Source organism: Sinohyriopsis cumingii, chromosome 10, assembly GCF_028554795.1.
Source record: "Sinohyriopsis cumingii isolate HCF-2022 chromosome 10, ASM2855479v2, whole genome shotgun sequence".
In the NCBI taxonomy this organism is placed as follows: domain Eukaryota; kingdom Metazoa; phylum Mollusca; class Bivalvia; order Unionida; family Unionidae; genus Sinohyriopsis; species Sinohyriopsis cumingii.
The window spans coordinates 74415223-74559401 of record NC_142970.1 but is presented as its reverse complement, the minus strand read 5'-3'; the positions used below and the strand labels follow the sequence as shown (position 1 = coordinate 74559401).

Below are 144179 nucleotides of genomic sequence, written 5' to 3'. Positions count from 1 at the left end.
ACAAAGTCGCTTTGGTCCAACTGGCCGATCCCCGCATCGACACTCAAACCAAAAAACAAATCATTTTGAAACCTGGAGGGAGCGGTACCCTAGGAGGGGTCATCATTCGCTCACTCTTAAGATGGGATCCTAATGCCCCCAAAGTTATCCCTAAGACAAAAGTTCAACGAAGCCCCAAGAAGAAAAAGACCAGGTCCCCAAAGAGAAGAACTTCTCCAGTGGCGGGACCCTCCTCTTACCAGACACCACCCCGAAAAAAGAAAAGAAGCCCCCAGAAAAAGAAACAGAGAAAAAGTCCTCAGAAAAAGAAAAGTCCACAGAAGAAGAAAACTAGTCGCAAGAGAGGCACTGCGGCCAGGACGCAGCCTTACACTCGCAAACCACGACCTGCCACAGCGTCTCCGACAGCCTCACGTTTGTCCACTTCTCCGTTGATGTCACCAGGAACTGAAGAGTACTTGGAGACGTTGATTACACCAAGAACTTCTCCGTTGATGACCCCCAAAAGAACTTCCCCAGTGGCAGGACCTTCCAATTTAGCGGCAGTGGCTGCTGCTCACAAAGTACCTTCTCCCAAAATCAAAGTCCATGAAAGATCGGGCATGTTACAAAGTTTACTGGATTTGTCCAAGCAAGAACTGGCTCGATTTAGTCCGTTACGTACCCCTGCACGACGTGTCATGCCTGTCCTCAAATTGATACGACGTAAAGAAAATCAATGGCGACGCGTTCCAGTATAAAAAAGGCCTGTGACCAAGTAGGGTATCAGTGTTTTTTTGGTGCTCCTGAAGACTCAAAGATGTCACCCTCCAGAAAACCCCAAGGAAAGAAAAGGAAAGGACTGCCACCACGTTTAGCCAAACATGGGGACCTGTTATCTGTCCTGTCCAAAGCTTCTCCACCCCTACGAAAAAAACTCATTCAAACGGCCTCCAAAGAGGTCATCGATACCGTGTACGAATGTTGTTTGAACGTTTTGAAAGGCACGATCCCTTTGTCCAAACACCAGAAACAATGCTTAGGCAAACATCGTCACGTTCTTCGGAAAATGGTTCAAAAGAAAATTCCCATTCGTCAAAAAAAGAAGATGTTGGTCCAACGTGGAGGCATTTTACCTCTCTTGTTAGGCCCCATACTGAAAGGAGTCTTGGGAACCATGTTGGGAGGACTGGTGGGAGCAAGATAAAAAGGCCCTCGGAAGTCCCAAGATCTCAGAATCGACCCCTGACAACCCCATGGAAGGACGAAAACTAGCTTTAGTGCCTTACAAACGATGGATGGAATACCATCGGTGGCAAGAACAACGCACCCCGCATTTACCTCCCAATCCCAATTTGAGCGAGATGTCCCAGTTACAACACGAATTGCAGTCCTTGATGGATCGCCAAGATTTGTCCGAAACAGAAAAATCGCAAAAGTACGGTCAACTCTTGCAACGACTGCAACTCTTTCACCAGAAAGCTTTAGACGAAACAGCTCTACCCACTTTGAAAGATTTTAAGACCTTGATGAAAAGTCCAACACCATCACCAGTACCAGTACCAGTACCGGTACCAGTGGTCAAGACAGAAAAAGGAAAAGAAGAAGAAGAAGGGTTTCAAACTCCACCAGAAAAAGTACGCAAGTTAACAACACCACCTACCTCCAGAATTGGATGTATTAAAAAGATGATGGCCACCCCTTCTTCATCACAAGAGAAAAAGAAAGTGAAGACAGAAGTGAAGACAGAAGTGAAACAAGAACCGATATCCCCCGCTCAGACATCCTTCTCCTCTTCGACACCTATTGCTGGCCGCACACGCAAAGCATTGCAATCCAAGAAAATACCCCAAGAGAAAAAGAGTAGCATCCTCCAAGAGTGGGTGTCTTATTAACACATCAACCAACACAAAAAATAAAAAATGGAAAAAGTCTTAGCCAGCATTTACTACGATCCCTCCCATCCTGCAGGTTACGCAGGAGTTCAAAAATTGTATCGTGCTGCCAAAACGCGACTGAAAAGTCTCCGTTTACCTCAAGTGCAACGATGGTTACAAGAACAAGCTACCTACACTTTACACAAACCCATTCGACGCAAGTTTGCCAGAAGTCGCACCCGAGTGGAAGGCATCGATCATCAATGGCAAGCCGATTTAGCCGATGTCTCTCATTTGGCCAGCTACAATCGTGGCTACAAATATTTGTTTTGTGTCATCGACGTCTTTTCCAAATTTGCCTGGGTCGTGCCCTTGATTTCCAAATCGAGCAGCGAGTTAGTGCGAGCCCTGCAACGAGTGTTGAAACAAAGCGGTCGTCACCCTCTTCGATGGCAAACGGACAAAGGCACCGAATTTCTAAACCAAGCTTTCCAAAAAGAATTAAAGAAACGTGACATTCATTTTTTTACCACCGAGAATCCCGAAACCAAAGCCAGCATCGTGGAACGTTTTCAACGCACTTTGAAAGAACGCATGTGGAAATATTTTACGCATCACCACACTCTGAAGTACATCGACATCTTATCGCACCTGGTGCAAGCGTACAACCAATCTTACCATCAAAGCATCGGACGTGCCCCGCAGGACGTGACTCCCGACAACGAAGTGCTGGTGTTTGAACGCCTGTTCGGTACGTCCCCGACGAGGGCTGTCCCCAAGAAAAGTGGAGAGTTGGCCGTAGGAGATTGGGTGCGCATTGGCAAAACCAAACGCACTTTCGACAAAGGTTACTTACCTAACTGGACGACCGAATTGTTTCGCGTCACTGGACGAGTGCATGGCCGTCATCCTGCCGTCTATAAATTGGAAGACATGAACGGAGAAGTACTCAAAGGAACGTTTTATTTGCCCGAGTTACAACGTGTCACCAAAAAAGAAGACGACGTGTACGACATCGAAAGCATTCTCGAACGCAGAACCCGTAAAGTGGGCAAACGACGTGTCAAAGAAGTCAAAGTACGTTGGAAAGGATATCCACCCAGTTTCGATTCTTGGATCGACGCTTCGCAAGTCATCGACTATAAAAAGAAGAAGTGACCATCATGCCCTTTCACACAGCAGACGCAGCTACGTCGACCAGTCCTTCTTCACCCAGTTCTTCTGTGCAAGATTTACAAAAACAACCCTTGTGGGTGTGGTGTGGAGAACGTGTGCCTAAAACGCAAATCGTCTTTTTCTGCCAAATCTTCGTGGTGTATTGTGTCATCGGGGCAGCCATTGCCAATTTGAGTTTGCAACAAGGAGACAAACAATTGTGGACCATTTTATTGAGCAGTTGCATCGGTTACCTGCTTCCCAATCCCTCCCTGAAATTCTCCTCGAACGGGAACGTTGTGTCCAGTGCCAGTGCCAGTCACCACTCCAACCACAATCAGAACCCCATTTTGAGCGGAGACACGCCTCTGACGTCCATTAATAACCCCTCGGACAGCCACAAAACTCTGGAATTATGAGTCACCAAAACCAATTTTACTTAACCTTACCCAGTGACAGTTCCATGGAGGTGTTTCCCCACAACACGTTGTGCTGTTACACGGCCAAATTACCTCAGACCATCCCCTTAGATCACGAAGCCCATTGGGAAGTGGCTTTAGTGGAAATGATTCACCCGACCCAAGTCCTCAATGTCCTTCCCAATCAAAATGTTTTTGATGTGGAAGTTCATGACGAACAATTGCAACAGTACTTGGATACCTATGGCAAATATGACAAGAAAACCCCTGGCACAAAAAATCAAAAGTACACCACCTATCACTTGTTCATTCCCCCAGGCTATTATTTTAGTGGTCAACATTTGGTAAGCACCATTACCTCCAGGTTTAATGTCGTGTTTCTGAAAGCTTTGGAAAGTGTCAAAAAAAGTGTCACCATGGAATACCACAAAACAGCTCGTCGCTTCTTGATGAAATTTGACGGGAGTAAAATCCTGTCCATTTTATTTTGTCCTGAATTGTTTGACATGTTGGGCGGAGACATGGACATGAGAATGGCCATGATGAAGAAAAACGAATCACCCATCGTTTACGACAACGAGTCTTTTAGCAAGTTATTTCGTGCCCCGGTAGAACTGAACCAAGGACTGAATTTGATGTTTGTCTACTCCGATGTGGTGGAGTATAACGTGGTGGGACACACCTCTGTACCGTTACTGCGTGTCATTCCTTTCAAAGTGGATTCTGCCACGAACGCTGACGAGGAAGGTGGAAACACTTATCACGTCCACCGCGAATTTGTCCATCCTCACTATTTGCCTGTCAGCAAGTCGTATTTGGACACGGTCAACATTACTATAAAAGGAGATTTGGGACAAAATATTCCATTCACCAAAGGAAAAGTCACGGTGAAACTCCATTTTCGAAAAAGGTTCTCTCACGATTCGTAAGTAAGTAAGTCATGTATCCAGTGTACCGAGGGGTTGCTCGACAGCGAGGACACGGTTTAGGAGACATGCTGAAATCGGCCTTTCGTTCGGTGGCTCCGGTGTTGAAACCGATGGTGACAAGCGGATTGCACGCCTTGAAAGATGCGGCACTGACGCAAGGCAAAGAATTTCTCCAAAATGTCATCATCGACAAACAAAACCCTAAAGAAGCCTTCATGAGGGCAGGCAAAAATGTCTTGCTGCAAACGGGTAAAGACATTTTGGGCCGACGAGACACACCTATAAATGCCCTGCACGCTACCGAGTCAGGCATTCAGCAAGGACAAGGCAGAAAGAGACGACGAAGAAAACACCCTTTCACCAGACTTCAAGCGAGAAAGGCCAAGAAAAGAAGAACCGTTCGAGACTTAGACGTTTTCGATTATTGAGAAAGAGAAAAAAATGATGCACCGAGAGTCTTGCGCTTGTTCCAAGACGGAACTGGACCTGTTTGCCATGCCCCCCCCCACCATGATGACCATGCAAGAATCCCAGTGGGTGGAATTTCATCCCGTCTCCTCTTTGACGGAATCAGCTCCCATCGAGTTTGAAATCAAAGGACAACCCGAAGATTACATCGATCTGAATAGCAGTTACCTGTATTTGAAAGTGAAAGTGATCAAAACGGACAACACCAATCCAGGAGGCGATGCTAGAGTAGCTCCTGTCAACAATTTCATGCATTCCTTATTTAGCGAAGTGGACTTGTACTTGAATAACAAACTGGTCAGCAGCAGCATGGATACTTACCCATATCGTGCCTACTTGGAAAATCTCTTGACGTACGGAAAAGAAGCCAAGAATACTCATCTGGATGCTTGCGTGGTATGGAAACCTGACACAGCAGGTGTAGGCACGTTTAGCGACACAGTCCTGACAGAAGATGACAATCCTCACAATGTGGGGTTTAACGACCGTCGTAAGAAAATTCTGCAAGGGCGAAGTTTAGAACTGATGGATCGTTTGCATTTGGACATGTGGTTACAAGAAAAGTATTTGCTCAACGGGGTGGATATCCGTCTGAGACTGAATCGTAGTAGTGCCACTTTCCATTTGATGGCCCATGCCAACGAATACAAAACTATCATTCAAGAAGCCCGACTTTACGTGCGTCGTGTGGAAGTGTTACCTAAAGTGGGAAACGACGTCAGTCAGACGTTGAGCAGAACGACTGCCAAGTATCCGATACGACGCGTAGAAGTGAAAACGTTCACCATTCCTGCTGGACAGCGATCTATGATCGAAGATCATCTGTTCCAAGGACAGTTACCCAAACGTTTGATTGTTGGTATCGTCAGGAATTCAGCCTTCAACGGAACCCACGATCAAAATCCTTTTGAGTTTCAACATTACAATGTGTCCAAGATCGAAGTCAGTCGCGACGGCAAGACCTTGTGTACCCGACCCTTTGAGCCCAACTTTGGTGTCGCAAAGAATTATTTGAGATCGTACTTGTCCCTGTACGAAGCCACGGGACAGTTAGGAACCAACACCAGTCACGGTATTTCGTACGACGATTATGCAGGAGGCTATGCTTTGTGGGGTTTTGATTTCACTCCAGACCAAGGCAGTGACGAGGGACATTTCCACCCCATTTCCACCCTATAAAATCGGGCCAGATTCGTGTGGAACTTCAGTTTGCAAATCCACCTCCAGATCACACAGTGAACGTCATCCTGTATGCAGAATTTGACAATACCATAGAAATCAACAGTTTGAGAGAAGTCATTCTAGATTACTAGAAGTCATGGAAGACTGTTATCCCTCTTTACCTAGTGGAGAAACTTTGGACATGAAATGTGAGGAGACTGTGGAAGAAGAAGAAGTGATCATAATGAAGTCGAGATGGCCAGAACAAGAAGCCCATTTAGTCTCCTGTTTTGCCAAACACTTGGTCGATAAAATGACGGAATTGATCAAGAAAAATTGCTATGGATGTCAAAACGATCATCCCAGTCAAATTCAACACGATAAATGCCTAATGTTAAGTCAAGAAGAAAAATTGGACGAGTATCTGGACGAAGCTTGGAGTCTCATCTCGAACAAAGACGTGTTGCACCAGTGGTATAAAGACTTGCGTGAACATTCTTGTCCACCATTAACCACTCAAGAGATCCATCGTATCGAAGCTCTCCTGAATCAGAGTGAGGAAACAGAACGAATAACCGTTTATCCGTCAGACATTTTCAAGCAAAAAGTCAGGATCGAATTGACGACTTATTATTACCTGTGAAGAAGAAAACACAAAATAATGGATACCTGGGAACTTTATTACCTTTTGAACCACAGTTCGTATACGGCTTCTTGGAATCCTGTCGTCTGTGCTAAAGATGAACTCCCTCATCGCAAACCTAAAGACCATCAAGCTTACGTGATCAACACGGACGACAGTCATCTCCCAGGAACCCACTGGGTAGCCGTCTACTTTCCTCAAGAAGGATGTGTGGAATATTTCGATTCGTACGGATTGCCCCCTTTGGAAGACGATATCATCGACTTTATGAGAAGAAATGGTCAAACCACCCGATTCAATAACGTAAAATTACAAGGCACAGATTCTTTGGTGTGTGGACAGTACTGCGTGTATTTTCTGCATCATCGCAGCCTGGGCTATTCCTTAGAACATTTAGTGACTCATTTTGATCCTCGTTCTTCTGCTAGAAACGATGTGAAAGTAGATCGATGGTTTTGTGACCATTATGCTTATCTTTTGTCTCAAGCTAGGAAACGTAGTGTCCATCAATGGCCTAATGATTTCCAACAGTGGAAATCACAATTTCATTCACAACGTTGTCAGCCCTGTTCAAAGTAATTAGTATTTGAAGAAAAAAATGTTTGTGATTAGAAAAAGATTGTTTGATGTTATAGTATTGGATTATTGTTAAAAAATGTTAGAAATGTTGATGTTTAGTGTTAAGTGATTTTTGAATAAAAAATGTTGTGTTTAGAAAAAAATGCCTTTGTCTTTTGTTTAGCTATAAGAATGTTGGATTGATGCTCTTTCATTTCTTACTATCCCTCTCATGAACGTTGCGGCTCAAAAACCGTGTGGGGGATGTTTTCCTTCACGTCCGCGCTTTGACTTTAAGAACCGGGTTGTTCCCAGTCTAACCATCCATTGTCGACTCATCCTCCTACGAAGATGTGCTCCAAACTAGCTAAGCTCAACGAAGCCTACGTGAATTTGCATAGGGTCAGACACAGTCTGATACCGAAGCCAGAAGAAATAGAGAATGTGAGAATGTTAAAAATCACTGAAGACCTGATAGAAGAGCTCTTCAGAGAAGAAATGAACAGGGAGAAAGAAGAATGGACAGAGAAGTACAGACTTCAGAGACAGCAGCAACAGCAACAACAACAGCAGCAACAACCTGAAGCTGACAGAGGCTTTGTCGATTGTCGTATCGACACCAAAGAGTTCTTCTTCTCTTTCCGAAGAAGCAGACCTATCGCCAGAAAGTCTATCCTCAGAGGACATCGCATTCTTAGAAACTAAAAAAGAATGCCATAGCAAAAAACAAAAAAACAGCCCTTTTCAGGGCTACCCAATACTCTAGAAAAGAAATAACCATCAATTTGCCAATGTGTGTAGGTAGAGTAGTGTGAAAATAAACACTAACTCTTTTTCAAAAAAAATGTGAGGGTATGTGTTTGTGTATAGGATTGTGTGTTTGTGTGTTTGTAAGTGATCAAGTAGGTTGGTGTGGATAGTAGATTAAAATGATGTTTGTTCTTTTGGCTGTTTGAGGTGTATATTTGGAGTTAGATTGGATTGCTTTGAGTATGTGGATAGTCTATTGGAGTGATTTATAAAAAATTTTAAAATAGTGATGGGTAGCATAAAAAGTGAGTGAGTGTTTCTTTTAGGTCCGCGCGTTGCTGTTTTTTTTTTTTTGGTCACGATCTAGGTAAGATCAATTTTATGTTATTAGGGGATGTTTTCCATCACGTCCGCACTTTCACTATAAATTGAAACTCGCTGGGCAGTCTAGCTACCCTTGTTGATTGATCAACACCAAAAATGAACACGAGACTGGAGAAACTGTTGGAACTTCATGTGCATCTGGAATATGCCAGGCGCATATTAAATGAACTGGCCGCGGAAGCCATTGTCGAGGAGGGAAGGATAAGAGAGGAGGAAAGAAGAAACAAAGAAGAGGAGGAGAGAAGATATAAAGAAGAAGAGGAAAGAAGATACAAAGAGGAGGAGAGAAGATACAAAGAAGAGGAGGAGGAAAAGGAGAGAAGAAAAAATTTCAGAATCCCAGAGAGCGAAAATTGGGATTCTGAAGCGACATATCCTGCCTCTGCTCTCTCCCCCCAAAAGGTAAAAAGTAACTGGGGGATAAGATGTGTATGTGGTGCCAGGCCTGGAAGGTGCCACCATTAACCAGGTGTCCATGAAGTTCCAAAAACAGCCCTTTTCAGGGCTACCCAATACTCTAGAAAAGAAATAACGATCGATTTGCCAATGTGTGTAGGTAGAGTAGTGTGAATATAAACACTAACTCTTTATTAATAGTGGGAGTGTATGTGATTGTGTGTTTGTGTTTGTAAATGTTGAAGTAAGTTTGTGTGTTTGTGTTTGTAAATGATGAAGTAAGTTTGTGTGAATAGTAGATTATGGGTTTCTTAGCGTATGTGGAGAGTATAGTTTGGGTTATATTATATGAAATGAAAAAGTAGGGGGATGTTTTCCTTCACGTTCGCGCGTTGTTGGGTCATGATCTAGGTAAGATCCATTTTATGTTTTTAGGGGGATGTTTTCCTTCACGTACGCGCTTTAAGTATAAGAACCCACAGTATTCGTCGTTCAAACCATTCTTCATAGAAGATGGCTTCAAACCACCTGGATAAATTTCAATCATTGCAAGACGTCCTTGACAATTTGGGAATGATAGAACAAATGCTCGTACGACTAGTTGAAGATCACTATTCTTATAGTCCGCATAGAGTAAAAATGGAAATTAATAAGTTAAGAAAAGCAAAGGATATGATAAGTGGTGTGATGAAGGAAATAAAGGAGGAGAAGGAGGATGAAGAGGAAAGGACAAGGATGAGAGCATGGAATGAAAAAATTGAAAAAGAAGAAGAAAATGAGAAGAGGAAGAAAGAAGAAGAGGAGGAAGAGAAGAAAGAAGAGGAGGAGAAAAAAAAGAAGAAAAAGAGTGTAGGTGAGAAAATAAGAAGTTGGTGGAGGAAAAGAAGAAATTAGAAGCAGAAGAAGAAAACCCAAAGGCCCTTTTCAGGGCCAGCCATATTTCTCGAAAAGAGATAGTCTTTGAATTGCCTACCCCTTTTTTTTTTATAAAATTTTTAAAAAAAATTTTTTTAAAAAAATCCCATGTTCCATTTCCCTTGACGCTATACAGTCCCACCCTGTTTAAATTCCCCTTGACGCTCAACAGTCCCACGATTTTTCTCCATGTTAATTTCCCTTGACGCTATATGTTCCCACGATTTTTCTCCATGTTAAATTTCCCTTGACGCTATATGTTCCCAAGGGTCTTTTTAATGATAAGTCCCATTGACGCTATACTATCCCTATTCACTACTGTTATGTGTCTATTTTATAATGTATTAGTTGTCTAAGTCATTGTGAGTGCTTTCCTCACCGACTTGACATTCTAAATTCAATTCAACAATACTTGATTATTCTAGCAATCTAAAAAAGTAAGTTATGTTTCTATTTCATAATGTGTTAGTTGTCTAAGTCATTGTGAGTGTTTTCCTCACCGACTTGACAGCCAATTTACTTCCATCTATACCAATTCGCTTCAAATAAGTATTACGCTATAGTCGAAGTGTAAAGTCAAGCAAGTATTTTCCTTGCAGATTTTACGTTCACGTATTACAATCAAGTCATAATTTCTCTTCTGTAGTAAACTTTATTGCAACTAAATCCACAGATGGTAACTCTAATATAATTTTCATTCATCAGAAAAAATAATATAATGAACTAATAGTAAAGTGCTAATGTGTACCATGACCTTGCATTAAATTATCATATACCATACTGTACCTCCAGACAATGATAGTATTTTGGCTTAGTACAAAAACAACAAGACTGTCATGGTTATGAACTGACTTTATTCGCTGTTTCTTAATAAATGAATCATCTTGTGTTATGTAAAATAAATGCAAACCAATTAAAATGTTTTAAAACTACATTGATGTTATTCCATTACATTTTAGAGCATTATCAACAGACAGAGGTACCTTACCTTCACGCACAAGTTTTAGTATTTGAAATACACGCGAAAGTTGCATACACAGTTCGCTAACTATGCCGTGTACATCAAATACCTGTTTGAAAAACAGCATGCAGATGTTGCTATTCACTCTGCCCAATATATCCATCCACACTTCCTAATGCATTAAACCACACTGCTAAGTTTAGATGATTGTGGAAAAACTATTCCAAAATCAACTGATTCTGGGCAATTTTGTTGTATTGTTTGTGATAGAAGATTTATGTAAGTGGTAAAATTGTTAATGGTCAAAATGTTATCCATAAAAAATCCACAGTTTACTGAATGGTAGTGTGATTCACTTCTAAACGTTTTTAAATGAAGTTTGAGAGGGTTTGTAGTTTACGATGATTATATAAACGTCTATTCAATATTCGTTGCCGTTTGTTATGTCCAAATCTCGAAGAACAGCTTTTAATATTTTACGTTGTATTTATTTTTCAGCGTTTTAATGTCTGTGGAATCATGCCAATATTCTAGAATGTCGTCTTCTTTCATTCCTTCCTTCTGTAATATCATTTATTACCTTGTTATCATGTCAACACATTGCTTACATTGTAACGGTCGTGTCACTTTTATCATGTGTACAATTACGTTGTGATAGTTTTGATTGTTTCCTCTCTCTATTCTTGCCGTCAACACCACGTTGCATGACGTGCACGTTTTGCTTCCCTAATCTTCTTCGACATCGGTTATATTCTAAAAGCTCGTTTTCTTTTAAAATTCAAAGGTTTCTTGTTATTGAATCTTGCTGTCCGTTTTTATCTTCCACCTTCTGTTAATCGAATAATATTTTCTGCTTGTTCAAAGAACCATTCTATCATTTCCATCTCACAAATATGTGTGTCTGTGTGTGATTTGGAATTTTTAACGTAGTTTTAATAATGTTTCAGTCATATCGCTACGATATCTGCAGTGTGGCAGTTTATTGTGGTGTCTAGCACTGGGGCATTATGCCCCATCATGTCAAATGCCACATGTAGCATCATGTCCCACCCAGTTACACTATCCTGGCACTAGGCCGACCAGTCCTAACACTAACTCTTAATGCTGAGCGCCGAACGATGCAGCTGATAGTACTGTTTTTTGTAAGTCTTTGATATGACTCGGCCGGGGTTCAAACATGCGACCTCCCGAATAATACTCATAATGTCCGTACTCAAAGACAGATATTTCAGGTTTAATATTGTTCACATTGTTCGCACACAAAGAGATATACGTGGGTTTTAATAATGCTCATATTGTTCGCACACAAACTGAGATATGTGGGGTTTAATAATTCTCATAGTGTTCTTATACAAAGAGATGTTTAGGATTTAATAATGTTCATATTGTCCATGCTCAGGCCCGGCCCTAGGATGTGCCAGGCCCAGCAAGCGGTGAGCGCGGGGCCCCAAGCCAACAAAATTGCATTGCGAGTTAGCGCGGGGCCCAAGGCGGTTGACTCGTTCGTATTGCCTTAAGGCCAGCCCTGTCCGTACTGGGGTTTAATCATGCTCATATTGTTCCCACATACCTAGATATATGTTGGGTTTATAAACGCCCATATTATCCCCACAGACCTAGCGATATTTGCATGACAGAATCAAACACTTTGACATATAAGTTTAATTAACTAAGGGCTGAACGGAGTTTAGAAGGATGAACATTAAATGAAGCTCAATATAAACGTGAATAACGGAGTGAGAAGATGAAAAAGTTAGAAGTCTGAATGAAGCATATAACTGATGATGTTGAAGAAAGCTCTTACCTGTGCGAGAAACAGCATAATATTTGATGAGACATTTAAGAGCCGGCGAATGTCTGAGAGAGAGAGAGAGAGAGAGAGAGAGAGAGAGAGAGAGAGAGAGAGATTATGGAAAAAACTGAAGAGATTCAAGGACCATGCCACCATCAAATGCCAGTTAGCAAACCTTTGGCATGACTCGGTCGGGGTTTAAACCAGCGATCGCAAGCATCCGATGCTCTAACTACTTGGGCAATCGAAGCGGTGGCTCGCAGTGTCCACTACAAAACTATATTTGTACGGATGATACCATGTCTTCTATCCACTTTTTGTACATGCCTATGGCAGGGGATCAGCGTAAATACAGAAAACATCAGGTTTAATCTTTTAAAAAATGCAAGCTGTAAAAGAAAACTAGCATCGAACAGTAAGGACCTAGGTTCGAATCCCGGCCGAGTGATACCAAAGACATAAAAATGCTACTACCAGTTGCCTCGCTAGGCGCTCAGCGTTAACAGGTTAATTTTAGGACTGGTCGACCTAGTGTCAGAATAATGTGACTGGGTGGGACATGATGCTACATGTCTGTGGCATGATGCCCCAGTGCTAGACATCGCTATAAACTGCCAGACTGCAGGCATCGTTGCCATATGAGTGATCAACTGTTACAGCTACGTTAAAAATCCAAATCACACACACACACACACACACACACTTGAACATATTGATCGTATTTCCTCTATGAGCATTCTTTCAAGGAATGGATTTTAAATTGTTTGCACAAAAAAAACATGGATTTTAAATTATCTGTACAAATTGATCGTTTGGACTTTACGACATTACGCTCTCGTTATTATCATTGTTGTAAAACAAAGTCTTTAAGGGCGGTGTTTTTATTGCTGGGGCAATATGTAATTTGTAAGAGAGATGTTGTTGTTTTAAAAAATATACAATATGTAAGGGATGTGATCTGCATTGGATGGATCAACACCAGTTGGCATCATAATTTGAAAATAAAATCAAGAAAACAAAAGTAGCAGATACAGATAAGTGAAGTGAATTTATTTTGAAGTGGGACCCCTAACATGACAAATTAATTGTTTTGTAGCAGCAGCAGTATTGAAATATACTCGGCCAATCATGTTTTCTTGGCGCCTATTGAATTTTTTTTATTTTTATAATGGGCAATTTTTCTAATTAATTATGCAATGCTATAACTCGTAATTAGATTCTTCACCCCCGTCCACCACACCGTTATGTCATTCGGGTCTCGTAATCAATCTCGATATATTCCGACACAATAAATACGATTATATTTACAATTGTTAATGTTCAAACAGTAAATTAGATAAATTTAAAATAATCAAACTTGTTTCCAATTATAAGCGCGAAAGAAGAGAAAACATCTTTCATTTTAAGTGATTTTTAAAAAAAGAAATGGGAAATACAGTTATATATATATATATATATATATATATATATATATATATATATATATATATATATATATATATATATATTACAACATTTCACTTGCGTCCTGTTAAGTACACATTTTTTTTTTTTTTTTTTTACAATGAATATCATATTAGTGGCGGGAACTCGATTGCGCCGAGGTGAACGTGACGCGGTAAACGAACCCCACCTAATGATTTTCGCTGCTTGATTGCAAACACGCGTTGACAGCCGCATGTCCCGACTGCTATAGGTAATACACAAGGAGTGGCATGATTGACGTAGGGAATACACCTAATCCGGTACATTACATGTCACAACAAACGTATCACACTGAATCTTGGTCTTTACGAGATCTATGTCACGTGATTAGACTGTTTCATTATGCATAGGTGAGATTGGTTTATTTTCCTGTGCGTATTTTAAATATTATGGGAAAACGACTACAAAGTATGATTTTTATATAGTTGTATAACATTGATTTCGAACTTTTACATATATATTAGCAGCAGGGAAGTTGTACAGACCAGGTGGCTCAGATAAATTTAACCCTCCTACCAAACATTTCTCCGTAGAAGCCTCAGAAAGCAAAAATAAACCCTCCTGCGCAAATTAATCCGCAAAATTTCAACCCAAGATGCATTTTCAGGCATAAAAAAAATGGCAGCTTTTTTGGGGGGGGGATATTGTAAAATTTATTTGTGATTGCAAATTCGGACTGCAATTTTATGAGTAAATTTGATCAAGACCGACTCGATATCTACTACGCGGATCATGAAGATTAATCGTGACAAATCCGTGTGGAGTTGCCTGAGCGTTACTGAAAAAATTTTTAAATTTATTTATGTCCATGTCGCCATTGCACCAAGTTTGATGAATATTCCTCAGCGTGTGAGTATCAACGCCATTGAAAACTGATAAAATATTACAATTATCTCTAATCACCTTTGGAATTTGCGTATATCGCTGTGTCACGTAAATCACATCGGTGTTCTTGTGTCGGCCACGCGAGAATATCCTAGCTGGGTTAGTTTGCTTATCCAGCATCACATCATCGAAAACAACAAGATTATTAGTATCGCCATCTAAACTTTCCACTGATGGAGATTCATTGATGTCCGTGATGAATTCTATTGTGCCATCCTCAGTATTATCGCTAAATTCTTTTAGTACTTGATAACATCGCTGATCATCAACAGACGGCGCAACTAAATATAATTTATCCCATTTTAACCATCGCATAATCAAATTTAGCAACAATTGCGTTTTTCCAGAACCAGATGGTCCAATAATTATCATTCTTATCGAATTTGGTAATGCATCGATGTGTTTCACTTGCTCGCGTTTTTTTGTGGCTGAAAAATCAATTACATTCATGTTATTAGAATATTATGGATTCATATTGTGTTAAGTGTCGCACTCGAACTGCTACGATAAATCCAATCGAAGTCGTTACGCGCAACAACAGGAATGCAATCAAGGGAGAATGTGCGGTTTGCAAGACAATTAAGTTTAGATTTGTAAAAAAAAAAGTAGAACCGGAGGAGACATCGCAACCTCCTTAACAAATCTACCTGGAACTCCCTGGGCGAAATATCCCGGAGAGAAACATTTACCAGGATATAATTACTGCGGACCTGGTACAAGGCTAGATATAAGACTTAACGATAATAATCAACCAAATCCTGGCGAGGATCCAGTAAACGCTATCGATAACGCATGCTACTATCACGATCTTGCATATCGCAGCGGAGATTTACAACAAAGACATCTCGCTGATATTAAATTAATTCACGCAATAGATGCTATTCCTGATAAAAATTTCAAAGAGAAATTGGCAACTTGGTTGATAAAAGGAGCAATGAAAGGTAAATTAGTACTAGGTGCTGGTAATTTATAATGGAGCAAATATATTATTCTCCGCGAGGATTTTGGCGAGGAAAATCAGCAATAGCCAAACTTGCTAAGGCAGCAAAAGTAAAGCAATCTGTCGCTGAATCGTGGCTATCGAGGCAAGCAGTCTGGCAAATTTATCTTCCTCCGCCTAAGAAAATATCATATGCGAGTTTCTCTGTCAGTGTTCCTAATGAAGTCCATCAGGCTGATCTTATGTTTCTTCCTTACGATACCGTTGACGGAGTTACATACAAATATGTTCTGACGGTTGTTGATATTGCAAGTAGGTACAAGGAAGCGGAACCATTATCGAATAAAACAGCAACAGATATTGCTAAGGCGTTTAGCGAAATTTATTCACGATCTCCATTAACATGGCCGAAGCTTCTCCAGGTTGATCCAGGACGAGAATTCCTCGGTGCGGTTACTTCACTGATGAAAAAGAATAATGTTAAAATCCGTCGCGGTATTGTAGGTGTTCATCACAATCAAGCTATCGTTGAGAGATTCAATAAAACTCTTGCAGAACGATTATTCGGATATCAGTACGCGAGAGAATTTATCCAAGATAAACGATCTCGCGATTGGGTAACAAGATTACCTCACGTGATTAATGCGCTAAATAACGAAGTAACACGAACAATATCAATGAAACCCGCAACTGCAATTACAAAGACAAAAATACCACTAAAGCGAGATTCTACTATTCCACCTGTGTTAGGTAGCGTCACGGTCAGATATTTATATAAGGAGGGAGAAGCCGAGGGTGGCAGAAAAAGAGCAACTGATCCAAACTGGAGTGTTACGACACATAAAATATCAGCTGTAACAAGATCATCAGGAAGGCCAGCGATTTATTTTCTAGATTCACTAGCGCCACAACGCGGATTTACCAAAGAAGAATTACAAATAATACCAAAGGATACTCAATTACCACCATTGTCGTTAATGTGAAATTTAATTCTACCTAGCTGAGATAATTTTCTTACTCGAGACACAGCTAGATAAACTAAATTTGACCAGGAAATTCTATCATCGACGATCCAGACCTGGCCATCTACTGTTAATCCCTGTGATGAATGTATCGTTGCTGCGTATCCGAGTTTCCATGGCGATCTTTCTGCGTTTATTGCATCATTGACAAGATTAATATCAACGAAAATAATATCATTCAAAACTAATATTTTTTCTTCTCCACATGGCAAAATAACATTGATATTTTGTTTCCTAGTATCAGTTGGCCTATAACACAACGGCACCTGCAATGTTGGAAATTTATCACAATGAAGTTTGAATAATATTTCCTGAATAACATCGCGAACAATTTTTCTGCTAGCAACAATCAGATGATCTGGACGCCACAAAGTTAGAAAATTATCCATCGAAGTTTCGTCGATTATTTTTCTCATCACATCACATTGAAATTTATTAGGTTGCAACCGAATCATTTTTTTAAACTCGGTCAGTAAAATATCATTAGATCTATAATCAGCATCAATCTCCTCATAATAATCTACAAAATTTCTAAGCCATCTGTGAGGAGATTCACCATCAATAGGATCAGGTTGTCCATGATCGCCGCACATTATTACTGCAGTATTTTTTTCTTCTAGCCAACTCAGGAATAATTTTAACACAACTAAATTTACCGTGCAAATTTCATCAAATATTATAATCTTGTTGATATATTTGTTTCCCATTCGAGCTGAATCCCACAATCCACCGCTGTACTTGAAATAACTATGATACGTACAAGAACTAACGCCACGTTGTTTTATTTCTCGCGCTAATCTGTGAGTTGGAGTTAACACGATCATATCAGAATTTGAAAATAAGTTTATTGCTCGTGTTGTTTTACCACTACCACCAGGACCATTTAGGTAAACGAATTTGTTTCGTGAAATTGGATCGAACACTGATACTGCTGTTGATACTTCATCGCATTTATCTTTATGAAATTTATCGCAATCTTCTACATCCGCGTCCTCACAATAATCTAGAATATCCTCGTTTTTTATTCTCCAAGTTCCCCAGGAACCATCGGTGATTAAATTTTCCAATCTACATTGAAATTTCTTATCGATATAAAATGAATCCGTTGCAACCCTTACCGCGATATCAGAAAATTTATTTATCATTGATAGCAGATTGATACTTACATAAGCGAGCATCGATGATCTTAAATGAGTATACTGCGCTGATTCTCCATCGAGATAAGTAATCACGGTTCCTAATTTCGTTCCATCAATAATAATATTTTCTCTATTGCAAAATATTCCACGCGATACCGTATCGGCAATAATAAAATCCATCTCAGCATCATTGATAAATAACCTAGCGTGGCGATGTTTATGATCAACTGATCCTCCTTGAGTAAATTTACCAATTATTTTTCTTCCAATATCTTTCGCGTTCTCACAATCTGTCGGCAACCACACCTCGGTCTGCTTTCTATACGATATAATCGCTTCACTTACCGTCAATGATATTAACATCGACGAATCCAACATATACCTCAATAATACCGTAGGGACCCATCTTCGCTGAGATAAATGCCGACCAAACCAAATATAACAAATTTTATGCAAATTTTCAGCAAGTTCGAATGAAGTAACATAAGCGAATCCTGTCATTACAAAATCGGGTAACGGTCCGTTAATTGCCACTCTCGTCATCTCGTTAGTAGGATGACCGAATTTAGCAAAGTAATTTGCACAATCGCCATATCCGAGGAAACTTCCAGGATAGCATGCGCTCATATCAACGGAAATCATATCTTCGAAATAGTATTTGGTATTCCATAATCCTCCATGGCCGTATTCGATACAACTAAGTTGAATATCATTGAGAAATTCATTTCTTGTAGGTTTCCACGAATTTCTTTCTCTGGCAGCATGAGCAGCAACAGACGGAACAGTAAAGCAATTTGTCAGCAACTGATTTGGATTAGACGAATACTTCTCCGCGATATTTCTCATTGTTTCGTGTAATATTTCATCACGGTAAATATCTCCGCGTGGTAAGATAAATTGATCGTATCTTTCTTCGCTAGAAAATAACCAAATCGATATTGGATCGGACTTGGCTAATAGTTTGATAAACCTAAACATTGCATCGGAACTATCTTTGGATTCCACGGGATAAAACTTAACAACACGATCTCGCGGGAATATCATTACCGACTGACTCCACGCATGTGAATTATGATCAACAATTTCGATTGGTGTTCCTCGAGAATTATACGGCGATGAATATAATATTTCACCCGATAGTGTTTTAACCGTAATAGGAAATTTAAGTTTCTTACTTAACGCAGCAACATCATCGATTGATGCGCCATCAGTAACTGTCTTTGCCCATGAATTAATTTTATCCAATCTCAATTGAGTCAGACCAGATCCGCGACGGGCATTCCTCATATGTTCGATAACTCGCTCAGCTACGCAGTTTATTTTCGGCGATTCCCTCATCGCAGGTAGATTTTTCACATCAGGATTATTATTCAGCCGATAAATTCCATAAACAACAGCACTAGAAGGATACGCCCTAGCATAATAAGGACCATCAATCCCTAATAACAATCCTGGTTTCGAATTTTTATCAAGAACAACATTTTTCTTACCGCCACGTACTGGATCTCGTTTATCACGAATAATCCAAGTATCATCGGGCATTTGTGCAATAAATTTTATTCCGAAAATAAATCTCTCTTCTTTGTGTGAATTTTTTATATGTTCGATTATCTTTTTCGCTCGCTCCAGATTCATCGTAGCATCAACAAAGTTAGTTTTCCATGTCGACCAAACATGAATCGCTCCATCATCAAAAAATTCCTTCTTCGCACTATCAACTTCAGGAATGATATATTCTGCCTCATCGAGATCAAATAAATCCATTATTATATTTTAGACAAATATCTAAATTATAATGAAGCAATGCGCGTGGATAACAGTTGGATCAACAAAATCATGTGACAAATCCTGCAGAGGCGAATACTGTGGTGCTCATATATACGAAATTCGACGAGGTAACAAAGGACCACAGCGATGTTTAGTTTGTCAAGTTGGCATTCGAGGAAAGACAAGATTATGTTTCTCCTGTGGAGGGAAAAAATATCGTGAGTTACGGAGATATTATGAAAAAAGATCCTCCTCGGTAATAAAATGCGAAGAAGATTATATTAATCGTTTCAAAGCAAATTTCGATTTAAACAAAGAGAATATCATATATGGAAATGAAATCAGCGATTCCCATGAGTGAATATAAATCGCATCCCATCATCGAAGGTTACGAAGCATCTGAGGATGGTAATGTCAGAAACATCAAAACAAAGAAACGTGTTGGTAGTATTTGTAATTCGGGATATCTCAAATTTACAGTCCATAAAAGAAATGAAAGAACAGAATGTTATTCGAATCATAGATTTATATTCGAATGCTACAAAGGACCAATAGAGATCGGACTTGTTATCGACCACATTGACGGTAATAAACTTAACAATAAACTTTCCAATCTGCGCGCGGTAACCCAGAGTGAAAATTCAAGATTTGGTAATAACCGTGGATTTCCTAATTATTCGAGGACTGTTAAATCAGTGAATCAAGCAACAGGTGAGGAAATCGCGTTTACATCGATGTCTGCAGCAGCAAAATATTTCGTTATTGACTCGCATTCAGTAAAACGAGTGGCAGAAGGAAAATACAACGCAACATTTTCTTATGATGCTGATTCGTGGATCAAATTCTCCTATGTACCAATAATATTTGATTCGGAGAGTGACGAAGAATAATTGAATATCTCCGCAAAACAAAAAAAAAAGATTAATTTTGAAAATTTCCCTGGATTTTATTTATTTTTTTCCCCCAGAAATATTTCTGGGATACAGATTTGGAAAATCTCACTTGCGATTTAAAAATCAGAGATTCTCACGATTTCACCAAAAGATTGATACTCACAGTTTCTCCTCGTATATCAAGTAAATTTCCTTTCTGATCCGTTAATTTGAAATTTATTCTTGACAAAAATCGATTATGACATCGCAGGTAAAACGGATTCATTGGCTCCTTGATTATCAAATAACCGGGAGATGCGCTAGGTGAAAATGAATACAATATAAATCCCTGATTCGCTTGATTCGACACTGACGAATCAACATTATAGCTACCCTCGACAACATCCGCGTGAAGATAAATCGCGATAACATCCGTTATATTAACGATACCCGGCGATATATGTCGTCCACCTTTGTCAGGATCGTTATTGTGTTTAAGAATTAATTCTGAATGTATTTTTTTGGTCCATGAGGCATGTAATTTCGGAAATAAATCATCGATGGTATCAGTGACGGATTTTCTCATCGCATCAAAATCAGAATTGGGAAATTTGAAATTTGGCAGTGTTTCCTCGGTTAATTCAAATACTCTCATGAATTTTTGTTTCTCACCCGAGTTCTTGATCAACTCGAATTTGCTAATAGGAAGAACATAGTCGGCAATTGATATATCGTCGACTATCGCCCGAATAAACATATCATGATAATATTCAATATCATTTGCAAGTTGATTTAAAATTTTCACGTGCTTTATAATTTCGCTACATGAACTAGATTTATTTAGGATGCATTCATGAAATGATCCTCGCAATAAATTTAATTGTAATTCGTGTTCTTGAATAAACTCGTCTAATGTTCTTCTTACCAAGATACCGTCTATGGGGGCTATTATCCTGTTAATGTGGGTAGCGTCGAAGATTTTCACATCTGGGGCGATTTTAGGAAGAGGCAACCATGAGAGAATTCTTTCGTTAATAAAAGTGAAAGCGAACATTACCAGGTTAAATTTGTGGTTATTCATGAGATTGATGGCGCTGTGGATCAAAGGTTTGTGTTTGATATCTCCATACCATCCTTCGTCGGTTGTAAAATCTTCCTTTTTTGGTTCCGGTAGTTCTGGAAGGGTTTCATCATACCAACCTGGAATAATAACATCCGATTTCTTTGGTTTTATCAGAGGTGCGACCTCGGGCCAACCTAATATATTCCTGATCGATGATTGGTAAATATCTACCACGTACGGTGATTTCACTTCTATCATTGACGATAGTGTTGGATCATGTGAAGATATCTTTATTCCCGGAGTAGCATCGCCGGTTAAATTTGATATTCTAGTGGTAAACTCGCTATTCAGCTGATCAATTTCGTAACTACCGGTTGGTATACCAACGACGATCCAATCGGGTGTTCCATCGGGTTTATTTTTATTTGCAAAAACAAGTGAATTATTTGGCATCAAATTACCAAATGATTTCGATCTAACATTAGGCCAGCTATTGTAGACGCGCAATTGTGTTAATGCAATTTCATTAACGCTAATTGGTGTTGAGAAATTAATACTAAACTCGGGTTTCGTTGAACTTAGCGATATTAACGTTGTTGTCGGCGGTGTCGTGTTTGTCACGATCTGGGCTAACTCGGACATTATTAATATTCATTTGTTCAATCTCCGAGTAAATACTAATCATTGAAGAAAATTCTAGATCGGATATAATACCATCGTTGAGACTCTCAGAAAGTAACAATGATAACTTCGAGTACGCGTCACTAACTTTAGTTAGTTTACTTTTGTACGAAGATAACTTTTCACTTGTGCACGATGATATTTTTTTCGCGATGATATTAAGAACACCCGCGATTGCTGTTGTTGACGAGATTATTATTGTTGCAACGATTGGCGCTATCATTGTTACCGCGGATAGAATTATTCCTGCACCAGCGACCACAGCAGATACCGCGTACACTGCAACATCAATGATAACTAATTTGCGCTGGTATTTATTTATTTTTGTTTGATAATCGTCAAGTTGTTTTCGCAACGAATCCTGCCATGATCGTGCCTGATTGTAACGGTAATCCGATGCGGTCATTTATTAATCTACGATATCAATTGAATGATTTAATCCCGAATATATTTACATAAATATTCGAAAACTATACTATAACCAATTGGTCCCATATTGGTTCTATCTGGTGGTTCCAGCACAAATGTATTCTCGTAACCTGTGTACATAATATAATTAAAAAATTCACCAAAAATTTTACCACCTGCGGCTATTATTTTAAAACCTATCGGAGATTGAATAAATATTCGATAATATCCACTAATTGGCGGTTTAAATTTAAATGTGTTATTCACGGGTGTCCACCATGCCTCTTTTCGTACCTCTACCACAAGTGGCACACTGCAGGTAAGATTTTTTGTTTCTACCTCATCCGGTATCGAAATTCGCGATAATCTTCCAAGGTTCATTGACGATATTTTTGTTTTTAAATCTTGAATTTTTTCATCGTACATTGATGTATCTAACTTTTGACTCGCTAATTCACGTACCACGTTAATTTCATCGTTGATTTTTTTTATTTGTACTTGCATCGCGTTAATCCCTCTGGTAAATTCAGGAACAACAACATTACCGAGTTTAATAATTTCCTCGTTGATTTTTTTGTTGAGATCGTCGGTGGATGGTTTCTGACTCATCGAGATATTTACTTCGTTAATTTTGGCAAGAATATTAGTAATTTCCTCGTTGATTTTTTTTATTTTTTTGTTGAGATCGTCGATTGATGTTTTATCGATTTTCTGACTCATCGAGATATTTACTTCGTTAATTTCGGCAAGAATATTAGTAATTTCCTCGTTGATTTTTTTTATTTTCTCGCTAAGATCGTCATCGGTTTTCTTATCTGATACGGAGGAAGTATCAGTTGATGTTTTTATATTCTCGTCAAATTTTTTGCTAAATTTATCTAAAGTATCGTCAAGTTTTTTAAGGTCGTTATTTAGCCTATTAAGTCTTTTTGTCATTCTATCCTGAAGATCGTCGTGTAATGCTTTATCGGCCTTCAGGGGTAACTTTGCTATAATATCGGCGATATCAGCAATAGATTTTAATACCATCTCCGATTGGCGAGTAAATTGACTAATGTGATCGCGGTATTCGTCTCGCTTGATTATGTCAGTTATTTTAACGTTACTAGTTTGTAATCGCCCTTCTGTATTTTGAAATACAGCAACTTCGCCAGGATCAACTTCTGACAACGATAAAAGATTGTTAATATCGCTCTTGGTTGCAAACTTTGATGTATCGATGTCGACTGCATCTTTTTTTTCTTTTCTGAAGAGAGATCTACCGTAAATGTCAACCATGATATTTATCTACGGTATATTCAAATAAAATTTTGCGAAAAGGACGAGATGATTTTGAAATTGCATCAAGGACGTTAATTGTCTCCCGGCCGCATATTGGTGGATCTACTAGTGTTTGTGTTGGAAGTGTTGAATACCAAACCGGAAGTTTTAATTTTGACACATATTTGATAAATTCATTCGGCGGTGCTAATCCGTATGAATCGAAATAGATGATTTCGCGAGGATTAATCGCATACGCAACCCAGTGAGTGCCAGGACCGGAATTTTTATCGAGATTTATTATTCCTGTCTCGGTTGAATTTGGTTTGTCCGGTAGTTGATCTCGCATAAATACGCCTCTAAAAAATTTTATTTTCTTTTTTTTTACTTCACTGATTAAATCTAAATTTGAGGTTGGTAAGCTCGACTTAACCCGGATCCGTACGGGGGTCGTCTTAGGTAAAGGCCGGATCCTTGTCGTTGTTGCTGCGTCATCATTTTTGCGAGAAGAAGGGGTAAGAGAAGTCCGCCTCTCTTTTTTTTGCGATATCCTTTTCCTATAATTTTTCCAACAACTTTACTTGCTATTGCAGAACCCGCCCCACCAAGTGCACCTAATCCTATTGTTTTTGCACCTGCTATTAACGCTGGTATAAGCGCGGCCAATGGAAAAAAACCACCTACTTTGATCATATCTCTGATTGCACCTATTGAGATATTCAGACGAATACCAGTATTTGCCGATCTGGCTTTGGTGAAATGTCCGTGTTGATTTTTAGTTAACGATAGTTTGTTAGGTCCACCGTGAAGTTGATTACTTTTCAAAGTTAAACTTAAACCTCGTCGCGCTGCTGTTGCTGATTGAAGTTTTTTCACCTGACCGGGGGTCAGAGTTACGCTGACGTGATCGTATGGCATATTAATAATCACTTTATCTAAATTTAGAATTTGTTACATGTTCTCTACGGGCGCATCGATGACTCTCATTCTACCACTGATGCCTTCCAGGATCATTGTTCTATCACTAAGAATAACTGCGATTGCTCTTGCGTTTCCCCCCGTGTTAATTCTGGCTTTGAAATGAATATCGACAACCGACTGCTTTACTAAATCGAGATGTTCCAGGGAAAAATAATAGATAGGATAGAGTGTATTAAAATCTAGTTGTGATATTTGCAATCCGGTATCAATATTTTGATCGCGGCCCATGAAACTTAGCAAGCGATGATACGCGCGCGCCGTGGAATAATTTTCAAAATTGATAGCTATTTCTTCGGATGGCTCCTGTTGGCCATTTATTCTTAATGATACGTTTGTTGCCTCGAATTGATCAAATATCATGTGACTATGTAATTGATCGTATTTATTCATGTTTTGGATAGCAACAAAGATATGTCTAGGTGCGGAGGATCCCTGCTGTGAAGCAATTCGCCAGGTAAATATTCCGTTAATATTAACATCGCAGGAGTCAGTCATAGTTGTTAGCCAGGACATAACGGATTTTCCACCTTGATTCATAAATGACAATAATTTTTCTTCTATAATCATCGACGGTGTTATTGCTGGCATCCACAAGGTAATTTTTTCAAGGACAACTTTGCCAGCATCTGGACCAGCTTCTCGCCAGATGGCTCTATTATCATCGGCGTCTCGAACAAAAGATATCGTATGCTTCGCTCCGTAAATAACTTTTCTAAAATGTCTGCAAAATCCAAAAATATGAGATAACGGAATTGCACAGGAAAATCTTCGATCACCCCCAACTAACATTTTATTTCGTGTGTAAAATCCAAGGTTGTAATTGTCATTAGGTCCCAACACCACAGGTTCGACATCAGCAATATTGGCAGCGGCAGTATGTTCGTGCGGTCGTACTTTATTATACGGGTAACTATCAGGATGTTCAGAGTTATCCTTGGCGAACATCATACTAGGACCGGCTGACCTGGTAAAATCATCAGAGTATCTTGCTAGTCCTATGATCGTCGTTGCTATATCAACATTATTCGTGATTGACTCAATCTCTTTTCCATCGATCATGTAAGTGGCACTCTTGAATAATGCCATGATACCATTGTTAACAAATCCTATCTTATAAGCCGCCGCAAAGTTGGTATCGTCGGTTTTTACAATTCTCCCAACAAATTCGATATACGCCTCAGATGGAAGAAAATATCTTGTTGTATCGTGGACTTGAATTTCCTTTCGATTTCTTGAATCTGGCTCAACTGTATCGTACGAGAAATACTGGAAATCTCGCATTGATGTATCCATACCTACTGGTTCATCCATGTTAAATACTTCATTTGACACTTGTGAGAACATTTATTATTAATAATATCGTCTAAAACGAAGACCATCACCTGAAACGAAACTTGTATTTGCTAGATTTGTCCTAGCAACATTCTGCGCTAGATTTGTATTAGCAACTTCCTGCGCTAGATTTGTTATAGCAGCTTCCTGTGCTAGATCATTTATTTTTTTATTTGCCGCATCATTTATAGCCTTACTGACTTCAGGTGGCATTTCTCTGGTAATGGGTAATTTGACGGGTTGCTTTTTACGTACTAAACTTAATATTTTATCTTTGATAGCGTTGAAGCCTTTACTGGCCAAATTACCGATACCAGAAATGGCAGTCTCGCCGATCTTTCCTATCGCTTTCAACCCAAATTGCTTAATCACGGGTCCAATTTTAGGTATTACTCGCGTGACAAGACTTCCAACGATATCGCCGAATCCATTACCGTGAATATATTTGTATACTGGCAATCGAGAGTTTACTATGCGGACCTGTCTTGGTCTGCGTTGATTTTTGTGAATAATCATATTATTTCAATTATGTTGTTTTAATCGATAAGCTCATCGACAAACTCCTTATAAATGTGAGAATCGATGATACCACCACGGAATAATCGCTGACAAATATCTGATGCTTCGTTGACTATCTCACGGGAGTTATTTCCGGCTCGCTTTCCTCCGATTAATACTTCAAGACGAGAAACATCGTTGACAACACTGTCGGGGCAAACTGAATATCCACTTCCATATCCTTTTCCTGATTTTTTTTCTGGATCCTCAAATACTTCTCCTGACGAACTAGACGACGACGTCAGTGGTAAATATATTTCTGGTGGAGGTGAAGGTGAACCGCCCCTAAGTGTTTTACCCTCCCCGGGGTCGATTCCCCATCTTGTTGGTTTTTCAGTGGGACCCCTGTAGTTTGACGCTGTTGGTTCCACAGGTGGGGGTCGCCAAGAGGGGAATGCAGAAGGTTCCCTTGGATATAATGTAGGAGAGAGAAGAGGGTGATGAAGATCAAAGGAAAATGATTCAGGACTATCACTTTTAGGTGGTGAACCTTTATCTTTAGGTGACGAACTTTTACTTTTAGGTGGCGAAATTGTCTTTCTCGCACCCGCAAGTCTGTATTTAATAACATCTGATGAAAATTTTCTAAAATTTTCATCATCATATTTTACTGGTTTTTCTATACTACCAAAATACATCATTGCTAGCCAATCAATTTCCTCAATTTTATCAGCATCAATATCTTTTCGCAAAAGTAATTTTTTATTTTCCGGAGAATTATCCGCAGCCATTTGAACTGTTGAATCATAGTTGCGAGTTAAATGCAACATGTTTTCATCCAAATAATTTTCAGCAGATATTCTAGGACTAAGAACAAACGAACTACTAGCCGGTGATGGTACATATTCGGGAACAATTATTGGTTTATCACTCTGATCTTTTTTCTTTCTTGATTTTCTTTCTTTTTTCTGTGGTGGAATATCTTCCTTTGGTCTAGCTCCTAATTCCTCTGGTTGAAATATTGGCTCCTGTAGTTGAATATCTTCCTGTGGTGCTGCTTTTCTTCCTCGTGTTTTAGTTTTTTCTTTTCTTTCTTGTTGTTTTCTTTCTTTCTCTTGCTGTTTTCTTTCTTTCTCTTGCTGTTTTCTTTCTTCCGCCATTTGTTTATTATGACCATATCTATCGTCTGCTGCTGCCATAAATCTTCTAAAAGATGGATCCCTTTCACTCGCTTGCGTTTTTCCATCATAAATTCTAAATAACATACTAAACCAACTTTTACGAGTTGGATATCTTTCTCTTCCTATATCAGACAAATAATCATTTCGAATACTGAACATATCTTCAGCAAGTTGACCAAATTGATCTAAACTATATATCGTAGATAGCGGTTGTGATATTATATTCCATCCCTCATCGGTGAAATTTTCTCTTAAATCATCGATATCAAATTTCATTTTTTTTACTCCAGGTTTTCTCCCTCTAGGTCTTGCTTCAGTTTTTCCTTTACGACCTACTTTAAAGGCAATTGCAGGTTGTCCACCCTGTTGCGCTGCCGCTGCTGCTATTGCTAATCGATCGGGTAATGTTCGTGATTGCTCCTCAATACCTTTCAACGCACGAAAAATTCCACGTTTTCTGGCTTCCTCATCTTCCTTATCTTTTTCGTCACCATATACAGTTTGTTCAATTGTTTTAGTAACTGGCTTCAACCATTTTGCCGAAGTTTCTAAAATTCCATGTTGCATATCTTCGTAACCACGAACATTTCTCTTAAATAATCGTTTTGTCGGAATTAGCTTCTTTAATGCCGCTAATTGATCTCGCGCTAATCTAGCAGATTGAGGCTCTCCAACTGTGCTAACTTTTCGACTCATCTTATTTTCAACTATATTGTTTTATTGTGAAATAAAATTAGTATCCGCAACCCACCATAATTCAATTATGGCACAAACAAATTTTACAATACCCCCCCCAAAAAAATGCTGTTTTTTTTTATGCCTAAAAATGCACTTTGGGTTGAAATTTTGCGGATTAATTTGCGCAGGAGGGTTTATTTTTGCTTTCTGAGGCTTCTACGGAGAAATGTTTGGTAGGAGGGTTAAATTTATCTGAGCCACCTGGTCTGTACAACTTCCCTGCTGCTATATATTTCATGCGTTGGGAGTATTGTGCGCAAATAAATTGGCAGTCTGTGTTTGAATGTCTTGAAATATAGTGCGCGGAACCTTTCCTTTACGTCATTTTGTGTATTACTATAAATAGATAGGATTTTCCCTGTTGTACCGGAAGCTGTTCTTCTAAATAATCAAAGATGGCGAAACTCAAGAGTGGCAGGGATTCTCATTTCGTTCGTTTCGTGGTATTTATGATTATAATAGCAGGTAAAAACAACAACAATTTATAGTTTTACAACAACAACAATTATATTTTGAAGGGCTGTTGCTTGCAACAAGCTCAGAAAAAAATTGAGATCAAACGGAAACAATGAATTTAACACTGTTAAAGTATGTGTTTGTATAAATTGTTTAAATTTATCTGTTGGCACTATTTTATGAAAATTGTATTGGCTTTCGAATTTTAGCTACAATGCAGCCTAGAGGTAGTCCTACAACGTAAGACACATGATCCGATATTATTGTTCTGGGGGTGATGGCACGCAAACAAAAACATGTGCTATGTCTTAACATTGATGGTTTCATTATCTTCCATATCCATATAGACACACAGATGGCCAGACAGACAGCTTGATATACCCGCACACACACACACACACACACACACACCGACAGCACACAATCCTCCTAAATTGATTTGGCACACCTGTATTGGCCACGCCCACCCTTCATGGATCCACCATGTGCACAGATATACGTACAGACGGGTACAGAAAATTACAGTAAAACCAAAATGGTCATAATAAGAGTACAGAATTAAAATCTATAGATACATGCTACTAAATTAAACCCCTAATAGCAATTTGTAACAATTCAAAAGTTCTTAGCGTTTCAGATCTGCATAGTAGTAAAGGCATCATTTCACGATACAAGGTTAAAAACTGAATATGCTTCACATATCAAATAAATAAAAAATGTAACACTTACCCCTATGGCTGGGAGAACATTCACTCCTTGACAAGATCCAGTGACCAGTGTGTCAGTTAGAAAACAAACCTGCCATAAATCTACATGAGTGAGTAAGGGTAGAATACCCATGCATACCTTGCTTTTAGTGTCTCTCGTTGCAAGCAATACATGCTAGTTCAGTTGCTTACCTAGAAAAACAATTATCCACCCTAAGTAACATTGTATGCAGATATGATGAAAATGATCAAATAGTTTTAAGATGAAACCAAGTTATTTCTTGCCTTATTCTGTGACAGTCTCCTTTTTGCAGTACTTATCCTTTCTTTATTGTTGTAAAATTGGTTGTATCTTGTCTGTCAGTATAAAAATAGGTATATTCAATCTCAGTATGAAAGTAGTTATATTTTGTCTCATCTAGTATAAAAGTAGTTCTTTCTTTAGTAGTATTATTATAAAATAGATTTATATTTTTTGTCAGTATAAATGTAGCTATATTCTGTCTCAGTGGAAAAGTAGTTATATTTGATATCACTTAGTAAACATAGTTATATTAAATGTCTTTTAGTATAATATTGGTTATATTTTAAGTTTCAATAAAGTAGTTGTATTTTTTGTCACTTAACACTAGTATACAAGTAGTTACTTTTTATGTCTGTCATTATGCACTAAAAGTAGCTATATTTTAAGTTATGGTTTCAGTTTTTTAGATTTTACCTGATGAAAAGAGCACTCATTACTTTGTATGTTTATCCTTCTGGACCTGGACAAGAATAAATACTATAATATTCTGTATGAGGTTCCACAGGCAGAGTACAACAATAAAAAATGAAATTTGCCTTTTTTTTTCTGCCTCTAAATTATACACCTGTCGGGCACCTTACCACATTTATCAATCAATTTATTATACATATTTAAGAACAAACTATCCAAGACCCACTTATGATGGACTGCTCTGGTGGCCTAGTGGTTAGAGCATCTGCCTCATATGCGGGAGGTCCTGGGTTCGATGCCCGGCCGAGTCATACCAAAGACATACAAAAATGGTACTAACAGCTGCCTCGCTTGGTGCTCAGCCTTAAGAGGTTAGTGTTAGGACTGGTCGGCCTGGTGTCTTGATAATGTGACTGGGTGGGACATCATGCTTCATATCTGCGGCATGATGCCTCAGTGCTATACATCACTATAAACTGCCACACTACAAACGTCATAGTGATATGACTGAAAAATTGTTAAAGCTACGTAAAAAATCCAAATCACACACACACACACACACACACATGAATGTGCACTTCATTACTTCCACATTTGATTCTGAGCCAGCTGTGGATTAACCATGCTTCAGTCCTGAATATTTTAGTGGTATATATTGAGTTAATTCAGGCATTTCATATACATCCTTCCACTCAGTGTTACAAAACCCAAACTGGGGTTTACCTGTCCAGTAAGTGTTATTCTAGTGGTGAGTGGTCAAATTCATTCTAGTGTCCTGTAGGTGTTATTCTAGTGGTCATACAGCTGACAGGTTAATACATACCCTCAAATGAAGCACAGGCCCGGCCTGCCTGCAACACCTGGATACGACACTGTGATGTCGGGTATAAGTATGTGACTTTTACCAGCACAAACAAAAGATGGTCAGTGCACTCTGTGTATGTTTAAACTCTGGGTCAGTATTGTACACAAGTATATACAAGTTCAACAAACTGACAATGAAAAGGGCAAAACTAGTTTTTAACTTGCCTAGTTGATTTTGACTCTTGCCATGTTATTGTGCAAGGCAGACACAAACCAACCACAGCACAGACAAAAGAAAGTTTTGAAATTACCGATGTTTAACTTTACATAACTGTATCTCATTTCAACACTTCTTTGTGTTTATTATTTTGTCACTGGGTTCATTTTGTGTTTGCCATTTAAAAAAGATTAATCTTCGAAAGTGCTTAGGCTAGTTAACTTGTTTATATCAGATTTTCCATTTTGTTTTAATCAGTCACAGACACATATGATCACATGCTCTAGTGCACTTGATTTTTTTACCATGATAGTAAATGTTTAAATGTTTGTCACCATAAAACCACTATGTATACCGCTTTATTTTATAATATGAAGTTGGTGATGGACCCCATATTGTTGCTCAGATTTTGATTTTTCATTGTAATTTAATATAATTCTATTTGTTTTAGTTCTTGCTTCATAAGAACCAATATAAACATTAAGTACTTTATTTTTGTGCTAAAATGCACTAGCAATACAGACTTCTTGGAATGTACTGCAATATGGGTGGGGGGGGGGCAGAATACTCTTGCCTAGCCCCAAATGCTTAGTGCAAGTTCCCAGTCATCAAATTCATTTTCCAGTCACTTGCATAATTGGTTGAATTATTATTCAGGGCTGAACATGAAAATGGATGTTTCAATGAGTACATTATCAAATTTCTTTGTTGAAAGCCCAAGTAATACCTGCCAAAGATTGTTTCCCATTTGTTTTGATCAAGCTCATAAAAGTGCTTGACTCTGACTGTTTAATGCTAATAAACACTTTATCAAACTAGATGTGTCAAGACAGAGGGCTGACTGGTCTAAGTTTGCAATTACTTACTACTGGTCACAGAAGCATCTAACAATAAGTTCCAAAAACAACCTTTCACATGATCAAATTTAAGTCATTAGCTTCATCAGCTTCTATATTTCTGTAAATCATATAACTGGTTGAGTAAAAATTTATTGAGGGCGAGAAACGTTTATTTTTTACACTTATTGAGCAAGTGATATTTTAGAGATTTTTTATGTAAAGCATCTTCACTTATGATTGCAGGTCATTTTTTTGCCCCATTTATGATAGTATAAAGAGGGGGTACTATTTATTATATGACTACCAAGTATTTCAATTAATTATAAACATAATTTTTCTGTATGTCATGTGCATAATAATGCCTCATGACCTAAGTGATAATGTCATGGTGTTTCCAACACATTGCGATCAAGAAATCTTAATGTATTTCAGTGACATTTTATTACATTTGTGGTTTTCTCAGATAAGATTTGCATTCTTCTTGTTATGTGATAGAAAAATCTTACATTCGAACTCATTTCAAATGAATTTTTCGAAACTCATCAATAATTTGAACTGACTGCTCCAGTGGCCTAAATGATTAGAGTGTCTGCCTTGGATGTTGGAAGACGTGGGTTCAGATCCTGGATCAGTGATACTAAAGACTTATAAAAATGTAACTAGCAGCTGCCTCACTTGTGCTCAGCATTAAGAGGTTAGTGTTAGGACTGGTTGGCCTGGTGTCAGTATAATGTGACTGGGTGGGACATGATGCTAAATGTCTGCGACATGATGCCCCAGTGCTAGACATCTCTATGAACTGCTACACTTGCAGACATCGTAGTGATATGACTAAAAAATTGTTAACAATTACACACAAAAAACACAAACACACTAGCTTCAATCATTTGCTTGTCTTGGCTCAAAACAGATAGAAAAGATGATTTGATGAATTTCAAGATAGAAAAGATGATTTGATGAATTTCATTTTAAATGAGCACATCTGAAGATTTTATACATATCTCACCTCTACCGCATGGATTAAAGAATTTTGGGCTCAGCCATGGTGGGTATATGGGGAAGCATGGGGCTGTGGTTCTTACCAGGGTTTTCCTGGATTCTTCCTTCATCAGTTACAAATATACTCGGTTATTCTCAGGCCACCATCTATATCCAATCATGTCTTGAAAATGGTGTTAATCGTACAACATATATGCATAATAAAAACCAGAGATATTTAAAGTAAAATTGTTGAAATGTTCCAGATATATTTGTTCTTATGACAGTGGTTGGCAGAATAAGGCCCATGACCTGGTTTTATCCATTAATTTATATCATATGGAGTGCCCTTAAGGTTCATGTATCTTGACTGTGCTTTGGAGGAAGTTGTCCATGCCAGACTTGCTGTGGTCCACAAAAGACAAGCTAGTAGTAGGCACAATTGAAAACTTTTGTGATAGAGATAACTGCAGTGAATCATAGTATACACTGTCACAGTTGCTAAGAATGTGTGGAATGCTTATCAGCAGAGATTAAAATGAAACAGTGAAAGTAACCACACCTCAACAATTTTCCAGTTTATGTTCCTGGTCAATGCTGATGTTGATAATTACCCCATGAAATGACCTCAGCTGACAAGTACCCGATGAGATGGCCCCAATTGACAAGTACCCCAATTTCTAATGCAGATGCTGTTGGCATGTATTATGGCTGAGTCAGTGTAAACTCTGTACTTTCACACATGTCACATGAGAGAGGACATTTATCAAACATTTGTGAGCTTTGATCTTATTATACAGGGCAAGATTAGAATTCATGACACCAATGCTAGTTAAAATATATTGGTAATAATGAGGCAGTCTTTAATTGTCATCAAGTTTTCAATTTTTTAAAATTCCTCAAGTCAATTATTAAGTAATGTGTACCATGTTTTGAATATCCACACATTTTTGTAAAGCAAGCAGGGTGGTCCCTCACAATAAAACCTCACAGTATACCACTTGTTTCTTTATAATGCCTGTATGTCATGAATCCCATTACGTTGTTTGAAATTGGTTCTATCATTTTGTTTATGACTTAATTTCACCTAATTTTAGTTCATAGCTATTTAGAACTAATTATTATTTCACATCAATAAATACTCTTTGCTTTGTGTTCTAATTCAGCTTTGAACCTCCCTTAGTACAAGGGTCCCTCACTTATAATGTATGTTATAAATACATGTATAGTGTTGAAAAGGTACTATTGTCTCCAGCATTAATAACAAATAGAATATTCGTGCTTGGTATGAATTGCTCAAGAAGTCTACTTTTCCTGATGTATATTGATGTCCATTATAAACCAACATGTAAACACAGTAACATGGTTTCATGCACTATTGGTCATTTAAACTTTGAAGGATTCTATGTAAGTGCCACATGGCTCAAGATAGTATGTTACTGTGTGTTCTCAGTCCATCTATCCATCTGCCTGTTACAAGTTTGATTTTGCAGAATAAGTTCAGTTGTCCACTATTGATAGTTACCAAACATTATATATGGATTGTGCATGGGGTAAGTGTGAACCCTTTTGTATTGGTGGTCAAAAGGGCAAGGTTCAAGGTCGTTGAGGTTGAAAGAAGAAAAATGGCTTCTTCTTGAGGTCGCCAATGTCTGCAGCAACCAGACTTTCTGGACAGCTTACACTGGAGATAAGGAAGAACCTTATTAATCTTGTGATCAAAGATCGAGGTAATTATGGCTGAAAGAAGAAAAGTAGTTTTTGCACAGCAGTAGTTCTCTATCACCTGCACTTGTGGTAAGGAATAAATGTCTTGATTATGTGGTTGTCGTTGTTGTTGTAGGGTGTTATGCCATTTTTCAGTTTTTTTCATCTTTTTGATTTTGTGGTAAAAATATTTAAGGTTAAGGGTGACAGTATGATAGAAATAAAAACAGTTCTTGTGTAATAACATTAGTTCTGCATCTCATGCTTGGGTCAAAGTTTATGAGGGACTTGGAGTAAAGATGAAATTTGTTGATTTTCTTTTCAAAAGATAAAATGTCAAGGCACAAAACTTTGTTATTATTGTTCTTTCAAATGTATTTGGGATGACTTATATGCTGGGTAGTTAAAAACTATAATAATTTGGGCATTCAAAGGTTATATGTCAAGATTAAAGTCAATGTAAAAGAATAACATTTTTGATTTTTGATAATAACTTTAGTTTTAGACCTTCTTCATTGACTGAAGGTTTTGGAAATCTTTCACTTAAGATATGAGAGAGGCCTATTGATTTTGAAGTCAAAAGGTCAAAGGTCGAATTTAATTGTGTCTCCAAGAAAATTGGTTTTACTGAATAGCTTCTGTTTTAGAGTAAGTTCCTGGACCAAACTATGTAGATGGCTTGCATTTATGGTAATAAACAAATCTTTAGATTTTATGGTGGAAAAGTCAGGGGCTATTCTCACATTGAATTAAATAAGAAAATAATGGTCTCTTATCATTAAGTTCAGTTCAAGACCATATAATTTGAAAGGTCAAGGTTACTGAGGTACATTGGTCAATAATCTCAAGATTCAACCGTTCCTTACTATTGTGTATGGAGATGATTATTAAATACCTTAGGTAGATATGTCTTTCGTATGGTTGTTTCTAACTTTTACATCCCTGAACGTCATGATAATTAAACAAGTGGTGTAACATGTCACAATCATGCCTATTGCATTTTTAATATTTTATATCTAAACATTTATGTGTTAGGAGAACAAAAAGTTATATTTTTATGTGCATATAAGTCTGAACACAAACATTTATATTCCTGTCAGAAGACTAAAGTTATTAAAGTCTGTATAATATTTTGTTTAATTTGTGTCCTTTCTAGCTATACATGTGGAAGCCAGGCGAGGTGGTGGTGGAGTACGGAGTGGAGGGGTGCGGATACGGACACGAATTGGTGGTTCAGGTTCATCATCTTCATCTGGTGGATTCAAATCTCGCTATATAGGGCCAAGCTATAGTAGGTCAAATTGGAGAACTGGTTTTACATTGGGATACGTCTGGGGTGCAAGTCATTACATGACACGTCGACGTTACCTCAACAATCCTGATAAAGGTAAGTTGCTTTTGAAAACACATTCTTGGACTTCTTCACTTGCTCTCTTTTATGATCGGATTGATTTCAGATCTTTCATGATTTTTGCATATTGTCAATTCTGTTACCAGATATAGTTTGCATTACTAAATTTAGTAACTAAGTATGCATCTACTATCCTTTCATGTTAAATTTTATGTGTAAAGGCAGGCAAATCAAATTGGGCAAATGATTAGCCCTAATAGTAATGTTCTTGTAAATTATTTCACAGATGATAATAACTTTTAAATAATATTCAAGATTATTTAGAGCAGTGTTGCTCACTAGCAATAAGAATTATAAGCAGCAGCATTTCCATAATTATGTTTTTCTTTATAATCTTGTGTAAATCAGGATCACTTCTATATACCAAGCCATCAGTATTCTTAATACTTTGATTCTCATTTGTATATAGAGGAACAGGATTTTGTCATAAATAGAAAAGGCTTTTGGCATAAATAGAACAGGATTTTGTCATAAAAAGAATTGCATTTTGTCATAAATAGAACAAAATTGTGTCAAAATATTTTACAGAACAGTATTTTGACATAGAACAAGGTTTTGTCATAAAAAAGACACAATTTGGTTTTATTTTTTCTCTTTAAAAATAAACATTTTGTTCTTTTAAAATCAACTTTTTGCTTGTTTTGTGAAACGTATTTTGAGAGATGATATTATCATGGGTAAATTTTATTTTTAAAATTCTTCCTGTATGCAAGGTTTTGTATTTACTTTGAGTTAGTTCCTGGCAGATTAAAATTAGTTAATTTGATTTGAGATTAAAACTGTTATACTGGAGCAGTGCGTTTTATGTATCCATTTTAAAATGTTGTGTTTATGGTGGAAATGTACCCTAGTTAGCGTTATTGGATATAGACCAGAAAATCTTATGTGATGTCTTGTTATCTGTATGTGTACCTCAGCTAGCTCTATTGGTCCTACAGTCAAACCCACTTATCTCGACCTCACCTTATGCAATGTCTTGTTATCTGTATATGTACCTCAGCTAGCTTTATTGGTCCTACAGTCAAACCCACTTATCTTGACCTCATCTTATGCAATGTCTTGTTATCTGTATGTGTATCTCAGCTAGTTCTATTGGTCCTACAGTCAAACCCACTTATCTCGATCTCATCTTATGCAATGTCTTGTTATCTGTATTTGTACCTCAGCTAGCTCTGTTGGTCCTACAGTCAAACCCACTTATCTCAACTTCATCTTATGCAATGTCTTGTTATCTGTATGTGTACTTTAGCTAGGTCTATTGGTCCTACAGTCAAACCCACTTATTTCGACTTCATCTTATGCAATGTCTTGTTATCTGTATTTGTACCTCAGCTAGCTCTGTTGGTCCTACAGTCAAACCCACTTATCTCAACTTCATCTTATGCAATGTCTTGTTATCTGTATGTGTACTTTAGCTAGGTCTATTGGTCCTACAGTCAAACCCACTTATCTCGACTTCATCTTACGCAATGTCATGTTATCTGTATGTGTATCTCAGCTAGCTCTATTGGTCCTACAGTCAAACCCACTTATCTCAACTTCATCTTATGCAATGTCTTGTTATCTGTATTTGTACCTCAGCTAGCTCTGTTGGTCCTACAGTCAAACCCACTTATCTCAACTTCATCTTATGCAATGTCTTGTTATCTGTATGTGTACTTTAGCTAGGTCTATTGGTCCTACAGTCAAACCCACTTATCTCGACTTCATCTTACGCAATGTCATGTTATCTGTATGTGTATCTCAGCTAGCTCTATTGGTCCTACAGTCAAACCCACTTATCTCAACTTCATCTTATGCAATGTCATGTTATCTGTATGTGTATCTCAGCTAGCTCTATTGGTCCTACAGTCAAACCCAAGTATCTCGACTTCATCTTATGCAATGTCATGTTATCTGTATGTGTATCTCAGCTAGCTCTATTGGTCCTACAGTCAAACCCACTTATCTCAACTTCATCTTATGCAATGTCATGTTATCTGTATGTGTATCTCAGCTAGTTCTATTGGTCCTACAGTCAAACCCACTTATCTCGATTCATCTTATGCAATGTCATGTTATCTGTATGTGTATCTCAGCTAGCTCTATTGGTCCTACAGTCAAACCCAAGTATCTTGACTTCATCTTATGCAATGTCTTGTTATCTGTATGTGTACTTTAGCTAGGTCTGTTGGTCCTACAGTCAAACCCAAGTATCTCGAACTCATCTTATGTGATGTCTTGTTATCTGTATGTGCTCCTTAGCTAGGTCTATTGGTCCTTCAATCAAACCCAAGTATCTCGAACTCATCTTATGCAATATCTTGTTATCTGTATGTGTACCTTAGATAGCTCTATTGGTCCTAAAGTCAAACCCACTTACCATCTCACCTCTGTCTGCGTGGGTTTGAGTCTCGGATTCAGCCAATGTGGGTATGTGAGAAAGCTTGCCAGTAGCTTCTAGAGGGTCGGTGGTTCTTTCCAGGGATTTCACGGGTTCTTCCTCCACCATTAATACTGGCCGCTATATAGCCTATCGTGTGCTGAAAAATGGTGTTAAACCCTACAACAACAACAACAACAACAACAAACCCACTTATCTCGACTTCATCTTATGCAATGTCTTGTTATCTGTATGTGCTCCTTAGCTAGGTCTGTTGGTCCTACAGTCAAACCCAAGTATCTCAAACTCATCTTATGCAATGTCTTGTTATCTGTATATGTACTTTAGTTAGGTCTATTGGTCCTACAGTCAAACCCACTTATCTCGACTTCATCTTACGCAATGTCTTGTTATCTGTACATGTACCTTAGCTAGGTCTATTGGTCGTACAATCAAACCCAAGTATCTCGAACTCATCTTATGCAGTGTCTTGTTATCTGTATGTGTTCCTTAGGTAGTTGTATTGGTCATACAGTCAAACCCACTTATCTTGACATCAGTTATCTTGAGAAACCATTTACTTCGAGCGGTTTGGTCAGGTCCCAAAAAATTCTCCTTTGTTAAGCTAAATTTTCCCCGTTTATCTTGACCCCTGTTAAGTCGATAGCCCTGTTTTGGCAGGCATAAATTTCAGTCCAAAATAACATGGAACCGCTTATTTTGACAAAATGGTTCAAAAAGCACATGCGTTTTTACACATGTGCGCAGTACTGGCGACACTTACCACAATGTAATTTTTTTAATACATACAGCCATTTTACTGTAGCTTCATCATCCACATGTACTTAATTATACAATTTTCCCAAGCAATGCAAATGAAGTCCACAATCTCATCAACCATTGACTCAAGACATAACTGATTGAGACAATGAAATCTGATAGAGTATTGCATTTTCTTTTGTTATCAGTGTTTGGAACAAATTTATTATGTCATGCAAGTTTCATGTCATGCAGGTTAATCTTAATTATATGCATTACTGTATTATGGAGTTTTGTGCATGTTTAAAATAGTACAAATTTTACTTATGCTTAATTAATAAAAAGCATGGTGACATGTTTTCATTCCCCTTTGAGGAGCCTCTTTCCCTTGCTAGCCTCATTAAGAAGTTTACATTTTGTTGACTGGCATTTAGGCAGTGCAACATCTAGGCCAGTTTAAGTACATGCAGCATGTATATATTGTAACAACTTAACAGCCATGCGCTGTTGGACAATGCTGTCATAATTAATTGTTTGTTTACACATGTTGGCTGACAATGGATTATACAGCACATCAGACGAGACTACCATTATTTTTACAGTATTGAGCATCCAAAGATAACTGAATTGGATTTTTTAAATTACAGTATTTTAATAATGAATATAAACTATTCAGAGCACAAATGTGTATCTCAAGAGATATTTGAATGAAAAACATAAATGATTATTTCTTTTAGCTGTTACAATATGTTATTGAGGTGGGATATTTTTTTAAACAAATTTTGATTCTGACTTCTTTCCATAAAATTTGATATAGCGAAGCATTAGTTTCCATTAAATAATATGTGGTAGCTGTTGGTAAATGTATATCATATTTCTTTCTTGCAAAGACACAAGCAAATCCATTTTGCCTACATAGGGGTGGTCAAGTTTAGACAAGTTGGTATTTGTTTTTTTTTCATGAAGTAAGGTAATAATTATTTTATTTACTGAGGAATATTAAAATTAGGATATGCTCACTTCAAAATATACATTGACTGTGGAATTAAAAAACTGATTGGTCTTGTGTTAAACTAGTACATGTACTACTTGTTCATCCACTACTATAATGGTCACCACAGGAGCCATGTTGAAAATCTTATCTGATATAGATGGTCTTATCATCATGCGTTCTGTTTACTAAAAGACTTCTTGTTGGTTTAGATAAAAATTTGACATCCAGGAGAGACACACTGTTGTCATAGCTGCTTTTCCAGAAAAGAAAGTCTTATCAATATGGGTAGATAGACGATCCTAAATGAAAATGTTGGCAATTGGGTCATCATTATGGCTGCCTTGACAACCATAATGAAAATCTTGTTGCTACTTCTCCCAAATTGAAGACATCTTAATTGATCCTAAATGAAAATGGTACTGATCTGATATCTATTATGTCTGCCAAGGCAGCCATCTTGAAAGTCTTGTTATCACTGTTTCTCCTAGATGGATTGTCATAGCAACATGGATATTTTCCCCAAAGACTTTTAGTTGGTCATTAAGGAAAAAATAATGCTGATGCCCAGCCAGAGAGCCATCTTGTATATATTGTTATTACTGCTTCTCCAGAATGGATGGTCACAATGCCATATGGCTTTCACCAAATGACTTCCTAAGATACATTGTTAGTCATATATATAAATGGTGCCACACTTACATCTGGTATGGCCAAAACAGGAGCAAATTTGAAATTCTTGTTATTGCTTAAGAATGTAAGAGATGTTTTTGACCCTAAACATTTGAAAAGATCAAAAAAATCTTGTCTTGAATTCCTGAAATTTCTTTTTGGTTTGTAAGAATGTGAGTCCCTTTGAGGGACTGTTGTATAAATTGACCATGCCAGCAAGACTTGTTAGGGTGACTGAGAATAGGGTAACTTGTTATAAAGATGAATCAGTGTTTATAAATATTTAAAGGTACTTCTGAATTAAGTTAATCTTTTAATCTTTGATTACAGTAATCTAGATGTGTTTTTTTGTATGGCTTGCTTTTTTTTCAAGTAGTTTTTCATGGACCATTTCACAACAGAATTGTGAAGTAAATTTCTGTAAATTTCAAGTGTTTTTGAATTCCACAGTTTTAACCTTTAATATGAAAAGGAAAGATTTTGATGTTTGTTCCTTTTACAAATGCAGAGCCAACAGTATGTTTTAATGCCATTGACTTGAAGAATGACACGTATGGGTATTTTGTTTGCCCAATGGAGGATGAACCGGACAGCTATGAGTACTGCTGTGGGGAAGAGGATGACCAGAAATGCTGTGGATTCTTTGATGAGTAAGGTTCTCTTTCATAATCCTGTCTTATTATAGTTAAACCTGTTTAAGCTGACACCTCAGTATAATAAACAACTGCTTCTGACAGACAGATATGGATCCCATCTCAGTTTACCATCATATATATATATATATATATATCACATACTTTTGTTTTTTCTGGAATGTCCATTATCAACAGAGTTCAGTGTTTAAGAGTGTGAAACATTAGGGGTAATAACATGAAAGTATGATGCTGTCTGAATGTTTGGAGATGATATCAGTGTTCCAGGTAGATAGGTTTAGAAGGACACAGCACCCAGCTTGAAACTCTGCAATGTTTTTTTAATATTGATTTTTACCCTTCCTACTGCTCTTTGTAAGTTTAATTGTTGCCTGTCATCATTGTAGGGCCCCATCAGGACTGGCATTCTGTCTGTACTCATCAGGACTGGCATTTTGTCTCTATGTGCTACTCATGGTGCTCAGTCAGGAATTGACTTTTAGTATGTGCCATTAGCATCCTGGCAGGATGATCTTTCAGTTTTATACAAATGATGCAAATCTACCATCAGATCTGGTCATCATTGGCAAAAAGTGAGAAAAAAACGTTCAGTGGCATCTTAAGGAAAACACATAGTTTAATTTTTTAGATGACATCTATTTTAATTTTTTTTTTTTGGCTTGAGGTGCTTTACAAACTTTTGCCATCAAATATAGTCTTCATTAACCAAAATAGTAAAATAGTTGAAAGAGTCTTAGAAAGATCAGGTCACAGTAGTAGAGTCAATTTTGGCATCTAATCAGACCCACATGAAACTGAAATTTATTAAAGATACCCAACAGTCTTCCTTAAAGATTCCCAACAGTCTTCCTTAAAGATACCCAACAGTCTTCCTTAAATATTTAATTGGTTCTTATTCAGGACTACTTTTAATAAACAAAAACAACCATTAAATTGCCAAATTTGATTGGTTTTTTATCCATCGTGGTACATTTATTTGTGGATTATAGATATGTCGGATAATACATTTCTCTGATGCATGTTGCCAGTAGTATATACGAAAAATGAATATGCATGCAATGAGTATAATGTTTAATGACCATACTTACAAAACGTGATTTTTGCACTGCCACATTTTTTAACTGCTGTACTTGTTTCCATTAGGTTCGGTTAATTACCTCTGACAACTATTTTCATTCTGATTTAAAGTGTTTCACTCATATTTATCTTTGGTACCAACATGCTGTCCAAATCTTGCCAGATTGGATCAGAATAGTCAATTTATCTATTTCATGATCATTTTCTTTACAAAACTTACAAAGAATAAAAAATGTACAAAATTTCAGCAACAATGACTGTTTTGTTTACATGTACAGATGTATGTGCTGTTTGGGGGTGGGTGGAGGGGTTAAGTATACTTGATTTTATTAATCATTCAAAAAGATTATTCCTTCTGACTGATTCTAAAATATGATATATTTATATGAATTATTTTTATGAGACAGGCAGAGTACAATAGTTGTGAATTATACAGCATTTGCGGCATTTGTTCAAAATATAGAGCAGTATTATTATTTCGCTGACCAAAGATATCTATTTTGATACATTTTGTATCTATATATTAAGTGAACAGGCGATAATCTCTTAGTAGATTACTGTCTGCATGGGTTCGAGTCTAGGATTCGACCAATGTGGGTATGTGAGAAAGCTTGCCAGTAGCTTCTCGTGGGTCGGTGGTTCTTCCCAGGATCTTCATGGGTTCTTCCTCCACCATTAATACCGGCCGCCATACATAGCCTATCGTGTGCTGAAAAATGGCGTTAAACCCCACAACAACAACAACAACTTAGTAGATTAAAATTAAAAAAACACAGTCAGTTATATTAATACAGATATATTTTATTTTGAAGCAGCAGCTGTTTATCCATTAGTTCCTGGATGTATGTTAATTGATTAATACAGTCAGGAAACAGATGTAGATTTCATTTATGGAGAAAATTGTATCATATTATTGCGTTTACTTATCCAAGATTCTTGATTTTGTATGAAATGACTTGGAAATTAATGAATATCCATATAAATACCATAGGATTTTCACTTTATATCATATAATGGCTTCAATTCCCAAACCCTTGTATTTCAGATAAACGAGGTCATATGGCACTGAATTTCAAATTGACATGGTAACATTTGTCTTGTAAGCATGTAAACTTAGACATAAACCTTGAAACAATGTACACCACTTTTAGAACAATGTTAAACTGAACTATTAAATAGGAAAACAAGTAAAATTACAGCTGTAAAAAATGATAAAAATATTTTACATGTGAATTAATGCGGACAAAGCTTGTGAATATAAATATAAAACCCCAAAAATAGTACCCCTCTGAAGATCAAACCAGAGATATAATATTTACAGTGAATCACATTACCACCACATGAGACCGCTCTGGTGGCCTAGTGGTTAGAGCATCTGCCTTGGATGCGTGACATCATAGGTTTGAACCCCAGCTGAGTCATGCCAAAGACTCATAAAAATGGTACTAACAGATGTCTTGCTTGGCGCTCAGTATTAAAAGGTTAGTGCTAGTACTGGTCGGCCTTGTTGTCAGGATCATGTGACTGTGTGGGATATGATGTTACATGTCTGTGGCATGATGCCTCAGAGCTAGACATCACTATAAACTGCTACACTGCAGACATCATAGTCATAGGACTGCAAAATTGTCAATACTACGTTAAAAATCCAAATCACACACACACACACATACACACCACCACACCACTCAAGTTCTATCAAATTGTGATAGGCAGATGCATTTATGTATTTAGATAGCATGTTGTCATGTGAGGTTCCATGGGGTAATATCAATTATGTCTCAAAATTCCGTTCTCTTTTAGAATAAGAACAAATACTTTATCCATGTCTTTACATTACCAGTAGAGTCAAATTAATAACTGTATAATATTGTTGTTGTTTTAGGGTTTAACATCATTTTTCAGCACACGATACATGGCGGCCAGTATTAATGGTGGAGGAAGAACCCGGGAAAACCCCGGTTAGAACCACCTTAGCCGAATCCGAGACTCAAACCCACTGTACAATATAATCCCTATCTTCAGTAGATAACGCTTTAAAAACTACTGACATAAATTTTATTTCTCTGGAGGATACTGCGAAGTTGTATTAATGGTGGAGGAAGAAACAAATGGAAACAAAGGAATGATAATACTAACACATATTGCATCGTAAAATTGTTCAAGACTGATTTCATTAACTTCATAGCTTGTTAAAGAACCTAACCCTTTGTAAATGTTAAGGCCTAAAACACATGTTATAGTACCTAACCCTTTGTAAATGTTAAGGCCCAAAACACACCTTACAGTACCTAACCCATTTTAAATGTTAAGGCCCAAAACACACCTTACAGTACCTAACCCTTTGTAAATGTTAAGGCCCAAAACACACCTTATAGTACCTAACCCTTTGTAAATGTTAAGGCCCAAAACACACTTTATAGTACCTAACCCTTTATAAATGTTAAGGCCCAAAACATACCTTACAGTACCTAACCCATTTTAAATGTTAAGGCCCAAAACACACCTTATAGTACCTAACCCATTTTAAATGTTAAAGCCCAAAACACACCTTATAGTACCTAACCCTTTGTAAATGTTAAGGCCTAAAACACATGTTATAGTACCTAACCCTTTGTAAATGTTAAGGCCCAAAACACACTTTTATAGTACCTAACCCTTTATAAATGTTAAGGCCCAAAACACACCTTACAGTACCTAACCCATTTTAAATGTTAAGGCCCAAAACACACCTTACAGTACCTAACCCTTTGTAAATGTTAAGGCCCAAAACACACCTTATAGTACCTAACCCATTGTAAATGTTAAGGCCTAAAACACATGTTATAGTACCTAACCCTTTGTAAATGTTAAGGCCCAAAACACACCTTATATAGTACATAACCCTTTGTAAATGTTAAGGCCCAAAACACACCTTATAGTACCTAACCCTTTAGAAATGTTAAGGCCCAAAATACACCTTACAGTACCTAACCCTTTGTAAATGTTAAGGCCAAAAACACACCTTATAGTACCTAACCCTTTGTAAATGTTAAGTCCCAAAAATACTTTTATCTTCCCTTTTTTAAATGTTTAGGTCTAGAAGAGGCCTTATTGTGCCTACCCATTTAAAAGAAAGCAGTCTAATTTTAAAGGGCTTGAAAATTCAGCATCAAAATTGGCCACTGTTACTGATAATGGAAAATCCACTCAGCAGAATTTGACTATGGGATGAAGGGTTTTTATGTTGGTACACATGATACCAATCTGCAGTACAATATGACTGCTGCTCCCAAAAATAGAATTAATTACAATAACTTCTTCTAAATTACCATTTAACAAAATTCAACAAAATTTGACAATGTTTCCAATATAATTGAATTTAAAATTTTTTACAAGTGATGCCTTTCTGCTGTTTAATATGGATGCCATTGCTAAAGGTAGAAAACATTAAAGATTTAATTTTAAAAAAATGCAGAACCTTGGATACAGGTCGTCATGTTGCCAATGTACATTCAGATATGGATGAAAATGCTTGTACTTTGAGTTCAAAGATGACCATGAAATCACTAATTGGTTTGGTTCTGTGAGTATGTGAGAGGCTGATCAGGCCAGTTTGCTACCCTGAACTGTCTGTGGCACACTGGACAGGAAATGCCATTTGGAGTTGTCTTGATCAATAGATGACATGCTGCAGTTCCAAGACTTGCACTGCTTCCACTCTTACTGTCTTTGTAATTCTTCTCAGCTCTTAGTCCATAGCTATAGTATGGACTGTACCATTGGACTATATAAGTATGAATGGATCAGTACCAGTATGAACTGGACTGTACCAGTATGGACTGGACTATAGCAGTATGAATGGGACTGTACCAGTATGAACTGGACTGGACTATATCAGTATGAATGGGACTGTATCAGTATGAACTGGACTGTATCAGTATGAATGGGACTGTACCAGTATGAACTGGACTATATCAGTATGAATAGGACTGTACCAGTATGGACTGGACTATATCAGTATGAAATGGACTGTACCAGTATGAACTGGACTATATCAGTATGAATCTGACTGTACCAGTTTGAATGGGACTATATCAGTATGAATGGGACTGTACCAAAGGGCTCGCTGATGTAGCATACCTCATGTGGAGCCAAAGGTCCGACTCGTGTAGCAAACCTCATGTTGAGTCAAAGGAACTACTTGAATAGAAAACCTCAAATGGAGTCAAAGGATCCACGTGTAGTGAGGACTTTAAATAGCACATATATGTGAAACAGAGTGTTTAAAATTGATACCCGCAGAAGTTTAAAAACAGTGGTGCTGGAAATATGTATAGTATTCACCATTCTTATTTGGTGTTTTACACATGCTTCACTGTAGGAATGAACAAAGAAATATCAGTGAGTGTTTGTAATGCTGATCATAGATCACTGTTTTGGTCATGAAACTTGCTTATTAGATGTGCACATATTTTTTGATTCAGCGGCAATGTCAGTAAGTATTTATTTCAACTCAGGAATAGAACTCTTTAAAGCTCCTGCAAAGAACATGTACTGAACAGAAGTCTCTAAGTGGTCATGTGATATAATTTAGAAAACACATGTTCAGCAAGCTTTGCATGCTACTGTTTTCCATTTCAAATTATATATGTTATATATGTAAAGAAAATGAAGGTATTCAGGATATCTGCTATTCTTTGTAGATGTAATGAAATATTTCATGAATGAAGTGGAAATATAATTGTCTCCATTGTTAAAGCCACATGGGACAATACAAACTGTTTCCATTTCATAAGTGGTTTAGCTGCTTGCAATAATACAAAGTGTTTCCACTTTGTGAGTGGTGAATCAACTTTTGACCATAAATAATGTTTCCACTTCATGTTTGGTGAAGCGACATTTGCCAATACTGTTTCTACTTCATAAGTGCTGGAGCCACTTGTGACAAACTGTTTCCATTTCATAAGTGGTGAAACCACTTGTGGCAATATAAACTGTTTCCACTTCATGAGTGATGATGCCACCTGTTACAATACAAACTGTTTTCACTTCATGAGTGGTGAAGCCATTTGTGACAATACAAAATGTTTCCACTTTTTGAGTGGTTAATCAACTTGTAACAATGCAAACTATTTGCACTGCATGAGTGGTGAAACCACATGTGACAATACCAACTACATCATGAGTAGTGAATCAACTTGTGACAATTTAAATTTTGTCCACTTTATGAGTGGTGAAGCCACTTATGTCAATACAAAATGTTTCCACTTCATGAGGATTGAAGCCACTTGTGATGATAAAAAATGCTTCCACTTCCTGCATGGTAAAGCCATGTATGGCAATACAAAATGTATCCACTTAATGAGTGGTGAAGCCACTCATGACAATACAGACTATTTCAACTTCATGAGTGGTGAAGCCACTTGTGACAATAAAAAATGTTTCCACTTCCTGCATGGTAAAGCCATGTATGACAATACAAAATGTATCCACTTAATGTGTGGTGAAGCCACTCATGACAATACAAACTATTTCAGCTTCACGAGTGGTGAAGCCACTTGTGACAGCTCATAATGTTTCTACTTAATGAGTGGTGAAGCAACCTATGACAATACAAACTGTTTCCACTTCATGAGTGGTGAAACCATGTGTGATAATACAAAATGTTTCCATGTCTTGGGTGAAGGCAGGTTTCTTTCCACTGTAAGTTGCAATACTGTGAAATGAGACAATCTCATTTTAAATATTTTAGTAGATTTGGTGATTTATAATGGTATGCATTTGGAGTTCATCTAGTTTTGATTTATTATTTATTTCATTTTATTTTTAGTCCTGGCAGGGCAGCTGGGACTATCATTGGCATCATCGTCTTTTGTGCGCTAGTAGCACTTGCTGTTTACTGCTGTTGTAAGAGAAAACATATAAAAAAGAAGCTTGGTGGAACCTTTTTTCATAAAAAAGGTAAGACTTTTGCTAGTGAGGCCTATCGCCTTGAGTCAAAACAGCATACAAAGCATAATTCAATTTTAAAATATTCCTTTATTTGATGAAGACATTTCAGATAGATAAAGAACTATAAATTATGAAACCTTGTAAAGCCCATGTAAAAAAATCGCAGCATTATCTCTTGTATTTTTTTAGATAATGCTTCCTAAAAATGACATATTTCATTATAACACATACCAGGAATATGCAATATTTAGCTTTTTTGCCATATTTGCTGCTTTGCTAGAACTTTGTATGCAAAATCTACATATTTCTCTTAGTTAATCTTGATATGCAGTACTAAAAAAAAAAAGAATAACTCTGATAACTTTACTTTTATTCACTAACTCTGTTAAAAATCTGAAAAATCTTACAAAATAACCATCATTTTATCATTTTCTCAAGTTCATGAACCAGAATATTTTACTCATTGTCACACTTTGGTATGTTATCTTATGCACAAAATAAAAAAGGAAATACTACTTTGCAAACAAATAGACAAGATGGTCTTAAAAATGACATGTTTTGCATTTTTCTTTCTATCAAAAATTTTAAGTCCATCTCCAGAAAATAGAAATACTCTTTTAATCAAAGTAAATATTGTTTCAGAGCGATCTACAGTTGACCTAAATAATAAAACACCAAAAAAATGCTCAAAAAATATCAACATTTCCTATGTTTTAAAGTGAAAAATGATTTCAGTTTTTTCAAAATTTTAAGGGGAGATAATTTTAAAAATATGGACCCAACATGTCTTGAAATTTAATATTTTTTCTTTGAATAATAATAACTATTATACTTATTTTTCTTATTACAAGCATAGTTACAAGTGCCAGTTGACTCAGTTCAAATTAGAAAATATCTACTAAATAATGTACAATGCAATATTTTGTGTAACATGTTATAATCTTGTATTTTTCAAAAGGTCATAACATCTAATGCTGCCTGTTACAATCTTAAACATATGCATATATATGTATCAAAGCAAACATTATTAATTTGTGTTCCTCTACCCAAAAAAAATAATTTGCTCAAATACAAAAATTAAAAGTACAACAAACAAAAAAAAACAAGAAAACTGGTCAGATACTAGTGTTGGTCACCATCTGACACAATGTCAGATAAGAAATATAAAAAAATGATTTCCACAACACAGTGCCTGAAAAAGCGTAAAACAAAACTTAATCCATAGTTACAGATAACAAAGGAGGCTCGAGTTTGAGCAAACTTTCCAAATACTGAAATGGCCAGTTTTTATTGGGATGTCTCAAGTCTTCAAACTGAATATCACTTTCTAGGAACACTAGGTGTGCATACACGTCTAAAAAACAATTTTTGCTAAAAAAATTAATTCAGCTATGGAATTTGTAAATATAATTTTTTATCCAACATGTTTACAGTGTCCTTTGAGTTTTGTCAATAAACGAATTTATGAATGCATTAAATTTATGTCGATGTTTGCATGTTGCTTCATTTTATTAATGGCTTTAACATTATTTTAGCCATTTTAAGAAAAATTTGGTACTTTTGCTCCCTATTTACTGGTGGAGAGCATAGATATTCAAGTGGAGCTGGTAAAACTGGTAGTTGGGGCAGTGACGTCATTGTTAATACTCAGAATTCCTCAAACACGTGGGTATTACTTACATTCAAGTACATGACTTATTCTTATTCTTACAAATGACTGTTGTCCCCATTATAGCAAAAACTTTTGTTCCCATTTGAACACATGACTTTTACTCTCATTTTGACAAATGACTGTTGTCCCCAATTCAAATACATAACTCTTGTTTGCATTTCAAACACGTTGCATCCAGGCTGTATGATTGTCGATTTCAAACACATGTTGCATCCACGCTGTATGATTGTCGATTTCAAACACATGTTGCATCCAGGCTGTGTGATTGTCGATTTCAAACACATGTTGCATCTAGGCATTGATTGTCGATTTCAAACACATGTTGCATCCAGGCATTGACTGTCGATTTCAAACACATGTTGCATCCAGGCTGTATGATTGTAGGTTTCCTCCCATTACAGCAACTCGTGCAAGAATTAAAATGTATAGATTGAGAAGTCTTGCAAAAGAAATGAAACTCTTGCATGTTTTATATAATGGTGCAAGATAATTATAATGGAAATGCACATGTACTGAATTTAAGTAGTTTTGTTTTCTACCTGAAAATGTACCACATACCCCTTTCCATAAGCCTGTACCATTTAGCATGGACTATACTGAGATCTGGAAATCCTTGAAAATCATCCAGTATGCATACATATACAATTGTGCCAAAGAGTTGTACTAAAATTCCTACATGGCTGGACAAACTGGTAGATAATCTGTCACTTATCACGGCAATGACTCGTTAAATGAAGTGGATAGCTGTTTTTTTATGACAGAGTACTGACAGTCGGGAGGATATTGATGTCCTTCTTATAATTTTGGCATCTGGTGCAATAGCACTGGCAAGAAATGCTCCTGTCGAACTTGGAATGGGACTGCTGCTGAAACAGACGAACATGGCAGACAGCACAGAAATGCTATTCTTGTTTTTGAGGTAACAGAAGATGATTGACCAAACAAAAACATATGATCCAAAGTTATAACTGGCATGGACCAAAACATTTACATGGTTGAAATTGAACAACACATGTGGCACAACATGAGTTGCTCTGCTGTATGTATCAGCACATTTGTTCATCGTAGACAAACACAAATGAACCTAGCCTTCATAGATAGCATTCACTCATGAACCACCAGTCATACATTTTGCATAAATTACACTTATACAGTACACTCACAAAGTAAACAATTACACTCATAAATTATACAATTGCTCATCAGTTACACAGGAATCACACTCATAAATTACATATAATTTACACTAATAAATTGCACATAAATTATACTTATAAAATAAACATGAATTGTACATAAATTACCCATAAATTACGCTCATAAATTACCCATAAATTACACTCATAAATTACCCATAAATTACACTCATCAATTACAAATAACTTACACTCATACATTGCAGATTATTGGTAGTTAATGCTGAATTCAGAATTTCAAGAAAAAAGACTACTGCCATCTGTCGAATAGGGTGAAAGGAGTTGAAAATAGAGAGAATTGGTAAAAAGATGTCATTTTTTTGTGATGGTAAGATATATTCAAGTTCACCAACAAGAAGTGTTTTACTTGCTCTGCGGGTTAGATAGTATTTTGCTTATTGCAGTATACACAGTAATCTTTAATGAAAATATTAAAAACATTTTGTATCTTAAAATTTAAAAGCTGTAGATCTGTTACAGCATTATGAATAAACTCAAAATGTGTTTTATTAATTGTTCTCAAAAAGAGCCAACTACACCGATTCTCATTTTAGTGCATGAAGATAACTCATGAACCCACTTTTAACTTGAAGGCAGGTCTGGAACCCATTATTTCTTACTTTAATGGCCAAAAATAGGCTCCCATATGTTTCACATAAATATTATAAACTCAATTGGTAAATGAATGCTGAAAATATGTTGCTCATTTTATCATCAAAATGGCAGTTAGTGAATTTTTCTTCATGACTCGTCATGATTTTGAATTCAGCGTGACTGTCAATAATTTAGACAGGAGGGAGAAGGTATTTGCTCAAAATTTTGAGTTCATCATGACTGCCAATTATGTGATTTTGAATTTATTAACCAATGTCTTCTTTTTGCATGTTCCCTTGTTTTCTGATTATTGTTTCTAAATAACAGCGAAACATGAGAGTGTCCCGCTTCGAGATCCAACGCATGAATACTCAGGTATTACAGAAACTAAAGAATAATATGCTTCAGTTATCTTGTTACTAAACTGTATTCTGTAATTAATCCTGTAGAAAATTGCCATATTTTTTCTAAGAAATAACCATATTTATTTCCAAATAAACACTTGTTTACTTTTCTTGAGAAGGTAAACAAAGCTAAATATAGACACATGACACACTTTGCCCACTTAATGCTTCTTCTAGGACCTTCCCAGAAATGCCAAAAAGGAGAAGAAACATCACATTAGTTAGTTTAAAAGTTTGAATGGAAGAAAATCAGTGGCAAATAAAAATAGCATGTTTAAGCTCATAGTATTATATCAAAATGGATTTATGGCTTACCAGTCTTAAGCAACGGTAATCAAAAGTCTGTTTTAGTTACATATTCTCTGTTTACTTATGTTAGAAAATTGTAATGCCATGGTGTGTGTATTAGAAGAAATATGGTATCTGTTGACTATTGATACTTAGCTATGCATTGATGTTGTCTCACTGTGTGTCTGGTATGAACACTGGTTACAGTTTGCACATAAATCATTTCTCACTACGCTATTACTAATAAAGTCACATTAAGCTCATGTTTCACAATGCCACTGCAGTGAAAAGTTGGTCAGATTTTGTGTGAGCTTTGTGTTTAGATCATTTACACAGACACTGTTGCCTATGAAGTCACATAACATTCTATGAAGTTGCACGATTATTGAAAACTTTCACAGTTTTGAATGGCTTTTGGTTAAGAGGCAGTGAGATTTCCAGAATACATGAAGGATACGAACGTAGTGTTTGCAGTTAGCCAACTCCAGGTATTTTTACTGTGGAGTCACATAACTTATTTCACAATTGCATCATGAAGAATGCTATATCCATCAGTGACAACTTTGTCCCTTCTTGAAACACAACCATTTTTTTATTTTTAATTTCCTTCGGCAGTTTAGAAGATGTGGTGAAAGTTAAATGGACAAATGTACAGAGACATAAAGGGCATCATAATATATGCCTCACTAAAATGTGATAAAAGCTGGGAGGAAACTTAAAAATTATACTACTTATTTTCAGCTTGGTAATTTTTTTCACATATGGATCAAAGTACAAAGTTAAAATGAGTCATAATATACAGCAAAATCTCTTGAGAGACCTTCTCACATGCTGGTAATATACTAACCTGCTATGAGACATACCCCAACATACTGGTAATGCAAAATTCATATAAACAAATTTAGGAGAAAATATTGTCAGCTTTGTTTTTGATTGTTTTTTAAAACGCTTGCAATAATCACCTGATGCAGTTTCATGCTTGTGGTACATTACTTATTGTGCTTAAGCAATGTTTCATTTCATCAGTTTCTTCTTTGAATGTATTCCCTGATCACATTGACATCAGGAATATAAGCCTGCTACCTCCTGAATCGAGCCCTGCTTAAAGATGAAAATTTGTCTTTTCTGTCTGTATCATATATACAAAGGGCAGTAACTTTTGCCTATTACCTCCCCTTGCTACCAATAGGTTTCACCAGCTTTTAAGCTTTACTTATGTATACAACTTCATATGGAACAATCCTCCCATTAATCCTAGTCTTTTTGTATGAAATTCAAGCTATTCATTCATAATTTGGGATTTATTTTGATCCATAAACAGTTGATATAAAAAAAAATCTGAATTTGGCAGATATTTTGTGAAATGTATTACTTTCTTGTATTTAGTCTTTTTAGACCACGTAGTACAACATTCTATAGTTAATGCATGTTGACTTGTAAGTATTTTCTCATGCTGTTATTAGCTCACACACTTTGTTTTTAACAGGTGTTTTTTAGTGCATTATTGAAAGAGTTATGAAAACACTAATGTGTTAATTTAAATATTGCTTCTACTTCTTTATCTTTCAGAAACATGACTTTTAAATTCTTCCCTTTACAATATGTGCATTTTGTGGCCCAAATGTGTCCAGTCGGCCATTGTGCAAAGCGCAGCAAAATACCAAAAGATCAGGAGAAAAGTACGCAAGACATTTTTGGATGTGCTGAGTATACATTCAAATGCAGAAGTGGTTGTGATCCTTGTGGGTGGTGCTACCAGAGTCCCTCTGGCACCAAATTTCAGAAGGACAATGCCTTTGACCACTAAGACTGCAGCAGTTTTGGGGGAGACAAATGCAAATATGTTAAATTTGCAATTAGATGCAGCAGCCTTTCAGCAACATATGCATTGACTAATGCATGAAACCTTGACACAATTCTCAAGGTCATTCAGATCACAACCTTGTTCCTGCAGATGAGAGCTGAATCAGTCTTGGAAGTAATCTTACAGTGGAGGTAAGAAACCAAGTTTCTCCACATCGAGGCCTCCCACTTCCTGACACTGCATTAACTCCTCTACTGCCCATAGTCAGCTTTCTGGTGGGCACTAGATTCCTGTAGTTCTGGTTAGGTTGGATCAACCTATTTCTGCGAAAGAGATGGATGACTTAAGTCATTTTGGAGGAGCTTCAGATATAATTTATCCAGTTGCCTCCTCTTTCTTCATCTCACCTTCTAATGGTTGCACCATCAGATGTGGAGAATGACCATATTCTTTAACAGGAGTTACAGTTGCTCATTGACAAAAGGGTGGTGAAAAGTTTACAAAAACAACAATCTCAGGGGTTTTATTCGCAGCTGTTCGTCATAGACCAGAATCACCTCAATGAATTCATTCCTCTGCTGAAGTTAAGGATGGAGACAGCAAGGTCTGTCTGACTTTCCATCAGAAGAGATGAGCATGCAATCAATGAGGATCTCACATATTCCTACCTCCATGTTCCTATTCACTCAGTGTCAGTGAAAATCTCTTTGGTTTGCTTACCTTGATGAAGTTTACCAATTTTGAGTCCTTCACCAAATATCAAACTCTTGGTTTTCATCAAAATTAAGGCTTTTGTTGTGATCCTGTTCCTGTCAACATCTACAGCAAAGGTGGCTATTATCCTCAAGGACAGAAATGATCTTCTATCCCTTTTAAATTATATCAGTTTTGTAGTTAAATGGGTGATATCCAGCCTTTACCCATCCAAATGCTTTATTCACTTGGGTATGGAGTTTATAACCAATCTTAATACTGTATGTCTACTTATGTCCATGTCCAGTAATAGGATATGCATTTCAGTGAGAGTTTTTGCAACTCCTCTGGTTACTGAATGCAGCAGCAGATCTTATCTTACTGGCTGTCTTTATAGGCATCCAATACAAATGACTTTGCTGTCATTATAGGCATCCAATACAAATGACTTTGCTGTCTTTATAGGCATCCATTGACTTTACTGTCTTTATAGGCATCCATTGACTTTACTGTCTTTATAGGCATCCATTGACTTTGCTGTCTTTATAGGCATCCATTGACTTTGCTGTCTTTATAGGCATCCAGTACAAATGACTTTACTGTCTTTATAGGCATCCATTGACTTTAATGTCTTTATAGGCATCCATTGACTTTGCTGTCTTTATAGGCATCCATTGACTTTACTGTCTTTATAGGCATCCAATACAAATGACTTTACTGTCTTTATAGCATCCATTAACTTTACTGTCTTTATAGGCATCCAATACAAATGACTTTGCTGTCTTTATAGGCATCCATTGACTTTGCTGTCTTTATAGGCATCCAATACAAATGACTTTGCTGGCTCAATGGTGCCCTTTTTCCAGTCCAAAACACCAGAAGATCAATATCACAAACTAGGTATGATTAGCTCACAAAAAGAATTTTTCTTCAGTTACCCTAACTAGAAATTACAATGTGTACAGTCGCCAGTAGATATGGTTGGAGAGCTCACATTCTTGCAGGCTTCAATACAGTCAGCAGCAAATGGGGATAAAGGGAACAGTTTCTTCACATGAACATTCTATAAGTGAAAGTGATCATAAATTACTTCCAGCATTGGAACATTCGAGTCAATGGGAACTAAGTCCTGATTATGTCAGACAACTCTATATTAGTGACTTACACCCTATAAGATGTGGGCACTAAATCACCGAACATGTACATGTTGGTTTGTAGTTTCTTCATTAGCATTAGCAGTTTTGGATCAATGTGCAGATCAGAAACATTCTCAGCAGACACAGTGTTCTAGCCAATGTTCTGTCCAGAAATGGTCAGTTTATTCATACAGAATGGTCCCATTACCTATTGTTTTTTATGTTAAATTTGTTCACTTTTGAGGCATTGGATGATCAACCTGTTTTTGACCAGGTCAAACCACACACTGCCCATGTTGGTCCCAGACACAGAAACTTGTGCTGTGGATGCACTGTCAATCAAATGGGAGGAGTTATGGATCTAACCCCATCCCCTTACTTACTACCAAAAATTTATACAGATAATATGGGGTCAGAATTGCAAAACAATTCTGATACACTATCTCAGATGGGACAAGTCCTGGGTCAGTGAGCTACTTGATGAAGCAATAGACTACCTAGGAAGGTTGTGGCCAAACCAAATGGACTTGGGAGGTAGCAGGCTTACATTCCTAATGTTAATGCAAGTGGTTGTGTATTCACAGAGAAACAATTTACTGTAAAATTTGCTTATCTACAAAACAGTCAATAAGATGACATTTTTATTCAAAAGTTATATAGTTTAGTCCATCCCTTATTTTTATATTTACTTGTCAGTCATATCCAACTGGAAATTGCATACACAAGATCTGTCATCACATAATGTGCAGGCAAATATGGGTCAATGTAGTGTGTTTGGATTAATAAGTAGAATGTAATCAGTCGAACAAACAACAATTTAGAAAGGGCACATATAATGTAATCAGCATCTGCTTCTCTGTAAGGTGAACATGTTTATCACATTTTTATTTTTTATTTCTAGTAGCTCATATCCATAGATATTTGTTTGCATGTATATGGTAATATTTCTTCATTTAATGTCAACTGCCATAATAACTTATTTCTTCATTTGACTTCAACTGCGATAATAACTGTTATTTCTTCATTTGATGTCAACTGCCATAATAACTGTTATTTCTTCATTTGATGTCAACTGCCATAATACAGTGGAACCTGTCTTGAAAGACCACCCCTTCTGCCAAAACATAATGGTCTCTCATGACAGGTGGTCTCTCATAACAGGTTATAACACTATATAATCTCTAAATCTGTACATAGAGAACCTGATCTCTCAAGACAGGTGGTCTCTCATAGCAGTGGTCTCTCAAGACAGGTTTTACTGTAACTGTTATTTCTTCATTTGATGTCAACTGCCATAATAACTTATTTCTTCATTTGATGTCAACTGCCATAATAACTGTTATTTCTTCATTTGATGTCAACTGCCATAATAACTGTTATTTCCTCATTTGATGTCAACTGCCATAATAACTGTTATTTCTTCATTTGATGTCAACTGCCATAATAACTGTTATTTCCTCATTTGATGTCAACTGCCATAATAACTGTTATTTCTTCATTTGATGTCAACTGCCATAATAACTGTTATTTCTTCATTTGATGTCAACTGCCATAATAACTGTTATTTCCTCATTTGATGTCAACTGCGATAATAACTGTTATTTCTTCATTTGATGTCAACTGCCATAATAACTGTTATTTCCTCATTTGATGTCAACTGCCATAATAACTTATTTCTAACCTGCTTACAAATGTGAATATGAATTTCTGCTGTCTCATTTTGGATTTATTGACATCATTTAATTTGCATGACCTTTCACATATTTTCTAATAACTTCATTACACCATCTGTGACATACTAACATTTGTGCAGCTCTCCATCATTGTCAAAACATGATTCTGGTTATAACATGGTACTGTTATGGTCATCAAACGTAAACCAATTGTATGACAATATTGGTTGAAAGAAAATAACATTTAGCTTAGCATTTTAAATTTATACGTTTTCATAACACTTGTATGACAGATTTAGATAATTCCTACTATGGCACATTTTGGTATGTACCACTGTTTTCACTATAACATGGAGATGTATACACCACAGTCCCTTTGGAAATGTACACAAAACATGGTTATATACGTACCACTGTACTATGTATAATGCTGTTCGATACATAACACAGTCAGTGGTTATAGACCCAAAATACCATGTTATAATATGGGATAACTGTACTAATATTAACATCTGGGCTGTTACAATTAGTCAGTTAGTTGGGCAATGGTTTACTAACTTTGTTAAAACTATTAGTAGAACATATTGGTGGTCAATGTTTAATAAAGTTATACCACAATTACATTTTTTGGTCATTTTCAATTTTACGTAAAGGTCACAACCATAGTAATGTAAGTAAACATTTGACAGATTATCTCTTAGCAAACTGTGAATAATCTTGCATGAAACATAATCAGAATGAGCCTATTTGCTAAAATGTGATTTTACTATTTAACCATTTTAACTGTGAACAATGTATTTTTAAATCATGGTTAATTCAAAATATTTGTTGTCTTTTTGTACATGATTCAGTGATTGCACACAACTTGCTATCTCCCTCTTTGTTGTGACCTAAACTTGTGATTTATTTTTTTAAACCCTGTTAATATATTTTTATAGCCATTTTAACATCTTAATATGTGAACATATTCTCCAATAATATGACTTTAATATTCATTTGTCTGACTCAGAAGTGTTTGCAAAGAGAATGATGTTTAATCTTTTTAATAGCAGTGGTACAGGAAACTTATTGATTCTGTGTATGGTGTTGGTGATATCGATTTATTTTGGGTAAAAATTGCATGTATTGTCAAAATATGAATATATATTTACATGTCTTCAGCAGATGTGATCACAGTGTTAATATGTTATGTCTCTGAGTCTCAATTGCCTCTCCATGGGTCTCCAGTTGAAAGCGGTATTAAGTCGTCAGATTCCTTATTAAAGTACCATTATTGATGAAGGTGGTCTTAGCTACATATATGTTAATATGTTTACATGAATTTTTAAAAAATGCTGTAGTATTGCTACTCTTGCAACAGCAGCATCTGTAGTGTTACCACTTTAGTAACCATATCAGCTGTACTGTGTTCAGTCCAGTAGCTATATGAGCTGTAATGTTGCCAATATAATAACTCTATCTGATTAAGCTGTATTGCTTCCACTATATTAACTATATCAGCTGTAGTGTTGCCACTCTTGCAACATTAGCAGCTGTAGTTTTACCACTTTATGAATCATTTGAGCTTTAGTTTTTCCACTCAAACTATATTGCCTGTAATTTGCCAGTCTAAAATAACTATATCAGCTGTAGCGTTTCCACTCTAGTAACTGTATTACCTGTAATATTGCCAGTGTAATAACTATGTCAGCTGTAGTGTTTCCACTCTAGTTACTATATTACCTGTAATATTGCCAGTCTAATAACTATATCAGCTGTAGTGTTTCCACTCTAGTTACTGTATTACCTGTAATATTGCCAGTCTAATAACTATGTCAGCTGTAGTGTTTCCATTCTAGTTACTATATTACCTGTAATATTGCCAGTCTAGTAACTATAGATTCAGCTGTGATGTTGCCAGTCTAGTAACTATATTAGCTGTAGCATTTCCACTAAACTAACTGCAGAAGCTGCAATGTTGCCACTCTAGTAACTCTAGCAGATGCAGTGTTTCCACTCTAGCAACTATAGCAACTGCAGTGTTTCCACTATAGTAACTATAGTAGCTGTACTGTTGTCACATTAATGACTAATGCAGCTTTATGATTAGTTTGAATAATATGTTTTTAGAAACAACTTACTGCAATCTTTTTTGTGGTATAGTTTTATATTGACTTATTATTGATTGATATAATTTATATTACCCTGTATGACACTTATATGCTAAATCTGAATCACTGCTAAAAACCTGTTATACATTTTAACCTTCCATTATCAGCATGCTGTATTAAAGTGCTGTTAAAACTAACCACTCAACCAGTCTATCTTTTAAGTGCCGTTAAAACTAAACAGTCAACCAGTCAATCTTCAAAGTGCTGTTAAACCTAACCACTCAACTAGTCTGTCTTTAAAGTCCTGTTAAAACTAAACACTCAACCAGTCTATCTTCAAAGTGCTGTTAAAACTAACCACTCAACCAATCTATCATCAAAGTGCTGTTAAAACTAACCACTCAACCAATCTATCTTTAAAGTGCAGTTAAAACTAACCAGTCAACCAGCCTATCTTTAAAGTTCTGTTAAAACTAACCACTCAACCAGTCTATCTTTAAAGTGCCGTTAAAACTAACCACTCAACCAATCTATCTTTAAAGTGTTGTTAAAACTAACCAGTCAACCAGCCTATCTTTAAAGTACTGTTAAAACTAACCACTCAACCAGTCTATCTTTAAAGTGCTGTTAAAACTAACCACTCAACCAGTCAATCTATAAAGTGCTGTTAAAACTAACCACTCAACCAGTCTATCTTTAAAGTCCATATAGTACACCTCTAAATAAATATTTCCCATAAATCGCCAGCATGTAGATGGCATATCTTTGCTTATAATGATGTTCACAACTTATGTAACTAAACACATAATAAGAATGCATCTCTTGGGAAATTTTATGCTGGGGGAAAAAAAATGGATGAAGACTGTCTTAGTGGTACTGTTGTAAGTATGTACATTATTGTCATGTCGTGTATTCGGTGCACATGTCCATATGGGTCTTGTCATGTGTATGTAACATACATGTTCATACATGTCTTGTCATAATGTAGTCAGAGTATATTGTAGCAAGTATATTCAAACAACTAACCATATGTTAAAGACATTTTCATGTTACATTTGTTGTACTCTAGCTTTTTATTTTCAACACTTTAAAAAATTTGTAAATTTTGCACTTAATAAGTGTTTTAATGATAAGTAATAATAATTCATTTAATTGTGAATAGTTTAGTTTGTTCCACATGTATCCATATTGGTAGCTCAGTGAATTTTAAGGTCAGTGTCATAAAGTGTAGCTAAAGGTAACCAATATGTTTTGCACATGAAGTATTTCAACACTGTTCAGATCAAAATAGTGTAACACATCTCATTAAATACATGCTAAAACAGGGTAGTCAGTTTACATCAAATTTTTTTTTATGCTGCCATGACCTATTGAAGAGTCGATTTGTTTATTAAGGATTGATAAGCTTTCCTCTTCTGCTATATTTGATCATAATGTAGTTGCCTCCCTTTGGTTTCCTTGCTCTCTCTCAAAAGTGAACTCTTCCAGAACTGATTGGTGTTGTGGTGTATATCAATGCAAATTAGATACATTTTGAGATGTTGAATTGAAATTCAAAAAAAGAAACAGTCTTGAATATCATTCACATTGCTGTGCGGATTGAACTGTGCTTAGCTATTTAGCATGTTTAGTTAATTAATAATTATATTGATTGTAAATATTATTAATTAGGTAAACTGAAGTATTAATTATTTATTTAGTTTCATATTTTTGTATTACCTATGATTATGTGCATATCATACAAGTAGTCAAATGAAATTGTATTGAAAATTGCCAACAATATTACCATGTATATTTCCACTGAACCCTCTTAATATAAATGTCAAATAATCAGATTTCAAATTCATGCACGATCTTCAGTTTTCCACATGTTTTTTTTCTTCAGGTTCAACTCAAACCACACAAATGTCCTCATTCCCATTTTTTTTCAAGTTCAGCTCAAACCACACAAATGTCCTCATTCCCATTTTTTTTCAGGTTCCACTCAGATCACACAAATGTCCTCATTCCCATTTTTTCAGGTTCCACAGGTTCCACTCAAACTACACAAATGTCCTCATTCCCATTTTTTTCAGGTTCAGCTCAAACCACACAAATGTCCTCATTCCCGACTTCAACTCCATATTACCCTCAGCCAGGAGCTACAGAATCTCAGCAATCAGCGCCATCTGGTGCAGCATATGGGCAAGAGGCTCCTGGTGACCTACCATATTCTGTCAGCCCAGGTTAGTGTTCATGATTTTTGCCTTTTCTATCAGTTACATATTTGATATATGATCTCATTTGGTCATCGACTTGTTGTAAAATATACATGTCACATGTGTCAAGTATCCTTGTGTGCACTGCAATGCACTTTAAACTTCTGCAGAACACACTTTGAACTTCACCATAATACACTTTCCATAAACACACTTTGAACTTCTCCATAAATGAATTTTGAACTTCTCCACAACATTCTTCATAATATACTTTGAATTTCCCCATAGTACTATTTGAACTTGTCCATAAAAACACTTTAAACTTATGCAGAACACACTTTGAACTTTTCCATAATACACTTTGAACTTCTCCATAAAACACTGAACTCCTCCAAACATTCTTCATAATATGCTTTGAACTCCCCATAGCACTGTTTGAACTTATCCATAAAAACACTTTAATCTTCTCCATAATACATTTTGAATGTGTCCATTTTGAACTTCTTCATAGCACACTTTAAACATCTCCATAGCACCCACTGGTATCTATGATGTATTGATAGACAGATAAAACTAGTATTTGGGTGTTTTATTAATAACTTGGATAATTTTTGTCTTTTTTCAAAAGAATTAAATTTAAATTATAGAATTAATTTTTGCAGTAGACAACCGTAAAACGATATTTTTGGCATGCCACCAATAGAATCACGTGGATGTGCAGTTTTATATGTCAAAGTAGGCAATGCAGATTTAGATAACTATTTAGAACTTTCATTAGTTTTCTCCCTTGGATGTAAGAGGACCTTGAAGAACAGTGTCAAAGGAGTTATATTCTGCCAAGTCAGCCCTCCTTGCCGGCCATGTTCTCAGTACTTTGATCTAAGTTGTCAGAGACAATTTCTTTTCTTTGAGCAAATCGGGGAGGTGGGCTTCAATATATCCATTTTCAGAATTTCTGCTTATGTCTGACTGTATGAAACATTAGACGTAACGAGGGGGGTCTCTGCACAACTGGTTTGTTCTGGGCTGAGAGTTAGTGTACATACAGGTGTCAAATACCACATCTAGGTGTTCCCATATAATCCTGATTATTGTTACTGGCAACGTTTTAAAAAGAGCGAGATATTTACCGTCATTAATGAAAACCTAATCAAGGTCGCATTGGCACAAAATGAATATTTGTCAGGTGGTGGTGGTACTACTAGTGCTGTTGTCAGCAGGTTTGCTAAAATTGTGTTGAAATTTTTCACATATGCATGAAATTTACATGCCAGCCCAGTGGCCAAATTATGGGTATTCATGCATAGCCAGTTGCCATTTTCTTTAAACACTGGTGAAGATCATTTTAAAACCTTTTTCACATTTTTATAAAATTATGAATTATTTATTTATAATAGATTTTAATAGCTTGCACATATTTCAACTAATATTTGTTACCTACTCAAGTTAGCCCAGGCAGTTACTTTAGTTTGCCCATGGGAAAGGTACTTTTATGATTCATTTCCTCGGCATAGTATAGCCAGTAATGTGTTAAAACTGCCATTAAAACTAACAAATTCAATTTGATTACACTGGAACTTAATGTTGTCAGATAGGAAGGATCTTATTTGTAATAATATTAACCAACAATTGCAGCAGGTGGTGCCCAAGCAGTGCCCATGCCATTGTACGGGGCAGTACCCATAGGTTTCTATGGACAACAGGGGATTTACCCAGGCCCAGGTATATGCATGTTAATTGCATCATGTGTTTTACTGTCTTGGTTAATACTTTTTGTTGTGATGCATTATGTTTACATTTATTTGAACAAGTTAAAGTTTCTTCTGGCAATTCCTTATATTTATATTGTTAAAACTTTATCTTTAGTTGGCAGAATGTAGCCACTATTGTGCTTATATGTCATTAAGACTTAAGAATTACATACTATCTATTTTTTATGGCTTCTGTTTTATGCAGTAAAATTCTGTTCTGTATTTGTATGACTTTACTGTTAGTAAACCACATCCATTATGAAAGAAACGTTATGCCCCACATTAAATCTCATCAGGCCACAACAGCAAACCATGGGTTTACCCTGTGAGTTCTTAAAGATTTCCCCAACCATGAGTTTACCCTGTGAGTTCATTTCCCCACAAACGTCTTTTTTTCTTCTTCTTCTTAACATAACATACTTACATAGTGTTCTTATCACCACTCCTGATATTGTTACTTCTGTACTATGGAAAACCCATTGACTTTACGTTGATCAGTTTGGTGAAAGCATCATTTTGTTTGACTGGTATATAACTTTTCTGATTTCTCTTCCACTTCTTGACTGTCAGCATTGAATCAATGTGTCTTATATAGACATAAGCAATATTCCTTTTCAAAAGTTTGTGAATGCCAGTACTCAACCTGCAACACAGTTTTTATGTGATTAAATTCTGGTAAAAAAATCTGTGTTCAGCCTCTTCAGCTGAAAATGCTTGGAGTATGTTTAAGCCAAAATACTGGATCTGCCAGTCATATCCATCAGCGTAGGGATTTCAGAATCTGTCTCATATATATATATATATTTATTATATGCTCACTTTTTTCTCCGTTAACTTTACATTCTCAGAATTGTGCAGTATTTTATGATATTGAACTCACTTGCAATTCATGTTGCATTCACATGCGTAAAGAAACTACTTTCTATTGTAAGCAAACAATGGACGCATATGCCAGCACTTTTGATTTGTAAACAAATTATGTACACTCGCGTAGTAGGCACTTTACATTTTGGTTGATTAAATTTGTTTCTGGATGAACTAAAGTAGATGTTTTGTGGACTGCCACATACCAGCTGCTTTGGTACATTCCACATTAACTTTTTTGAAACAATGTTTCAGATTCAGGCTAGCTATACAATAGACGCCAGACAGAATTCTTACAAATAACATGCAAGTGACAAGGCATAAACTTGTCTTCTTCAGCTGGTAATAAGAATAGCAAAAAATGTACTTAAGTTTTACATCCTGAATTTCCTCAAAATGTACTTTCTTAGTTCTGCAAATCTGAATTACTAGAGCCATGTCATGGGTTCTCAATCTTGATGACACATTTCAAAATTGTACTGTAATTTCGAATATATTCCAAGTGCAATTACATCCTTCATACTGTGTCTTCTTGATAATTGCAATTGAAAGACTTCATATTTTTCAAACATTATGATTTCAAACATTCAGTGACAGAAACAGAAACACATTTGCAGATGTCAACACACTTCTCCCTTGCTTCTTTAATCCAAAGTATTTCATGTGGAATTGTCACATATAAATCTAGTCCATAATCAAAAAAATTAGTAGAATCTACAAAAATACCAAAATCTATTAATTCCAGATCGAATGGAAAAGTTGGTGCAGTGCACACTCATTCAAAATATGACTCCAAATTTCAATTTTAACTAGACACTCCATTTTCTTTTGAAAGTTATGTCTAGCGTGCGACTAAGTTCCAATTTATCTGGATGGAGTTATGTGCACATTAATAATGTTGTTGTGTAATGATGAATCTGTGCTTGTGTATTTAGTTTGGAATACGGCATAAATTTGTTTATATTGTTTCTTTTAGTGCATTTTTGTTTATATAATTAAGCCTTAGTTAGAATAAGAAAATGAGCATATAATAAAAAGGTCAACATCAACTTGGCTGGTGGCAATATTTACAGGTTACTGCATTTATATTCGAAAATATGAACTCGTTTTGTCAGATATACATGTACTGCACTCTCAAGGTTGTGCAGCATTTCCTTTCGAAAAACTCATTCATACTTTCCCATGCAAATGCAGTAACCTGTAAATATTGCCACCAGCCAAGTTGATGTTGTGCTTCTAAGATAAATAAATGGAGATAATTAGATGATTAGACTTTATAGTAGTCTCCCTTCCCTCCGCTACTGATTGTTGTTTCACTACTAGTAGTATTGTCAGTATGTAAACAGGTCATAATCATTTAAATAAAAAATACTCATTAACTATAATGTCCAAAATATTTTCTTTTAAATAAATCAACAAATATTATATGAATATTGTTAATGAGATTTAAAAAAAGATTCTTCAAACATATATAGTGCAGATTATTTATAGCAGTACATTTCTATTATTTTATAGTCATACACTATTGAAATATTAAAATTAATATTTTGCATGTTTATGTCTTCATTCATTGCTCTGTAACTGTCACCTTTTACCATTTATATAATTGTAGCCTTATAGACATATATTGTTTTTAATATTTATTATAATGAATATTTCCATGGCACTATATATAGCCTAGAATACACTGATGTGCCATTGATTCCCAGTCAGTTAAGAAATGAATCATCCAGCCCATAATTGCTAACAACCTGATTAATATAGTATTATCTCAACCTTCCAAGCCATCAGTATTCTCAGTTCTTTGATTACTGCCAGGTAAGCAATAGTACTTAAAATTCTAATCACTTGAAGCAAGTTTCTGCATGCATGAATAAGTTAGTTTTCAATTATTGAATGTGTGCAAAGGCTACAAAAATAAAAATCACATCAGTGCACATATCACATTGATTATTTGCAATTGGCTGAAAATAGTCTTAGTTTGAATGTTTTATAGACCTATCTACATTTAATTATGTAGTTGACATGTAATATCCATATTGTTTTCGTTAAGATGCAGCGTTGGCAATGCATTCTCCAAGTACACATGTACTTTATTTTGTTGTCCTGTTAGTTTTGTTTTTAATGTAGTGTTGTCAATGCATGCTCTAAAACACTATTTTGGGGGTCATGTAATAACTATGTAGTTGTTTTTTTATATGCTTTGTTGGCAATGCAATGCTCTAGAGCACTGTAGATTGTTTAGATTGTGCAGCTTTTTGCGAATGTGGAAAGATACATGACGATTTGAAAAAAGCATTTTTTATGTCAATATTACACAAACATGTTTAGAGTTATATAGTGGTATCTTTTTAATTCTTCTTTTAATTGTTATCTAGTACTGTAAGTTGTTTTCCTCCAAGATTAATTTTTCTTTTCAAAATTATTATCTTTGTTAACAGGACAACAGTAAAACTCAACAGGTACTATAACAAAGATTTGATTAACCGGGATGTTGCCTTATTTCCACTGTTTTAAAATGAGAAACTTGATTGAAACTTTACAAGCCATACAGGGGCCTTGCATGGTCTAAAGCGCTCTCTGTTATGGATCACTGCCATCTCAACTCTGTCTGCATGGGTTTGAATCTAAGATTTGTGAGAAAGCTTGTCAGTAGCTTCTCGTGGGTCGGTGGTTTTTCCCGGGGTTTTCCCAGGTTCTTTCTCCACCATTAATACTAGCCACCATGTATAGCCTATCGTGTGCTGCAAAATGGCGTTAAACCCCACAACAACAACAACAACAAGCCTTATTTGCTCTGTTTTAAAATGAGAATTTGTTTCTAAACTTTGCAAGCCTAATTTGCACTATTTGATTTCATTTATATTTTGATTCAGTTTAATTGTTGTTTTTAAGTTTCAAAATCTTTTCATTTTTAATTTCATTACATATCAAAATAATATAGTTTTGTTTACTAGGAATTTGATATTTTCCAGAAATTAGTTTGACCTTAGAGTTAGTCATATACACAGAACTTTGTATCTAATGCTGACCTAGTTCCCGACCATATTTCATAAATCACTGAGACAAGTAAACAACTTTTTTTTTTCTTTCTTATTCTTAGAGTAAAATGATTGGTGTTTATCAGGGTCATACTTTTAGATGTACATACTTCTAAAACATTCTGGAGAGTTGATCCTCATCCGGGAATCTGTTTTGTGTTTCAAGTCACTGTATAATCTTTGTTTATAGAGATATGTCTCAGTTGAGGCTTTTTGTTTACAATGGAAAGTGTGTGTTTGTGACCAATTTGGGAATTACATTTGAATTTTTATTCGAATTAATTGGATTCTAAAAGATTAATTCTTTTTACTGGAAATAATTGAGTGCTCATACTGGACAGACATTTATGTAAATTTTATTCTGAAATTCAAACACTGGAATATTAGTGACTGTGAAATAAAAAATGAACTGTAGACGATACAACACCATACTGGCTACAGTATATGTCATCGTCTTCCATTTTTGATACTGCTTCGGTGGCCTAGTGGTTAGAGCGTCCGCCTCAAATGCAGGAGGTCATGGGTTTGATCACCGGCCGAGTCATACCAAAGACTTACAAAATTGTTACTAACAGCTGCCTGGCACTCAGCATTAAGAAGTTAGTGTTAGGACTGGTCGGCCTGGTGTCAGGATAATTTGACTGGGTGGGACATCATGCTACATGTCTGCGGCATGATGCCCCAGTGCTAGACATCACTATAAACTGCCACATTGCAGACATCATTGTGATATGACTGAAAAATTGTTAAAGCTATGTTAAAATCCAAATAACATACACACACACACACACACATTCCATTTTGTATTCTTCATCAGGACTCATTTTGAATTCATTAGAACATTTCATTATTAGGACTCCTGAAATTTAATTCATGGATTATTCTTGAATTATTTTGGGGTTTGATTCTTAAAACCGTAAGTTCTTGTTTTTTTATTTTTACAGCTTTTTTCCAGGGAAATAAATTTTTTGTTAAATTTTTAAAAGCTTGTTCTTTTCACTCTTTCTTTTGTTACTGTTTATTTGAGCCTAAACATGTAACATAAGAATAAGCCTTATTTCCACTGTTTAAAAATGAGAAGCTTTATCTGGACTTTATAAGCCTTATTTCCACTGTTTTAAAATGAGAAACTTTGCCTGGACTTTATAGGTCTTATTTCCACTGTTTTAAAATGAGAAACTTTATCTGGACTTTATAAGCCTTGTTTCCACTGTTTTAAAATGAGAAACTTTGCCTGGACTTTATAGGTCTTATTTCCACTGTTTTAAAATGAGAAACTTTGTCTGGACTTTATATGTTTTATTTCCACTGTTTTAAAATAAGAAACTTTGTCTGGACTTTATAGGTCTTATTTCCACTGTTTTAAAATGAGAAACTTTGTCTGGACTTTATAGGTTTTATTTCCACTGTTTTAAAATGAGAAATTTTGTCTGGACTTTATAGGTGTTATTTCCACTGTTTTAAAATAAGAAACTTTATCTGGACTTTATAAGCCTTATTTCCACTGTTTTAAAATGAGAAACTTTGTCTGGACTTTATAGATCTTATTTCCACTGTTTTAAAATGAGAAACTTTGCCTGGACTTTATAGGTCTTATTTCCACTGTTTTAAAATAAGAAACTTTGCCTGGACTTTATAGGTCTTATTTCCACTGTTTTAAAATAAGAAACTTTGCCTGGACTTTATAGGTCTTATTTCCACTGTTTTAAAATAAGAAACTTTGCCTGGACTTTATAGGTCTTATTTCCACTGTTTTAAAATAAGACACTTTGCCTGGACTTTATAGGTCTTATTTCCACTGTTTTAAAATAAGAAACTTTGCCTGGACTTTATAGGACTTATTTCCAATTTTAAAATAAGAAACTTTGATTGGACTTTATAGGTCTTATTTCCACTGTTTTAAAATAAGAAACTTTGCCTGGACTTTATAGGTCTTATTTCCACTGTTTTAAAATAAGAAACTTTATCTGGACTTGATAAGCCTTATTTCCACTGTTTTAAAATGAGAAACTTTATCTGGACTTTATAGGTCTTATTTCCACTGTTTTAAAATAAGAAACTTTGTCTGGACTTTATAAGCCTTATTTCCACTGTTTTAAAATGAGAAACTTTGTCTGGACTTTATAGATCTTATTTCCACTGTTTTAAAATGAGAAACTTTATCTGGACTTTATAGGTCTTATTTCCACTGTTTTAAAATGAGAAACTTTGCCTGGACTTTATAGGTCTTATATCCACTGTTTTAAAATAAGAAACTTTGCCTGGACTTTATAGGTCTTATTTCCACTGTTTTAAAATAAGAAACTTTGCCTGGACTTTATAGGTCTTATTTCCACAGTTTTAAAATAAGAAACTTTGCCTGGACTTTATAGGTCTTATTTCCACTGTTTTAAAATAAGAAACTTTGCCTGGACTTTATAGGTCTTATTTCCAATTTTAAAATAAGAAACTTTTATTGGACTTCATAGGTCTTATTTCCACTGTTTTAAAATAAGAAACTTTGCCTGGACTTTATAGGTCTTATTTCCAATTTTAAAATAAGAAACTTTTATTGGACTTCATAGGTCTTATTTCCACTGTTTTAAAATAAGAAACTTTGCCTGGACTTTATAAGTCTTATTTCCACTGTTTTAAAATAAGAAACTTTATCTGGACTTTATAAGCCTTATTTCCACTGTTTTAAAATGAGAAACTTTGTCTGGACTTTATAGGTCTTATTTCCACTGTTTTAAAATAAGAAACTTTATCTGGACTTTATAGGTCTTATTTCCACTGTTTTAAAATGAGAAACTTTGCCTGGACTTTATCGGTTTTATTTCCACTTTTAAAATAAGAAAGTTTGCCTGGACTTTATAGGTCTTATTTCCACTTTTAAAATAAGAAACTTTCCTTGGACTTTATAGGTCTTATTTCCAATTTTAAAATAAGAAACTTTTATTGGACTTCATAGGTCTTATTTCCACTGTTTTAAAATAAGAAACTTTGCCTGGACTTTATAAGTCTTATTTCCACTGTTTTAAAATAAGAAACTTTATCTGGACTTTATAAGCCTTATTTCCACTGTTTTAAAATGAGAAACTTTGTCTGGACTTTATAGGTCTTATTTCCACTGTTTTAAAATAAGAAACTTTATCTGGACTTTATAGGTCTTATTTCCACTGTTTTAAAATGAGAAACTTTGCCTGGACTTTATCGGTTTTATTTCCACTTTTAAAATAAGAAAGTTTGCCTGGACTTTATAGGTCTTATTTCCACTTTTAAAATAAGAAACTTTCCTTGGACTTTATAGGTCTTATTTCCACTGTCTTATAATAAGAAACTTTATCTGGACTTTATAAGCCTTATTTCCACTGTTTTGAAATGAGAAACTTTGTCTGGACTTTATAGGTCTTATTTCCAGTTTTAAAATAAGAAACTTTATCTGGACTTTATAAGCCTTATTTCCACTGTTTTAAAATGAGAAACTTTGTCTGGACTTTATAGGTCTTATTTCCACTGTGTTAAAATAAGAAACTTTGTCTGGATTTTATAAGCCTTATTTCCACTGTTTTAAAATGAGAAACTTTATCTGGACTTTATAGGTCTTATTTCCACTGTTTTAAAATGAGAAACTTTGCCTGGACTTTATAGGTCTTATATCCACTGTTTTAAAATAAGAAACTTTGCCTGGATTTTATAGGTCTTATTTCCACTGTTTTAAAATAAGAAACTTAGCCTGGACTTTATAGGTCTTATTTCCACTGTTTTAAAATGAAAAACTTTGCCTTGACTTTATTGGTCTTATTTCCACTGTTTTAAAATAAGAAACTTTGCCTGGACTTTATAAGCCTTATTTCGACTGTTTTAAAATGAGAAACGTTGCCTGGACTTTATAGGTCTTATTTCCACTGTTTTAAAATGAGAAACTTTACCTGGACTTTATAGGTCTTATTTCCACTGTTTTAAAATGAAAAACTTTGCCTGGACTTTATAGGTCTTATTTCCACTGTTTTAAAAGAAGAAACTTTATCTGGACTTTATAAGCCTTATTTCCACTGTTTTAAAATGAAAAACTTTGTCTGGACTTTATAGGCCTTATTTCCACTGTTTTAAAATAAGAAACTTTGCCTGGACTTTATAGGTCTTATTTCCACTATTTTAAAATAATAAACTTTGCCTGGACTTTATAAGCCTTATTTCCACTGTTTTAAAATGAGAAACTTTGTCTGGACTTTATAGGTCTTATTTCCACTGTTTTAAAATAAGAAACTTTATCTGGACTTTATAAGCCTTATTTCCACTGTTTTAAAATGAGAAACTTTGCCTGGGCTTTATAAGCCTTATTTCCACTGTTTTAAAATGAGAAACTTTGCCTGGACTTTATAGGTCTTATTTCCACTGTTTTAAAATAAGAAACTTTATCTAGATTTTATAAGCCTTATTTCCACTGTTTTAAAATCAGAAATTTTATCTGGACTTTATCGGTCTTATTTCCACTGTTTTAAAATAAGAAACTTTATCTGGACTTTATAAGCCTTATTTCCACTGTTTTAAAATGAGAAACTTTGTCTGGACTTTATAGGTCTTATTTCCACTGTTTTAAAATAAAAAAACTTTATCTGGACTTTATAAGCCTTATTTCCACTGTTTTAAAATGAGAAACTTTGCCTGGGCTTTATAAGCCTTATTTCCACTGTTTTAAAATGAGAATCTTTGCCTGGACTTTATAGGTCTTATTTCCACTGTTTTAAAATAAGAACTTTGTCTGGACTTTATAAGCCTTATTTCCACTGTTTTAAAATAAGAACTTTGTCTGGACTTGATATGTAGTGTAAGACAATTCATGAAAAATGAGAACAAAGGAAAGGGTTTATCTTTTTGCATGATTGAAAAATGCCTCCAAAAGTCCCAGAGACACATTTTCTTTCAATATGCATTGAGTCTTTTTCAGGCTTATTATAGTGTTTTAAGTCTGTTACTACCGGTATATATAACTTTTTTTTACTACCACATGAATATACTGTAAAATAAGAATATAAGTGTATAATACTGTAACATGATTGTATAATTATGGAATGTGAACATATATACTGTATTAAAAAAATTGGGTTTTTTTCTATATATATATATATATATACATTTTGTCATATTGAAAGAATATTTGACCCCCATTTTTTAAAATAAACTCAAAAAGTGAAAAGAAAGAATAGCAGGCTTCTTCTCCAATAAATTTATATGTAAAATCTTCTTGAGCAGATATTTTTGTACATGGAAATTTTATATTCAGCCAGATTGTTATATGTTGTTTGTATATGGAACTTTTATATTCAGCCAGATTGTTATATGTTGTTTGTATATGGAAATTTTATATTCAGCCAGATTGTTATGTGTTGTTTGTATATGGAACTTTTATATTCAGCCAGATATGTTGTTTGTATATGGAAATTTTATATTCAGCCAGATTGTTATATGTTGTTTGTATATGGAAATTTTGGACTCAGCCTGATTGTTATATGTTGTTTGTATATGGAAATTTTATATTCAGCCAGATTGTTATATGTTTGTATATGGAAATTATATATTCAGCCAGATTGTTATATGTTGTTTGTATATGGAAATTTTATATTCAGCCAGATTGTTATATGTTGTATATGGAAATTTTATATTCAGTCAGATTGTTATATGTTGTGTTGTATATGTAAATTTTATATTCAGCCAGATTGGTATATGTTGTTTGTATATGGAAATTTTGGATTCAGCCAGATTGTTATATGTTGTTTGTATATGGAAATTTTGGATTCAGCCAGATTGTTATATGTTGTTTGTATATGGAAATTTTGGATTCAGCCAGATTGTTATATGTTGTTTGTATATGGAAATTTTGGATTCAGCCAGATTGTTATATGTTGTTTGTATATGGAAATTTTGGATTCAGCCAGATTGTTATATGTTGTTTGTACATGGGATTGGCCAGGCTTTATGTCTATCCCAATTATGAAATAAACACAATAAAATGAAATGAAAATATATCATTAAAAATGTCATGAAAATTTTATATTATGTCAGATTGTTATATGATGTCTCTGTAGGGGATTGTTCAGGCTTTATATCTATAGAGACTTTGCTTGCTTAGAAACAATCTTATTTACTGTTTTACCTATATTTACTCTTGTTTAATACCAGTATCTTCAGAACTTTGTATTGTTGGATTCGTATTTTCACTCAGGTAAATCTAGAACTTTTGGATTCATGTAATTTCACCTGTGTAAATTTACACCTGTTGGATTCATGTGATTTCACCTGTGTAAATCTACAACTGTTGGATTCATGTAATTTCACTCATGTGAATGTACACGTTTTGAATTAATGCAATTTCATCTGTGTAAGTCTACACTTGTTTGATTTATGTAATTTAACCCATTAAAATCTAAAATGTTTGGATTCTTGTAGTTTTAGTCATGTAAATTGACAATTTTTGGATTAATGTAGTTCCCCCTATGTAAATATATGACTGTTGGATTTATGAAATTTCACCTATGTAAATTTGCAACTTGTGATTTTGTGTAATTTGTATGTGGAGAAGTCTTTTGCAAAGAGTTTCCGACATAAACATGTGCTTCAGTTAGAAAAATATGCAGATGCGACTTTAGATGAGAAATGACAATGTCCGTAACAGTTTTCTTCAGAACTTTCTGATTGTACCATCCTAAAATAAGGTGTCACTCATCTACTGCGACTCCCACCATATGATGTATCAGTTATTAATGGTATAAGGGCAAAATTCAAGGTTAAACCAAATATCACTTCATGTACTATGTGTAGCAAACAGTTATGAAGTTAATTATGTGATACAAGACTATAGTAAAATATCAGACATTAAGTGTACTTTTCATGCTTTATTTCCATAGCATTGTATAATTTCTCCTTAAACTTTGAACTTTGATAGTTAAAGATTATAAAAAAGATTTGAAAATATAGCAGCAGCAATAACAACAATTAACAATGAAGATGAATGTAAATATATGGCTTAACATCACATCAGCATTGTAATGTCTGTATGGTGCCTATAATAATGATATGTTTGGTTTTGCTTTGGTTCTTTATAGCACAGCAACACAAATAGATTATTTATTGCTGAGTCAGTTTGGGTAAAGTTATTTTCACAGGGATATACTACAGTTACATTGTAGCTGACCAGACTGGTCAAATTGTAGGTTTTGAATCTGCACTCTTTCGTCTTAAGTCCAAAATACTAACAACTGAGCCACTGCATTTCACCGATGATGATGATGATGATGATGATAATGACAATGATCAGCTTTCAGAAATAATAATCCATAAAATCATCCTGATGGTTGTGTACTTGATACTGTTTTGCTAGGAGAGAGATGTGATTTTCCTCAGGTTTGGGGAGATGATTGTTTCTGCAGCTAATTGACATGGCCAGTGATCACCCAAGTAACAAGCTTTGTTTGTCAATTACTGTGTCAAGTAGATACTAAGGCCAATCAACCAATCCCATCATCAATAATGAGCAACATTCCTTGATGGCAGTTTAATTCAGACTGAGTCAAATGAAAGCCTACAATCATTTGTAGAAAGCCATAATATGGAAAGAGTGCAGAATGTCTTGCTTGGCCCCACTTGATTTAGATGATACTCTATTTCTATACTGCAAAGTTCAGGTGGTTTTAAATATGATTACTTCTTATTACTTGAACAAATAGTTTTACCTTTATGGAATTATATCAAGTATTTTTAAGAATTTTTTATTCACTTTGATTCAGTCTTAATTTCTAAATCCAGGGTGTCAATAACAATAATAATATATGGAGTGGGTGTCCATAACAATGATATATGGAATGGCTGGTTTATATGATTCTTCTTTATTTTTCAGATGGAGCTAAGCCACCCTTGCCACAGGAAGACATAAGCATGGGAAATGCCCCCTACCCACCCACATCAGCCACATACCCAACCCCTCAGGGGATAGGGTTCTCCTACAGTGACTCCACTGCACCAGCCTATGGGTTAGCCCCACCACAGGGACAAGGTAGGTGGACATCTTGTTATCTGAAAGATGGCCAGCAGTTTGTGGCCAAAATTAAATTCCCATTTTTGTCTTGCCTGCATAAGCAAGGTGACATTGGTATCTAGAACACCAAACTGGCTGATTCCCAGCGTGGTTCATCCTCAGACGATGATTTTGTTTTGCAAATACTGGCTGATGATAGTGATGATGACAATAATTTTTACCTTGAGAACAACATCAGCATATTGAAACTGGTTATGAAGATTGCAGAGAGCAATTTTTAACCTGAAAGTGGTGTTGAATTTAAGTCCAATGTACATGCTGGATGGAAAAATAACCCAGATGGCATGTAGGTCCACCATTCTTTCAGCACTATTTCAAACAACTATAGAAAAGGCATTATCAAGCCTAATTAAAACACATTAAAGTAGAGTGCAATTTTTATTTCTTTTCTCAAACAATTTATCCCCATGGGATCTTGTGCATCAAAACTATACAGGTTGAAGATGAATTGAATAAATAAAAATGTAAATTGAATTTAATGTGTAGAGATATTTATTTGATCAAAATATTTCAGTCTTAAAAAAACAGTATGATATTGATGAACTTCGGAAACCTAGTATAAGATTATGGTACTGAATTTTTGTTAGGGAAAAATCTTATTTTCTAGCAGAAGTATATCCAAATGACTCTATGAGCTGTAGAGAAGAACAGTTGACAACACTTTCCCATATTGTTCAAGCTGGTTAAGTTTGATATGCCCCATTCAGAGAGCAGACTGTGAAAGGGGGACCTGAGCACATAACAGTATTCATACACATATTTATAGATTACTGCATTTGTATAGGAAAATATGAACGAGTTTTTTTATGCAAATACTGCACGACCTGGGAGTGCAATATATCCATCAAACAAAATGGGTTCATATTTTACCATATAAATGCAGTAAGCTTTTTATTATTTGCTCATTTTCTTATTCTACCTAAGGCATAACTTTATTAACAAAAATACACTACAAGAAACAAAGTAACTGAATGTATGCCATATTCCAAACTAAATACACAAGCACAGATTCATCATTACACAACAACAACATTATTAATGTACACATAACTCTGCCCAGATAAATTTGAACTTAGTCACACGCTAGACATAACCTTTGAATGAAAATGGCATTTTGTGCTACTTACAATTTAAATCTGGAGTCATATTGTGAATGAATGCACATTGCAACAACTTTTCAATTTGATCTGAATGAAAAGATTTTGGTATTTTGCATGGATTCTATGAAATTTCGTGATTATGGACTGGATTTATATGTGACAGTTCCACATGATATACATCAGATTGAAGAAGCGAGGGAGAAGCGTGTTGACATCTGCAGATGTGTTTCTGTTTCTGTCATTGAATGTTTGAAATCCTAATGTGGGAAAAATATGAAGTCTTTCAATTGTAATTATCAAAAAGACTCTATGGAATATAATGTTTATTTCATCTTGAGTGCAATAAGGAGGATGTAATATGCACTTGGAATATAGTCAGAATTACATTACAATTTTGAAATGTGTAATTAAGATTGAGAACCCATGACAAGGCTCACGTAATTCGGATTTACAGAACTAAGAAAGTACATTTTGAGGAAATTCAGGATGTATAACTGTAAGAATATTTTTTGCCATTGCTATTGCCAGCTAAAGAAGACATATGCCTTGTCACTTGCGTGTTATTTGAAAGGACCCTGTCTGGCATCTATAGCTAGCCTGAATCCAATACATTGTATCAAAAAAGTTAACGCGGAATGTGGCAAAGCAGCTGGCATGTGGCAGTCCATGAAATAATCTGCTTTAGTTTATTCAAAAACAAATTTAATCAACCAAAACATAAAGTACTTATTATGTGAGTATACATGATTTGTTTACTAAGTAGTTCCTAATACACTATTGAGTGCAGTATGAAGTGCGCACGAGTGCAATATCGTCAAATACTGAATGATTTTGACAACGTAAAGTTAACAGACAAAAATGAGCACATGATAAAAAGGCACCTACTAAGCTCAGAAACAATCAACAGATTACTGATTATATAACTAGAGATGAGATTGGTCAGATATTTTGACTTCAGTAGAGCTCTAATCGAGTGGATAAGGAACAAAAAGGACAGATATTGAAGTGTTAGGTAAACATTGAACTATTTACTTCCCTCCCATCTCCTTTCTTCTACTTCCCCTTTATTTTTGTGATGGGGCAGAGGAGGGACTCCCACCTTTAGATACAATCCTGGCAGCGTATCTGAATTAACCAGAAATAGTTGTAGAGATTCAAGAAAGATTAAAATATAAAGAGTCATTTAGGGATGTTTAAGAAATTGTATTGACTAATGCCATTGTGTATCATCTAACTACATGTTGTATAGCCACTGAAAGGTCCAAAATAATATTAAAATAAACAAATGTAATGATGTGCAAAAATATAATTGTATTGTACAATGCAACATTATAGTCTCTGTGTTTACTGGGTATATTTCCTAAAGTTCTGTTTTCAGTGGTTGCTAGTCATAGTCAGTAATTTTAGACTAGGTCATTTTACATTACTTTTAGTCATATGAGGCAAGGCAGTGAGAAATTTGAGACTAGATCACTTTACGTTACTTTTAGTCATATGAGGCAAGGCAGTGAAAGATTTGGGACTAGATCACTTTACGTTATTTTTAGTCATATGAGGCAAGGCAGTGAGAAATTTGGGACTAGATCACTTTACGTTACTTTTAGTCATATGAGGCAAGGCAGTGAGAAATTTGGGACTAGATCACTTTACGTTACTTTTAGTCATATGAGGCAAGGCAGTGAGAAATTTGGGACTAGATCACTTTACGTTATTTTTAGTCATATGAGGCAAGGCAGTGAGAAATTTGGGACTAGATCACTTTACGTTACTTTTAGTCATATGAGGCAAGGCAGTGAGAAATTTGGGACTAAATGACTTTACATTACTTTTAGTCATTTGAGGCAAAGAAGACAATAAATTCTGACTAGGTCACCTTATGTTAACTTAAGTCATATGAGGCAGATAAATCAATAATTTTGGTCATAGGAGTCACTTTATATTATTTTATTCATCTGGTCATAGGTGGGAAGGCAATCAATAATTTGAGACAAGGTCACTTTAAATTATTTTATTCATCTGGTCATAGGTGACAAGGCAATCTACCTGCTTCATAATATATTGCATACATGGCACTGAATATCAATGTTTTAAATGTGATGGGTTAGGTAATGAACCAATGGGAAATTATGGTTTACATGATTGTGTTAGGTAATGAATCAGTGGGAAATCATGGTTTACATGATTGTGTTAGGTAATGAATCAGTGGGAAATTATGGTTTACATGATTGTGTTAGGTAATGAATCAGTGGGAAATTATGGTTTACTTGATTGTGTTAGGTAATGAATTAGTGGGAAATTATGGTTTACATGATTGTGTTAGGTAATGAATCAGTGGGAAATTATGGTTTACTTGATTGTGTTGGGTAATGAATCGATGGGAAATTATGGTTTACATGATTGTGTTAGGTAATGAATTAGTGGGAAATTATGGTTTACATGATTGTGTTAGGTAATGAATCAGTGGGAAATTATGGTTTACTTGATTGTGTTAGGTAATGAATCAGTGGGAAATTATGGTTTACATGATTGTGTTAGGTAATGAGTCAGTGGGAAATTATGGTTTACATGATTGTGTTAGGTAATGAATCAGTGGGAAATTATGGTTTACTTGATTGTGTTAGGTAATGAATCAGTGGGAAATTATGGTTTACATGAGTGTGTTAGGTAATGAATCAGTGGGAAATTATGGTTTACATGATTGTGTTGGGTAATGAATCAGTGGGAAATTATGGTTTACATGATTGTGTTAGGTAATGAATCGATGGGAAATTATGGTTTACATGATTGTGTTCGGTAATGAATCAGTGGGAAATTATGGTTTACATGATTGTGTTAGGTAATGAATCAGTGGGAAATTATGGTTTACATGATTGTGTTACATAATGAATCAGTGGGAAATTATGATTTACACGATTGTGTTAGGTAATGGGTCAGTGGGAAATTATGGTTTACACGATTGTGTTAGGTAATGAATCAGTGGGAAATTATGGTTTACATGATTGTGTTAGGTAATGAATCAGTGGGAAATTATGGTTTACACGATTGTGTTAGGTAATGAGTCAGTGGGAAATTATGGTTTACTTGATTGTGTTAGGTAATGAGTCGGTGGGATCAGTGGGAAATTATGGTTTACTTGATTGTGTTAGGTAATGAGTCAGTGGGATCAGTGGGAAATTATGGTTTACTTGATTGTGTTAGGTAATGAGTCAGTGGGAAATTATGGTTTTCATGATTGTGTTAGGTAATGAATCAGTGGGAAATTATGGTTTACATGATTGTGTTAGGTAATGAATCAGTGGGAAATTATGGTTTACATGATTGCAATTCAGTATGTAGCATTGTCACAAGTTGAAATTTTCAAGGTTAAAGTTTGCACTGTCACCTTTTTTCTTCTTTAACAGTGTTTTTAGAAGCAGTAGACTCTGTATCTAATGAGTTTGAATCACTAAAGAAAATATAAATTACATTTACAAATCAGTATGTAGCTTTATATTTTCAACCCTTAATCTTCTCCTTTAACAGTGTTTTCATTATTTTCTGTATCCATCCATTTTATCATAAATCACAAAGTTTCATGTGGCTTCCCTGGACTGTATTCATCAGATTTTGTGCTTTGGTGAAGAAGGGCAAGTCACACTTGTAATGAGCATATAAATTTGTTTTTATTTACAGGAATCCCCTATCCCTCGGCCCCACCACCAGCCTATAGTGAGCTGAAATGAGACGGATGGATAATTTATGCCAGGATGACGGTACTTTGATTGCTGGGATGTCTGGAAGTTATGACTACATAAAGTACAAATATTTTAATTGGAATCTTTCACTTTTTACCCACATATTCTATGTATTGTATTGATTAATTAACATCATATATAAAAATTTACTTAATGTTTGTTAGCCATTGTCATACTAACATATTGCTATTTATGACCTTGTCTCTTTATGTATTTATACATTCATAAATTTCTAGCTTTGAATTTAATAGTAATTGTAAGCTTTGTTCAAACACTTCACTGGACAAACTGACATAGACGAGAAAAATAATGCCTCTCCCAGTAAGTATAGAGATGCAGTCTGTTCCAAAATATTGTGAAATTAATGAAATTCCAGAAATTCCCAATTTTTGGAGGATACAGTTTTGAACAGGAGATGTCAGTTTGGACACAGATTTGGAGAAAGTACTTCAGCACTAGTATGATAGAGTGGTACATAAAATGTAGTCTTTTTCCATGTGAAAATCATTGTAGAAACCAGTTTACTTGACCATAAGTAGATTAAAATGGCACCAGATGAAAAGAGAGAAAACAAGATATGGAAAATTCATGTGAGAAATGTGTTTATAGTTACTCTTTTAGCAAAATATTTTGAAAGGATTCATGGTCCTTGAAATTGGGAAATTAATACACCACGTATTCTCACCGGAGCATAATTGTTTTTGTGTACATGAAAACATACTCATATGCATTTGGTATGATGGAATGTGATTGTAAAGAAGTTACTTGAAAAAAAAATGTACTATCCATTCCAGACAGAAAGCCTTGGTTCCAATATGTTGATGCTAGAATTCTTTATAATGATGGGTATGGCTTGGTATCTATTTAGTTTGGCTGTATCTTTTTAGTTTAGCTATGTGAATCGTTTTATCTCAACTAAAGTATATTAGTAAAAGTTTGTGAATTTATTTGTTTATTTAGGTGTCCAGATTTTATCCATCCATCTGTCCCTCACAGTATTTTTATGCCTTGTAAATGTAAACCCATGTGTTTGTAATGAAGTAAACTACCTAATGCATCAGTACAGTGGGTGTTACATTCCATGTTTGGGATTTGATCTTGAAGATGAAGCTGATGGCACAATATTTTATACTTTTATCACTTGTTCCCATCCGCGCTTTAAATTTTGAGATGAAGGTCTAAAACTTGTCACAGTTATGTATCTTTACTTAAAGGTGTCGCATTCCAAATTGGTGTTGGGGGCAATGTTGAAGATAAATGTCTCATGTCATTATCTGACATCTCAGTCACATTTTCCCTTCTGCTTTCTAACTTAACCCTTTACCTCACAGAGCATAGTGACAAAGTGCAGCACGCTATAAATAGAACACGTTACCTAGTCGACAGCATACGCATAGGCCTGCCTGTGAACTGTTAAGCAATGTAGTTTATGTTACGTTTAACAGCAGTTTTAACCATTTTACATTTTTGCTACACACCTATTATATGTGGAAAAATTTAAGAGTTAAGTCCGATTGTTATAGCTGTGTAATTATTTTTAACGGAAGAATTTGTTATGTGCTTTAAAATCGAGAGAGAACTCGTTCACCGTCATGTCAGTGAGGCCGCGTGACCAACCATAGCTGCCATTTCCCATACTCGAAATTTACATGTTTTTCGTCTGCGTCTTCATCACTAAGTCATCTGAATTTGATAATCAATAAAAACTAATTGCTGCCTACATAAATATCAGAGCCTTTACCTAAGTTATTGAATCTTTCATAGTTGTGATTCTAATCGTGAAAACTTCGTAAGTACTGAATGAAATCCTGCCTGTGAAATGTTAAGCAATGTAGTGTATGTTACGTTTAACAGCAATTTTAACCATTTTACATTTTTGGTACACATATATTATATGTGGAAAAATTTAAGAGTAAAGTCCGATTGTTATAGCTGTGTAATTATTTTTCACGGAAGAATTTTTTATGTGCTTTAAAAATCGAGAGAGAACTTGTTCACCGTCATGTCAGTGAGGCCGTGTGACAACCGTAGTTGCCATTTCCGATACTTGAAATTTACAAGGTTTTCTTGTTCATCTACATCACTAAGTCATCTGAATTTGATAATTTATAAAAACTAATTGCTGCCTACATTAATATCAGAGACTTTAGCAAATTTAATGAATCTTTCGTGATTGTGATTCTAATCGTGAAAACTTTGTACGTACTGAATGAAATCCGTGGCCGCCGTTTTGGAGATTGGAGATTACGACCCAGTTCCTTTAAATAGCAAATATCGACCAGTGCATGAATAGCGACCACGTGATCTGACATAATTGTCATTCGCAGAAATGAAGGTAGTATCTAATGGGGGTTTTCCCCAAAGGTGGCGCTACGAAAACCAGCTCAAAATGGCTGATGTTTACAGCAGGCATCAAAAGGCGCTTCCATGCGAATACTGTAGCGGCGTCAAAAGGCGCTTCCATGCGAATGGAGTAGAGGCGTCCAGAGACGCTTGTATGAGGTAAAGGGTTAAGAACAGTTTAAGATAAATGAATGAAGCTTGATACAATGTGTATTTTGCTGCAAGAAGATGTCTTGAATTACATTTTAGAGTCATATCCCCAGGGTTAAGGTCACATGTCCATATTTTAAGGTTTATCTAAAAAGTCATGGTTACCCTTTCTCAGCATGTTTGATATAATGCCGTTTGAATGAGAGAAATGGAACATAGTTATTTCCCACATTTGCCCAGTAGCTTTACACCTCTGATACAACTCTGAAAGGTCATAGATATAATCTTTTTTTTCACTTTTGTGACCATGCTGTGTTGGGCGGGGGACAGAAATTTGTGGAATTTGCTTGTTTAGTATTATTTCTTGTTTACTTTTAAGTTTGGTTGCTCATAAGTTGCTTACTGAAGTATTATCTTCTTTATGGAACCAAAACAGTTAGGGTGGCCGAGTGGTCTAAAGCGCTCTCCATTACAGATCATTGCCATCTCACCTCTGTCTGCGTGGGTACAAGTCTCTGATTTGGCTAATGTGGGTATGTGAGAAAGCTTGCCAGTAGCTTCTTGTGGGTCAGTGGTTCTTTCTGGGGTTTTCCAGGGTTCTTCCTCCACCATTAATACTGGCCGCCATGTATAGGCTATCGTGTGCTGAAAAATGGCGTTAAACCCTACAACAACAACAACAACCAAAACAGTCTGAACAGTACATGAGTGAACAGACTTATTTTCCCTGGAAAATCCATTGCCAGCAGCAGAAATCAATGCACCTTGTAATGCTTGAGAACTTGAGCAATTGTGAATCATGGAACAATAATTTTCAATAAGGCATATATGAAAACTTTACAAATGCATTGGATTCTGTTCATGCCTTCTGGTTTCCAAGGTAACCTTCTTGTACATGGTCTTTACACCACTCATCTTTGCTTATTATTATGATGTTACTATTATGGAAATTTACTTTCCTTGAGTGGCTTTATAGGGTGATCATTATATACTTTCTTGAAAAAATATTGTCCAAAGTAATTATGTTTTTTTATAGATACGCTCAAAGGTCAACATATGTACAATTATTTCAATTCAGCGTTTTCATTATTTTATAGATGTCCAGATTTTCTCCATTTAAACGAGATAATTCAATTGGGGTAAATTTTAACGGGCTTAGTGTTCATAAAAATCATATATTTGTACTTGTTGCATAATGAGTTATTACTCATTGGGAATGGAATGGAAGTTGAGGCTGGTCACCATTAGACAATTGCTTGTGTTACATACGCAGGAGAGAGTGACTTATCGGTGTGGGTCGTCATTTGAGATGGTTTGTTTTTGTTCAATATACGTTAGAGAGAGTATCCTCAGCAACCTTTTAGAAATGCAGTGCCAGGTACACTCAATTGCAGAGTGCTGCATGCCCTGTCATATTCATCCATTTAAGTTTAGTTAAACTAATACTCTGTAGAATATAAATATGTGGGGGGAATAGGAAATTTCAAGACAGTATTCATTGTTTTTATAAGAGAGTATCTTGTTTAGTACATGCAAAACAAAACTACAACTCATACGATGTGCCTTTTCAAAGAGTCTGACTTGCCACCTTTGGCACATGTGCCATAGGTTGTCAACACCTGCAGTTGAGAGTGACTTGAAAAGTGGGTTCTCCATTGAAATGATTTGCTTTGTTGAGTATGCGGTGTTTACAGAAATATAATCTGAACTCGTGGCTAAAAATTGTCAGCAATTTTTGTATGACTCACCTTCACTCCTGCCATTAATAATGTTGAACTTTTTAAATGCTTTATGACACAGTCATTAAAAGAAGCCTTCTTTTTTCTCATTCTCAGTTAATCAACGATAGTTTTTATTAAGTTCATCAATTTCCATTGCTACCATAGCAACTATGTGTTATTATATATTTTGCAGGTATTGAAAATAAACTTGTTTAGTTTGTTATCAGGTTTGCTTTTTGATACCAGCAGCCTTAAACCCGGTGTGCATTTTAATTTAATACCAAGATATTACATTTCTTTATGTTCATAGAGTTAAGGGACCTATTCAGTTTTAAAGTTGCCTTTCATCTGTGTGATGGGAAATTTTAAATAAATGTTTTAATAACATCCTGTTTGATTGTGTTTACCATTATTCTAGCATTTGTAAAGTATTATCTTTGATATGCTATAACATCATTGTAATGTTGTAATGTTAAACATCAATGACAATGCTATAACATCAAAGCTAGTGGGATTCACTTGTAATGTTAAACATCAATGACAATGCTATAACATCAAAGCTAGTGGGATTCACTTGTAATGTTAAACATCAATGACAATGCTATAACATCAAAGCTAGTGGGATTCACTTGTAATGTTAAACATCAATGACAATGCTATAACATCATAGCTAGTGGGATTCACTGGTAATGTTAAACATCAATGACAATGCTATAACATCATAGCTAGTGGGATTCACTGGTAATGTTAAACATCAATGACAGTGTTATAACATCATAGCTAGTTGGATTCACTTGTAATGTTAAACATCAATGACATGTTGATATGTTTTAACATCATAGCTAGTTGGATTCACTTGTAACATTAAACATCAATGACAGGTTGATATGTTATAACATCATAGCTAGTGAGATTCACTTGTAATGTTAAACATCAATGACAAGCTGATATGTTATAACATCATAGCTAGTGAGATTCACTTGTAATGTTAAACATCAGTCACAAGTTGATATGTTATAACATCATAGCTAGTTGGATTCACTTGTAACATTAAACATCAATGACAAGTTGATATGTTATAACATCATAGCTAGTGAGATTCACTTGTAATGTTAAACATCAGTCACAAGTTGATATGTTATAACATCATAGCTGGTAGGATTTGGTTGTTATGTTAAACATCAATGACAAGTTGATATGTTATAACATCATAGCTGGTAGTATTCTGTTGTAATATTAAACATCAGTAGAAAGTTGATATGTTAAAACATAGTTGGTTGGATTCGGTTGTTATGTTAAACATCAATAAAAAGTTGATATGTTGTAACATCATAGCTGGTAGGATTCGGTTGTTATGTTAAACATCAATGACAAGTTGATATGTTATAACATCATAGCTGGTAGAATTCTGTTGTAATGTTAAACATCAATGACAAAGTTCATCATAGTCAACAATATATTAATAACATAACACACAGCTACACCAAAAGAATTAGAGTCCTTGAGTTGGTGTAATGGATTCAGCATTTTATTATTGCTGGATCCTCATTGTTTTTTCATTGTAGTGAACAGATATGTATGTATAAGCACACGATAGCAACAGAGATGATGAGGAAATAACAATTATTGTTATTGTTTTGGTCACAATTTTGTAAGGGATATCAAGGTTCTGGAATTGAGGGAATATTTTCAATGTTTATTATTCTTGAACCTTCAGTGTTTTTTGGAGTTATTTTTTTGTGCTGACATGTATGTATAGGTTCATTGGGAGATGAAGTATGATCTTATACTGTATATACTTGTGTATAAGTACGATGAAAATGCAAACTGCATATACCCAGATCTGCTATCACATAATATGCTGGCAGACCCATGTCTATGCATTTTGATAGGAATAATCAGTAGAACAAACACAATAGACACAAATATGCTGGAGCATTATGTGAGGGCTCATTAGGGTCTATGTTGTTTGGAGTGGACCTGACTTGTTAGCAAGTATACATGGTAAGTTTGTTACTGTCGTAAGCAAGTATATATGTTAGGTTTGTTACTGTTGACGATTTTGATTAGTTGTCTCTCTATAAGTACAACAATAAGTTAAAAATGAAAGATTTTGATTAGTTGTCTCTCTATAAGTACAACAATAAGTTAAAAATGAAAGATTTTGATTAGTTGTCTCTCTATAAGTACAACAATAAGTTAAAAATGAAAGATTTTGATTACTTGTCTCTCTATAAGTACAACAATAAGTTAAAAATGAAAGATTTTGATTACTTGTCTCTCTATAAGTACAACAATAAGTTAAAAATGAAAGATTTTGATTACTTGTCTCTCTATAAGTACAACAATAAGTTAAAAATGAAAGATTTTGATTACTTGTCTCTCTATAAGTACAACAATAATTTAAAAATGAAAGATTTTGATTACTTGTCTCTCTATAAGTACAACAATAAGTTAAAAATGAAAGATTTTGATTACTTGTCTCTCTATAAGTACAACAATAAGTTAAAAATGAAAGATTTTGATTACTTGTCTCTCTATAAGTACAACAATAAGTTAAAAATGAAAGATTTTGATTACTTGTCTCTCTATAAGTACAACAATAAGTTAAAAATGAAAGATTTTGATTACTTGTCTCTCTATAAGTACAACAATAAGTTAAAAATGAAAGATTTTGATTACTTGTCTCTCTATAAGTACAACAATAAGTTAAAAATGAAAGATTTTGATTACTTGTCTCTCTATAAGTACAACAATAAGTTAAAAATGAAAGATTTTGATTAGTTGTCTCTCTTTAAGTACAACAATAAGTTAAAAATGAAAGATTTTGATTACTTGTCTCTCTATAAGTACAACAATAAGTTAAAAATGAAAGATTTTGATTACTTGTCTCTCTATAAGTACAACAATAAGTTAAAAATGAAAGATTTTGATTACTTGTCTCTCTATAAGTACAACAATAAGTTAAAAATGAAAGATTTTGATTAGTTGTCTCTCTATAAGTACAACAATAAGTTAAAAATGAAAGATTTTGATTAGTTGTCTCTCTATAAGTACAACAATAAGTTAAAAATGAAAGATTTTGATTAGTTGTCTCTCTATAAGTACAACAATAAGTTAAAAATGAAAGATTTTGATTAGTTGTCTCTCTATAAGTACAACAATAAGTTAAAAATGAAAGATTTTGATTAGTTGTCTCTCTATAAGTACAACAATAAGTTAAAAATGAAAGATTTTGATTAGTTGTCTCTCTATAAGTACAACAATAAGTTAAAAATGAAAGATTTTGATTAGTTGTCTCTCTATAAGTACAACAATAAGTTAAAAATGAAAGATTTTGATTAGTTGTCTCTCTATAAGTACAACAATAATTTAAAAATGAAAGATTTTGATTAGTTGTCTCTCTATAAGTACAACAATAAGTTAAAAATGAAAGATTTTGATTAGTTGTCTCTCTATAAGTACAACAATAAGTTAAAAATGAAAGATTTTGATTAGTTGTCTCTCTATAAGTACAACAATAATTTAAAAATGAAAGATTTTGATTAGTTGTCTCTCTATAAGTACAACAATAAGTTAAAAATGAAAGATTTTGGTGTAATGCGATAAGTAGAATCTCAGGCTTTCAGTTGATATTAAATTTATAAAACTGATTGTATAATACTGTATGAAATGCTGTATATGGCTTGTGGCATATAGTATTATTCAGTTGATATTAAATTTATAAAACTGATTGTATAATACTGTATGAAATGCTGTATATGGCTTGTGGCATATAGTATTATTCAGTTGATATTAAATTTAAAAAACTGATTGTATAATACTGTATGAAATGCTGTATATGGCTTGTGGCATATAGTATTATTCAGTTCACTTCATGAACAATAGCATGCGTCTCTATTTTGTACAAAGTGATGATTAGCATGATTGATTTTACACCGAAGCAGGTTAAATGATTTTCATCATTTTATAGCCATGACTGTGTCCACATTTTGCTGATTTAAAAAAATAAATATGTCATGGTGTCTCTTCCTACCTCTTATGCATAACTTGTTGATTAATTATAATTTATTGCATGACAACCATAACAGTGTATTCCTTCTTATATATCCCACATTATATTCTAATATTCTTTTGTGAAAACTGTTTTTCAGTTATTACATGGAACGCTGTAAACTTTGCCTACAATGTTTTTATCGTATTATTCTTTGGTAGGAGTTTTGTCTTGGATAGATATTATTGTCACTCGTAAAGTAATTCTATCTATGATTTAATAAGTTTTTTAAATTTAAATTGACAGTTTTTATTTTTGTGCAGTTTTGTATTTCATCACTAATAACTGTTATTTAGAATATATGATTACTTTCCAAAATGGTTAAGTCCGAACATGGCTTTGACTTTAATTTCCTCACAGGCAGATGTTAGTCATTCATTTTACCACAGTCAACGTTATTACTGTAGTCAGTTTTTTATATTGTCATTTTTATATATCTTTCCACCATTTGAGAAGTGTAGTCATGTGCCATCACTAAGATAACAAATTCAAACTTGCATATAGAATTGCATTTTTAAGATAGTTTATATATATATATATATATATATATATATATATATATATATATATATATATGTCTCTATATTTGAGCTTACATGTGTTAGACCTATACATACATACTTTATCATGGTCACAAATATATGACTTTACTAAACATTTCATGCCATTATAGCAATTTTTAAACTTTCTCCATTTCAAATTTGGCAGATTAGGATCTTTTCTGTCTGTACTGGGTAGATACATGTTTTACAAACACAATTATTTTTCTTCAATTTGTGTCCACGGAACCAGGTCATCTTATTGTTAGATGGTCACTGACCTGTACCTTAAACCACTGAGCGATGTATAGACTTTTTATATATCTTAAGCTATTTTGTATACACTTTATATACTGAATATGATTTTTTTAAATAAATTATAATTTCTTTGTATATTTTTTTAGTTATACTATTAATAGGGTTAGTGAAATTGTTATTTTGTGTTAGCTTTTGCTCGTAATGACTTTAACATTTAGTTTCTTAACAGTGATTTCATTGGTTCATAATATTAATAATTCCTTTTATTCTTGTTAGGACTGTTAAATGTCATTTCTTGATAGTATTTTTATTGCTTCTTGATGCCTTTTATGATATTAACATTTCTTATCTTTGACAGTGATTTCATTGGTTCATAATACCTTTTATTCTTGTTAGGACTGTTAGATGTCATTTCTTGACAGTACTTTTATTGATTCTTGATGCCTTTTATGACATTATCATTTCATGTCTTTGACAGTGATTTCATTGGTCATAATAATAATAATACATTTTATTCTTGTTAGGATTGTTAGATGTCATTTCTTGACTACTTTTATTGATTCTTAATGCCTTTATGACATTATCCTTTCACGTCTTTGATAGTGATTTCATTGGTTCATAATAATAATAATAATACCTTTTATTCTTGTTAGGACTGTTAGATGTCATTTCTTGACATCATTTTTATTGCTTCTTAATGCAGTTTATGATTAAACATTTCATTTCATTTGTTGCCCTTAATGTAATGCTTCTTAACATCTTTATATAACAATGGTTTTGGCAGTAACTTCACTTGTTCATAATGCCTTTTAGTTTAATTATCACTTTGTTATTTCCTTTCTTGACATTAGTTTCATTGCTTCCTAATGCCTTCTAAGCTAGCTGTGACTTTCACAGTTTATATCTTGACAGTAACTTCATTACAAATTATGCGCATGTACTTAAGTACTCAAGTGTCACACTTTCTTCTTGTCAAAGGAACAAATCAAGAGTGAATAGCATTTCTATTTCTTAGAGTATTTTGTAGTACATCTGACACATTATTCAGTGTAAGATTCTGGCCTCAGAATGTTTCTTCAGTTGAGATATGAAATCGATTGCACAAGATTCTTTGCCTATAATGTGATCCTTGCCTGATGTTGTGGTTGTAGAAAAGATGAAAAATAACTATAGTTTTAGAATTGTACACCTTGAAATAGATTTTTGTCCTGAACAAAATAGTTTCGAAAATTTGTAAAATATCAGAAAATCCTAAGTATTTTCAAATATAAAACATGACACCTTTCAGAAGAATTCATTATGTTTTGACTACCTTTTAATTCATCACAGCCAGCATACCACATCATTGCAATTGTCAATGATGGAGGCTGAAGCAGTGAGACGGGAGGCTTGCAGTATCATGCAGTGTGATAATTACAAAGTGGGAGAAAACAAATTTGTAGACGATGACAAATGGTTGAGCCTGTGGAGTAAGTTGTACGATCTGCCATTTTGTTATTTTTGCATTACATGATACTGCTTGCTTCTTCCCTCGTTAGTTTGATTTCTGTCATTGTAATCATTGATACATGCCAGCTATTTAAAATAAGATTTATTGTTGCAAACCAAGCAGTGAAAATGATGTTCAGATATTTTAATTTAGAAAAGATAATCTTCTGTCTAAACTGATATTAGTGGCAGGTTAAGATATATAATCTGAGTTGATATACCATGATAATTTGGTAAATTTTCAGCACAAGTTATAATGCTGCTGTCTATGACATATTAGCAATGTGACATGCAGAAGGATATACTGTGTCACTTTAGGAATGAATAGGTCATGCTTGTGAGTCTATGCCTGAAACCTATAAAAACAGTTTGATCTTGATATCCACCATAACATCCCTTAGTCCAGGGGTCTCAAACTCAAACCACCCAGAGGCTCTCAATAGGATATTTTTGATAGCCCAATGGCCGCATCACCTTTGTTCTCTCACATGACACCTTGTGACGCCAATCATTTTGCAGGCCACAGGATATGGCTTGGCGGGCTGCATCTGGCCCACAGGCCATGTGTTTGAAACCCCTGACTTAGTCAAAATTGGTCATACTTTGAGTCTATATACAGAACCTGTTAATACAGTTTAATCGTGATATCCACTACAATACCCTTCTGTCAGTATGGAAGACTTGTTTGTAATACCATGCATAGTAGTCCAGTGGTACACACACGTGTGTGAATGATAAATTATATGTCTTTGATAAATATATTGAATAGTAATTAGGATGCAGTATGCTCTTGCATATTCTTTTAATGTATGTATAGATTTATGTTTTATAGTATTGCTATATACTTATGTATACTTCATCTTTGTGAAATAAATATCTTTCCTTAAATTTTTCTCTTGTTTGAAAAGCTTGACCCTTTATTTGCTGTCATGCATCATTACACTTTATTAAACTCCTTATATATTTCCTTAAATTTCTACAATTTTAATGCAATGCAGCGCATAAGATCATAGTTCATCTACACCCAGATTATCATAAAGGTGTTAAGCTCTAGTTCGAACAGACTATAAAACAGTCAGCAATATTGCATTTTCTGGAAATATTTACATAATAAATGAAATGACAGGAATGTTTGGTGCAGGTGACCAGTATGTATGTACATGTATGTATGTATCTATGTATGTATGTATGTATGTAACCACTTACTCTCTTGTAAATAATGGTGACAACAATGGTACATAAGTAAATCTGACACATTAAGGATTTGAGTTCACATCAGAATCTATCCATTGTCATATGCTAAGTGCATGCATTGGTAGCCCCATGACACAGTCTTAATTTTTTTAAAAAGATGAATGGAGTCACCATATATATAAACAAATGAAGCAGCCCAGGTGATCCAGAAATGCAGAAGGAAGGTTCTTGTCTTTTGTATGACTTGCAGAATGAATGACATGAAAGAAGCAGCCCAGATATTCATAATTATGGACAAAGACCGATCTTGTAAGAAAATAATCTGCAATCTGGACTCAGCCCATGCTAGTGTTAAGCACTTCTATGTGTGGACAGACTCCAAGGGCAGAGGCTTTAGATACTATGGTAGGCATTTAACAAACTAAAAATTGAAGTACAGTTTAATAAAATAAAATTAAGTAAAATATACATTGAAATCTAGGACAGTTGAACCCCAAAGTAGTAAAATATACAGTGAAGTTTATGGCAGTTAAAAAAGATGCATAGTAAAGATATACATTTAAATTTCTTAGATAAAGCAAATTAGTAAAACATCGAGATTTATTGAAGCTAATTTAAAGTGTGTAATAACTGAAATTTAGATAAATAAAACTAGTAAAGTATACATTAAAATGCATGGCAGTTAAAAAACCCAAATTATATATTTAAATTTATTTAAAGAAAAGGAAGTATAATATACATTGAAATTTAGATAATTAATTCAGAGATGAAGGCTTCTACACCTTGACCAACCTATCTGATAGCATGTTAAATTGTTTTTAAAAATCTTCATTAATACATTTTCAAGCCAAGAAATAATGGGTCCACATGTAAGATAGATAAACACACTTAGGATGTTAAGAAATCAAGCAACTTAAAAAACATTTACTTGCTTGCCACAGGTAATTGAGGAAACCTGCAAAAGAAGTTGGAGAATTGTATAGGCCATTGGTGTAATTGGGAAAGGTACCCATGTGCTTAAGACGCGAGAGGCAGTAAAAAATACCACACATCATCCAAATGCAAGTCGCAGATGCAAACACTGCCTATATATATTAATAAAAGAGCTTGTGATTTAATACATACTCATTGCTCTTAATAGACCTGACAACTGGAAAGTGTACAAATTAAAATGCCATCAAAGGCATATGATAAACTTATGGGCATTGAATGGCATCAAGTTGTATTTATGCAGTTTACTGGAAACAAACAATGTACCAATACTAAGTGGAGTAATTTTCAATGCATTTATGGTAGAAGAACTGAAGGTGGAACATGAAGAAATTGTATAGCACTATACACACCTCGACGAGAAATGCAATTACAACCACAGGGAATGGCAAGACAATAAGACTTTTCACAGCAGTGATAACAACGGTATGAAAATTTCAGAGCTTTCAGGTCAAAAACCAAATTTCAAGATGGCTGATGCTTATGATCAAATATCAACTGTCGGGTACTACGAGTCCTAATATCAACAAAAGATGTGTTGTTCAGATAACGGGATTTTCCTCTACGATGCCAACAGACTATTAATATCAGCTATATCTATAGTTAGTACCGTTTGTAACTTTATTGTAAATGGCTACTTAGGCAAATTAGTCTTGTATACGACTAATTCATATAGGTTATTATCAGCAAAATACATACGAGCTTTTTATTTCCCCATTGTAGAGCCCTGGAACAGGTGATGATAGCACATTATGCTGCATTTCATGTTTCTCACATATGTAGAACAGCCCCAGTTAAATTCTCTTTTTGGAGTGAATATATTGCTCATAATTTTGCAACCCACTGTGCATCTTGGCACAAATCTTGCTATTTGAAATTTAACAATTCCAAGCAGAATTGAACAGAGAGTACAACATAGATAAGGCTGCTAAGAGTGCCCAGCAATCGCAAGGCAACATTCAGTTTTATTTTCCTGTTGGAAAGGGCATGAGGAAGGCGCCCCCTGTGTTTCAACATTTAATTCTGACACTCCAGTAGTTGAATGAGATTCAATTGCAATGGAAACATAGTATATCATCTAAAAACACCAGGTCAGCTTGAGAAATCGCTACCATGGTCTCATCAGAAAGTCGAGCAATATATTGCTGAGGTATTCGTTTTCTTTCAAAACTTCAAGAAACACTAAGAGGGCTCCTCAGCAGAAATAAACTAGGCTCCAAGACAGTATCAGGCCAAATTTGTCGCTTTTGACCTTTCTACACCAAGCCACCTAACATGAACTGAGATAACAAATGTGTGTTGCTTTCGAACCCCATACAACATTGTTAAATGTCTTTGGGTATTTACCATGAAACAAGAAAAATTGTAATGTTACAAATATGAGCACTAATTTCATGTCTGGGAAGATAAATTTATTTCATATGTGACATACGTTTAATATACGTGTATATACTGACAGATTTACATGTATCAAAATAAATATTTTTTCGCAGAGCTACTTTATTTTACAAATATATTTCTTAGATACAAGAAAATCTTTTTTTCAGATTTGAAAAAATAGTTATATATCTTCTACACATATATAGTTTGCATGTGTACAATATAATTTCAAGAATGTACTCTTTTTCTATGTACAAAGTTATGATTGTATGTATGAAAATTTGAACATTTTGTTAGTACTGTGTCAGTTATATAAATGAAAATGTCTACCTTTTGTGTGTTCCACATAAAATTAGTACAATTTAACCCTTTTTTGAATGCATGGCATTAAGGTTGTTTGTGTATCAATAATCCCTACAATTACAACACCTTGTGTATAAATGCATGACCTAGCTCGAGATGGGCAAAATCAAATTTACTGGTATCAAAATGTTCCGATATACCATATTTACCATATATGTTGGGACACCGTATTTGTTGGGACACCATAAATGAATTTTAAAAGCAATTTTCTTGTGCACTGTATGTTTCAAGTCATAAGTTGTGGGACACCTTTTAAATCATTCGAAAATTAAATGTCAGAAATTGCACTCCAACTGGAATTTTATTTAAAAAAATATAAAACTCTTTAATCTACTGCAGCAACATCTCATCAACACAACCCTTCTTCTGCACACATACGATCTATTCTTTTGGTACATGAATATATTTTTTAGCTTTCTCATACCGTGAACAATTGTCAGAGGCAACACATCACCTACTAGTCTTGCTAATTCTCACTTTTGATGCCCATCTTATCGTCAGTCCATCCAGGAATGTGATCAAAGTACACTAGAGTTTCATCCTTGGGGGGGGGGGGGGGGCACCAGACAGATACCCCCTACCCACCTAGCCAAAGAAGTGGAAATTGTTTATGTGTTGTTGTTTCCCCAAAAGGTGTGTTGTATGTGTTATTTTTTTAAAAAGAATTCTGAAATGAAATATTTTTAAATTTAGAAATTTGTTGGGGTATTTCTAAAAAGTCCCTAGTGTATCTAAAGGGAAGTTCATCCAAGAATGGTTTCTATCACCCCCTCGGAGTTCCTTCCTACTTCGTACAAGTTGACTTTTGCTAGGGGTCGCCCTATGTCCCATGTGTACTATATGTGGATGCTATATGGTATGATTGCTATATATGTGTTTATGTTGGGACAGCAAATTATTGATCAAATTCCAGTACCCAGTTGTCCTATCTTTTCCTATGAGTAATGATCTCAATAGGAGATTTGTGGCAATTTCGAATTTTGGCGAGTCAGCGATGTACTGTTATATAAATTAAAACCCTAGTGGTTTATATGTGTGCTATTTTGTGTTCGCTTTCGCTTTTTTATCATGAGATTAACTGTGCTCGAAGTGGGGTCCATACTTTTTTTGTAATTAATTGTACTTTTCCCATCTCGAGCAGGTTATCTTTAATTTAGTTGCCAAAGATCAAAAAAAATTTTTAATTAATTTTATATATGTATATATAGAAAGAAATGTGAGATTTGTGAGGAAGATAATAGAATCCTATAGAAGGTGTTAAAGGCCTGGGGGTATGTAGCATAAGTACGGGAGCTATACTGATGTTAGTTTTTCTAGAGGGATATAAACTTTGTTTCATTGGTTTGTACGTATTGATGTCACCTATAGGGGTCGTTTTTCCCGACTCTTCTGTGGGCCTGTTCACTTCGCATAGCGCCATGTGACATAGCCCCACGGCATCATTATCACGTATTTCCCCATAGGTGGTCCCAGTCCCCTTTGTTTAAACTCATATAATTTTCACAGAAATTTTATATAAAATAATCATGAATTTTGATATACTACTATTAAATTTCCCAAAAGTTTAAACACTGGCGGGGGGGGGGGGGGGGGAGGGGGAGGGTAGGGCTATGTCCCTTTTGGGTAACTATCCACTGGGGATAGTATCATTGCCCCTCCCCCACCCCCTTTAAACCCTATCTTCCTATTACTATTATTTGGCCACATGCCCTCATTGTTGTGACAATATAGTCTGTTATCACGTATAGTGTTCTTTTATTAAAGTTGCCATCTAAGTATAGAATGTTTTGTTTTCTGTAATTATCATTTTTATTTATTTCTGCTATGACTTTTATTCTATTATCCTTTTATTTTTCACATTGTGTCATAGTGTGTATTTTGGTGAAGGGCCCTTTTTTGCACAGTGGACATTTTGGCGGTACTCTGACAATGTGCCGTCGCACTGCAACCTCTCCCGTCAACCATGCATTGTGCATGTATTTGAAGGAGAGGCTTTGAATTTTTAGAGAGCCTAATTTGGTCCAGTGTCCCCATGTTCTGTTCCAGTTTATGTCTAAGTTTTCTTTCTCAACTTTACTTTTTAGATTCTTTGTAATGTCTTCTCTTACCCAATTGTACGTTAATTTCTCCTCTATCTCCCAAAGATCTTTTTTGTCCCTATATTAAAGTAATAGCTCTTTGATATTTCTAAATTTTCTGGCTATTTCTCGTTTCTTGGGAAGTTTATTATTTATATATATATATATCCATTCTGTTTCTTAATGTAAATCCATACCAGTATATGTAAATTCCTTCCCATGGCGACTGGGGTTGTACTTGTATCCTTTTAAATCTGTTTAAAATATTTGTAACTTTCAGTAGTATGGGGCTAGGCAGTGCTATCCCCCCCCCCCTTTTCTGGCCCTATATCTTTCTTTATTTATATAATGCATTTTAAAATCCCAAATAAAGTCGTTTATTTTATTATCTATTGTATTTAGTGTCACATTGCTTACATCTGAAGATATTAAGATAAAGTTAGTATTAGCGTACATATATGTTTCTGCCACTTGGGCTCGTTCCATAAGGCATAATGGAGTTAGTGCCCAGATTTTCACATTTTTTTCAACTGCTTCTTTCATTTTTTTTTACAGTTTTCCTTCTCATTGCCTGCTCCAAAATAGATTCCTAATGCTTTGACCTTTTCTCTGATTAGATGTGGGGGTAATCCTGAGTGATTTCCCCTCCAGTTTCCTATTTTTAGGATTTCAGTTTTGTCATGATTGATTTGGGATCCTGATGCTTTTCCAAATTTTTCAAATTCCTTGATTAGGTGTTTAAAGGAATTTTGATCCCTTATAAAATTAGTGCAATCATCAGCATGTTTCAGCATTTTTACTTCTTTTACATTGGGGACTTTTATACCTTCAATGTCTTTGTTTAGTTGAATTTTTATACATAGAATTTCAATTGCTATTTCATATAATAGCATAGATAGTGGCAGCCTTGCTGCACTGATCTTTTAATATCAAATTTACCTGTCTTTGCTCCATTTACCTACACTCTTGAGCTTATTTTATTGTACAGGATTTTAGTCCATTTCCGGAAATTGTTTCCAAAACCAAATTTTTCTAGCACTTTCTGTATATAGTTGTGTTCCAGTCTATCAAAAGCTTTTTCCTGTTCAAAAAGTACCATAGCAGCTTTTTGTCCGCTTTCATTTATATATTCTATAATTGTTTTAATGCTCAAAATATTGTTTTGGATGTTTCTGCCCTTCGGTCCACTTCTGGTTTTTGTTTATAATTTTTCCCATTTTCCGTTCTTTATTCTCTCTGCTAGTACTTTACTTAACATTTTATAATCTGTATTTAGGAGGGAGATGGGCCTCCAATTTTTAAGATCTTCCCTATCTCCCTTCCCTTTATATATTTAAGTTATAACCCCTTTCCCTCATACTTTCTGTCATGGTATCATCTCTAAGTAGTATACATTGTATTGTTGTATAACCATTCTAATATGGGCGACAACTCACCACAGAATTTCATATAGAAATCTGTGATGAGTCCATTTCCACCTGGGGATTTTCCTTTAGTGAGATTTTGGATACTTCTCACAATTTCTTCTTGCGAGATGAAATCATCACATAAGTCTTTATGTTCTGTTGATATCATCTCGCACTGAATTTCTTGTAGATATTCCTCTATTTCTGTATCTACAATTTCCTGTGACGTAAGTGGCTGTAAAATTCCTTAATGTACTGTACAATTTCCTGTTTGTCTGTTGTACCCTTATTTCCATTTATTTTTAAACTATCCATGATTCCCCCCCCCCTTAACTCTTCACGTTTGTACAACCCCTCTGCATTTTGATATAAATGGGTATATTTCCCTGCTCTTATTTCTCTCTGTTGTGTTGTTTTTCTTTAGCTGTAGTCCAATTGCTTCCGGTTCCATTTCCAGTCTTTTATTTCTTATTTGTGATATTTTAATTGCAATTTTTTTAAATTTATTTTTTATTTTTTATTTCACTAATTATATCCTTATTTCCTTTTTCCACGAAAATTTTTATTTCTTTTTTTATTTCTTTTACAAAATCTGGGTCTTCTAATATTCTGTTGTTTACCTTCCAACTTCCTTTGCCCCAGTTGCTTTTATTTTTAAATTTCAATCTTATATATACTAGTTTATGGTCGGAAACTTTGAAATCTGTTATCCCTGATTCTATATGTGTTTTTTCATCATAGTACATAAAAACTTGTCTAGTCTACTGCCTTTATTAAGTTTATATTCAAATGTGTATTCCTTCCGAGGCATATTTAATCATCTATAAACGTCAGTAAATTTGTTTTTCTATAAAATCCTCCATTTCTGGTTTGAACCTCATATCATTGGTTGTTAAATCCCCTTCCCATTCTATATTGTCCCATACCCAGTTCAAGTCCCCTCCATGTATAACATTTTCCATAGTATATTTTTCTAAGTATTTTGATAGTTTCCTCAAGAATTCGTTCTTGTGGTACTTATTTGCAGGCATATACAGGTTTATAAAATGTATTTTTTCAATTACAATATGAATTAGTCTACCTTTAAAATCTTTTCCCTCTTCTATCCTTTCCCAGTTAATCCCCCGTTTATTTTTTATAAGGGTTGCCACTCTCCCTCTTGTATCTTCTCCTTCGTTTGTTATTAATATCCCATTTAGGTGGCTCTCAAGTTTCATCCATGCTAATGATCCTATTGTTGGCAAAATGATCTGTTTCTCTTGTGGCCTTCACAAATTCATCACGTGATTTTATTTTCTCCAAATCTGGATGATGCTGGGTCATCGATGTTCGCGCACGAAGCAGTATGTTGTGTAACTTTAAAAACTTCCATTGTTTTACTTTATTTTCAAAATTTTCGTTAATATTGGTGAAAGGAACCAAAGTTAGCTTCCATGTCTCGGCCGTCTTTGTATATTCAAAGCTAAAAAAATTTTTAAAAATCGGTAAACTTAAAAGAATCCATAGTCGGCTTCCGATGTCAGCTTGCTTTGCAATAAAATAACTTTTGTAGTGATATCCTTTTAAAAAAATCGGCTTCCGAGTCCAAACTCGGCTTGCTTTGTAATAAAAGTAACCTTTGTCTTTGATGTCCTGTCGGTAAGTTCAAAGAAGTTTACTGCTGGCTGCCATTTGTTTATTTACCACCAGGGCTTCTATGTGCTTAGCATCTGTAGTAATAATGAATACAAAGGTGCACTAATGTCTGCGGGTAAATAGTAATGATACTTTTGTAACCCACGCCGGCAAAAAGATTGTCACTTGCACTCAAGTGAATGTGTTTTCAAATAAAATGATTTTTATTTGCGAGATACTGTCATACAGTAGACCTAGATATAAATTAATTTTGCTATTTTGCACCAAACACCGTGCCATGTGTGAATGGCATTTGTCTTCAATATATCGGTTGATTATTTCCCTCTCGTTTGCGAAATCGTTTGCTTCTCTTCTAGCCTTCACGAAAAATTCACCCAGGACGTCGAGGAGAGCGGACGTATTTTGGGTGTGCTCTTAACCAAATGGCACGTACTGATCAAACGTCTAGGAAATCTACCGGATAAGTAAGCATTCTTTTCAGCTCTAACACATTTATTTTCCTTTTCCTTTTTTCTGTTCACATTTTTCAAATTTATTTTCTTTTTTCTTTTTGTGTATATAGAAGGGCATGTTTTCTCCTTTTGAATTTTCAGTTTCATTTTTGACAATTTTCTATTTGCGTTCTTACCTAGTCTAGGATTAGGAGAGAGTTAAATGCTTGTGTAGTTAGTTTATTCATATATTATTCGAATATTAAATAAATCAATACATTTACAGAAGAGTGAGATCCACTCACTGATATTTTTCAGTAACGACAATTCACCACTCAGTGCAATGGCAGTAAATGAAGTAGACGCTACAGAGCGTGACCATGTGGCAATACGCCCAGCATTCACCAAGCTTAGGACATACTTCAATACAATGATTGAAGGTGATGTAGGATGTCAAAAACTAATAGCCTTTCACCTAGAAGGCTGTCAGACTTTAGATTTCGAAAGTACAAGGTCTGCAATTTCAGGATATAGAGGGCCTACAGAATGGGGGTAAAAATAAATACATATTGTACCCTAAGAACAACACCCCTCTAATTAAAGAAAGGGAAATAGAGATCAAAGGGTTGAAAGTAAGAATTACTAAAACAGAGCCCATAGTCGGAGAGGTCGAGGCCAAAACAATCGATGTATTCGTATCTGGCCTCCCTCTGGAAGTTGAAAGAAGGGAAATTATTGAAAAACTACAAGAAAAACTAAGAGTACCTGTTAAAAGCAGTAAAATGGCAACAGTGTACGGCTTCCAAACTGTTAAAACTGGAGTGTAAATAATACAAGTACCAAAGCAAGAAGCCAGAAGAGTTCCAACTTATTTCTATGTGATGGGCTTCTTGCTTAGAACTTGGTACAGAGGTTCAGATAGAGAGAGAGACCTTGTACTAAATGTAAGCAAACTGGTCATGACCAAAGGAATGTACAAGTCAGCATAAGGCCCCAAACTTACGCTGGAAAACTGGCCTCTAATATACCAAGTACAACAAATCAACCCTTGGAGACTGATGGTCAAGACGAAATCGTAAGACTTAAACAGCAAATAAGAAAAGAGAGTAGAGAAGGGATACCGGTCACCCTACCGGACTTCGAGCAATCAGAAATAAGGGAGACAGGGGATGAGATACAAAAGACCTCAGAATGGATGCAATTCCTCACCCCATATAATACAATAAAAGGGACGGCCCCAATAAGGGGGCAAACCAGCACTTACAACAGGTTTGAAGTGCTAAGAGAAGAGGAACTGGAAACTGAGAAAGGGGCGACAGAGCTGAGCGGGCTGCTGCCCCTTACGTCAACACCAATACCCGCCACAAGGAAAAGGAGAAAATTAAGGAAATCTCTGTCGATGTCGTCAGCAAGTGACGATATATCGACAGAAGAAACATCAACAATAAAAGCAATTTATCATTCAAAGAAGCGTAGAAAAATACAACAAATGGAAATAGAAGAATTAAAACTAAGACTTAAAACATTAACAGATGAGAATAGGAAAACATACGGAGAGATTGAATCAAAACGCAGAGGAAGAAAGAAAAAATATAGATTCAAGAGCAGGAAAGTTTAATAAAATTTATAAAAAGGCAGAAGGTCTGTATAAAAGAGAGGAAATGAGAGGAGGAGAGAAAACAATAGATAAATTAAAAGATAATGGAATAGAAATTAAGGATTAAAAAAAATAATGGGGAAAATAAGAGAATACTACACTAACATATACGTCTCAAAACATAGATACACAGGTAATATTAGATTATTTACAAATGAAGAAATAATATCCACCATTAAAGAACTAGCAAAAGGTAAATCTACAGGGAGAGATGGACTAACTGTGGACTTCTACATAAAATTCCAAAGTGGGTTAGCGCCGATTCTTGAACGTTTATATAATAATATACTTTAAAAAAAATGATACAATGTCTAAATCCATGAGGGAAGGGTTAATAACAATTGTATACAAAGGGAAGGGCGACAGGGAAAAACTTAAAAATTGGAGGCTCATCTCCCTCCTAAATACAGACTATAAAATATTAAGTAGAATTTTAGCAAATAGAGTTAAAAAAGGAATGATTGAAATAATAAATATAAATCAAACTTGTGGGGGGAAAGGTAGAAACATTCAAAGTAATATTTTAAATATAAAAACTATAATTGACTTTGTAAATGAAACCGGTACGAAAAGTGCTATGGTACTTTTTGACCAAGAGAAAGCTTTCGACAGATTGGAACATAACTACATACAAAAAGTATTAGAAAAATTTGGTTTTGGAATAAACTTCCTAAACTGGACCAAAATCTTGTATAACAAAATAACTGCAAGTTTACAAGTCAATGGAGCTGTAACGGAAAAATTTGACATTGAAAGATCAGCGAGGCAAGGTTGCCCACTGTCAATGCTATTATATGTAATAGCAATGAAAGTTCAGAGTATTAAAATCAGAACCAACAAAAGAATAGAAGGTATCAAAATTCAAAATTTAAAAGAAGAGTTTAAAATGCTCCAACATGCTGATGATTGTACAAACTTTATTAAAGACTCCAATTCCTTTAAACACTTGGAAAAGGAATACGAATCTTACCACTTAAAGCCCTAGAAATTTTCTTTGGAAAAAAATGAAGAAAAGGAAAACTGCAAAAATGTAAACATGAAAATATCAAATTCTGGGCACTTACGCCATTATGCATAATGGAGCGAACACAAGTTGCAAAAAACGTATTTATATTCTAATATGAATTATCTTTTAAATTCTGTAGATGTATGGAACATTGAACTTGACAAAATGGATAATGACATTAAATATAGTTGGAATTTTAAAACCTATTATGTTAAAAAATCTACACTATATTGAGCCATGAATAGGGGAGGGCTGTCCCTACCAAGCCCAATTTTAATTAAATGTTCCAATATTTTAAATAGATTTAAAAGCTAAATAACCAACCAAAAACTCCTTGGGAAGCGTTATATATTTACTGGTTTGGTTTTACCATTAGGAATAGAAGTGATATATACAAAAATAATTAGTTGAAATACTGGAAGTACCAAGGAATTTTAAGAATATAAAAGAACTTTTATGTAAATATAGGGATGTTGATGAACTATGGGGAAATGAAACGAAGAAAACTTGTAATTGGATAAGGGAAAATTTAACCCTTAGAATAAAAAAATAAAGTAGAAGAAAATGTCTCCGTTAATTGGGATAGAGTTTGGAGGCATTGGGCCAACATCGGCTCATCCAAGGTTCAAAGTATAATATTCAAATACTTACATAATGCATGGTTAACTGGAGAAGTCGCACTACAAAGAATGATTAGAATAATTGTTGAATGCCCCATGTGCAAAAAAGCAAATTTTACGAAATACCATGCTATAGCACAGTGCGAACAAAGGAAAAATTAAAGAATTCAATTGATAATGGAAATCTAAAAGGAGAAATACCGAAGAACTCAAATCCTATATTTAGACGGCAACTTCGATAAAAATTTACTAAGGAAGATTACAGATTATATAACTAAAACAATGATGCCATGTGGCCAAGTCATAACAATTAAAAAATAATAAATTATAGTAACTAAATTAAGGTTTGTTTAAAGATTTTTGGGGCCTATGGACTGGGGGCGGGAGAGGGCGCTTCGGAGGGCACCCCTTATGAATGTCACCTTGAAACGGACCGGAGATCCCAATCTCGCTCCCTGACTGAGGCTCTCTGGGCCGTGAGGCAACATGAATCATCTCTAGATGTTTTAAAATTATAATAAATGTAACAATTCTAAAAATAAATAATTTTAATTTAAACATTTCATTTAAACATTTTTCTAGATTAGGGAAAGTTTTAAATACTCTAAAAAATATAAACAGGGAGGGACAGGGATCCTTAATGGGGAATGTACGAGATAAGGACGTCATGAGGCTATGTCACATGGCGCCACGCGAAGTGAACAGGCCTATGAAAGAGTTTTAGAAAACTACCCCAGGTAGGAAAACTTACATGCATAACATTAAAACTAAGACTCTCGTGTAGTTTTCTCTTCTATTTTTTTCCTTCAACTGTACAGCTCCCTTACTGTACAGTTAATCCCCTTTGTGTGGGAAACTTAAACCCTCTTGGAACTTTGGCAATAATCCAATAAAAAATTAGATGCGGCCTAACTCGAGTTGAGAGAAATACAAATGAATAAAAAAGAATGTGGATCCTAACTCGAGCACAGCCGACCTCAATCAATAAATCAATTATGCGAAGAACGACACAGATTAACACTCACATGAAGCAATAGGGAATTTTTTTCTTTCTTCAATCAAACCAGTATTACACCGTTACTTCGCCGAAATTCAAAATTCAAATGAATTAATATAAAAGTAAAGTTTTGATCCAATTATCATCTGGATCGCAAGACAACTGGGAACGATTTGACAATAACTAGCTATCCCTACACAAAAACTATATATATAGCACACACGGGATATAGGCGACCTTTAGCCAAGGTCTACTTGGAATCTAGGGAAGGGATTTCGAGTTAGGTGATAGAAACCACTCGGAAGAACAACTCTATAGATAACACTAGGGATTTAAATACCCCGTCTAAAATTTAATCTAAATAAATTTTTGACCTAAATTCTATCTTATTTGTGTGTGTGTGGGGGGGGGGGGGTAACACTTACACGTAAAACACCTTTTATTTATTTTTGTATACGTGGGGGGAGGGCATCTGTCTGGTGCCAAAAAAATAAATAATTCATCACATGATTTTATTTTCTCCAAATATTCTAGGTGACACTGGGTCATCGACACCTGTGCACAAAGCACTATATTGTGTCACTTTAAAATTTGTTACATTGTTTCAATTTATTTTCAAAATTCCGGTGAATACAGTTGAAAAGGAACCAAAGTTTGCTTCCACATCTCGGCCGTCTTTGTATATATCAAAAATAAAAAAATAAAAATAAAAATCGGCTTACTTCACAGAATCCAGTCAGCTTCCGATGTCGGCTTGCTTTGCAATAAAATAACCTTTGTACTGATATCCTTTACAAAAATAAGTAACCAATTTCGGCTTCTGAGATCGACTTGCTTTGTAATGAAAATAACCTTTTGTCATTGCTGTCCTGTCGGTAGGTTCAAAGGAGTTAAATGCTTGCTCTCAGTAGTGTTTACTCACCACCGGGGCTTTTATGTGATTGGTATATATGGTTATAATTAATACAAAAGAGCATTTAAGTCTGCGGGTAAATAGTAACGATAATTTTGTAACCCGAGCTAGTGAAAAGATTGTTACCTGCACTCAAGTGAATGTGTTTTCAAATGATGATTTTTATTTGTGATATACTGCCATACAGTAGACCTGGATGTAATTCAATCTCGATTATTTTGCACCCAACGTAGTTTTATGCGTGAATGGCGTCTTCAAGATATCGGTTAACTATTTCCCTCTTGTTTGCGATTTTGTTGGTTCCAGTTTTCAGTCGGATAACATGTTCAAACCAATGAGCACAACCACACAATAGTTTCTCCATGTTCATGTTCATGTCCATGAACAACGTGGTGTGTGGAATCGGATATAAATGATACACGCGACAATATGGAATCCTACGCTTACGGATTTTGTGGAAATATTTTATTCTTTAATGCTCATGTTGAAAAAAGGAATAAATGATAACAAGGTTAGTTTCTTTCTTTTTATTATCAATTAAGCGTTTTATTTATCTGTTTTATTGCAACGTGCGGGGGGGGGGGGGGCAAGCACAAATGCAATACACATTTCGTTTCTTACGTCTTGGGACATATGACCAAAGTGAGAAAAAAAATTTCACCTTAAGTTCTGGGACAGAAAAAAAAATAATTATTTTATCGTGTCCCAATATATGCGGTAAATACGGTAGTCTGCACCTTTGCAGGTTTCGTGTATGAAAAGCCACCAAAAATGGCTGTCGGAATAAAAAAAGGAATTCCTTGATTGTCCTGTTTAAAGGAATTTTAAACTTTGTACACACAATATATCAAGTTTAATAAGAATCAGTAAAGTGAATCAAGTTGTACTAGTAAACATACTAGATGTTTAATTCCCAAACATGTGTATTAACAATACCCTATTTCACACCACTGATTTTGTGATCTCCAAAAACCTGATGTAGTAACAACACTACATAGCTCTCCACCAAACCCATGTAGTAACAATACCCTATTTCTAGGCACTGATTTTGTGATCTCTAAAACCTGATGTAGCAACAATACTACATAGCTCTCCACCAAACCCATGTAGCGACAATACCCTGTTTCTAGGCACCGATTTGTTTACTTTAAAATTTTATGTAGTAACAATACTACATAGCTAAATTCCACCAAACCCATGTAGTAACAATACCCTATTTCTATGCTTTTATTTTGTGATCTACAAAGCCTGATGTAATAACAATATTACTTAGCTCTCCACCAAATCCATGTAGTAATATTACCCTATTTCCATGTGACATTGTAAAGCAGAGTTTGTGATCTCCAAAATCTGATGTAGTAACAATACTACATTGTCAATCGCCGAATTTGTGTAATAAGATTACTTTATTTCTAGGTGAAAGTGTAAAACTGATTTGTCTTTATCTCCAAAACTTGATGTAGTCACAATACTATATTGTTCATGTAGTTGTATTACCCCATTTCCATTAAACAGTGTAACACTAACTCATGTGATTTGCAAAAACCTGGTGTAGTAAAAATACACCGTTAATTCCAAAGCACCAGTAGCAACATTACCCTATTTCCACGGTAAAAACCTTCCCAAGTGGAGACTGCCCATGGTAGTAATAATAGAATCCATCATATGCCTCTGTCTAGACTATGACAATTCCATCCTTAGCTCAGAATTTAAAGTGGTGCACAAGGCTGTGCTGAGTGTTTGATGCAGATTTGTATTCCCAATGGGGAAATTTCTATGCCAGATCGAAGCACAATGATTATTTTCTGACACATTGTAATGAAAATGCAAGTCCATGTTAAAAAGGCATACTGTTAATATTGCAGCAACTTTAATGTTGCAAAAGAACCATTGAAACTTTTCTTACCTAATGCGAGCTTACAAAGTTAGATTTACACTAAACTTTCAGTAATGTTCCTTTTAGCTTTCAAAAAAACACAAACACAGTAGTTAAAATTTTTTATAGTAATGTCAATACAGTGTCTGAATTGTGTACGACATAGCAATCCTACATATATGAAGAGGTCACAAAAATAAGTCCACTTTAATTGATAAGATTAATCAAGATGGACAAAAAATGACAGTTCCCATTCAACTTTGAGGTACAATTGATTTAACCTTCAGAAAAGATACAATAGGAATATATTTATTATAAACAAAACAATTATAACAACAGCTTTTTCAACTTAAAATTAGACTATAAAAACTTCATTTTGCTAGATCGATCAGCTCGAAACGTGTTTGTGGAACGCAACTTGAACCATTGTTTGATTAGTATGTTTAACATATATTGCAATTAATGCTTGTTTTGATTACTGGAATATTATGTTCAGGTTATGATGAAAATCAAGACATATTTTACATTTTGCGTGCTCCCAGTAAATGTGTATATGAATGTTGATTGATTGATTGATTGATTGATTTTTAACGGTGCATCGGCACTGTTAGGCTATTTAGCGCCAAACAAAGTGTTATTTCTATAATCTTTTAAAACGTATAAAAGGTCCTATATCGACCAGCGATATAAAAGAACAAATGGTTGAAATTAAAAAACGGTAAGATGATAACGGTGCAAAATAAAGCTTCCCGATCAACGGGAGATGTAAAAATGATGAATAGTTATTAAAATGGGACGGTATATGTATATTGCATAAAACTGCACAAGGTGATAGCATAAAAGTCAGAGTTTAGGGTAAATATGTACGGCTTTCAAGAACTCTATAATACGAGTGATGTTTATAGTATCAAAAAGTTCTTTCATGTCATGCACAATGTAATAATGATCGCGCGTAGGTTGTAGGTCAAAGCACTCTATCATAAAGTGCTTGACAGTGAATGGTTCATTGCAAGAAACGCACTCAGGAGGGTCTTCACCTTTTAGTATGTGGGTGTGGGTGATATAAGTATGACCAATTCGGATTCTTGCAATGACTATCTCCTCCCTACGAATGGTTCTGTAGGAAGGAGTCCATTCTCCTAGAGTTGGCTTGATGGCATGAAGTTTGTTATTTACAGCATCATTCCATGATGCCTGCCACTTCTGACGAAAGAACTTTCTGATACAAGGTTTAAAATCAGTATATGGTATTTTAAAATCAGTTGGTTCTTGAGTAAGGGCCATTTTAGCAGCGCGATCTGCTTTTTCGTTACCTTTAATGCCAATGTGGCTAGGTAACCAACACTATATTATATTGTGGGAGATACTCAGCTCGGTATTTTTTACGAGTATGTTTTTTAATAATGGGTTCTCCAGTTTTCTATTGTGTAGTGACTGGAGTACTGATAGCGAGTCGGAGAAGATGATACTGTTTAAAATGTGTTTCTTTTCTATATGTTGCAGAGCAAGGTCTATTGCTCTGATTTCGGCTGTAAAAATTGATGCTCCGTTTGGTAAACGAACTTGCGTTGTGTGATTTCCACAAACAAAGGCTGCAGCAGCCTTTTCCTCATCCTTTGATCCATCCGTATAAATTCTGGTGTAGTTTTTAAATTCGGTGAGGAGTTCATGGTAAGAGTTGTGGAAGACAGAAGGGTTTGTTTCGGATTTTTTGCCATCGTGTAGCGTGAAAAGAACTTTTGTTTGTTTAATTAGCCAGGGTGGTGTTTCGGAGATGGACGTTTTCTGAATTTTAGAAAGATCTATATTTGTAGTGTCAAGGCTGGATGATATTCTAATGCCAAAGGAAGGTATGACGTTTGGTTTATTTTCGTATAAAGTTTTGTATTTGGGTTGAAAAACAGCCGAAAAAGCAGGATTCAGAGGGTTTGATTTTAATTTCAGAGCATACTGTGCGGAAAGCATTTGTCTGCGATGCGATAACGGTGGTTCATTCGCCTCAGCTAGAAGGCTTTCACACGGGGATGTTTTAAATGCTCCCAGAGCCAGTCTTATTCCCTGATGATGAATTGGATCAAGCATTTTAAGATATGACTTTCGGGCTGAACCATACACAACGCAACCATAGTCTAGTTTGGAGCGAATAAACGTGCTATATAAATTCAGGATGACTTTTCTATCAGCACCCCAGTCAGTGTGCGCTACTACTTTAAGTAGGTCAAGTGCTTTTAAGCATTTGGCTTTCAAGTGTTTTAGGTGTGGAATAAAAGTCAGTCTTCTGTCAAAGATAATACCCAAAAATTTTCTTTCCTCAACAACTGGAATAGGTGTTCCATCCAGCGTGAGGTTCGGTTCATCGTGATGTTTTCGTAACTGACAGAAATGCATGCATACCGTTTTTGATTTCGAGAATTTGAAACCGTTTGCATTGGCCCAATTTTGAATTTTGTTTATATTTTGCTGCAGTTGTCTTTCAATTGTATGCATGTGCTTTGACCGATAACATATTAGAAAATCATCAACGTATAACGAACAATCCACACCAGGAGTCAAACACTTGGTGATGCTATTAATTTTGATGTTAAAGAGCGTCACAGATAAAATACTGCCCTGGGGCACACCCATCTCTTGCTCGTGCAGATCTGAGAGGGTAGAGCCCACTCGTACTTTGAATTCTCTGTCGGAGAGAAAGTTGGATATGAAAGAGGGCAGACGGCCTTTTAGACCTAGATCGTGCAGGTCATTTAGTATCCCGTACTTCCATGTCGTGTCATAGGCCTTTTCTAAATCAAAGAAAACCGCTACTAAGTGTTCTTTCTTGATAAATGCATCTCGAATAAATGTTTCTAGTCTAACCAGATGATCGTTGGTGCTCCGGCCATATCGAAAGCCACTTTGGAAAGGAGATATTAAATTATTAGTTTCCAAGTACCAGACAAGCCGAGAATTGATCATTCGTTCCATTGTTTTGCACACACAGCTTGTGAGTGCAATTGGTCGATAGCTGTTAGGATCTGCGCTATCTTTACCGGGTTTGGGAACTGGTATTACTGTTGCCTCTTTCCAGATTTTAGGTACATTACCAGTAATCCATAAATTGTTGAAAATTTCTAGAAGGGCTGTTAATGAAGGTTCTGGGAGGTGTTTCAAAAACTGGTAATGTATTTCGTCAGGCCCAGTGGATGTATCGTGGGCCTTATTCAGAGATTCCTTCAGCTCATACACTGTAAACGGTTGATTATAACTTTCTGAGTTATTCGATGTGAATTTCAACCGTGTCTTTTCTTTGTGAGTTTTTAATCTTCTGAATGCTTCTGAGTAATTAGAGGATGAGGAATTTTTTGAGAAGCTATCAGCAAGTATGTTAACAATGTCATGTTTGGAATTGATATTCTTGTTGTTTACTTTGAGATGTCGAAAGGAATTGTATTTCCTATTTCCATTGATTTTGCGGATCGTGTCCCAAACTTTCTTTATAGAGGAACGAGAGTTTAGAGTTGAAACATATTTTTTCCATGATGTTCTTTTACTTTGTTTAATCGTGCGGTGAGCATTGGCCCGAACAATACGGTACTTAGTTAAATTTTCGGGTGTTGGACGATTATGAAAATTTTTCAGTGCTTCTCGGCGTTGTCTAATGGCCTCTTTACATTCTTTTGTGAACCATGGTTTTGAGAGTTTTTTACCGTTTGGTGAGGACTTGGGAATGGATTCTTCTGCATTGTCGATTAAAACAGAAGTAAAATATTGAAAAGGGTTATTGTCGTTTAAGACAGTATCCCTATTAAGTCTAGTTGTACAAAGTGTTTCAAATTTGGCCCAGTCGGCCTTCTTTAAATTCCAATGTGGAACTGCTTCGTCAATTGTAACGTTGGTATTGTTAAGAGAGATTGGAAAGTGATCACTGCTGTGAAGGTCATCAGCGACCTTCCATTCATAGTCCAAAAGCAGCGATGGGGTACAAATTGTCAAATCAATACACGTGTATGTACCAGTTCCTGGGTGTAAATATGTCGGTGATTTGGTATTATATAGACACAAATCGTGTCTGGAAATGAAGTCTTCTATTTTGTGACCTCTGTCACTTATGTGATTTGAACCCCATAAAATGTTATGGGCATTAAAATCACCGAGTAGAATAAAGGGTGCGGGGAGTTGTTGAACAAGGTCGTCTAATTCATTTGTTACTAAATTAGTGTTTGGTGGTATGTAGATAGAACAAAAGGTAATCACCCGATGCAGAGTGACGCTCACAGCAGTGGCTTGTAAATTTGTGTTTAGAGGGATGACGCTATGAGGGGCTCTGTTGTTCACAATAACAGAGATCCTCCCGAGGCTCTGTCAACATTATGAGAGTAGCTGTTAAACAGGGAGTAGTTTTTAAGTGTGATGTTATCTATATCTTTCAAAAATGTTTCCTGAAGACATAGTACTGCAGGATCACGTTCGTTTAAGAGCAAAAGAATATCATTGTAGTTGGCTTTAAGTCCTCTACAGTTCCATTGTATGATGGTGTTCTTCATTGCAAGTTTATATTGAAGATTCTGGAGCTAGGTTAGACCTTTCGCGGAGGCAATGTCTTTGGTTATTTATCTGGAGGAAGTACGGGGGTGAATTTTTTGTTGTTAGGTCTGGAGCCACCTTGAGGACATGGAGCAGATTCTTCTGCATCCATATCCTCAAAGTCTCCAAACCTATTGTGCAGTTTTATTGGGTCATCAGACCCTTTTTGCTGCCTATTTCCTGTCGACTTTTTCTTACTGTTTGGTGATTTTGATGGTGGAGGATTGTTGAACGTTGTTTGCGTCGATGTTGAGTTTTTTGGGGGTTTGTAATGCGATATGTTCGAGACGGAAGGGGATTCAGGTGGGTCTGTTTGGGTTTGGGCGTCTTTCGTTGCTTTTTGATTGCTCTTTACTATGGTTGAGAAGGATGGGCCGGGGAGTGATGTTCTATTTTGTACAAGCTTCCTGGCCTCTGGATACGGGATGTTGGATGTGTATTTGATCCTTTGGATTTCCTTCTCCTGTTTCCATATATCGCAATCTTTTGAATTTGCATGGTGTTCCTTACCGCAGTTGACGCAATGCGGAGTGGCTTTGCACTCAGATTCCCGATGAGAAGGGTCTCCACATCGTCCACATACTTGGTTTCTGGAACAGCGGTCTTCATGATGACCGTATTTTTGACATTTGTAACATCGGAGGGGATTTGGTATGTATACCTCAACCCTAACTTGTAAGAACCCAACTTTGACAACTTTAGGTACCGTTGGTCTGTTGAAGGTGAGTATAATGGTGTTGGTGTCTTGCAGATCGTTGTTTCGTTTGATACGAATCCTACGAACTGCAGTGACACCTTCACTTTTCATCCCCTCTACGATGTCTTTGTCGCTGACTCCAGCCAAGTCACGGCAACGAATGACGCCTTTTGATGTATTTAGAGATGTGTGTGCGAAACAAGTCACTGGGATGTCACGAAATACCTTAATTTTTTGAATGTTCTCAGTGTGTGCTTTACGTTCGCACTCCACAAGCAGACCACCTGATTTAATCTTTTTAACGCTTTTTGGTTTGCCGACTAATCCAAGTATAGTCTTTTCGATTATAAATGGCGATAGTGCGGCTAGGGGTTTCGTTTCATCTTTTGATTTGATGACCATGAAGCGAGGAAACGATTCCACACTACATGGTTCATCATCTGAGTCAGTTCCCGTTTTGGTACGCTTATTTTGATTTTTTTGATTTTCCATTTTGGCTTGAATAAAAATTCAGCACCCGTGCTCCCCACCCACCAAGGAGCCCAACAAGGGGACACTTTTCAAGTGTCAGGGATACACAGATGCCATACTCAGTTGATAAAATTACCTTTGATTGACCCTGAAGTTGCCAATTTCTAAGGTCGGTAAAATTACCCCCCGATTGACCCGTTAAGCCACCGCCTTCTAGGAAGACTTCTAAGACTTGGAAAAGGGAAAGATAAAGGAAGAGAATCTAGGGGCAACGGTGGTATCAAGAGAGATACAAGGAGACAGATAAAGAAGGTGAGAGAGTAAATAAAGTCCTCCTAGGGCTCGGCGTGACCAGCCGATTTGTCGGAACCGGGCCCATCCCGACCACCCGTCTAAGAGAAGTAGAGGCCAAAGTAGTGTGTTGCAGGGAAAGCCTCTGCTGAACTACCAGGATCCTTTCCTCCTCCGACACGGGACGCAACCCACGGCAAACAGGTTGCCTCTACTTAGTCGCCTTTTACGACACGTAGCGAGGCACGTCGGGCCAATTCTACAACCCCGGACCCGCAGGGGGACTCTGTGATTGGTAATGAGGGGTGTTTGAGCTTGGTGTTGAATCGGGTGCTTCTGTTTGTGTTTGAGCGTCCTTCGTTGTTTTAGGATTGCTCTTCACTACAGTGGAGAAGTATGGGTCAGGATGGGCTGTTTTTGCCTGTACAATTTTTCTGGCTTCTGGATAGGGAATATTATTTGTGTATTTTACCCTCTGAATTTCCTTATCCTGTTTCCAGGTATCGCAATCCTTGGAATTTGCGTGGTGCTCTTTTCCACAGTTGACACAATGCGGAGTTGCTCTACAGTCAGCTTCCTGATGAGAATTTTCTCCGCATCGGCCACATATTTGGGTTTTAGAGCAGCGGTCTTCGTGATGGCCGTATTTTTGACATTTGTAACATCGAAGGGGGTTTGGAATGTAGATGTCAACCTTCACTTGCAAGAAGCCAACCTTGACCACTTTGGGTACAGTTGGCTTGTTGAAGGTGAGTACAATGGTTTTGGTGTCCTGCAGGTTATTATTACGTTTGATATGTATTCGACGGACTGCAGTGACACCTTCACTTTTCATTCCTTCGATGAAATCTGCGTCGGTGACTCCAGCCAAGTCACGACAGCGAATCACGCCTTTGGACGTATTCAGTGTGGTGTGAGCGAATGAGGTCACTGGAATATCGAAGAAAGTTTTTATTTTCCCGATATTGTCTGACTGACCTCGTCGCTCACATTCCACGAGAAGGCAACCCGATTTCATTTTTTGACGCTCTTTGGCGTACCAATCAAACCTGTAATTGTTTTCTCAATCACAAACGGAGAGAGTGAAGCAAGGGATTTTGCGGCATCTTTAGACTGTATTACCATGAAGCGTGGAAATATGTCCACACTACATGCTTCGTCGTCCGAGTCAGATAAAGTTTTGGTACGTTTATTTTGATTTTTTTTGGAAATATCCATTTTGGCTAGTTTAAAAATTCAGCACCCGTGCTCCCCACCCACCAAGGAGCCCAACAAGGGGACACTTTTCAAGTGTCAGGGATACACAGATGCCATACTCAGTTGATAAAATTACCTTTGAATGACCCTGAAGTCGCCAATTTCTAAGGTCGGTAAAATTACCCCCCGATTGACCCGTTAAGCCACCGCCTTCTAGGAAGTCTTCTAAGACTTGGAAAAGGGAAAGATAAAGGAAGAGAATTTAGGGGCAACGGTGGTATCAAGAGAGATACAAGGAGACAGATAAAGAAGGTGAGAGAGTAAATAAAGACCTCCTAGGGCTCGGCGTGACCAGCCGATTTGTCGGAACCGGGCCCATCCCGACCACCCGTCTAAGAGAAGTAGAGGCCAAAGTAGTGTATTGCAGGGAAAGCCACTGCTCAAATACCAGGATCCTTTCCTCCCCCGACACGGGACGCAACCCACGGCAAACAGGTTGCCTCTACTTAGTCGCCTTTTACGACACGTAGCGAGGCACGTCGGGCCAATTCTACAACCCCGGACCCGCAGGGGGCTAGATGATGAGTAATTTTTCGAGAAACTGTCAGCAAGAATATTTGCAATGTCACGTTTTGAACTAAAGTTGTTATTGTTCAGTGTCAGATGTCGGAGAGGGTTTTGCTTTCTCTTTCCGTTTATTTTGCGTATAGTGTCCCAAACGTTTTTAACAGAGGAACGAGAGTTTAAAGAAGAAACATACTTCTTCCATGATGCTCTTTTACTTTCTTTGATTATGCGGCGAGCTTTGGCCCGGGTAATGCGATATATATTTAAGTTTTCGGGCGTCGGTTGATTATTAAATTTCCTTAATGCTTCTCGACGTAGTTTAATGGCTTCCTTACATTCCTTAGTGACCCAAGGTTTTTGGGTTCTTTTACAATATGGCGAGGACTTGGGAACGGATTCTTCTGCAATCTCTATTAAAATAGATGTAAAATGCTGAATGGTGTCATCAACATTGAAAACTGTATCCTCATTCAGCCTAGTTTTACAGAGTGTTTCAAACTTGGCCCAGTGGGCCTTCTTTAAATTCCAATGTGGAATTACTTCATCGCCTGTAGAGTTAAGATTTACAAGAAAGATTGGGAAGTGATCGCTGCTGTGAAGGTCATCAGCGACCTTCCATTCATAGTCCAAAAGCAGAGAAGGAGAACAAATTGTCAAATCGATGCTTGTGTATGTACCCGTGCCTGGGTGTAAATATGTAGGTGTTTTGGTATTATATAGACACAGATCGTGTCTAGAAATAAAGTCTTCAACTTTGTGACCTCTGTCACTTATATGATTTGATCCCCATAAAATGTTATGGGCATTAAAATCCCCGAGTAAAACAAAGGGTGCGGGAAGCTGTTGAACAAGATTGTCGAGTTCGTTTGGTACTAGGTTAGTGTTTGGTGGTAAATAAATAGAGCAAAATGTAATCACTCGATGTAGAGTGACGCTTACAGCAATGGCTTGTAAATTGGTGTTTAAAGGAATGAAGCTATGAGGAGCTCTGTTGTTTACAATAACAGAAACTCCTCCTGATGCCCTATCAACATTTGGAGAGCAGGTGTTAAACAGGGAGTAGTTTTTAAATGTGATATTGTCTGTATCTTTCAAGAATGTTTCTTGAAGGCATAGTACCGCAGGATCATGTTCGTTTAAAAGCAGGAGAATATCATTGTAATTTGCTTTAAGTCCTCGACAATTCCATTGTGTGATAGTGTTTTTCATTATAAATTTAAATTAAAGATTGTGGAGCTAGGTTAGACCTTTCGCAGAGGGAATTTGTTTTGTTATTTCTCTGGAGGAAGTACGGGGGTGAATTTTTTGTTTGTAGGTCTGGAGTTCCCTTGGGTGCATGGAGCAGATTCTTCTGCATCCATGCTCTCGATGTCTCCAAACCTGTTATAAAGTTTGATGGGGTCATCTGACCCCTTTTGTTGCCTGTTTCCGTGAGATTTTTTACTCTTTGGTGATTTAGGTTGTTGGGTATTATTAAATGTAGTCTGAGTAGATGCCGTGTTTTTGTGTGCTTGGTAATGGGAGGTGTTTGAATTTGGTGTTGAATCAGGTGCTTCTGTTTGTGTTTGAGCGTCCTTCGTTGTTTTAGGATTGCTCTTCACTACAGTGGAGAAGGATGGGCCAGGATGGGCTGTTTTTGCCTGTACAATTTTTCTGGCTTCTGGATAGGGAATATTATTTGTGTATTTTACCCTCTGAATTTCCTTCTCCTGTTTCCAGGTATCGCAATCCTTGGAATTTGCGTGGTGCTCTTTTCCGCAGTTGACACAATGCGGAGTTGCTCTACAATCAGATTCCTGATGAGCATTGTCTCCGCATCGGCCACATATTTGGCTCTTGGAGCAGCGGTCTTCGTGATGGCCGTATTTTTGACACTTATAACACCGAAGGGGGTTGGGAATGTAAATCTCTACCTTTACTTGCAAAAAGCCAACTTTTACCACTTTGGGTACAGTTGGCCTGTTGAAGGTGAGTACAATGGTGTTGGTGTCCTGCAGATTGTTATTACGTTTGATACGTATTCGACGGACTGCAGTGACACCTTCACTTTTCATTCCTTCGATGATATCTGCGTCGGTGACTCCAGCCAAGTCACGGCAGGGAATCACGCCTTTGGACGTATTTAGTGTGGTGTGAGCGAATGAGGTTACTGGGATATCAAAGAATGTTTTCATTTTCCTGATATTGTCTGATTGACCTCGTCGCTCACACTCAATAAGAAGACAACCCGATTTCAACTTTTTAACACTTTTAGGTGTGCCAATCGATCCTGTGATAGTCTTTTCGATGACAAATGGAGATAGTGCGGCAAGCGGTTTTGTGGCATATTTTGACTGTATGACCATGAAGCGTGGAAATGACTCCACACTACATGGTTCATCGTCAGACTCTGATAAGGGTTTCGATCTTTTATTTTGATTTTTTTGGGAATTATCCATGATGGCTAGATTAAAAATTCAGCACCCGTGCTCCCCACCCACCAAGGAGCCCAACAAGGGGACACTTTTCAAGTGCCAGGGATACACAAATGCCATACTCAGTTGATAAAATTACCTTTGATTGACCTTGAAGTCGCCAGTTTCTAAGGTCGGTAAAATTACCCCCCGATTGACCCGTTAAGCCACCGCCTTCTAGGAAGCCTTCTAAGACTTGGAAAAGGGAAATATAAAGGAAAAGAATATAGGGGCAACGGTGGTATCAAGAGAGATACAAGGAGAGAGAGAGAAAGAAGGTGAGAAAGTTAATAAAGACCTCCTAGGGCTCGGCGTGACCAGCCGATTTGTCGGAACCGGGCCCATCCCGACCACCCGTCTAAGAGAAGTAGAGGCCAAAGTAGTGTATTGCAGGGAAAGCCACTGCTCAACTACCAGGATCCTTTCCTCCCCCGACACGGGACGCAACCCACGGCAAACAGGTTGCCTCTACTTAGTCGCCTTTTACGACACGTAGCGAGGCACGTCGGGCCAATTCTACAACCCCGGACCCGCAGGGGGAGCAGGATTCAGAGGGTTTGATTTTAATTTCAGAGCATACTGTGCGGAAAGCATTTCTCTACGATGCGATAACGGTGGTTCATTCGCCTCAGCTAGAAGGCTTTCACACGGGGATGTTTTAAATGCTCCCAGAGCCAGTCTTATTCCCTGATGATGAATTGGATCAAGCATTTTAAGATAAGATTTTCTGGCAGAACCATACACAACGCAACCATAGTCTAGTTTGGAGCGAATAAACGTTCTATATAAATTCAGGATGACTTTTCTATCAGCACCCCAGTCAGTGTGCGCTACTACTTTAAGTAGGTCAAGTGCTTTTAAGCATTTGGCTTTCAAGTTTTTTAGGTGTGGAATAAAAGTCAGTTTTCTGTCAAAGATAATACCCAAAAATTTTGTTTCCTCAACAACTGGAATAGGTGTTCCGTCCAGCGTGAGTTTAGGTTCATCGTGGTGTCGTCGTAATTGACAGAAATGCATACATACCGTTTTTGATTTCGAGAATTTGAAACCGTTCGTACTAGCCCAATTTTGAATCTTGTTGATATTTTGCTGTAGTTGTCTTTCAATTGTATGCATGTGCTTTGACCGATAACATATGAGAAAATCATCAACATATAGTGAGCAATCCACACCAGGAGTCAAACACTTGGTGATGTTATTAATTTTGATATTGAAAAGTGTCACAGATAAAATACTGCCCTGGGGCACACCCATCTCTTGCTCGTGCAAATCTGAGAGAGTACATCCCACTCGTACCTTGAATTCTCTGTCGGAGAGGAAGTTGGATATGAAAGAGGGCAGACGGCCTTTAAGACCTAGATCGTGCAGGTCTTTTAGTATCCCGTACTTCCATGTTGTGTCATAGGCCTTTTCTAAATCAAAGAAAACCGCTACTAAATGTTCTTTCTTGATAAATGCATCGCGAATGAATGTTTCTAGTCTAACCAGATGATCGTTGGTGCTCCGTCCATAACGAAAGCCACTTTGGAAAGGAGATATTAAATTGTTAGTTTCCAGGTACCATACAAGCCGAGAATTGATCATTCGTTCCATTGTTTTGCACATGCAGCTTGTGAGTGCAATAGGTCGATAGTTGGTAGGATCCTCACTATCTTTATCGGGTTTGGGAACTGGTATTACTGTTGCTTCTTTCCATATTTTAGGTAGGTTACCAGTAATCCATAAATCATTGAAGAGTTTTAAAAGAGATGTTAAAGATGATTCTGGAAGATGTTTTAAATGATTGATTGATTGATTGATTTATTTATTTTTAACGGCGCATCAGCACTTTTAGGCTATTTAGCGCCAAACAAAGTGTTATTTCTATAATCTTTTAAAACTTATAAAAGGTCCTATATCGACCAGCGATATAAAAGAACAAATGGTTGAAATTAAAAAACGGTAAGATGATAACGGTGCAAAATAAAGGTTCCCGATCAACGGGAGATGTAAAAATGATCAATAGGTATTAAAATGGGACGGTATATATATTGCATAAAACTGCACAAGGTGATAGCATAAAAGTCAGAGTTTAGAGTAAATATTTACGGCTTTCAAGAACTCTATAATACGAGTGATGTTTATATTATCAAAAAGTTCTTTCATGTCATGCACAATGTAATAACGATCGCGCGTAGGTTGTAGGTCAAAGCACTCTATCATAAAGTGCTTGACAGTGAATGGTTCATTGCAAGAAACGCACTCTGGTGGGTCGTCACCTTTTAGTATGTGGGTGTGGGTGATAAAAGTATGACCAATTCGGATTCTTGCAATGACTACCTCCTCCCTACGAATGGTTCTGTAGGAAGGAGTCCATTCTCCTAGAGTCGGTTTGATTGCGTGAAGTTTGTTATTTACAGCATCATTCCATGATGCCTGCCACTTCTGACGTAAGAACTTTCTGATACAAGGTTTAAAATCAGTATATGGTATTTTAAAATCAGATGGTTCTTGAGAAAGGGCCATTTTAGCAGCGCGATCTGCTTTTTCGTTACCTTTAATACCAATGTGGCTAGGTAACCAACAGTATATTATATTGTGGGAGACACTCAGCTCGGTATTTTTTACGAGTATGTTTTTCAATAATGGGTTCCCCAGAATCTATTGAAGATGTTTTAAAAACTGGTAATGTATTTTGTCAGGCCCAGCGGAAGTATCGTGGGCCTTGTCTAAAGCCTCCATAAGTTCTGATAGTGAAAACAACTGGTTGTAGCTTTCCGAGTTGTTGGATGTGAATTTTAAACGTGACTTTTCTTTTTGAGTTTTCAATTTTTGGAAGGCTTCGGAATAATTAGATGATGACGAATTTTTTGAGAATGTATCAGCAAGAACATTTGCTATGTCATGTTTTGAGCTAAGATTGTTATTGTTCACTTTTAGATGTCGGAAAAAATTGTGTTTTCTCTTTCCGTTTATTTTTCGGATCGTGTCCCAAACTTTCTTAATTGAGGAACGAGAGTTTAAAGAGGAAACATATTTCATCCATGATGCTCGTTTACTTTCTTTGATTGTGCGGCGAGCTTTGGCCCGGAGAATACGATATTTACTTAAATTCTCGGGCGTCGGATGATTGTTAAATTTTTTCAAGGCTTCTCGGCGTTGCCGTATGGCTTCCTTACATTCCTTAGTGAGCCAAGGTTTTAGGGTTCTTTTACAGTTTGCTGAGGACTTGGGGATAGATTCTTCTGCAATGTCGGTTAAAATAGATGTAAAATGCTGAATGGGGTCGTTAACATTGAAAACTGTATCCTCATTCAGCCTGGTTTTACAGAGTGTTTCGAATTTGGCCCAGTCGGCCTTCTTTAAATTCCATTGTGGAATTACTTCATCAATTGTAGAGTTATGATTTACAAGAGAGATTGGGAAGTGATCGCTGCTGTGAAGGTCATCATCGACCTTCCATTCATAGTCCAAAAGCAGCGAAGGAGAACAAATTGTCAAATCGATGCATGTGTATGTACCCGTGCCTGGGTGTAAATATGTAGGTGTTTTGGTATTATATAGACACAGATCGTGTCTAGAAATAAAGTCTTCAACTTTGTGACCTCTGTCACTTACATGATTCGATCCCCATAAAATGTTATGGGCATTAAAATCCCCGAGTAAAACAAAGGGTGCGGGAAGCTGTTGAACAAGATTATCGAGTTCGTTTGGTGCTAGGTTAGTGTTTGGTGGTAAATAAATAGAGCAAAATGTAATCACTCGATGTAGAGTGACGCTTACAGCAATGGCTTGTAAATTGGTGTTTAAAGGAATGAAACTATGAGGAGCTCTGTTGTTCACAATAACAGAAACTCCTCCTGATGCCCTATCAACATTTGGAGAGCAGGTGTTAAACAGGGAGTAGTTTTTAAATGTGATGTTGTCCGTATCTTTCAAGAAGGTTTCTTGAAGGCATAGTACCGCAGGATCATGTTCGTTTAAAAGCAGAAGAAGATCATTGTAATTTGATTTAAGTCCTCGACAATTCCATTGTATGATAGTGTTTTTCATTATAAATTTAAATTAAAGATTGTGGAGCTAGGTTAGACCTTTCGCAGAGGGAATTTGTTTTGTTATTTCTCTGGAGGAAGTACGGGGGTGAATTTTTTGTTTGTAGGTCTGGAGTTCCCTTGAGCGCATGGAGCAGATTCTTCTGCATCCATGCTCTCGATGTCTCCAAACCTGTTATAAAGTTTGATGGGGTCATCTGACCCCTTTTGTTGCCTGTTTCCATGAGATTTATTTTTGTTTTTTGGTGATTTAGTTTGTTGGGTATTGCTGAATGTAGTTTGTGTAGATGCCGTGTTTCTCTGTGATTGGTTTTGTTTGTTTGTTTGTTTGTTTGTTTTTTAACGGCGCATCAGCACTTTTAGGCTATTTAGCGCCAAACAAAGTGTTACTTGTATAATCTTTTAAAACTTATAAAAGGTTCTATATCGACCAGCGATATAAAAGAACAAATGGTTGAAATTAAAAGCGGTAAGATGGTAACGGTGCAAAATAAAACTTCCCGATCAACGGGAGATGTAAAAAAGATGAATAGGTATTAAAATGGGACGGTATGTATAGTGCATAAAACTGCACAAGGTGATAGCATAAAAGTCAGAGTTTAGATTAAATATTTACGGCTTTCAAGAACTCGATAATACGAGTTATGTTTATATTATCAAAAAGTTCTTTTATGTCATGCACAACGTAATAACGATCGCGCGTAGGTTGTAGGTCAAAGCACTCTATCATAAAGTGCTTGACAGTGAATGGTTCATTGCAAGAAACGCACTCTGGTGGGTCTTCACCTTTTAGTATGTGGGTGTGGGTGATATAAGTATGACCAATTCGGATTCTTGCAATGACTACCTCCTCCCTACGAATGGTTCTGTAGGAAGGAGTCCATTCTCCTAGAGTTGGTTTGATTGCATGAAGTTTGTTATTTACAGCATCATTCCATGATGCCTGCCACTTCTGACGTAAGAACTTTCTGATACAAGGTTTAAAATCAGTATATGGTATTTTAAAATCAGATGGTTCTTGAGAAAGGGCCATTTTAGCAGCGCGATCTGCTTTTTCGTTACCTTTAATACCAATGTGGCTAGGTAACCAACAGTATATTATATTGTGGGAGACACTCAGCTCGGTATTTTTTACGAGTATGTTTTTCAATAATGGGTTCTCCAGTTTTCTATTGTGTAGTGACTGGAGTACTGATAGCGAGTCGGAGAAGATGATACTGTTTAAAATACGGTTCTTTTCTATATGTTGCAGAGCAATGTCTATTGCTCTGATTTCGGCTGTAAAAATTGATGCTCCATTTGGTAAGCGAACTTGCGTTGTTGATTTCCACAAACAAAGGCTGCAGCAGCCTTTTCCTCATCCTTTGATCCATCAGTGTAAATTCTGGTGTAGTTTTTAAATTCGGTGAGGAGTTCATAGTAAGAGTTGTGGAAGATAGAAGGGTTTGTTTCGGATTTTTTTTCCATCGTGTAGCGTAAAACGTACTTTTGGTTGTTTAATTAGCCAGGGTGGTGTTTCGGAGATGGATGTTTTCTGAATTTTTGAAAGATCTATATTTGTAGTGTCAAGGCTGGATGATATTCTAATGCCAAAGGAAGGTATGGCGTTTGGTTTATTTTCGTATAAAGTTTTGTATTTGGGTTGAAAAACAGCCGAAAAAGCAGGATTCAGAGGGTTTGATTTTAATTTGAGAGCATACTGTGCGGAAAGCATTTCTCTACGATGCGATAACGGTGGTTCATTCGCCTCAGCTAGAAGGCTTTCACACGGGGATGTTTTAAATGCTCCCAGAGCCAGTCTTATTCCCTGATGATGAATTGGATCAAGCATTTTAAGATAAGATTTTCTGGCAGAACCATACACAACGCAACCATAGTCTAGTTTGGAGCGAATAAACGTTCTATATAAATTCAGGATGACTTTTCTATCAGCACCCCAGTCAGTGTGTGCTACTACTTTAAGTAGGTCAAGTGCTTTTAAGCATTTGGCTTTCAAGTTTTTTAGGTGTGGAATAAAGGTCAGTTTTCTGTCAAAGATAATACCCAAAAATTTTGTTTCCTCAACAACTGGAATAGGTGTTCCGTCCAGCGTGAGTTTAGGTTCATCGTGGTGTCGTCGTAATTGACAGAAATGCATACATACCGTTTTTGATTTCGAGAATTTGAAACCGTTCGTACTAGACCAATTTTGAATCTTGTTGATATTTTGCTGTAGTTGTCTTTCAATTGTATGCATGTGCTTTGACCGATAACATATGAGAAAATCATCAACATATAGTGAGCAATCCACACCAGGAGTCAAACACTTGGTGATGTTATTAATTTTGATATTGAAAAGTGTCACAGATAAAATACTGCCCTGGGGCACACCCATCTCTTGCTCGTGCAAATCTGAGAGAGTACAGCCCACTCGTACCTTGAATTCTCTGTCGGAGAGGAAGTTGGATATGAAAGAGGGCAGACGGCCTTTTAGACCTAGATCGTGCAGGTCTTTTAGTATCCCGTACTTCCATGTTGTGTCATAGGCCTTTTCTAAATCAAAGAAAACCGCTACTAAATGTTCTTTCTTGATAAATGCATCGCGAATGAATGTTTCTAGTCTAACCAGATGATCGTTGGTGCTCCGTCCATAACGAAAGCCACTTTGGAAAGGAGATATTAAATTGTTAGTTTCCAGGTACCATACAAGCCGAGAATTGATCATTCGTTCCATTGTTTTGCACATGCAGCTTGTGAGTGCAATAGGTAGATAGTTGGTAGGATCTTCACTATCTTTACCGGGTTTGGGAACTGGTATTACTGTTGCTTCTTTCCATATTTTAGGTAGGTTACCAGTAATCCATAAATCATTGAAGAGTTTCAAAAGAGATGTTAAAGATGATTCTGGAAGATGTTTTAAAAACTGGTAATGTATTTTGTCAGGCCCAGCGGAAGTATCATGGGCCTTGTCTAAAGCCTCCATAAGTTCTGATAGTGAAAACAGCTGGTTGTAGCTTTCCGAGTTGTTGGATGTGAATTTTAAACGTGACTTTTCTTTTTGAGATTTCAATTTTTGTAAGGCTTCGGAATAATTAGATGATGACGAATTTTTAGAGAATGTATCAGCAAGAACATTTGCTATGTCACGTTTTGAGCTAAGATTGTTATTGTTCACTTTTAGATGTCGGAAAGAATTGTGTTTTCTCTTTCCGTTTATTTTTCGGATCGTGTCCCAAACTTTCTTAATTGAGGAACGAGAGTTTAAAGAGGAAACATATTTCATCCATGATGCTCGTTTACTTTCTTTGATTGTGCGGCGAGCTTTGGCCCGGAGAATACGATATTTACTTAAATTCTCGGGCGTCGGATGATTGTTAAATTTTTTCAAGGCTTCTCGGCGTTGCCGTATGGTATCCTTACATTCCTTAGTGAGCCAAGGTTTTAGGGTTCTTTTACAGTTTGCTGAGGACTTGGGGATAGATTCTTCTGCAATGTCGGTTAAAATAGATGTAAAATGCTGAATGGGGTCGTTAACATTGAAAACTGTATCCTCATTCAGCCTGGTTTTACAGAGTGTTTCGAATTTGGCCCAGTCGGCCTTCTTTAAATTCCATTGTGGAATTATTTCATCAATTGTAGAGTTATGATTTACAAGGGAGATTGGGAAGTGATCGCTGCTGTGAAGGTCATCAGCGACCTTCCATTCATAGTCCAAAAGCAGCGAAGGAGAACAAATTGTCAAATCGATGCATGTGTATGTACCCGTGCCTGGGTGTAAATATGTAGGTGTTTTGGTATTATATAGACACAGATCGTGTCTAGAAATAAAGTCTTCAACTTTGTGACCTCTGTCACTTACATGATTCGATCCCCATAAAATGTTATGGGCATTAAAATCCCCGAGTAAAACAAAGGGTGCGGGAAGCTGTTGAACAAGATTATCGAGTTCGTTTGGTTCTAGGTTAGTGTTTGGTGGTAAATAAATAGAGCAAAATGTAATCACTCGATGTAGAGTGACGCTTACAGCAATGGCTTGTAAATTGGTGTTTAAAGGAATGAAACTATGAGGAGCTCTGTTGTTCACAATAACAGAAACTCCTCCTGATGCCCTATCAACATTTGGAGAGCAGGTGTTAAACAGGGAGTAGTTTTTAAATGTGATGTTGTCCGTATCTTTCAAGAAGGTTTCTTGAAGGCATAGTACCGCAGGATCATGTTCGTTTAAAAGCAGGAGAAGATCATTGTAATTTGCTTTAAGTCATCGACAATTCCATTGTATGATAGTGTTTTTCATTATAAATTTAAATTAAAGATTGTGGAGCTAGGTTAGACCTTTCGCAGAGGGAATTTGTTTTGTTATTTCTCTGGAGGAAGTACGGGGGTGAATTGTTTGTTTGTAGGTCTGGAGTTCCCTTGAGCGCATAGAGCAGATTCTTCTGCATCCATGCTCTCGATGTCTCCAAACCTGTTATAAAGTTTGATGGGGTCATCTGACCCCTTCTGTTGCCTGTTTCCATGAGATTCATTTTTGTTTTTTGGTGATTTAGTTTGTTGGGTATTGCTGAATGTAGTTTGTGTAGATGCCGTGTTTCTCTGTGATTGGTAATGAGGGGTGTTTGAGCTTGGTGTTGAATCGGGTGCTTCTGTTTGTGTTTGAGCGTCCTTCGTTGTTTTAGGATTGCTCTTCACTACAGTGGAGAAGGATGGGCCAGGATGGGCTGTTTTTGCCTGTACAAGTTTTCTGGCTTCTGGATAGGGAATATTATTTGTGTATTTTACCCTCTGAATTTCCTTATCCTGTTTCCAGGTATCGCAATCCTTGGAATTTGCGTGGTGCTCTTTTCCACAGTTGACACAATGCGGAGTTGCTCTACAGTCAGCTTCCTGATGAGAATTTTCTCCGCATCGGCCACATATTTGGGTTTTAGAGCAGCGGTCTTCGTGATGGCCGTATTTTTGACATTTGTAACATCGAAGGGGGTTTGGAATGTAGATGTCAACCTTCACTTGCAAGAAGCCAACTTTGACCACTTTGGGTACAGTTGGCTTGTTGAAGGTGAGTACAATGGTGTTGGTGTCCTGCAGGTTATTATTACGTTTGATACGTATTCGACGGACTGCAGTGACACCTTCACTTTTCATTCCTTCGATGATATCTGCGTCGGTGACTCCAGCCAAGTCACGACAGCGAATCACGCCTTTGGACGTATTCAGTGTGGTGTGAGCGAATGAGGTCACTGGAATATCGAAGAAAGTTTTTATTTTCCCGATATTGTCTGACTGACCTCGTCGCTCACATTCCACGAGAAGGCAACCCGATTTCATTTTTTTGACGCTCTTTGGCGTACCAATCAAACCTGTAATTGTTTTCTCAATCACAAACGGAGAGAGTGAAGCAAGGGATTTTGCGGCATCTTTAGATTGTATTACCATGAAGCGTGGAAATGTGTCCACACTACATGGTTCGTCGTCCGAGTCAGATAAAGTTTTGGTACGTTTATTTTGATTTTTTTTGGAAATATCCATTTTGGCTAGTTTAAAAATTCAGCACCCGTGCTCCCCACCCACCAAGGAGCCCAACAAGGGGACACTTTTCAAGTGTCAGGGATACACAGTTGCCATACTCAGTTGATAAAATTACCTTTGAATGACCCTGAAGTCGCCAATTTCTAAGGTCGGTAAAATTACCCCCCGATTGACCCGTTAAGCCACCGCCTTCTAAGACTTGGAAAAGGGAAATATAAAGGAAAAGAATATAGGGGCAACGGTGGTATCAAGAGAGATACAAGGAGAGAGATACAAGGAGAGAGAGAAAGAAGGTGAGAAAGTTAATAAAGACCTCCTAGGGCTCGGCGTGACCAGCCGATTTGTCGGAACCGGGCCCATCCCGACCACCCGTCTAAGAGAAGTAGAGGCCAAAGTAGTGTATTGCAGGGAAAGCCACTGCTCAACTACCAGGATCCTTTCCTCCCCCGACACGGGACGCAACCCACGGCAAACAGGTTGCCTCTACTTAGTCGCCTTTTACGACACGTAGCGAGGCACGTCGGGCCAATTCTACAACCCCGGACCCGCAGGGGGGAAAATTAAGGAAATCTCTGTCGATGTCGTCAGCAAGTGACGATATATCGACAAAAGAAACATCAACAATAAAAGCAATTTATCATTCAAAGAAGATTAGAAAAATACAACAAATGGAAATAGAAGAATTAAAACTAAGACTTAAAACATTAACAGATGAGAATAGGAAAATATACGGAGAGATTGAATCAAAAAGCAGAGGAAGAAAGAAAAAATATAGATTCAAGAGCAGGAAAGTTTAATAAAATTTATAAAAAGGCAGAAGGTCTGTATAAAAGAGAGGAAATGAGAGGAGGAGAGAAAACAATAGATAAATTAAAAGATAATGGAATAGAAATTAAGGATAAAAAAAAATAATGGGGAAAATAAGAGAATACTACACTAATATATACGTCTCAAAACATAGATACACAGGTAATATTAGATTATTTACAAATGAAGAAATAATATCCACCATTAAAGAACTAGCAAAAGGTAAATCTACAGGGAGAGATGGACTCACTGTGGACTTCTACATAAAATTCCAAAGTGAGTTAGCACCGATTCTTGAATGTTTATATAATAATATACTTTAAAAAAATGATACAATGTCTAAATCCACGAGGGAAGGGTTAATAACAATTGTATACAAAGGGAAGGGCGACAGGGAAAAACTTAAAAATTGGAGGCTCATCTCCCTCCTAAATACAGACTATAAAATATTAAGTAGAATTTTAGCAAATAGAGTTAAAAAAAGGAAAGATTGAAATAATAAATATAAATCAAACTTGTGGGGGGGGGGGGGAAAGGTAGAAACATTCAAAGTAATATTTTAAATATAAACACTATAATTGACTTTGTAAATGAAACCGGTACGAAAAGTGCTATGGTACTTTTTGACCAAGAGAAAGCTTTCGACAGATTGGAACATAACTACATACAAAAAGTATTAGAAAAACTTGGTTTTGGAATAAACTTCCTAAACTGGACCAAAATCTTGTATAACAAAATAACTGCAAGTTTACAAGTCAATGGAGCTGTAACGGAAAAATTTGACATTGAAAGATCAGCGAGGCAAGGTTGCCCACTGTCAATGATATTATATGTAATAGCAATGAAAGTTCAAAGTATTAAAATCAGAACCAACAAAAGAATAGAAGGTATCAAAATTCAAAATTTAAAAGAAGAGTTTAAAATGCTCCAACATGCTGATGATTGTACAAACTTTATTAAAGACTCCAATTCCTTTAAACACTTGGAAAAGGAATACGAATCTTACCACTTAAAGCCCTAGGAATTTTCTTTGGAAAAAAATGAAGAAAAGGAAAACTGCAAAAATGTGAACATGAAAATATCAAATTCTGGGCACTTACGCCATTATGCATAATGGAGCGAACACAAGTTGCAAAAAACGTATTTATATTCTAATACGAATTATCTTTTAAATTCTGTAGATGTATGGAACATTGAACTTGACAAAATTGATAATGACATTAAATATAGTTGGAATTTTAAAACCCATTATGTTAAAAAAATCTACACTATATTGAGCCATGAATAGGGGAGGGCTGTCCCTATCAAGCCCAATTTTAATTAAATGTTCCAATATTTTAAATAGATTTAAAAAGCTAAATAACCAACCAAAAACTCCTTGAGAAGCGTTATATATTTATTGGTTTGGTTTTACCATTAGGAATAGAAGTGATATATACAAAAATAATTAGTTGAAATACTGGAAGTACCAAGGAATTTTAAGAATATAAAAGAACTTTTATGTAAATATAGGGATGTTGATGAACTATGGGGAAATGAAACGAAGAAAACTTATAATTGGATAAGGGAAAATTTAACCCTAAGAGTAAAAAAATAAAGTAGAAGAAAATGTCTCCGTTAATTGGGATAGAGTTTGGAGGCATTGGGCCAACATCGGCTCATCCAAGATTCAAAGTATAATATTCAAATACTTACATAATGCATGGTTAACTGGAGAAGTCGCACTACAAAGAATGATTAGAATAATTGTTGAATGCCCCATGTGCAAAAAAGCAAATTTTACGAAATACCATGCTATAGCACAGTGCGAACAAAGGAAAAATTAAAGAGTTCAATTGATAATGGAAATCTAAAAGGAGAAATACCGAAGAACTCAAATCCTATATTTAGACGGCAACTTCGATAAAAATTTACTAAGGAAGATTACAGATTATATAACTAAAACAATGATGCCATGTGGCCAAGTCATAACAATTAAAAAATAATAAATTATAGTAACTAAATTAAGGTTTGTTTAAAGATTTTTGGGGCCTATGGACTGGGGGCGGGAGAGGGCGCTTCGGAGGGCACCCCTTATGAATGTCACCTTGAAACGGACCGGAGATCCCAATCTCGCTCCCTGACTGAGGCTCTCTGGGCCGTGAGGCAACAGGAATCATCTCTAGATGTTTTAAGATTATAATAAATGTAACAATTCTAAAAATAAATAATTTTAATTTAAACATTTCTCTAGATTAGGGAAAGTTTTAAATACTCTAAAAAATATAAACAGGGAGGGACAGGGATCCTTAATGGGGAATGTACGAGATAAGGACGTCATGAGGCTATGTCACAAGGCGCCACGCGAAGTGAACAGGCCTATGAAAGAGTTTTAGAAAACTACCCCAGGTAGGAAAACTTACATGCATAACATTAAAACTAAGACTCTCGTGTAGTTTTCTCTTCTATTTTTTTCCTTCAACTGTACAGCTCCCTTACTGTACAGTTAATCCCCTTTGTGTGGGAAACTTAAACCCTCTTGGAACTTTGGCAATAATCCAATAAAAAATTAGATGCGGCCTAACTCGAGTTGAGAGAAATACAAATGAATAAAAAAGAATGTGGATCCTAACTCGAGCACAGCCGACCTCAATCAATAAATCAATTATGCGAAGAACGACACAGATTAACACTCACATGAAGCAATAGGGAATTTGTTTCTTTCTTCAATCAAACCAGTATTACACCGTTACTTCGCCGAAATTCAAAATTCAAATGAATTAATATAAAAGTAAAGTTTTGATCCAATTATCATCTGGATCGCAAGACAACTGGGAACGATTTGACAATAACTAGCTATCCCTACACAAAAACTATATATATAGCACACATGGGATATAGGCGACCTTTAGCCAAGGTCTACTTGGAATCTAGGGAAGGGATTTCGAGTTAGGTGATAGAAACCCACTCGGAAGAACAAACTCTATAGATAACACTAGGGATTTAAATACCCCGTCTAAAATTTAATCTAAATAAATTTTTGACCTAAATTCTATCTTATTTGTGTGTGTGGGGGGGGGGGGGGGTAACACTTACACGTAAAACACCTTTTATTTATTTTTGTATACGTGGGGGGAGGGCATCTGTCTGGTGCCAAAAAAATAAATAATTCATTTTATTTTCTCCAAATATTCTGGGTGACGCTGGGTCATCGACATCTGTGCACAAAGCACTATATTGTGTCACTTTAAAATTTGTTACAATGTTTCAATTTATTTTCAAAATTCCGGTGAATACAGTTGAAAAGGAACCCAAGTTTGCTTCCACATCTCGGCCGTCTTTGTATATATCAAAAATAAAAAAATAAAAATAAAAATCGGCTTACTTCACAGAATCCAGTCAGCTTCCGATGTCGGCTTGCTTTGCAATAAAATAACCTTTGTACTGATATCCTTTACAAAAATAAGTAACCAATTTCGGCTTCTGAGATCGACTTGCTTTGTAATGAAAATAACCTTTTGTCATTGATGTCCTGTCGGTAGGTTCAAAGGAGTTAAATGCCTGCTCTCAGTAGTGTTTACTCACCACCGGGGCTTCTATGTGATTGGTATATATGGTTATAATTAATACAAAAGTGCATTTAAGTCTGCGGGTAAATAGTAACGATAATTTTGTAACCCGAGCTAGTGAAAAGATTGTTACCTGCACTCAAGTGAATGTGTTTTCAAATGATGATTTTTATTTGTGATATACTGCCATACAGTAGACCTGGATGTAATTCAATCTCGATTATTTTGCACCCAACGCAGTTTTATGCGTGAATGGCGTCTTCAAGATATCGGTTAACTATTTCCCTCTTGTTTGCGATTTTGTTTGTTCCAGTTTTCAGTCGGATAACATGTTCAAACCATTGAGCACAACCACACAATAGTTTCTCCATGTTCATGTCCATGAACAACGTGGTGTGTGGAATCGGATATAAATGATACACGCGACAATATGGAATCCTACGCTTACGGATTTTGTGGAAATATTTTATTCTTTAATGCTCATGTTGAAAAAAGGAATAAATGATAACAAAGTTAGTTTCTTTCTTTTTATTATCAATTAAGCGTTTTATTTATCTGTTTTATTGCAACGTGCGGGGGGGGGGGGGCAAGCACAAATGCAATACACATTTCGTTTCTTAAGTCTTGGGACATATGACCAAAGTGAAAAAAAAATTTCACCATAAGTTCTGGGACAGAAAAAAAAATAATTATTTTATCGTATCCCAATATATGCGGTAAATACGGTAGTCTGCACCTTTGCAGGTTTCGTGTATGAAAAGCCACCAAAAATGGCTGTCAGAATAAAAAAAAGGAATTCCTTGATTGTCCTGTTTAAAGGAATTTTAAACTTTGTACACACAATATATCAAGTTTAATAAGAATCAGTAAAGTGAATCAAGTTGTACTAGTAAACATACTAGATGTTTAATTCCCAAACATGTGTATTAACAATACCCTATTTCACACCACTGATTTTGTGATCTCTAAAAACCTGATGTAGTAACAACACTACATAGCTCTCCACCAAACCCACGTAGTAACAATACCCTATTTCTAGGCACTGATTTTGTGATCTCTAAAACCTGATGTAGCAACAATACTACATAGCTCTCCACCAAACCCATGTAGCGACAATACCCTGTTTCTAGGCACCGATTTGTTTACTTTAAAATTTTATGTAGTAACAATACTACATAGCTAAATTCCACCAAACCCATGTAGTAACAATACCCTATTTCTATGCTTTTATTTTGTGATCTACAAAGCCTGATGTAATAACAATATTACTTAGCTCTCCACCAAATCCATGTAGTAATATTACCCTATTTCCATGTGACATTGTGAAGCAGAGTTTGTGATCTCCAAAATCTGATGTAGTAACAATACTACATTGTCAATCGCCGAATTTGTGTAATAAGATTACTTTATTTCTAGGTGAAAGTGTAAAACTGATTTGTCTTTATCTCCAAAACTTCATGTAGTCACAATACTATATTGTTCATGTAGTTGTATTACCCCATTTCCATTAAACAGTGTAACACTAACTTATGTGATTTGCCAAAACCTGGTGTAGTAAAAATACACCGTTAATTCCAAAGCACAAGTAGCAACATTACCCTATTTCCACGGTAAAAACCTTCCCAAGTGGAGACTGCCCATGGTAGTAATAATAGAATCCATTATATGCCTCTGTCTAGACTATGACAATTCCATCCTTGGCTCAGAATTTAAAGTGGTGCACAAGGCTGTGCTGAGTGTTTGATGCAGATTTGTATTCCCAACGGGGAAATTTCTATGCCAGATCGAAGCACAATGATTATTTTCTGACACATTGTAATGAAAATGCAAGTCCATGTTAAAAAGGCATACTGTTAATATTGCAGCAACTTTAATGTTGCAAAAGAACCATTGAAACTTTTCTTACCTAATGCGAGCTTACAAAGTTAGATTTACACTAAACTTTCAGTAATGTTCCTTTTAGCTTTCAAAAAACACAAACACAGTAGTTAAAATTTTTTATAGTAATGTCAATACAGCGTCTGAATTGTGTACGACATAGCAATCCTACATATATGAAGAGGTCACAAAAATAAGTCCACTTTAATTGATAAGATTAATCAAGATGGACAAAAAATGACAGTTCCCATTCAACTTTGAGGTACAATTGATTTAACCTTCAGAAAAGATACAATAGGAATATATTTATTATAAACAAAACAATTACAACAACAGCTTTTTCAACTTAAAATTAGACTATAAAAACTTCATTTTGCTAGATCGATCAGCTCGAAACGTGTTTGTGGAACGCAACTTGAACCATTGTTTGATTAGTATGTTTAACATATATTGCAATTAATGCTTGTTTTGATTACTGGAATATTATGTTCAGGTTATCATGAAAATCAAGACATATTTTACATTTTGCGTGCTCCCAGTAAATGTGTATATGAATGTGATAATATCACTATATTGCTAAACATATAAAATACAAAAATTAAATTTAAGGTGATTCCTGAATACATTTACATATCATTTCATATTTGCTTATGCCAAGAGGTGCTAATAGGTGTTTAATGCAAATTAAATGATGTTTACACAAAGAATGGAGTCCAGCCAGGGCCCGTGATATGAGTCAGTTCAAGGCCATGTCAGTGGACACGCACACTAAGCTGGATTAGCAATCAGCCAATCAGAGACAAGGGTCTGTTGCGCTGAGGTAGCTGACAGCAGTTATTCACTTTACAAGTGATCAGCAATGAGAGTGGTCCGTTTTGTTTTGTATTTTATTCCATTCTGAATTGTTTACTATTCGAACTTTACTGTCTGCCAGGACTCATTTATAGCCTATACTGGATATATGTTGATATAGTTTTGAATTTCGCTGCGTGACGCTAGCATTTGGATTCATCTGGTTTACATTACAACAATTTACGTCATGTAGCACGGTCTGCTTCACATCCCGTGTGTTCTGCTGGGCAATTGCCGATTTAAAAAAAGTCTTGCTTCGTTTATATCACCCCATTGTTCTGCGGGTAATTCCTGACTTCTTGTAGATATGGATAAATCGCACCAGCATTCGTCTTGTGGATACCGCGGTCGTAGAGCGGCAATGAACAGACAACACTGGGATGCTCAGGCACCAAGAAATTGGTTTGGCTGTGGGAAAACTTCTTACAAAAATACGTGTAATTAATATTATAATGCCAGCTTCATTAAAGAAGGCTCAACTTGTGCAGATCTACGAGGAAAATTTAAAGTTGATTCAAGGTGGCGGCCAAATACGAACCGTTAGGCCCCTAGATTCGGACTTCCCGGGAAGGGAGGGTTTGCAGCAGCTCTGGATGACATCAGAACCCACCACTAACCTGGATAAGACTGGACTCAGTATTTCTGTCAGGAATGCCAATTACACATTTTGTTTGCTTTGAATTTTCTTGAACAGTGAAGAATGGTCTTCATGTACAGCAAATTTCCAGCAGTATCTTTCATTATGACCTTAAAGTATCTGGAATAAATGTGTTGTATTAATATCACAGACACATGCACACACTAGTTGTCTTATCTTATTAAAGGATCACTAACTGAACTCAAATAATATGCTTATGTTTACTAGATTTGAATTTTGATCTTACTGTTTAATTCTTGTAAAATATATATGTATTCAATAAAAACTAAATACTATAGTTGTTTTCGCTCGTGAGCAATATGTCGCTCACGTGAGCAAATCTTGCTCATAAGCATGCCATTTTCACATGAGCAGACTTGCTCACGCGAGTAAGATCTTACTCTTGTTATCAATTCCTGCACATGTGATTTTCTTATTAGAATCTCTTTGCTCACGTGAGTTCTACCTAATTTGCATGTTAAATTGCACACGATACTAACCAGAGTTTGATCTCACGTGAGAATCGCGTGTGCAGAAGGATAAGCAGTTTTGGTGTAGGGTATGATATTCCACCTGCTTTAGTATATTCTGGACATGTACCAATTTAATATAATGCAGACGACACACTCCATGAAAGTTTCTGAGTGAATGGGACAAAAGAAAAGGTCTATATACACAATAATCGAAATTCTGGCATTTTAAACCCCCTCCTACCTCTCCAGTGTTTGTTTGAAAGATTAGGCAATGAATATGACATCATGTCAAATATTTCATATAGCATTACTGATATAGATCGCAATCTTCTTAAAACTACATACAGCTATTTATTACTAATATTGGATTTAGGTTACATACTTTAAATACTACAAATTCTCTACCCAAGGTTACACTGTACCTAGAAAACATGTACCATAACACACTACATAGTTTCTGCCTGACATTCAATACTGTTGTTCATTCACATTCTGTACATAATCTTGTATCTACAGGGTACATTTAAGAAAAGGAACAAAACATAAAATGTCAAGACTATCTAACGTCAAGTTTCTGTGATTACTGAGAGGTAATAAATTCATGTGAGATCGTAACGGAGTAGTTTCTTTAGAATAGTCGTCAATGCAAACTGTTACTTCCTTCTGATTGGCTGTGATTCAATAGTATGGGTTGAAAGCAGACGAAAAGCCAAAATTCGAAGCTTACCCCACCTTCAAAAAAGAACGTAGTAAATTTCACACTATGATCAATGCAACCTCTGGCCTGCTCTGAAATGAGTTCTGTGCCAGGGCACCGAACATCAATACTTTTCCAGGAGTTGGTTGCCTTAAAGAAGAAATGTTTTCTATTTTCCGGTGAAATCTTAAATATAAGTACACGCATGCTTGTTTAAACTGTAAAACACTATAACCTATTTGTTTTAAAAAGAATACATTTTCACTTGAAAAAAATAAATATACATGAGAACAATACTCCTCCCCGAATCCGACCCCCCCCCCCCGCCAAAGTTGTTTCTTAAAGCTTGATTTGGGTGGGGGTGGAGTGGAGCTGTCCTTCGATCACCGGAATAAAATAATTAACAAATATCTGCCGTTTCCGCTGCTGATAACTCTATATACCCATGAACTTTATTTTCAGATTCAACATCTTTACTGGTTTCAGCGGCACAGTTAATTCTTGCTGTACAAGTCGATTGTCCTTCAACATTAAAGAGCTTTGTCCCCACAAATATATTGTCCATTTTATAGTTTAAAAAATATCTACCAAGAAAAGCTGCTTGCAATATAATATGCTGTGAAACAAAGATGTACGAGCAATCCTTAATTGTGGAATTATTAGGGAACTTCCCCAATTTGTTTATGTTCAAATACCATACTCTACCAACAGGTTCCGATTTTGGTTTGATCGAAAAATTACGTTCAAACCTTTTTAATGGCAGCTTTATTTTCTTGTTTTTTGTCGATAACCAATACTTCTATTTCATATTCAAATCTTATCTGCGCCTCATGCATCTTAACCGACTAGCATCCAGTCGTTTCATCTGCGCGCCAAGTGTTCGAACGGCCACAGAAAGCAGTCATTGGCTTTGATCACTATTCATTTCTGCGCATACTTAGAAAATGCCGCCCAAGCAGGCTGCAGGGGGCCAAAAAGGCCGCAACCAAAGCGAAATGAAGTTTTGATGAATTGACAGTATTTCTCTTTCTCCTTCAATTACGTTCCCCGATCACATTAACGTTAGGGGATATAAGCCTGCTACCTCTCGGATCCAGCCCTACTAAAAGACGAAAATTCGTCTTTTTTGTCTATCTCATATAGACCAAAGGGCAATAACTCTTGCCCCTTACCACCGCCAGGTGTCACTAGATTTTAAGCTTCGCTTGTACTGATAACACGTACATTATACCTCCAAACAATCCAAGCCATCTTAGCGTTAAATTGGACCATCCGAAGTTAAATTTGGATTTATTGTGTTGGACAATCATTCTTCGACAGGTTGTATACATTATTTTAACAATTTTTGCAAAATTGAGTGACTTTGTCACCCTTACGGATTTCGTCTACTAAAGACCATGTTACACACGCTATCGCTGAACTCGTGTTGTCAATTAAGAGTTAACGCGACACTGACTAATTTCGCTTACTCCGTTAGTAACGGTTGTGGTATTAGCGAATTGATAACATGCTGGATTGCTAATCTGTGCTTTGTTTTCTTTTCTTGCGTCGTTTCAGTAGAAATGTCAACCAAATGTATGAAATGTAAAAAGTTCAAAGCAAAAGAAGACAACCATGACTCTTGTATTGTATGTACCAAGTGTACATCATCTATACCATGCAGCGTGTGTAATACTTGGAATTAGCAAATGTGGGCTGATGTAGTCCAGAAGGCAACAAAAGGGAGGAATAGACGGAATAAGTCGAAGAAAGGTAGCATTGATGTCCTCAGTACACATCCGAAGACAGCCTCCATTGCGAGTCTTGTGGGGGACGTTGGGGTCCCCCCTCCACCTAAAGTTCGTCGTTTGCAACCGTCAGCCATACTAACATCAGCGGCAGTGGAGGAAAATAATGTTGACAGGGTACAACAATCCACCTTTGAACAGATGCGTCGTTTGGTCCAGGACACGACGACGCAGCTATTGACATCAGGCCAGATATTACCCTTATTTCCCTCGCTCTCTTCCACAGCTTTTTCTGACTCTTTGGGGGAATGTTCCCCCAATTTTAGGTTGCCCAGTGGGCGTACGTCTCCCCGCATGTCCGAGCATGGCCTTCGGGCCTGTAAGTCAGGACGCATGGGGTTTTTACCGGATCCATTTCATCATACAACCTCTGTCACCGGCCGTCCAGCTGTCGCAGCATGGGGACCCTATTGCTAAAACGGTCCGACCAAATATGATTTACGGGGATCTTAGTGATAGATCCGTCCGTCAAGCTGTACCGCCGACAACATACCAATACTATGGCGGATATTTTAGTGAGAAAGAAAAGGATCACCCCATATCACACAACACAAAATAAAATACCTGACCCAGAAACACTATCCATTTCAAAACAAGAACACGCACAAACCCAAATACCACCTGAAATGCAAGAAAACAGACTACCCAACGTTCACACTCATACCAACACAACCTCAAACACAAAACATCCCCGAGGAGAAGCAGGAACAAAAGGCGCAAAGCCAACACACCCAAAGCAAACAACGCTAAAAATACAATACACCTAATACCAAACTAATCAAGGGTCTACTGCAAGAATTAGCGATTAAAACTTCATCTGTACTACAAGTGACATCAGTGCCACCAGTAACACCACCTACAATTTTGGTTTTTAGCAAGCTGCTAAATATTCAGAATGCTGTACAGCTCTGATGAATATTGGCAAGAGCCAATAATAAGTACTCAACAAGGCCACCTCTCCAAGAACAGTCCAGAATTCAAACAATTTATGGTATATTTTAAATTACTAACCATGCGTTTAAAACTTTCTTCACCTATGACAAAAGTTATGACAAATTGTAACAAAATACTTTTATGAACTAAGACTGGAACATTAATGTGAAATTTAAACATGTACACATAAACGACTTAAAACATTATAGTGTTGACAGGCAATATTCAAATGGACAATGTAAATCTAGTTTCAGTTTAAATGTAGCTTTAGCAAATATTTTAGTCATATCGCTACGATGTCTGCAGTGTGACAATTGACAGTGATGTCTAGCAATGGGCACTAATGCTGAGCACCTAACAGTGCCTTTTTTTATAAGTCTTTGGTATGACTCGGTTGAGGGTTCAAACCTGCAACCTCCCACACCTGCAGCAGGCGCTCTAACAACTTATGCTACAGAAGCAGTTAGGTAGCCAGTTTAATTTGTGATGGAAACCCCAGGTTTTCAAGTCTATTAAATTAGTCATCAAGCTGCCTCGTTAGAATTAAAAGTACTGTAATTACATGAAATATTTCAATATTTCAGAAATAACTCTCACATTCTCTCTCTATATATATTCAACTAAATTTTAAATCTTGCTGGATTCTATTTATTAATATACAACGATTTGTGTTTCAGAAATTGTCAAGGAGAAGCATAACATTGTGGAGCTGTTGGTAGCACAGCTTTGCGATTTGGTTAAACCATAGAGTACCATCACTTCCACAGACTCCAGTGGTGACAACAGAATAAAAAGAAATATGGGGAATCGACTACGAAACACTTAATTTTAAAAACTAAAAACTATTACAATTGATAGAAATTAATGTGAATTTATGTTATTTTGTTGTGAAGTTTGCTTCAGAATAAATTCCAACTATAATTGGAGTAAGAGTACATATTTGAAGAAACTCTTATGATGTAAGGAGCCTGTAATCTCGATTTTATGACACACCAGTGTAATGACTTGAGCCATGTTATCTACTGAATACAGTGCACAACCTATTAAGCTACCAGTGACAAGTATATTTTTTAATTTTTGTTTCCTTTTTCAAAAGTTGCTTAACACCTCAGTCCATACAACGAGTTGATGTGGGTAATTTGGATCACGTTTTTCTTGAAATTATCATCAAATAAAAGTTGCATCGCTGTTAAATTCACGTTTTCATTTTAAAAAATCAACGATTTTCAGCTAAATTTTAGTGTTCATGGTTTTCCATACTAGAATTGTCCAGGGTTTTCTAACCTACCCTGGACAGAGGCTGAAATTCATAGAATATGATGGAAAATCTACAACCGGGACACTACCCAAACAAAAGACAAAAACACATTTACCACTCCACCAACAAGCCCACACAAGAACCAGAATGAAAAATAAACATACTGATAGCGCATAAGAAACATGAAAGGGGAACATATTCATCCCAAATCACAAAATACCAAACAAAATGAACAGAAACCAACAGCCAATACCAACAACACCCAAAACAAAACCAATGACAACACAAATAAAATGCAATGTCACTGGTACTATTAATTTTGTATAACCCATTGCATATTTTAACCCAAATTACGAAACATTTTGAAAGAAAATGGAGTCAAAGAAAAATGTAAACATACTGTCCATTAACATTAATGGACTTAACATACCAAAGGCCGATAAACTTATAAAGCTATCCAAAAATTAGAACTTAGTTTGTAATCAGGTAGATTCACCAAATATCTCCTAAAATAACAAAATATTGTTAATACAAAATGAATGCTCTATTTTTAACTAACCAAAACAATTTAGACACATGCTTAGGAGTTGGTATCATAATAAATAATTAGTTATTTAATACAAAATGAAAACATGTTAATACCCCTCTCGAATTAAAAGGGAGACTTGCACATCTATACGTTAATAATTTACACCTAGTAAATGTACATGTACCGGCGAGGAGTAAAAGGAAAATTGCTTTTTACCATAAACTTACGAGATACACACAGATGTACAGCACAGAGGATACACTAATTATAGGAGACTTTAACACTATAGGAATTACTCGAGAAGATAGAAAATATATTAACCATATAAAAGGTTTCATACACAATAACAATATTTTAGATTCTTATAGAAATTTTTTAAAAACCCAGGAAAAGAGTATATACACATACTCATATGGTGATAACGAATCTAGAATAGATTAAGCTTATATTAACAAACGTCATGTACAAAACCTAATAGTAGAATCCTACCAACCCTAATCTAAACCAATAGAAATTATACTGAAACTCAAAAACATGATAAATTGGGTAAAGGCTCATGGAAAATTAATAGCTCTATGCTTAACTTACCCTAATATCAACATAAAGTGTACGATTTAATACAGAATATAGACTATGAATATGCTTACTACTGATGGGACAAAATTAAAATAGAAATTGCTAAAATAACAACGAAATACTCCAAAATCGTATCAAACAATAATAAGATGATAGAAGATGAAAAATAATAATTTAAAACCCAAATACTCAACCCAACCTGAAAGACACTGCTATATAAGTACTAAACCTATTAGAACAATATAAATTACAAGAAACAAAAATAAGAGCTGGAAAATTTGATTCACTATCCAAAATGGGAAAAATATATACAGCAAGGAAGAAATTAGGAAAGGAACAGAGAAATACATCACAAACTTGTAAATAATGAGGAAACTCTAGCAGGGAAAAAAAACATTTTAGATTACATTGGTTCATATTTTACAGAGTTATACACTTCCCAAAATATAAATGAAGAAATAATAAAAAGATATTTAAATAAAATTGACTTACCAACTATATTCAAAAAGCTAAAAGATTTATGTCAGGCTGAAAACTCAAGGAAACAAAAAAAAAAAAAAAAAGATAGCCGGCAACAGCAGAAGGACTTTAGGCCAAGGAAAAAGAGCAAAGTAACTATGCAGCATAAAGGTAACACTACTGAAAAACAAAATAGTGTACACTCAACAAACCCAACAATTGTAAACAGACAAAAAAAGGTAATGGCCAAGTCAAATTTGTCCATATGTAACCTGTTGATGAGAGATATTGCTAACCAGTTTTAGAATGATTCCTCAATACACCATACCGAACCATCTTCAAAGTTGATACATGACCAGCGTGCAGAATCAACAGTGAGGCAGAACTACCCATTAACAAAGTCTCCAGTACAGCAAAACGATGCGTATTCTCTGCATGTATTGGAACCAGTCCAAATTGGAACTGTTGAAAAGCTAGTAGGTGATCAAGTACCACTATTTGCAAATGCAGCCACAGCAAGAGAGAATGAGCCACCAATGTAAACCCCACTTGGTCTTTATGTACCAATACTTATATACCAGATGCGATAACCCAGGAAATCTCTTTAATCATCCATGTCCCCCTGTGGGTCCGGGGTTGTAGAATTCGCCCGACGTGTCCTCACTACGTGTCGTAAGAAACGAGAAAGTAGTATACTTTGAACCATAGTGAAAGTATACGTAGAACAAACAATGGCGAACATAATAGTTCCTCGCACAAAAAGTGTGGAAGAACTTCTAAATTGACTACTTTCGAACTGAAGAAGAGGTTGAACAAGGCCTTGACCCCATCAATACAAGCCCTTGACCTCTCCTGCATCCAGGCTGAGGAACGCCCACATGCACCCATCATTTTGGCGGGACTTGTGGCACGAGGCATTAACAACGACAATTTATACACATTGTACAATCTGGGGAAGGATACTAAACTGAAAACGCACACAAGGCATTTTCTGTCAACTCATCAATGTTGTGGTGTAAAATTCAAATGTTTTGTCGGGGAATATAGATCGATGGGGTCTTTGTACCTGTTAATGCTTCCATTGCAAATCACTTTGGCAGATATTCTAGTGACATTGTCAAGCCTAACTTTAGCCCTAATTTTGACGAAACATGTACGCTTTTTATGGAGTGAGGATTAAATTAAGCGCAATGATAATCATTGAAATATAAGATATTAATCATACATGGCAAGCTCTTGGCCGTTACAGCTAATTTTGCATATAAAATATCGGAGATAACTACAGAGTATTGTTCTAGTGCTCATGTTCTTTTTTGAACTTGAAATAATGACTGCTTACATAACATACATGGGAAGATTACCGATAAAAATGAATATGGATCATATATTTGCCAACTGAATCGTCTGTAAAATAAAATATAAATATTACGGTGGGAGACTATCAGCTGTTCAAAATTATATTTCATAACGTTGCCCCTTCAGCAACCAACCAATGACAAGAGAACAGGTGTGTTTTATAATATTCGGCTGCAGTTAATTTATTATCTAATCCCTACACCGTGGTAACTGTTCAACAGGAGTAGCCCACCCACTGACGTATGGTTACCAAACATTCCCTAGCTACCCTCAATGCAATCA

General features: G+C 35.9%; 1 protein-coding gene and 1 long non-coding RNA gene across 4 annotated transcripts; both read left to right on the top strand.

The window, feature by feature from the left end:
• Nucleotides 1–28946: 28946 nt before the first annotated feature.
• LOC149790398 (uncharacterized) lies at nt 28947–92674 on the top strand. Of its 3 annotated transcripts, XM_089972447.1 has the most exons (9): nt 28947–29104; nt 36219–36449; nt 41766–41907; nt 48800–48930; nt 52711–52758; nt 62547–62696; nt 64305–64391; nt 76202–76357; nt 81172–92674. In XM_089972447.1, exons 1-9 carry the CDS (start codon nt 29035–29037, stop codon nt 81219–81221), a joined length of 1065 nt encoding a protein of 354 aa, XP_089828573.1. In that variant the 5' UTR covers nt 28947–29034; the 3' UTR covers nt 81222–92674. The 3 variants fall into 3 exon arrangements, with proteins under 3 accessions (XP_089828573.1, XP_089828574.1, XP_089828575.1); XM_089972448.1 differs by lacking the exon at nt 52711–52758; XM_089972449.1 differs by lacking the exon at nt 64305–64391.
• Nucleotides 92675–106717: 14043 nt separating this feature from the next.
• LOC149790397 (uncharacterized) lies at nt 106718–140913 on the top strand. Its single transcript, XR_016424050.1, has 2 exons — nt 106718–106967; nt 140397–140913. It is a non-coding gene; the product is annotated as an uncharacterized LOC149790397 (long non-coding RNA).
• Nucleotides 140914–144179: the final 3266 nt, after the last annotated feature.

Coding starts and splice junctions, on each gene's coding strand:
- LOC149790398 (XM_089972447.1), top strand. CDS start 29,035: ATGGCGAAACTCAAGAGTGGCAGGGATTCTCATTTCGTTCGTTTCGTG. Junction 48,931..52,710: donor AACCTTTTTTCATAAAAAAG/GTAAGACTTTTG, acceptor TCTAAATAACAG/CGAAACATGAGAGTGTCCCG. Junction 62,697..64,304: donor ACCATATTCTGTCAGCCCAG/GTTAGTGTTCAT, acceptor CAACAATTGCAG/CAGGTGGTGCCCAAGCAGTG.